The sequence below is a fragment of the Melanerpes formicivorus genome, unplaced genomic scaffold (genome assembly GCF_026170545.1).
Source record: "Melanerpes formicivorus ecotype bairdi unplaced genomic scaffold, bMelFor1.0.p_v2 SCAF_3, whole genome shotgun sequence".
Taxonomy (NCBI): domain Eukaryota; kingdom Metazoa; phylum Chordata; class Aves; order Piciformes; family Picidae; genus Melanerpes; species Melanerpes formicivorus.
The window spans coordinates 1,437,675-1,580,025 of record NW_027142355.1 but is presented as its reverse complement, the minus strand read 5'-3'; the positions used below and the strand labels follow the sequence as shown (position 1 = coordinate 1,580,025).

The following is a 142,351-nucleotide window of genomic DNA, read 5'->3' as shown; positions in this document are numbered from 1 at the left end:
CAAAGTGGCCACACTTGGAGTGGGAGGAGACTCCAACAGAGCCCAGGTGCTCTGGGATTTGAGGGCAAATAGGGGGAAAATGAGGTGGGTGGGGTGGAAAAGGGGCACACTCTGAAACCAGTGCTGTTGAGAAAGAATGGAGATTAAAATAAAATTCAAATAGGAATTACTGAACTTTTGGTGATTGCTAGAGGGTTAGTATGGCTCCTTTCAGGATGCTCCACTACTCTTGGATATTAGTTAATTTATTGACAAACCCAAACATGATTTTGATAGGCCAGTATTAAGTTCAATAAACAAAAAAACCCACACAGCTTCTGCTAAGGTAATTGTATAACTACCATTTCAGCAAGCTCTTGATCTCAGCCCAGAGGGGTTTTTTTGGGGTCATATTCCCACCCATCTGTGTGTGGGGGAAGGAGCTTGCTTCTGAGAGCAGGCTGTGTGAAGCCAGGACACTGATGGGCTGAAGAGGAGACAATGGGTTTAACTAGCAGAGTTGAACTCTCCTATAGATAAATAGGAACAGCCCATGCCACGATGACTCCTGTGGTCTCTCCTGTGTGAGTATGGAGATAATACGAGCATAAGATGGAAACCTTTTGTTCTCCAGGCACAAGTGCATGAGTTACCATGAACAGTAAAAAGAAGAGAGAGTTCTTCCAGCAGGAGAGCTGCACTGCTCTACCATGAGTGGTTCTCTGGTCATAGTACCTGGGCAGCAGATCCAAATTTGAGTAGGGAAAGATCTGGACGAGGCATTTAGTGCCATGGTTTGGTTGATTAGATAGTGCTGGGTGATAGGTTGGACTCGATGATCTCAAAGGTCTTTTCCAACCTTGATTCTGTGAATTCTGCGAATTCCTGGCTAAACAATCCCAGCTCCCTCAGCCTCTCCTCATAGGGCTTGTGCTTGAGGCCTCCCACCAGCCTTGTTGCCCTTCTCTGGACATGTTCAAGTGTCTCGATGTCCTTCTTAAACTGAGGGGCCTAGAACTGGACACAGTACTCAAGGTGTGGCCTAACCAATGCAGAGTACAGGGCAGAATGACCTCCCTGCTCCTGCTGGCCACACTGATACACGCCAGGATGCTATTGGCCTTCTTGGCCACCTGGGCACACTGCTGGCTCATGCTCAGCCAGCTGTCAATCAGTACCCCCAGGTCCCTTTCTGCCTGGCTGCTTTCCAGCCATTCTGACCCCAGCCTGTAGCTCTGCATGGGGTTGTTGTGGCCAAAGTGCAGCACCCGGCACTTGGACTTGTTGAATGCCATCATGTTGGACTCTGCCCATCTGTCCAGCTGGTCAAGGTCCCTCTGGTTGAGCCCTTCTACTCTCTAACTCATCAACATCTGCTCCCAACTTGGTGTCATCTGCAAATGTACTGATCACTGCCTCAATCCCCTCATCCAGATCATCAACAAAGATATTGAATAGGATGGGGCCCAAAACTGATCCCTGGTTGTATTATCCAAATATGTGCCAGTGTATTTAGGAAAGCATTAGCACTGGAGATCCTCCTTTAGAACTGCTGCATCCTGTTGATCAGTGATGACTTTCAGCACAAATTCTACTGAACTATCCCAGTGTTTTGTTGGAGGTGGTTCCAGCAGGACAAGAATCCTCGTAAAGTCTGACAAACAGGCAGGTTTATGTCACAGTTTTTCCCTACAGTATGCACTCTCCCTATCATTGTAAATACCCAGTACATGATTTATGTAAATCCTTATTTTGACTATTCTTTCTCCACCTGACATTATTCTGAGCATTGCTGAACTAATATTTACTCACAAAATATTGTGCCAGTAATTCTCTACATTCTTCTAGGGATCTTCACTGATCTGTACTGACCCCTTCCCTCACAGAATCACAGGGGTTGTAAGGAACCTCCAGAAATCATCTAGTCAAACACCCCTAGCAGAGCAGGTTGCATAGGACAGTGTACAGATGAGCTTTGAATGATGCCAGAGACAGACTCCACCATCTCTTTGGGCAGCCTGTTCCAGACCTCCACCACCCTCAATGTAAAGAAGTTTCTCATGTGTAGATGGAACTCACAGTGTTCAAGTATGTGCCCATTAACACTTGTCCTGTCACTGGGCATTACTGAAAAATCAAAGAATCATAGAATCAATAAGGTTGGAAAAGACCTCAAAGATCATCAAGTCCAACCTATCACCCAACACCTCATGACAACTAAACCATGGCACCAAGTGCCACATCCAATCCCCTCTTGAACACCTCCAGGGATGGAGACTCCAATGCCTCCCTGGGCAGCACATTCCACTGGCTAACAACTCTCACTGCGAAGAGCTTTCTCCTCACCTCCAGCCTAAACTTCCCCTGGCACAGCTTGAGACTGTGTCCTCTTGTTCTGGTGCTTGGGAGAAGAGACCAACCCCCTCCTGGCTACAACCACTCTTCAGGTAGTTGTAGAGGGCAATGAGGTCACCCCTGAGCCTCCTCTTCTCCAGGCTAAGCAACCCCAGCTCCCTCAGCCTCTCCTCACCGGGCTTCTGCTCGAGGCCGCTCCCCAGCCTCGTTGCCCTTCTCTGGACACATTCAAGAGTCCCAGTGACTGGCCCCATTGTCTTGACATGTTCTCCTTTATGTTCTTTTTTTTCATCTTGTGCCCTCTTCCTTAGTTTCCCCCTTTGCTCCTGAGACCTATTTCATGGACTTCTTTGCAGCTCATTTTTCTTTACTTCCTCCCCCTGCAGACTTCCACCTCCACATCTACACCCTTTCTTGGAACAATGCTGTCCACTCTCCCACTGATGACTTAACTATTACAAGCTCAACAGCTGGCCTACTTTCTTCTATTACATCTACATGTAAATACGTGTGCCTGACACTTCCCAAGTGCTTTACAAAAACTGTTGCATATTCTGGATAAAACAACCTGCTTCTTTTGTTCTTCCTTTACTCATTTCCCTTATTTCTGACAACCATCGCTTTTTGCTGCCTTCTTCAAAAAGGCTTTTGTTCATTTGTTTCTTTCATACTAAATCAAAATTCTTGCCCATGCTTTTTGATCATTTTGGGGTTGCTTTGGTTTGGTTGGTTTGTTTTGAGTTTTGTTGCCTTTTTGTTTGTTTGTTTTGTGTTTTTTGGTTGTTGTGGTGGTTTCTTTTATATGGCATTCAACAAGTCCAAGTGCCAGGTGCTGCACTTTGGCCACAGCAACCCCATGCAGAGCTACAGGCTGGGGTCAGAGTGGCTGGAGAGCTCACAAATAGAGAAGGACCTGGGGGTGCTGACTGACAGCCACCTAAGCATGAGCCAACAGTGTGCCCAGGTGGCCAAGAAGGCCAATGGCATCCTGGCCTGCATTAGGAATAGTGTGGCCAGCAGGAGCAGGGAAGTCATTGTGCCCCTGTACTCTGCATTGGCTAGGCCACACCTTGAGTAGTGTGTCCAGTTCTGGGCCCCTCAGTTTAAGAAGGACATCGAGACACTTGAGCATGTCCAGAGAAGGGCAATGAGGCTGGTGAGAGGCCTTGAACACAAGCCCTATGAGGAGAGGCTGAGGGAGCTGGGATTGTTTAGCCTGGAAAAGAGGAGGCTCAGGGGTGACCTCATTGCTCTCTACAACTACCTGAAAGGTGGCTGTAGCCAGGAAAGGGTCGGTCTCTTCTCTCAAGCAACCAGCACCAGAACAAGGGGACACAGTCTCAAGCTGTGCCAGGGGAAGTTTAGGCTGGAGGTGAGGAGAAAGTTCTTCACAGAGAGAGTCATTCGTCATTGGAATGTGCTGCCCAGGGAGGTGGAGAAGTCTCCATCCCTGGAGGTGTTCAAGAGGGGATTGGATGTGGCACTTGGTGCCATGGTCTAGTCATTAGGTCTGTGATGACAGGTTGGACTTGATGATCTTTGAGGTCTCTTCCAACCCTAGTGATACTGTGATACTGTATTATTATTATTTATTATTATTTGTATTTCAGCTCTTTTTGCTGACCTTGTCATCCCTTTTATTCTCTAGAAGTATTCTACTACATTTAGTACACCCCTGTTTTCTGCTTACTAAATTGATTTTGCCACCTACTTCCTTACATCTATACATAACCACAACACCAAACTGATTTTTTTTCATGGTCCCAGGTAACTCTGTTTCTGCCAAGACCCAGAGGTCTTAGACCCATCTTTTATTTCAGAAAATGTTCACAAAAGTATGCTAGAACAGGCTGGTCTTAACACAACTACTTATTAGAAACACATGTAAAGTTGATACAAACCTTGCAGAATGGGCTAAAGTGCAATGATAAATAAGTAACTTTTGAAAATGCATTCACCTGCATCAGATAATGCCTAAAATGTGACAGAATACTATAAATAAACTGCAGTAACTTGATAAGATAGTTTATGGATTTTCATTTTGGATTTCATGAGCATGTCTGCTTTCAATTACCCAGATGAAAAACAAGAGCCTAACATCTTGCTCTTCCCCGAGTGCAATGAAATGCCGTGTCAGAAAATGAGCTATTAAAACAAAACTCAGCTGAAAATTAATTTAGAGATAGTATTCACATTTTAGAACTGTATTTTTTTTTTTGGTAGTATGTGATTTGGGGGGGGGGGGAACGGACAGCTTTTATCTGTGACAACAGACAAGAAATCCTTATATACCTGCACCCATATGCTTCTTATAAATTGACTGCCACAAAAGCACATGCAAAAATTATAATCTTAAAATAAAACTCATTCCACAAAGTCAGTGGAACATTTTTTTTATTACAAACTGTAAGCTCACCCCAAATAGACATGTTTCCAGATGTTTAGTGAGTTAAAACCGTGCCTTTAGGACCAAGATGCACCAAAGATGCAGCTAGAGGACTGCAGTGCACTGACTGGATATAATAATGTGAAATAGATCATCTTCAGAAGAGGGTAGTTTATGTGATAAGGAAAAACATGTTTAAAAAAAAAAAAAAATCAATGTTTGCAGTAGACCAAAGTTGTACTATAAAATTTAGAAGGTTTTTAAGACCCCTGCTCTTGCAAAGAATGATGTGCATATTCACATGTACTGAAGACAGTCCCTCCTGTTTTTTTCAGAATGAGGACTTCAGTTAATAGATGCTGATGATTTGGTAATTCATTAGTAAGGAAAAGCACTTAAGAAAATTGATGGTAACAGGCTTGGGATGAAGTCGTGTTTCAGAACCATGTTGTCCTAGCAATTTGGCAATTGTGTAACTAAAGCACTTAAGAGCTCATCTTTGCCCCAAAACAAGCTGAGAGTTTTTGAGTGTGAACTGAGGGGCAGGCTAGCATGGGTGATACTGTTGTGGGTGTCTACTACAGGCCACCTCATCAGTTGATGAGGAAGCCGATGAAGCCTTCTACAAGCAGCTATCAGCAGCCTCCCAGTCACAAGCCCTGGTTCACATGAGGGATTTTAACTACCCAGGTATTTCCTGGAAGGCCTATTCAGGCAGCCATCCACAGCCCAGGAGGGTCCTCCAGTGCACTGATGATACCTTCTTGATGCAAATGGTGGAGGAGACAACTAGGAGGGGATTCCACACTCTGTAACAATGAGGGTCTGGTCAAAGTGGTGAAGATTGAGGGCACCCTTGGCTGAAACAAACATGCAATGGTTGAGCTCAGGAAAAGAGTACCAAACAGGATCATAACCCTGGATTTCAGCAGGGCAAATTTTTCAAGCAATTGCTAGGGGAAATCCCATGGAACAGGCAACTAGAAGGCAAAGGGGCCAAGACACTCAGTTAACGCTCAAACACCACTTATTCCAAGCTCAAAATCAGAGCATCCCAACAGCTACAAAATCAAGAAAGGGAGCCAGGAGAACCAACTGGTTAACTACGGAACTGCTGGGCAAAGTCAAATGGCAGAAGAGAGACTACATATCATGGAAGGAGGGGCTGGCCACTTGGGAGGAGTATAAAATGGTTGTCAGAGAATGCAGGGAGGCAACTAGAAAAGCTAAGGCCTCCTCAGAATTGAACCCTGCAAAAGAGGTCAAGGACAACAGAAAGGGCTTCTCCAAACACATAGAAGACAAAACTAACTCCAGAGGCTATGCAGACCCACAGCTGAATGAGGTGGCTGCCCTGCTGACAGAGGATGCAAAGAAGGCAGAGCCACTGAATGCTGCCTTTGTCTCTGTCTATACTGCTGGAGACTGTCCCCACAAGCCCCAGGCCCCCAGCAGCCCCACACCAAGACAGAATAAAGGAGAAGTTTGCCTGGGTTGATGAGGATTGGGTTAAGTAGTCTGGACATCCATAAATCCATGGGTCATGATGGGATCCACACACAAGTGCTGAGGGAGCTGGCAGCAGTCATTCCTAGGCCACTCTTCATCATCTTTGGTAAGTTGTGGGGAACAGGAGAGGTGCCTGAGGACTGGAGGAAAGCAAATATCACTCCAGTCTTCAAAAAGAGCAAGAAGCAAGACGGTGGTAACTACAGACTAGTCAGCCTCACCTCTATTCCTGGGAAGTGATGGAATCACTTATCCTCAGCCCTGTGTCTTGCCACGTCAAGGAAAAGAAGGTCATTGGGAGCAGTCAACATGGTTTTACCAAGGGCAAGTCATGGTCAGCCTACCTGACAGCCTTTTATGAGGACATAAGCAGGTGGAGAGATTATGGTAGAGCAGTGGATGTGGTTTCTCTTGATCTCAGGAAAGCATTTGACACTGTTTTCCACAGCATTCCCTCAGCTAAACTGAGGAGTTGTAGGCTGGATGAAGTGAGGTGAACTGTGAACTGCTTGAAGGAAAGAAGTCAAAGAGCTGTGGTCACTGGGACAGAGTTTCATTGGAGGCCTGTATCTAGTAGATACCAAGATGATTAAGGGATCATCTCCCTTCTGAGGAAAGGCTGAGGAAGCTGAGTTTCTTTAGCTTGGAGGAGACTGAGGGATGACCTCATTACTGTTTATATGTGAAGGGTGAGTGTCAGGAGCTGAGAGACAGACCCTTCTTGGTGATAACCAAATGATAGGCAAGGGGTGCAAGCCAGAGTGGTGAAGGTTCCACATGACACAAGGAATAACTTTTCCACCATGAGGGTGACAGATCCCTGAAACAGGCTGCACAGAGAGACTGTGGAGTCTCCTTCTCTGGAAACATTCCAAACCCATCTGCATGAGTTCCTGTGTGACTCACTCAAGGTGATCCTGCTCTTGCGTGGGGGTTGCACTAGATGATCTTTCAAGGTCCTTTCCAACCCCTAAGATTCTGTGAAACCTCTGAGTCTATTCTATACACCAGTGGAGCACAGACACTGTCCCAAGGAACCTGCACTTAAAACAACATGATCAAACAAATTATGACTTCATTTGCCTGCAAAACACAGATGGCCATGTGAAATATGGCAGGGGAGGGGAGGGAAAAAACTCTTTCTTGCAGCAGTTACTAGCAATTATTACATTACTGATTACAGTTACTAGCGGTTATTTCACCTGAAAGAAGTCTGCTCTTCAAAAGGCACACTCTAAGCAAGGATCCTTACCTGCATTTCAGATCTTTGAATCTAATGTTTACAGTGTTTCTCTGAAGTTCTAAGGATGCAGAAGCTCTCAGTGAAATTAGAGCATGGGTTTTCATTTGAGAATAAAAGCCCAATATATGTTTTACTAAGAAATTTGGCTACGCTTCATGTTTTAAAACCTAACTTATGCATGTCATTACTTAGGATTTTCCTAAAAAGTACTCCAGTAGTTAAGTGCACAGAGACTACAAAATCTCTTTGGTGTTTTCCAAAAATGTTTAATTGCTTAAAATTCTTATGGCTGTTCACCGTGATACATTAAAACCACATTCTACTGATGTAGTACTGTTTGAGGGAAAAGTATGATCTACCTTGGGATGGTGGCATTTAACACTGCTTTTCAAAGCTTCTTTATTTTGTTCCTCCTTCTTTAAAAGGAGTGGCTAACGTCAGCAACTATTCTGAAGTGTATCTGTGACATGTGCTCTGCTATATGAAAACTAAGAGCCAAAACGCTGTGATAGTAACAAATAATTTATTTTACTGGCTTTTGTCTGCTGTTGTGAGGCCTACTGCAGAGGGCCATATGTTTCTAAATGTTTGCCTGGCCTACAGCACAATTAAGACTCAACTCTGAATAGCTCCCTTGGGGTGACTAATAGAAAAAGGCACACTTACCTGTTAGGTATGATAAATTCATTACCACCAGATGAGAAGTAGTTTCTTTGTTCTATATTACCAGTTATATTTGCATTGGAATGCCACATGGAATTAAATTAATATCCTCTTTTTACACAGTATTAAGAGAAGAGGAAAAAAGTGCATAGGATGGTATGGGAGATCCAGATCCTCGCTTTCAAAAACAACCACAAAGCACAGTATCATTCATCAACGTTTTCCCATCTCGTCTTCAAAATGATTGCATCCTTTGCCTCACTATTCCTCCTGCTCCTCTGAGATTTCAAAGTAACTGTTGATCTTGTTTCCCATTTTTTGGAGGGTGCAATATGGTCCCCAGCAGATCAGACCTGACATATCTTCTGACTGCCCGTTTCGAGACACATCAGTTTTGTGCCCACCACCGAGTGCCTTTCACACAGTCCCGAATGGTAAGGGCTAGAAGGGACAGTAGGTACCTTTGAAAATTGTCTAGTTCAACCCCTTTGCCTGAGCAGGATCACCCAGAGTAAATCGCACAGGAACACTGGGTTTGGTCACAGAGGTCCAGCTGGGTTTGGAAGTCTTCCAGAGACGGGGATTCAACAACCTCTCTGGGAAGCCTGTTCCAGCGCTCCACTTGCAGCGGGGCACCGTGCGACGGCAGCCGACAGCGTCAACCGTCCCGACATGTCGCAATCCCTGGGACACCGAGAAATCCTCGGAGCGGCCCCCAGTGTCTTGCCCGGGCCCGGCGCCAGCAGCCCAGGGGGGCGCCTGGCTCTGGAGAGGGGCAAACGGCGCAGCTCGGCTCTACCACCGACCGGCTCACCGGCCCCCCGTGGTAGAGACCGTCCCTGCGGAGTCTCACACAGACCCTCCAAGGCAGCGGTAACCCGCTCGAGCGGCGGCTGTTCCGCAGGGGAGAAGGGGAGCCGGCGGTGGCAGCGGCAGAGCCGGTGCACGCCACGCCTTTCTGCTCACTTGAACGTGGCACTGGCGCTTTAAAGTCTGCCCGGGATGCCCAGGGGTGCGGGTAGGGGATATACACACAGGGGGAAGCCCAGCCACCCCGCTGCCTGTCCGCCGCGGATTTCAAATGCTGTGCAAGGTTTGTGGGAGTGCCCCTAGCACCCCACAGTAGCCCCTGCTCTTTAATGCGAACCCCGGTGCTAAGGAGTTTGATTCCCGATTTCGGTGATAACAGAGGTGCTTTAAAACGTTCCTGAGACGCCCAGGGGCACGGTCAAGGGGGAAGTCCAGCCGTCCCATCCCCCGTGGGCCTGCGCTCGCAGGCGCGGGATACAGCTCCCCGCGCTCCCGCTCCGGGTAAGGCAGCGAGTACCGCCAGGGCAACCCGCCCGGGGATGAAGGAGGCCGGCGAGGTCCCCCGCCGCCTGCGGCGTCCCGGTTAGGTGGAGCTGTGCCGGCGTCCCCCAGCCCACCAGTACGCGCGGAACGCGGTGCTGCCTGCCCTGGGGGCAGAGCCGGGCCCGGTGGCTCCGGGGCTGCGGGGAAAGAGCGCAGCGTAGCCCGGCGCCCGCTGGCGGCTCCACGCGCCGCTCCCCGGACTTACCTTGGCCCCGGAGGGAAGGCATCAGCGCCAGGAACAAGAGCAGCCGCAGTGGCCGGGCCCCGCCGAGGTTTTCCATCGACCGCCAGCTGCTCCCCGCCGGCAGGAGCACTCGTACCGAGCGGGGGCTTGGCTCTCCTGCTGCGTCCAGTGGCCGCCCCCGCCCCCCCCCCCTTTTTTTTTTTGATTGCTGTTGCTGCTGTTTCTGATGTTATCCCAGCTGCCTGAGACTGGTTGCAAAAGAGCTTGCAGGAGTCTCCTCACTCAGCTTTACAAAGATTTAATTCACTGCCTACCCGGATAATTACACAGCCGACGAATGCTGAGCTGCACAGAGACCCCTCTGCAGCTCTCAAGCAGAGAACCTGTTGCTTCTGGGACCCCTCTACCTCCCTGCTTGCCACCCCCACACACGCTGTAAAAGTGACTCCCTTTCGCTCGGAAAATTTTACAGATACTCAGCGTGAACCTAGAGCCGGCGTGACTGATTCTGTGAAGGAGAAAATGCAGCGGCTTCTTTCGGTGCCAAGCAAAAGAAAGCCACAAACAAAAGCAAAGAAAAACAAAAACAACAACCCAACAACAACAAAAAAATTAAACCCCCCACACAACAGCAAAACAAGGAGAAAAAAAAAAAAAAAAAAAGGAAAAATAAAGGACAGCCACCTAGCAGAGAAGTAAAGTTTTAACTCTGGAGGGGAGATTTTTTCAACCCCTGTTCTCGGTCTTTCCGTAAATTTTAGTCCAACAGAACTTCTAGCAATAATAATGAAAATAATCCTATAAAAATAAAAGGTACTCTAGAATCTTTCTGTTTAAATTAACTGCCAAAATAGCCCTCCAACATCCCGTGCTTCCTCCCCCTCAACAAGCGAAGAGGAGAATTTCAACCCAAATGAAGCAATCAGCTCTGCTCTTTTCCTCCCCTCCCTTCTTTTCCCTTTTTTTTCCCTTCCCTAACCTCCTTATCTTATTTAAACAGGAACACAAACACTGTTAGTGGTCAAAGGAGGAGCTGGAGTTGAAACCACTCCGTTGGCTATGCTGTTGCCAAGATCGTCAAGATAATGTGGGGGATAATAGTTGCAGGCAAATGCGCCTGGAAACAAATGGAGAGTTCATCACCCCTTTATACTTTGTCCTTGATTTTATGCAGACAAACAGTTGGAAGTCAGTTCATGTTTAAGTAGTAGTTGTGCCACATGGGCTCCAGTTGGATCGTTCCTCTGGTAGCTACTCAATAAACTCAACTTTTTAATACCTCTACTCAAAATGTCCAACTGGAAAAGCTTTTAAGACGGTAGGAGTTGAAAGTGTGCACGTGTTGTTTTGCACCAGGTTACTTGCTCCTGACACACCAACACAAATGTCCATGTGGCCAAGGGTCCAACTCTCCCAATATCCTGTCTTCAGCAATGATCATAATTGGTCACCAAAGGAAGAGTATGAATAAGGAAAACACAACGTGATAATTCTCCCAGCTGCTCTCCCAGCTTCCAGCTACTTTGAGTTTAGAGCATTTTCTCAGTGGAATGTGGTTTCTGTGCCGTTAGTAGCCCCCCAATGAATTTCTATTCCAGGTATTTATTCTCTCTCCCCATGCATTCTTGTAAACCTTTATCGTCCAAAATATCCTTTGGCAAAAGATTTCATGGATCTCCCAGTAACTGTGTGAAGGGCCATTTGCTTTTGTTCTGTTTGAACCCGGCTCCACCAACCTTCTCATTGTGCCCCTAACTCTACTACATGAAGAAACTTCAAAGAACTGACTCCCATCCACACTCTTAATGCCCATGCCATCTATTTTTCAACTGCTCTTTCATTTTTGTTCTGTTTGTTTGTTTATGTTTGGTTTTGTTTTCTCCTATTTTACTGTGAAGAAGCAGCTGCAAAAGGGGAAGCATAATGGATGGCTGACTTCATTTGGGGGTGTTTTATGCTTTCTTTTGATACACATGCATATCTATTTCTCTCTCTCCTTTAAATACCCTAACTCAGTTTACAAGGATCTTACACAAGTTACAGTGGGACCTTAGCAGTGTTTCTTCACAGCCTCCAAGCTACTGTCTTTCACCTATCAGACAGCTGCAGGAGGCAACTAACAAAGATCACACATTGTTTAAAGTTTGTGCCAGCTTAACTGAACCCCCTTCAGCAGAAATCCTGGATTCAGTTCAATATTGGCTTAAGCACTTTACTTTAAACCCTCTCCTAATTGATTAAATGTGGGTAGAAAGAAGTTAACCGGTTTGACTAAAACAGTGTGAAGTCACATATAATAGCCTGTCCACACATGGAGTTAGCCTGATTAACACCATGTGTGGACATTCTTACTCCAGACTGAGAATTCCTTGCTGCTGTTCAGTGTGCCACCACAAGATGTTTACCAGAAATGAGGCAAATTCAAGTCACAGTTTAAGAAATATTTCTAGCAGCCATCATGGCTATGGTCATCTGCAGGTCTGATCATAGTTTTTTCCTTGGTTTTGCGTAATACTAATACACATTTCCAGTATAAATTGGCACTTTCACCTACAATCAGATTCAGTGGCCTCGAGTACATGTGATTCTAATTACTGACCCCGAGCTTTGTAGTGAGCTAAGCCATGCACTTCAAACTCAATTCAGAGCTCCTGGAAGTCAGTAGAAAGCAAAGGCTCAGGAGAGGGAACATTTTGCATAACCACATTTTTTCTTACATCTGTTTGCAAAGGCCCTGTAATCCTTTGTGTAGCTTTTAAAACAAACAAATTCTTTAATGAGGATTTTAATTTTACTTCAGAAGAGGAAAAATCATTTGCAGAAGCTCAGATTAATGAGTAATGACAGCATAACAAATCGTTGCGCAAGTAATTTCCAAGGGTCTTGTTGAGTGTAGATACACGCAAGTAGACTGACAAAGAATTTAGAGTCTCCTTAAGAAATCCATTACTATCTATGGCAGCAGGATCACAGTTGTCATTCAGCTACTTAATTTCATGGGAACAGGAATTTTTGAGATGGCCTGAATAAACCTATGTAAGGACATCAACCTCTCTGCCTGACAAAGAAAGCTGCCCCGTAGTCCCAGCTGCTGTGCCTCTCAGCTCCTCTGTTTTATTGCAGCTCCCAAATCTTGTTTTTTGTTGTTGTTTTTTTTTTCTTCTTCACCCATCTGTCCCAGAGCTGAGTAAAAGAGAGGGAAAAGAAATTGCTGTATCTCCATTCTTTTCAAAAAGAAGATTGAAAGGAAGAAAGCAGATTAGCCTAGAAGAGAAATCTAACTGTGATTACTAAAGGGAAACTCCTTCTGCCCAATGGCAAAAAAATGAAGCTACATATTGCCTCTTGCTACGAAAAGTGACAGATTAAAATACATTAAAAGGCATCTCTTCCTTCTTAGCAGGAAGAATACATCACTGCTACAGATCCATAAGGATTATGACAAGCCTTTGTGGATCTTGCCTTCCAGTATCTGAAGGGGGCCTACAGGAAGGCTGGGGAAGGACTTCTCAGGATCTCAGGTAGTGCTAGGACTAGGGGGAATGGAATGAAGCTGGAGGTGGGGAGATTCAGGCTAGATGTGAGGAGGAGGTTCTTCACCATGAGAGTGGTGAAGCCCTGGAATGGGTTGTCCAGGGAGGTGGTCGAGGTCCCGTCCCTGGAGGTGTTTAAGACCAGACTGGCTGAGGCTCTGGCCAGCCTGATCTAGTGTGGGGTGTCCCTGCCCATGGCAGGGGGGTTGGAACTGGATGATCCTTGTGGTCCCTTCCAACCCTGACTGATACTATGATACTATAATCTTACCATCTCTCACCATAAAAATAAGACCCCAAACTGACGGTAGGCAAATCCCTGGCTATTGGAGAACAAATTGCACACTCAGCTTAGCTCCAAACTTTAATATGTGCATAGCACAATTGACATCTGTCTTCTTTCCTGGAGAAAACACTACCTGAATCTTTTCTGAATTAGAACAATAGGGAGGGCTTTCTGTCTGAAAGATGTGGCAACAGCTGTGCCATCCTGTACTATCACTTTAAGACTGGAAGTTTTGGAAATCTGGGGGGGGGGGGGTTAGCACCTTAACATTGGAAAGGGATTTTTAAGTTTTATAGACACCATTCTAACTTACTTTTCTGTTCTTCCTGCCTTTTGGCAGGTTTTCCAACCAAACTAGAACATACCTCTTACACAAATTAAATTGTTTACAGAAAAAAAAAAATGACAGTGTTTACAGAGATAGATGCACCTTGGTTAGTTTTTTAAGCCATTCATTAATGGCATTACACATAACAATTTGTTGCTTATTTTGTGTCACTTAGAGACACTTCATAAGCATCTACCATAATTCTTATTAGGTATTAGCTTGGAATAAAACCTGTCTTTAGATAAATCAGTTTGTCCCCACCCCCTGCCATAGTTTCATAGTTTCATAGTTTCATAGTTTCATTCAGGGTTGGAAGGGACCACAAGGATCATCTAGTTCCAACCCCCCTGCCATGGGCAGGGACACCCCACACTAGATCAGGCTGGACAGAGCCTCATCCAGCCTGCTCTTAAACACCCCCAGGGACGGGGCCTCGACCACCTCCCTGGACAACACATTCCAGGGTTTCACCACTCTCATGGTGAAGAACCTCCTCCTCACATCTAGCCTGAATCTCCCCACCTCCAGCTTCATTCCATTCCCCCTAGTCCTATCACTACCTGATATCCTGAGAAGTCCTTCCCCAGCCTTCCTGTAGGCCCCCTTCAGATACTGGAAGGCCACAATGAGGTCACCTCGGAGCCTTCTCTTCTGCAGACTGAACAGCCCCAACTCCTTCAGTCTGTCCTCATAGGAGAGGTGCTCCAGCCCTCTGATCATCCTTGTGGCCCTTCTCTGGACACGTTCCAGCACCTCCACATCCCTCTTGTAATAGGGGCTCCAGAACTGGACACAATACTCCAGGTGGGGTCTCACCAGGGCTGAGTAGAGGGGGAGGATCACCTCCCTCGACCTGCTAGCCACACTTCTCCTGATGCAGCCCAGGATCTGATTGGCTTTGCGGGCTGCAAGTGCACACTGAGAGCTCATGTTGAGCTTTTTGTCCACCAGCACCCCCAAGTCTCTCTCTTCAGGGCTACTTTCCAGCCAGTCACTGCCCAGCCTGTATTTGTGCCTGGGATTGCCTCGACCCAGATGCAGGACCCTGCACTTGCTCTTATTCAACTTCATGAGGTTGGCTTGTGCCCACCTCTCCAGCCTGTCAAGGTCCCTCTGGATGGCCTCCCTTCCCTCCAGCGTGTCTGCTGCACCACACAGCTTGGTGTCATCAGCAAACTTGCTGAGGGTGCACTCAATGCCACTGTCCATGTCCCCCACAAAGATGTTGAATAAGACAGGTCCCAGGACTGATCCCTGAGGGACTCCGCTTGTCACTGGCCTCCACTGGGACATGGAGCCATGGACAGCCACTCTTTGGGTGCGGCCATCAAGCCAGTTCCTTATCCATCTAGTGGTCCACCCATCAAACCCATGTGTCACCAGTTTGGAGACCAGGATGTGGTGTGGCATGGCAGGGTCATCTTCATTCTCAAATCCCAGGCCCAAAGTAAACAAAGGAGGGTGGGAGGACTAAGAGCCTCATCCCTTCCCTGGCGTGTACAAAGCTGTGTCTCCAAGTCCAGTCAGGAAGGTTGACCTAGCCACCACCTTTATGCCATCTGGATTATAATAGCATCTTGAACTAAAGTCAGGCAGAGAAGGTGGCTCAAGCCTTCTTCCAGAACAATTACAATGTCAGATGAAATTTATAACCACCCTACATTTGGACTCCCCTTTCTGTAAATACTATTACAAGTAAGTAATATTACCTGTGAAATATATTCATATATATAATTACATGGATGCCAGTAGCCCAAGCTGTTTCTACCATGTGGGTAGCAGAAGGGATGCATGTGTACAAACCAGGCTGTCTACTTGGGCTCTATGTTTCAAGTACCTAAAGACCTGTTAGAGGCTTGGCTTACTTTAATAGATCTTTTCTTCTCTTTTCACTGCTAGATTAATCTCTCAACAATTTTTTTCCTCTTTGTATAGATCATTTAAATATTCCAGACTGGGCTCATAACTCACGAGTCCTTTTCAATAACATTGCTTCTATGAAGGTTGAGTTTTTGCACAGTTTGGAGTTTGTGTCCCTCTTGTAAGTGTTGCCTACATTTTATTTTCTTTTCTGTCTGATTAAGAAAAAGATATATAGCTATCTTGGACACTCAAAACACACACTGCTTTTCTGTTTATATGTATAGGGTCTGCTTCTAAAACACAGAGTTTATTGGGGCATAAAAGAATGCTTTGATGATCCATGCTATTTCCCTTGTGGAATTACTTGTAGAATTCAGGAAAAACTCAATCTGACATTCATGGGGCACTTCCTATATCTCCTTCTAAAGATGCATCCTCCCACTCTCTCAGATCTCCCCCTTCCCAGAAATTTCCTTTCCCCATCCAGACTCCCTCATGTCACTGCAGGCAGAGCGAATCTTATGTGTGAATAGGCAAAGTATTTTCCAAGATCTGAGGCCTAGGAAGGCTGGACTCCATTTGGTTAAGCTGTAAAGCAGTGTGAGTCATGTACACATGGGTTGGAGGAGACAGTGGTATCTGCCTTAAACTTTGCTTGGAGCCTCCACAAATCTGAGAACAGCAGGGAAGGATCAGTCATTATTTTAGCCTCAGTCTCTTGGAGGGTGACTGTGAACTTTGTCAATCAGCATCTGTACCAATGGTTATTTTCATTGTTCAAACAAAAATAATATCTCGATATAAAGGGTGGGGGAAAGCCATCAATAAATTAAATGGCTACTCTGGCAAAAGGCCATTTCCCTTCCTGACATGCCTGATAAATTCGAGCTTCATCCCTGTCAGGCAAAAATAATATCCAAGTATGTGGCCAAACGATCTTTTGGAAACAGAAAATAAACAAGTGAATGTAAGACATCTCAGGTTTGCACAAATAGAACTCCAGAGTCTGTTGCTTAAATAGCTTGAACTTAAGTTATCCACCTAATATTAATCTACAATTGCTTAAAAGCAGGAGCACACAGCTTTCTGTGTTCCCTTATGATCGCTCAAAATCTGCTTCCTTCAGTGGAGTTCCATTGTTGTTTTATGAATTTGTGGTACTGTTTTAAAATCTTTTTGCGTAAGTCTAATAAAGAAGCCATCCTACCCATCTGCAGACAGTCCCAGTCTGACAGCAAACTTCTATCTTGCCAGCATACATTCTCTATTTAAACTCAGTATAATGTAAGCAGTCAGCAGAAAGAGTACGAACACTGAATAAATCTCTGCCACAATTTTGTGTATATAGGGTTTCCTCCTTTTCCCTCAGCCTTAGAGACAGCCTGTTTCTTTTTCTTCCCAAACTTTGTTTACTGCTATGCCATATATTTTAGACTTTACCGCCTTGGGCTGTAATATCTTTGTCCTAGGAACCCACAGTCATCCTTGGTAGCCTGATTCTACAAATCACAAATTAACTGAAAGGGTTCTCAATCACAAGTTAACTGAAAAGGTTCTCAACCACAAGTTAACTGAAAGGGTTCTCAAACAAGTTCCCCAGGGAGGTGGTTGAATCGCCATCCCTGGAGGTATGTAAAAGAGAGATGTGGTGCTAAGGGGCATGATTTAGCAGCAGACTTGGTAGCTATGGTTGGACTCAATGAGCTTAAAGGTCTTCTTTAACCAAGGTGATTCTGTGGTTCTATGATTCTGCAATAATGTTATACTCAGGGAATGGGGCTGGTATTTACAAAATGCCTACACAAGTCTGAGCAGTGGCTATGGGAGGGCACCTTATTACAAATTATTTCGGAAGTTATTGTAGTGTAGAAAAGCATCCAGAAGACAAATATTATAAACTTACCATATTTTCTGGCAGGATTCTACAGAAATTGGCTGACATCTGGCATATGCAAAGCTTGTGAACATTGCCTTTTAACTGGAAGGGTGGATGGATCAGAATACCTTTGGACAGCAACAGGAGTAAAAATGCACAGATTTTCCCTATTAAATGAACCTAATGGATTAAGATGTGCCGTGCTGCATGTACCTTTAATTTCCCAGGTCTCAGGACAGACATTTCCATTTGTATATACTACATCATTAGCCTATGTAGATGAGGAGACTGGCTCAGAGGCATTGGAGAAGAGTGTACTATACTTGAAGCTTATTTTGCATTAAAATTGCGGGTTTTGTTGGTCAAGGACTACTCTCAGACTCTCTTTAGCTTCTGGATGAGCTGTGAAAGCAGAGTTAGAATTCAGGTTTCACCTAAAAATAGCTCAAACCAGCCAGCCCTGTACTACTCACTTTATCAAAGAAAGCCCATTCTTCTCACTCTTCTTTCTTTCAGCTATGATCTCACAACTGTTCTTAGACCTAGTTGTAGAGTTTGGTAGTGGGTCAGTGAGATATTCCTATGAGAGGGAAGACTAGTCCACAGTGCAATCTGTAAAAAAGTGTATGTGACATACAGACACACAGCAGCAATTTACACCAAAAGAAGGCAGAAAAAGCATGCTTAATCACCTCTCAAAAATAACACCTCATGACCTCTAACTATTTAGGAATTAATTACCTGGGAGAAATATGGCTTCCTAAACAGGAAGTTTGAGGAGACTTTACCAGAGATTGTCTTTTCATCTTTCTGATGTATGAGATGTCTTTTGGCAAGGTATTTTACTTCTTTGTGCAATCTGATTTATGAAGTGTTTTGAGCATCATACAATTAAAACGACAGAAAGTTAGGGGTTGGAAAGGACCTTCAAAGATCATCTAGTCCAGCCTGCCTGCCAGAGCAGGATCACCTAGAGTAGGTCACACAGGAATGCATCCAGGTGATTTTGAATGTCTTCAGAGAAGGAGACTCCACAACATCTCTGGGCAGCCTGTTCCAGGGCTCTGTCACCCTCACAGTGGAAAAGTTTTTCCTTATGTTCATGTGGAACCTCCTTTGCTCTAGCTTGCACCCATTGCCCCTTGTCCTATCATTGGACATCACTGAGAAGAGCCTGGCCCTGTCCTCCTGACACTTGCCCTTCACACATTTATAAACATTAATGGGGTCACCTCTCAGTCTCCTCCAAGCTAAAGAGACCCAGCTCCCGCAACCTTTCCTCAAAAGGAAGATATTCCACTCCCTTAATCATTTTGGTGGCTCTGTGCTGGACTCTTTCAAGCAGTTCCCAGTCCTTCATGAACCAGGGCAGGGCAGAGGGGGAAGAGAACCTCTCTCGACCTACTAGTCGTACTCTTTTAATACACCATGGAATGCTGTTGGTCATCCTGGCCACAAAAGCACATTGCTAGCTCATGGTCATTCTTCTGTCCACCAGGACCCCAAGGTCCCTTTCCCCTGTGCTGCTCTCCAGCAGGTCAGTCCTGAAACTATACTGGTCCCTGGGGTTGTTCTGTTCCAGATGCAAGACTCCACACTTGCCCTTCTTGTATTTCATTAAATTTCTCCCTGCCCAACTCTCCAGCAGGTCTCTCTGAATGGCAGCACAGACTCCAGGTGTGTCAGCTGCTCCTCCCAGTACTGTGTCATCAGCAAACCTGCTGACAGTGCACTCTCTTCCCTCAGCCAGGTTGGTGGATATATTGAATAATACTGGTTCCAGTACCAGCCCCTGAGGGACTCCACTAGATACAGGCCTCCAACGAGACTCTGTCCCAATGACCACAGCTCTTTGAATTCTTTCCTTCAAGCAGTTCACAGTTCACCTCACTTCATCCAGCCTACAATTCCTCAGTTTAGCTGAGGGAATGCTGTGGAAAACAGTGTCAAATGCTTTCCTGAGATCAAGAGAAACCACATCCACTGCTCTACCATAATCTCTCCACCTGCTTATGTCCTCATAAAAGGCTGTCAGGCTTAACATGACTTGCTCTTGGTAAAACCATGTTGACTGCTCCCAATGACCTTCTTTTCCTTGACATGGCAAGACACAGGGCTGAGGATAAGTGATTCCATCACTTCCCAGGGATAGAGGTGAGGCTGACTAGTCTGTAGTTACCACCGTCTTGCTTCATGCTCCTTTTGAAGACTGGAGTGATATTTGCTTTCCTCCAGTCCTCAGGCACCTCTCCTGTTCCCCACAACTTACCAAAGATGGTGAAGAGTGGCCTAGGAATGACTGCTGCCAGCTCCCTCAGCACTTGTGTGTGGATCCCATCATGACCCATGGATTTATGGATGTCCAGACTGCTTAACCCAATCCTCATCAACCCAGGCAAACTTCTTTATTCTGTCTTGGTGTGGGGCTGCTGGGGGCCTGGGGCTTGTGGGGACAGTCTCCAGCAGTATAGACAGAGACAAAGGCAGCATTCAGTGGCTCTGCCTTCTTTGCATCCTCTGTCAGCAGGGCAGCCACCTCATTCAGCTGTGGGTCTGCATAACCTCTGGAGTTAGTTTTGTCTTCTATGTGTTTGGAGAAGCCCGTTCTTTTGTCCTGGACCTTGCAAGGTCCAATTCCGAGGAGGCCTTAGCTTTCCTAGATGCCTCCCTACATTCTCTGACAACCATTTTATACTCCTCCCAAGTGGCCAGCCCCTCCTTCCATGATCTGTAGTCTCTCTTCTGCCATTTGACTTTGCCCAGCAGTTCCCTGTTTAAACATGTCTCTCTTCATTCCCCTCATACTATGAGATGCAGCTTCCTCCCTAACTGTCAAACAAGCTGCATTAAGAGTTAGCTCTTAAGAACCTGGATCTACTGACTTCCCATCAATGTGGTATGAAGTAATTTAGGCCAATTTTAGCTTTCCTTCTATTCCCTTTGATTAAAAGCAGCATCCTACATATTTGTCTACATTGGAATAATGTTAGTGTTCAGAACAGCTCTCATAGTCTTTTCTCTAAACTTAGAAATGGACAGACAGCCAAATTTGTGGCTGAATATCATATGTGTGTAAACAATAGCTTCACTGCAAGTCAGAAAACAAGATTCTTTCAATATTTTAGGGTTCCCATTAAATAGGTGTATTCCCTGTGTATTTGGAAGCAATAGAAATTGTGTCATAGCTATCAAAAAGCACATAGCTAGAAGGAAAAGCATTTGCAGAATCAGCATATAATGCAGACAAAAAAAGCTTCTTTATTTGTAAGTTTCACTTTCCCCTTCAGTTTATGCAATATACTGTATTTAAAAGCTCTGCTAAAGACGAGTAAAATCTTGGCTCAAATGAAATCACTGGCAAAATCTCCACTGACTTCAGTTGGGGCCAATACTGCTGTGAACTCTTCTCTAGAAGGAAAATCCAGATCACCTAAGAAACTGACCTGCCTCTGTTAAGACCCCAGTCCAGGTTGCTTACAAGTTGAACTGACCTTGGAATAATTACTAAAATTGTTATTTTTGTGCATTTGCAGGTCCTTAACACAAAACCAGCACCATAAATTACCCCCAAACTTCTACACTGCAATAAAACAAATATTCTCATTTTCATAAGTGAAAGTACCTACATAGACTTCAGTCTTCCAATAGTTTCACTGACAGTTTTGCTTTTATAGACATTTTAAAAGTCATTCTCAGTTTCAGAAGGAAACTCATGTTTCTTAATTAATGCTGATGAAATGTTTTGCCTTCAGGTCCCACATTTCACTATAAATACCCTAATATATGCAAAAATTGGTGAAGTCACAGAATCACCAAGGTTGGAAGAGACCTCAAAGATCATCAAGTCCAACCTGTCACACAACACCTCATGACTAAACCATAGCACCAAGTGCCACGTCCAATCCCCTCTTGAACACCTCCAGGGATGGCGACTCCACCACCTCCCTGGGCAGCACATTCCAATGGCTAACAACTCTCTCAGTGAAGAACTTCCTCCTCACCTTGAGCCTAAACCTGCCCTGGCACAGCTTGAGATTGTGTCCCCTTGTTCTGGTGCTGGTTGCTCGAAAGAAGATACCAAACCCCTCCTGGCTACAACCACCCTTCAGCCCTTCAGGTAGTTGTAGAGGGCAATGAGGTCACCCCTGAGCCTCCTCTTCTCCAGGCTAAACAATCCCAGCTCCCTCAGCCTCTCCTCATAGGGCTTGTGCTCAAGGCCTCTCCCCAGCCTCGTTGCCCTTCTGTGGACACATTCAAGAGTCTCAATGTCCTTCTTAAAATGAGGGGTCCAGAACTGGACACAGGACTCAAGGTGTGGCCTAACCAGTGCAGTGTACAGGGGCACAATGACTTCCCTGCTCCTGCTGGCCACACTATTCTTGATGCAGGCCAGGATGCCATTGGCCTTCTTGGCCACCTGGGCACACTGCTGGCTCATATTAATTTATTACTTTGTACCTCCTGAAGCTGTCAGAATTAAGGATAATTTAAATATGTTTTTACACCAGACCAGTAATTCCTATGACTGGTATGTTTCAGCTTGCTTGTTCCCATGTAGAGGTGACATGAGAATAGGGAAAAAAAACTCACTTAAAGAACATCCATGCACAAAGTATGAAAATACACTGATAACACTTTCACACCCTCCATTAAACATTTAGTAATCTACTTCAGTGATCTACTGGAATCTACAGGGCATTAGTATCAATCATAACTTGATCTTATAGTGCATATTCTACTACTTAGCTGTATCACAGTATCACAGAATGTTAGGGGCTGGAAGGGACCTCTAAAAATCATTCAGCCCAACCCCCCTTGCCAGAGCAGGATCACCTATACCAGCTCACACAGCAACTCATCCAGGCAGGTCTTGAATATTCATCTCCAGGGAGGGAGACTCCACAAGCCCTCTGGGCAGCCTGTTCCAGTGTTCTGTCACCCGCACAGTGAAAAAATTTTTCCTCATGTTTCCATGGAACTTCCTATGCCTCAGCTTCCACCTGTTGCCCCTTGTCCTGTCATTGGGCATCATTGAGCAGAACCTGCCTCCACTCTCTTGACACTCACCCTTCTTGTATTTTTAAACATTAATGAGGTTACCCCTTACTCTCTTCTTCTCTGAGCTAAAGAGCCCCAGCTCCCTCAGTCTCTCCGCATAAAGAAGAGGTTCCACTTCCTTAATCATTTTTGTGTCTCTTCACTGGACTCTTTCCCACAGTTTCCTGTCCTTGGACGGAGGGACCCAGAACTGGACACAATATTACAAATGTGGCCTCATCAGAGCAGAGAGGGAGGAGAACCTCCCTTGACATACTGACCACACTCCTGCTAATACACTCCAGGATACCATTTACCTTCTTGGCCACAAAAGCACATTGCTGGCTCATGGCCAACCTTCCATCCACTAGGACTCCCCAGGTCCTTTGCTTCTTCAGTGCTCTCCAGCAGGTCAGTCCCCAACCTATACTGGTCCATGGGGTTGCTCTTTCCCAGGTACAAGACACTACACTTGCTCTTGTTGAACTTTTAAATTTCTCCCTGCCCAACTCTCCAGCCTGTCCAAGTCCTGCTGAACATATATAACAGTCATGACTGGTTTGCTTTCTGCAGTGCACCATGTGTGACTTAATTCTGCCAGTTCCCTGACCAATACTGAAGGCATGAAAAACAGGTTCCAAGCTGTCTCCAGATATCCAGAAACTTTGCATCCAACAGGTAACAGAAAATGGAGCAACGATGTCATAGTGCAACAAACCCCATAAAAATCTATCCATGGAGAGTTGTCTATAACAATATGCTGAGGATCTTTCATATCTAAAGTGCTTTGTTAAACATAGTGAATGCTGGTATGTGTTAGTGGTCTCCCTTTGATAAATCTTTCTAGATGCCTAGATGCATTTTTCTTTTGACTCCGGGAGGTTTTGCAATAGATCTTAAAGCAGCCCTATGGAAAAGGATTTGGGGGTGCTGATGGATGAGAAGCTGGACATGAGCAGGCAATATGCACTTGCAGCCCAGAAGGCAAATCACATCCTGGGCTGCATCGAAAGATGTGTTGCCAGCAGATCCAGAGAAGTGATTCTGCCACTTTGCTCTGGTGAGACCTCACCTGGAGTACTGTGTACAGCTCTGGAGCCCTCAATATAGGAAGGACATGGACCTGATGGAGAGGGTCCAGAGGAGGGCCATGAAAATTATAAGGGGGCTGGAGCACCTCTGCTACGAGGACAGGCTGAAGGAGCTGGGGTTGTTCAGCCTGGAGAAGAGGAGGCTCCACGGAGACCTAATAGCAGCCTTCCAGTACCTGAATGGGGCCTGCAAGAAGGATGGTGAGAGTCTGTTTACAAAGGCCTGCGGTGGCAGGACAAGGGGAAATGGCTTCAAACTAGAGAAGAACAGATTTAGATTGGATATTAGGAACAAGTTCTGTACCATGAAGGTGGTGGAACACTGGAATGAGTTGCCCAGGGAGGTGGCTGATGCCCCTTCCTTGGAGATATTCAAGGTAAGGCTCAACAGGGCTCTGAGCAACCTGATCTAGTTGGGGATGTCCCTGCTGACTGTGGGGAGGTTGGACTAGAAGACCTCCGGAGGTCCATTCTGGCCTGGACCATTCTATGATTCTATCGCTGTTCTCTCCTTAGGTGAAAGAAACTAGATTGTTTGCTCTGAACCAGCAAAGCTAAAAATAGCTTTAACTTTGCAAGTGACTGCCACTGAAGTAAATGGTAATATTTTTATTGGAGTGCTTGTTCCCACGAGATGGTATGTAGTCTGATTTCAATACAGCAGTACACCTCATCATTTTTATAATAGTCTTATTAACTTCAGTGGGATTACTCATACACCTTAATTTATATGTGCCCTTAAATTATTTTCTGAACTGGGTTGTATGAGGTGTCCTAAACAGAAAAGCTGACTCATGCTTTTCATTTTCCAAAGTACATGTTGGGAACTGTAGTCTTTCACAACTGTTTCTCAAGTGCTATTTAAAAGGGTAGCATTTGCCAGATTCCACCATGGGTCAGAAGAATCTTTTTCACATGCATGCCACTCATTCCTCCTTCCATAATTTCTGACAGCTCACACAATTTCAGGTCCTTTTGACTTCAGTTGTTGTTACAGTGACCTAATTCCTTTTTTAGCAAAGCCTGCCTTACTAGAACTGTCTGTAAATTCTCTCCTGTTTTTCTGTTAACGTTTCTAGTAACAAAATCCATGCTGGACTTCCTGAAGTTTTCACTGCTAGATTTCTATTCAACTTACTACTGGAGGAGAAGACTGGAATAATAATTTCAGCACTGGTTTTGTGTATCTCAGACTGACCTTCAATTTTGAAAAGGTAGAACAGTCTGTTTCTCTGCTATTTTGAGTTTGCTTATTTTGTGAAGGAAACAATGATTGTTTTCCTTTAGAAAGATCTAGTTATCTTGTCATGCAGCTTTTATTCAGAAATTACTTTATGGGAGAACAAGAGTATGTTTGTGTCTTGGGAAACTGTATTTGTATCTCAGGAGTGAGACACAATAATAGGGACTTTGAGTAAACTACAAGCAAATAGACTGTCACGTTACTGTGACTGTTTTTTACTGTGTTAGCTAAATGAAAGCTGTTTCAGGCATGGTTATACATGGGAGAATCACTCCTTTATTTGATTGCACAGACATCAGCTGTGTAGTGTAGAGTATCTGGCATGGTAGCATCTCACTATTAAAGACATATACCCTAGGTACTGTTGCTTTAAACAGTAACCTGCAATAGTAATGACAGTATACTACTGCCTTGCCAGATCAGCCGCATGTCACTGCAAGCCAAGGGCATTGAGATAATCCTTGTTCCTCCACAGCTCCCTTCTTGCGATGGGGAAATTTTTCTGGAAGACTCCAGGAGAAAAATTTTCACCATGAGAACAGCTGGACATTGAAATCATCCCCCAAGGGGAGCATTGGATTCTTTTACGCTGGACAGTTTTAAAACTCAGCTTGACAGGGTGCTGGGTCAGCTCATTTCAACTACACTATCACCTAGAAAGGTTGGACCAGATGATCCTTGGGGTCCCTTCCAACCTGGCATTCTCTAATTCTGTAACTCTGTACATGTACTTTTAATAGAAATGTTGGATGGTAGCCTGAAGAATTCTTTTCATCTCTTCTATCTTCCTACATTCCATGGCTCCTCCTTATACAATATACTTAATATTTGGCTTAGACACCAGTTAAAAAGCTTCAAACCATGAAAGCTGCTAACAGCTTTTTAGGAGATTGAGGGCTATTGAGATAGAAGATTAACTAGAGAGCTTCCTTATTTGAAGGACAAGTCTACTCTTAAGAGCATTGCCATAATGGACACAAGAGCTAATTGTGTATGTGACTGTATAGGTCCTCACTACTATGCTAGCAGGATAGCAAGGTCAAAAAACTCCTTATCAGCATTTATGCTGCATTCCGCTCAAGCTTACTGTGAGTATTCACTGCATTTTCTGTATGTTTTCCTACAGTGTTAGGTCCTATATGGCCCTACAATCCTGACATATGATGTCATATGTCATATATGTCATATGTTATATTTTTAATTAATATAGGTCCTAGAGAAAGCTTCTGTCATATCTATGAACACAGTTACTCTTTGTTTTTGTGGCACACTGATTACTAAAGTCACTTTAAAGCTCCTTTGTTCTCCTTAGAGTCATGTAAAAGGGTTTTATGATCTCTTTCTTATTAACAGAGTTGAGCAGCATATACAGCAGCTTGCAGCAATTTTAAGTTATACATTATGACTGCAAAGGCCTTTATGCTGCTTGAGAACCAGCATGCACACATAATGATTTCTGCCTGAACCTCTGTCTGTTCCATATGGCAATATTCAAAATCTGTACTTACTTTTTTCTTCCCCCCCCCTTTTTTTGAACATGAGAAAATGCTCAGCCAATGTGACTTTGGCTGGCTCACATTTTACTGAGTTTGTACTGCTTTTAGCTTTGGCCATTCCCATGCAACACAAGTTGTATTTTATTTACAGACATATCCACAGTGCTTCTCTCTACTTCACAGGACTCCAATAAAAGTAAAATGAATAGCTGGCTCCCATTCTACATAGGACAGTGGGCTGACACTTCCTTTGGAATGTGGGATTGGAGCTTTCACTATAGCATGTATAATGACATTTATCTAATGAATTGTGTAAGCACTCTTAGTTATAACAAGAACAGGATATGGTTTTTTTGTAAGATACACACAAAAATACTTAACTTATCACCTTCTCTTTTTGACCTTTTTTGGTTTTGGATGGTAGTCTGAAGAATTCTTTTCTATCTTCCTACATTCCATATCTCCTCCTTATACAATATACTTAAAATTTACTTTAGACACCAGTTAAAATATGCACACATATGAAAAGCACTCCTAATTATTTGTGGAACACCACCAAAATGCTAAGTCTTTATTTATTTGCTTGTATTTATGCATACATGAATGTATTTTTAGGCTGGCCTGTTTGGGGTTTTTTGGTTCAACACATCCCCAGTTCCATTGGAAATGCATGGAAGGTTAATGTTCAGTATCTTATTTTAAAACATCATTTGTACATTTCAGCAAGTAAGACGTGTCTGCCACAGGACTCCTGCACTCCAGACAATTTCAGTGAAAGATTGAACAGATACACATAGTCTAAAAAGTCATGAAGAAAACCAGAAGTTGTATCACAATCCAAAAAGCAAAGTAAAAGTGTGTATATATATATATAATGTCACGATTCTCAACTGTGTAATGGCTCCACTCATTTCAACAAAACTGTGCCAGGTTACAGGAGAGGATTTCCAATGCCTAGTGTTAAAAAAAAAAAGGAGGTGTAGAATCCTACATATTTATGTATTTATATATGTAGGGTAGGAAGGTTATGCAAAGATATTCTAGTTAAGAATATTCTAGTTTTAAGAAATCCTAGCCAAAGTTTTGAAACTCGGACTTGGAAAAATACTCTTCACTGTACAATCAGACCTTTCATGCATTGTGCTATAAAGCACTCTGATTAGTTGTAATGCTTTAAGATATTGTGACACTGCTTGCAAAATCATCCAAGGGACCTAGATTTAAATTTCTTTCTGTTATTACATTTCCCACCCCCGTTTTTTAAATGTCTTTTTCTTTTCCTTTTTCTTTTTGTTTTTTAATTCCCTTCTAGTCAAAACTTCTTAAAGCTTCTGCTTCAAATGAAACAAAAATCTGGTCCCAGATGTCACTAATTGGGAACAGGTTAGAGGAGATATTTTAACAGAGAAGCCTGAAGTTACAATTCATGTGGGATCTGACAACAGTCTATTTTATGCGGCTGTTTCATTTAGTTTTGTATGATAATAAACCTTAACTCATACTGCACAAAACCTAGAGGATACATTTAAGCAGAAAAATTGCATTAATACAGGTGCTACTCAATGCTGTTATTGTTTGCAATATATAGAATACCACGTAAACATCTCCTTTCTATCCATAGGTTTGGCATAAGCACAGATCAAAAAGGAAATCCATTAATCACAGTATTTTATTTCTCTCCCCAGGTAAACAGTTTCTTACCTTGGCATTTTAAAAGTTTAAATTGAAAGACCTCAATGTCTTTCAGCATAAATTCTACACAGAGAGAGTGATTGTCCATTGGAATGGGCTGCCTGGGGAGGTGGTTAAGTCACCATCATTGGAGGTGTTTAGGAGGAGACTTGATAGGGTGTTTGGTTGCATCGTTTAATTAATTAGGTGGTGTTGGATGATAGGTTGGACACGATGATCCTGAGGATCTCTTCCAACCTGGTTTATTCTAGTCTATTTTAATACTTACAAGGTTTTTACTCCTACAAGGTAATGATGTAGTTGAATGCTCCAAATTACAGTATTTTGTGAACATTCTTATCCATTGTCCTGTGTCTCATTAACACTGTCATTGGTAGTCATTAACATTGGTGCTAATTGTCAGCAACGAATAGAATAGAATAGAATAGAATAGAATAGAATAGAATAGAATAGAATAGAATAGACCAGATTGGAAGAGACCTTCGAGATCGAGTCCAACCTATTATCCAACCCACCTAATCAACTAAACCATGCAACCAAGCACCCTATCAAGTCTTCTCCTAAACACTTCCAGTGATGGTGACTCCACCACCTCCCCGGGCAGCCCTTTCCAATGGCAAATCACTCTCTCTGTGTAGTAACACTGGAGTTTAATTTTCCCTGCTTTATCTCAAATGACTACCTAAGCATCTGGGCAACAGTTAGGTCTATGACAACATTCTTACTTCACAGGAAATAGGATCAAGTTCAATGAAATATTTTCTGTTGAGGAGCTGACTTTAGACATACTCTGTCCTTCAGATAAAAGGAAAACTAGCAGCAGGCAGTTGGTATGTACACATACACCAATTATCCAGATATTTATTATTTGAGGTTGTCAGTTATTAATGCATAGATTCTTTTCACTCTTAATTTCATGGTTTTGTGAATATTAAGATCCTATTTGAATACGTGGACGTGAGGAGGAAGTCTGGACGTGAGGAGGAAGTCTGGATGTGAGGAAGAAGTCTGGACGTGAGGAGGGAGTTCTTTACCATGAGTGTGGTGAAGGCCTGGAACGGGCTGTCCAGGGTGGTGGTGGAGGCCCCATACCTGGAGGCATTTAAGACCAGGCTGGATGAGGCTCTGGCCAGCCTGATCTAGTGTGGGGTGTCCCTGCCCATGGCAGAGGGGTTGGAACTAGACGATCCTTGTGGTCCTTTCCAACCCTGACTTATACTATGATACTATGAATACTGCAGTTGAGCTACACTGGTTCTGACAAATAAGATTTTAAATAGTGAGATCCTATTTCCTTTTTCAGGATCATTTTTTCTTCCTGGATCCACAGCTCATCATAATTATACTGATAGGCAATACAAGAGAGTCCAACTCTCATTCCTGTAGTCTTTGCTTGTAGTGACACACTGTGGTGTATTGTGGGACCCAGACAACCAGGGGCTATTGAGGGAGGTGTATCCCCTTTGTAGGCTTCAGCTGAGGAGGAAGCATAAATTAAATTAAAAATTGAATTTCAACAAAAATGGAGATTTTCCCTTAAAAAAAAAAAGGGATATAAATTTTTCATTCAGTGCAATTTGCAGCTGTAGCTGGATTTTAACTTGGAGTCATGCTCCTGCTGGGTTAAAAAGATTACTGTAGTTTTTCTGTAGTTCCTTCAATGGGTTTATGTAAAATCTCTGACAAGAGGAGCTTGGAAGGCTTAACCATGTAGGTGAAATGGAAAAAAGCAGACTGACATCTAATAATTTTGTGAATCGGCCAAGTAAGGCCACAAGTAAGTTTTCACCATTTTGTCTTATAGGATGTTTCAAGATCTCAAAGAAAGTGTCCAAAATATCATTTAAAGCTCAGAAAATCTTACCTTCAACATTTAGTGAGGAAACAAAATAATATCCACTCAGAACAATGGCAGAAGTGGCAGATTTGGCATGTGGTGGGAAGAAAAGGAAGATCGAGCACAAGGCCTGTGAGGAGAGGCTGAGGGAGCTGGGATTGTTTAGCCTGGAGAAGAGGAGGCTCAGGGGAGACCTCATTGCTGTCTACAACTACCTGAAAGGTGGTTGTAGCCAGGAGGGGGTTGGTCTCTTCTCCCAGGCAATCAGCACCAGAACAAGAGGACACAGTCTCAAGCTGCCCAAGGGGAAGTTTAGGCTCAAGGTGAGGAGGAAGTTCTTCACAGAGAGAGTTGTTAGCTGTTGGAATGTGCTGCCCAGGGAGGTGGTGGAGTCACCATCCCTGGAGGTGTTCAAGGGGGGGGATTGGATATGGCACTTGGTGCCATGGTTTAGTAGTCATGAGGTGTTGGGTGACAGGTTGGACTTGATGATCTTTGAGGTCTCTTCCAACCTTATTGATTCTATGATTCTATGACAGGAACTGCCATATCTACCTTGTATGTTGATATGTAGCCATTCACCTCCACACCAGACTGGGACAGCAGCAGGTAAAACCATAGGATCTTGAAGGTCTCTTCCAACCTGGTTTATTCTATTCTATTCTAAAAGTTTTCAATGCATGCAGCAATCTTGCATGAAGACTTAAATCAAATCCTCGTCACACAAACCACTGAGGTGGCAATATCATATGTAGTGCAGAAACATTTTCTTGCCCCATTACCCAGAGAAGGCAAAGAATGACATCTGTTACTCATGTCCCATCAAATTATAAATGTGTAGGTGCAGTGTGACCAAACAGTAGACAGACATGAAGCACAGCAGTCCAAAGGGCTAGCCAGACACAGCATAACTAGAGGCTGATATCTTACATCTAGTAATGTGGATATACAGAGGGAGAGAAGCAAAGTGTTGAAGTACTCACTCAGCTGTACTGAATTTAGGCTCTTCTCTTCCAGTTTTGTGGCTCTTTGTTTGAAGTCCAGAAAGCCAATCATATCCTGGGCTTCATCAAGAGAAGTGTGGCAAGCAGGTCAAGGGAGGTGATTCTCCCCTTCTATTCCACTCTGGTGAGACCCCACCTGTAGTACTGTGTCCAGAACATGCTGGAAGGTGTCCAGAGAAGGGCCACGAGGATGATCAGAGGGCTGGAGCACCTCTCCTATGAGGACAGACTGAGTAAATTGGGGCTGTTCAGTCTGAAGGAGAGAAGGCTCTGAGGAGACCTTATTGTGGCCTTCCAGTATCTGAAGAGGGCTACAAGAAAGCTGATGAGGGACTTTTTAGGGTGTCAGGTAGTGATAAAACTAGGGGGAATGGAGCAACACTAGAAATGGGTAGATTCAGATTGGATGTTAGGAAGAAATTCTTCATGGTGAGGGTGGTGAGACACTGGCACAGGTTGCCCAGGGAGGTGGTAGAAGCCCCATCCCTGGAGGTTTTTAAGGCCAGGCTGGATGTGACTGTGAGCAACCTGATGTAGTGTGAGGTGTCCCTGCCCATGGCAGGGGGGTTGGAACTAGATGATCCTTGAGGTCCCTTCCAACCCTAACAGGTCCCCATTTGAGGGACCAGAAGTGGAACATTATTCTATTGTGGACTTTGGATAAGTCAGAATGAGAAGTGTTAGTTGGAGGGAAAAGGTACAAATGCATTTCTGGTTTTATGGCATCCATGGTGTGCTCAAAGCATTACCAGCAGTTATGAGTTGTACATTAATTATGGAAATTAAATACAAACACTGATATTACTATGACAGTGAAAATCGGCATTATAGCATTTTTACAATCCTCTCAGTCACCTAGAAGTACTAAGAGAAGAAGAAAGAGCCATCCTGAAGTAATTTAAAAGCAATTCCTTTTGTTTCTACCTACTGTGTCTGCTTTCAAACAGCCAGTTTGGCTTACCAGTAAGGAACAGGAATAATAAACCTACAGTGCTGATCAGAAATATAATGTTCAAATCACATTCACTTCATATTAAAAGACAACCACATGGATATCACAGGTCTCAAATCTGTCCCACAGAGCTAAAGAAAAACAAGGCAATGTAACTTCTGCTGTTACTCCTAATCTAGCTATTTGCAACTGCTTTAGAATCTGGAATTAAAAAAGAATTGCCTGTACCAGGCCTTCAGATGTTTTTAACAGTATGAGAGACAATATAGTGTAGTCATTTGGGCAGTTTGCCTGAATCTAAACATATATCAACTGCTGGCAAAAAAAAATAGTTTGGTTATGACAGAAGTGGCAAACATTAAGGAACAAATCCCCTGTGCAGCATGGAATTTAAACACAAATGTAAATGTAAATTTGTCCAACATGATGGAATTCAACAAATCCAAGTGCCAGGTGCTGCACTTTGGCCACAACAACCCCATGCAGAGCTACAGGCTGGGGTCAGAGTGGCTGGAGAGCTGCCAAACAGAAAGGGACCCGGGGGTGCTGATTGACAGCTGCCTAAACATGAGCCAGCAGTGTGCCCAGGTGGCCAAGAAGGCAAATAGCATCCTGGCCAGCAGAAGCAGGGAAGTCATTGTGCCCCTGTACTCTGCACTGGTTAGGCCACACCTTGAGTCCTGTGTCCAGTTCTGAGCTCCTCAATTTAAGAAGCACATGGAGAAACTTGAACGTGTCCAGAGAAGGGCAATGAGGCTGGGGAGAGGCCTTGAGCACAAGCCCTACAAGGTGAGGCTGAGGGAGCTGGGATTGTTTAGCCTGGAGAAGAGGAGGCTGAGGGAAGACCTTATTGCTGTCTACAACTACCTGAAGGGTAATTGTAGCCAGGAGGGGATTGGTCTCTTCTCCCGGGCAACCAGCACCAGAACAAGAGGACACAGTCTGCAGCTGCACCAGGGGAGGTTTAGGCTGGAGGTGAGGAGAAAGTTCTTCACAAAGAGAGTTGATAGCCATTGGAATGTGCTGCCCAGCGAGGTGGTGGAGTCACCATCTCTGGAGGTGTTCAAGAGGGGATTGGATGTGGCATTTGGTGCCATGGTTTAGTTAGTCATGAGGTGTTGGGTGACAGGTTGGACTTGATGATCTTTGAGGTCTCTTCCAACCTTATTGATTCTATGACTCTATAATTCTATTTTTACACTTTGAGTCTAGGATGGACTGAGGTTGTTAGCAGAATTCTTAAAGAGTTTTCCCTCCTTCACTGAAAACTTCAAAAATACTCTTATTCCAACACAAAAAAAAATGATTTTTTTCACTAGATGCACAGACCAACAGGTTGTTGTCTACTACCTGATACTGTTTTATCACACATTAATCTGACATTAAGAACTAAATTGATGTGCAACACTTACAGAAGACTATGGTTATTGAGGATTAATATACACTGTGACCAACAAATAGAATAAGCAAAAGCCTTAATGTAGTAAAATGATTGCAAATTTTATCATAAATCTTATACTGGATGGCTAGATATACATATAGATATATAAAAATTTAATATTCTAATAATTCAGCAGCAGTCTTCTGAAGTGAAAAGGTGAGCCTAGGTGAACCTCATGAGGTTCTACAAGAGTGAATACAGGGTCCTGCACCTGGGCCAGAACAATCCTCACTATCAATACAGACTGGGGGATGAGGTGATAGAAAGCAGCCATGCAGAAAAGGACTTGGGGTTGCTGATGGATGAGAAGCTGGCTGTGAGGAGACTGTGTATGCTTGCAGCCCAGAAGGCCAATGGCAGCCTGGGCTGCATCAAAAGACTCGTAGCTAACAGATCAAGAAAGGTGATTCTGCCACTTTGGTGAGACCTCACCTGGAGTACTGTGTGCAGGTTTGGAGCCCTCAATACAGGAAGGATTCTGATGCAGAGGGTCCAGAGGAGGCCCACAAAAATAATCAGGGGGTTGGAGCACCTCTGCTACAAAGACAAGCTGAGGGAGCCGGGGTTGTTGAGCCTGGAGAAGAGGAGGCTCTGTGGAGACCTAATAATGACCTTCCAGTACCTGAAGGAGGCTACAAGAAGGATGGAGAGAGACTGTTTAGAAAGGCATGTAGAGATAGGACAAGGGGCAGTGGCTTCGAACTAGAGAAGAGTAGATTTAGATTGGATGTTAGGAACAAGTTCTTTCCATGAAGGTAGTAGAATGCTGAAACAGGTTGCCCAGGGAGGTGTTTGGGGCCCCATCCCTGGAGATATTCAAGGTGAGGCTCAACAGGGCTCTGGGCAGCCTGATCTAGTTGAGGATGCCTCTGCTGACTGAAGAGGGGGTTGGATCAGATGACCTTTGGAGGTTCCTTACAACTCAGACTATTCTATGATTCTATAATCCTTGTGCACTAACTTAAAAGACTTAATTGTGAACTACGTAGGCTTCTTAATGATGGAGAGTGTGGTGGCATATGGATAGACAGTGAATTTTGACTGGATAGGTAGTGAATAAATAGCAATTCAGCTAGCTATCCCTTCATTAGTAGTTTTGTGCTGATATAATGTTATATTCAAAATCCCAACCTTGCATAAATTGAATGAAGTTGAACAAAAAAAAGAAGATTAATTGGTGTAATGGCATTAAGCTGAAGTTGACAATATAAAATACACTGTTTTGAAATCCCTGGAGTTTATTAAAGAAAATGTTATGCATTGTAGCTGTGGAGGACTGGAAGTTAATCTAATGCATATGCTTTGGGAATGTCCATTCATACATAAATTTTCAGATGAAATATTTGAAAGCATTAATATAATCTTGGACAGCAATATTCTTCTAGGTCATAAAATGTTTAGTTTGAGGTTTTAAGTAATATATGCATTAAGGAAGCACATAAATTTTTGTTGAGTCTTAGCTGCACAAAAAAGTCACAGTTGCCTCTTCAGAAAAAGACATTATAAAGGGCTATAGCTTCTAGAGTGTTACAGAAGCCTCAATGAATCAGCAAATGCAGTGAGAACTACTCTGCTTGAAGGAACCCCAGAATACTTTATTGAACAGCCATTTCATGGAAAATCATGATTAACATCAGCTTGGGTTTGAACTTTGGTTGTTTGGGTTTTTTCTCACAGTAGGCTTTGAAATTTTAAAACTCACCCTGTATTGAAAGGTTGTATGGCAGCTTAATAGTCATAAACACTACGAGAAGAGCTGAATCCCTAATTAAAGTGCAGAAGTCAATATAATTTTAGCTGGAATCCTATTTCTCTAATATTGCCTGCATGTTATTTTATGCCCCAGTTTCCAAGGAGAACAAATACAATGAAATATCAAAGCCTGACTGCAATTCAGCCGGATTTGGAATCAGGCTCCCTTAATGTCAGTTCTCTTAATGTCGGTGCCAAGTTCTTAATTAGATATCTCCATAGCCTAAGAACACGGAACACCACATGCTCAGCAATCTCTAGCTTGGTAACTGTGGTCTTTACTGGTTTTAAAAAACCCAGCATGTTATTTCTACTTCCTGTATTCCCATCAAGAGTGCTCAGCAGCTGGACTGGAGCAGAAGAAATAAGGCTCATATGAGACCAGAAATGCATCTATGGATTCAAACCAGGGGTCCACTTAGCCTAGTAGCTTATTTTTTCTAATATTAGCCAGAAGTGGATGCTCAGCAAAGAGCAGAAGGAAAACCAGACTTAACTATCCCTGCAACAGTCCCTCAGTCTGCAAGTATATTCACGTTACACAATTTCCTTAGCTTAATGGCATTTTTCTATTTGGTAATCTTCTGTGGATTTCTCTTCTAAATGTTTGTTCACTCTCCCTAAAATACACAGAAATTTTAGCATCTACAATGCCTTTTGGTAAGCAAATCCATGGGTCAACTACCCTTTGCATAAAGGGCTACCATATTACATTTGTTTTGAAGTTGGCTTAGCCAGCTTTATTTGATGTTCCTTAGTTTTTGTACGAGATGAGACAGTGAACAGCTGCTGTGCATCCACTGTCCCCATGAAAGCAAAGACTCACACAGAATCACCAAATCACCAAGGTTGGAAGAGACCTCAAAGATCATCAAGTCCAACCTGTCACCACAGACCCCATGACTAAACCATGGCACCAAGTGCCACGTCCAATCCCCTCTTTGTGCGTTTGTTATCAGCTCTCCAAATTACCCTTTTCCAAGTTTAAAAATACCCAGCCTGCTAATCCAGCCCTTCTCTGGGAACTCCATACCTTCAGCACCTATTTTTTTTTGCCTTCTCTGAACATTTTCTAGTTTCAGTATACGCTTTTCTGAGATCCAGGGATCAGAAGTGGCACATTATCCAAACCATGGCTGAATTATAAGTGTACATGGTGGAATAATGGTACAGCATAGTGGTGTTCTCTGTTTTAAATCCGGAAAATGCCTGAGAGTTTATTTTGACTGTCATTGAGCAATGAATCAATGTTTTATGAAACTGAAGATCAGAACCTCAGCATCTTGCTCTTGAGTGGTAACAGCTGGTTCATTTTACATCTAACTCCAGAGTTGTTTTCACCATGTGTATCGCTTCACGTTTAGCTAGACTAGATTTCAGCTTGGTTGTGTAAATTCTTCACAGTCTTCTCTTCTCCTTTCTATCTGGGATAACCTAATACCTTCCACAAACTTTTCATCTCACTAGTCACCTCTGCTTCCAGGATATTTATGAGCATGTTGAACAGAGTAGATCACAGCACACACTGCTGCTGTACATTTGCAAATGAACATCTAAGTGCCGGGTTCTACACATTGGCCACAACAACCCCAGGCAGTGCTACAGGCTGGGGTCAGAGTGGCTGGAGAGCAGCCAGGCAGAAAGGGACCTGGGGGTACTGGTTGATAGTCGGCTGAACATGAGCCAGCAGTGTGCCCAGGGGGCCAAGACAGCCAATGGCATCCTGGCCTGTATCAGGAATAGTGTAGCCAGCAGGAGCAGGGAAGTCATTCTGCCCCTGTACTCAGCACTGGTTAGGCCATACATTGAGTCCTGTGTCCAGTTCTGGGCCCTCCAGTTTAGGAAAGATGTTGAGTTGCTGGAAGGTGTCCAGAGAAGGGCAACAAAGCTGGAGAGGGGTTTGGAACACAAGCCCTATGAGGAGAGGCTGAGCGAGCTGGGGTTGCTTAGCCTGGAGAAGAGGAGGCTCAGAGGAGACCTAATTGCAGTCTACAACTAATTGAAAGGAGGTTGTAGCCAGGTGGGGGTTGGTCTCTTCTCCCAGGCAACCAGCACCAGAACAAGAGGACACAGTCTCAAGCTTTGCCAGGGAAGGCTTAGGCTGGATGTTAGGAAGAAGTTCTTCATAGAAAGAGTGATTGGCCATTGGACTGGGCTGCCCAGGGAGGTGGTGGATTCACTATCACTGAAGGTGTTTAGGAAGAGTGGATGGGGTGCTTGGTGCCATGGTTTAGTTGATTAGATAGTGTTGGATGATAGGTTGGACTTGATGATCTCAAAGGTCTTTTCCAATCTGGTTTATTGTATTTTATTCTATTCTATGAAAACTATTTGTTGTAAAACTGACTTTTTAAACTTATCCTCCTTAGTCAATACTTCAGTCAACTATTTAGCTGTGCAAAGACCTTCCTTTTTGTTCCATGGCTGATTAATTTTCTCAAAAGCTTTCAGTGAGGGACTTCATTAAATGCTCTAACTAAACAGACTACACTTCCAGCAACAATGTTGTGTTGGTCCTCTGAAAGATCACCCAGGGAGAACTTTCCTTTATAAAAGCCATACTGAGTCTCTTATGCAGAACATATTTAGTCAGGTTTCCACTCATTATAATCTTCTATTAAAGTTATATAGAGAATTCTGCATTGAATAGATGACTGCACATTTCAAGCACTAACAAATTAGTATTTCCAAATCCAAACAGGTAATTTTTTTTAAATGTGTGAGGTCAATAAGGCAATCATTGACTTAAGGTGACTCAGATGATACATCCTTTCCACAGTTCCAATGGGCCATGGTATAAAGGATGACTGAGGGAGCTGGGGTTGTTCAGCCCAGAGAAGAAGCTCAGAGGAGACCTTATTGCTCTCTACCGCTACCTGAAGGGAGGTTGTATCCAGGTGGGGATTGGCCTCTTCTACCATGCAACCAGCACCAGAACAAGAGGACACAGTCTCAAGCTGTGCCAGGGGAAGTTTAGGCTTGAGGTGAGGAGAAAGTTCTTCCCAGAGATAGTTAGCCATCGGAATGTGCTGCCCAGTGAGGTGGTGGAGTCATCATCCCTGGAGGTGTTCAAGAGGGGACTGGATGTCGCACTTGATGCCATGGTTTAGTAGTCATGAGGTGTTGGGTGACAGGTTGGGCTTGATGATTCTATGATAATAATTCATTGTCCTGCAAGATTGGTGAGGAAGAAGTTATGGTTCAGAAAATAAGACATTTATTCTTGCTGTTTTGGCATTTCAGAGGAATTCAAACTGGCTCACGGGCTACACCAGCTGTAAATTTGCACTGTCATATGCTAAGGGTAGCCAAGTTCAGCATGTAGCTCACCAAAGCTACATTTAATTCTTGTCTCTATTCCTCTGGATGGCATGTCCCCAGGCATGCCAGCTGCACCACCCCTACTAGCATCCTCTCTATACATTCAAGAAAACAGAGCTAAAACTTAGAAACACAACTATACTTCCCACGAGAAGTATGAATAAAAAAAAGACTTCTGTGGCATCTGATTTGTGCACAACTTACTCAGAGCCTGAGGCTTCAACCTTTGAATCTCTCTTGCACACAGTTCTAATTGGGATCATAGTATGACACTGCTGTTTAGTCAGATGATCATAATTGGATTATTCTGTGCATCTAAGACCTCATGTTTCAGCATTTTAAAACTATTAACATGGCTCCACTCTAAAGATAAACAACAGTCCCTAGACACAACAACAGCTTTGGTTTGCATAAATGCTTTTTACTAAATCTTAGCAACATTTGAAAACCATACATTCTTTATTTAATGTTACTTGCCAAGAATGAGAAGACCATTTGGGCTGCAAGCTTAAGAGACATCATTGTTAAAGAATCAACTGATTTTCTCATCTACTTAAAAAAACCTGGATGCTAGGTAATGTTTAAAAAAGGTGATCTCCCTTGTCTGTTCCTAGTATTCACATTTGCAGTCATTTACATTTCCTAATGGATACACCTATTTTTAGAGACGTCAAACGGATCATGCAGAAGGCAAGGTTCCTATATGCTTTTTCCTCTATGCACTGGAGTAAAAGGAAAAAAAAAACTAGCATTGAAAAATTGCCAGTTAGAAGGAAATATAAGAACATGAACTACCTTTGGCAGTAATCCACACTCTTTGTTTTAGGAAAAAGTAAAAGACAGACACAAGAGACACTTTCTAAAGAACCTGCCCATAATTGTGTTACTGTCTACTGTCAACTATAAGCTCCTGAGCCAGTAAGACACGTTAAGTGCATACCATCTTTAAGCACAAATAGGTCCATTGCCTTGAATGAAACTGTGCATGTTCTTAGCATGCTTTTGTGATTTATCAGATATTGCTGATAATTATATATTATATAAATATATAATATTAATATATTATAGTGCTGATAATTTATCAGATAATTGGCTTCAGTCCTGAAATGTGGCTGTTCACATACTAATTTTCACACCATGCCTGAAGTAGTTCAATAGATTCTCATTAACTGCACAAAGAAGTTAGATTTTGTTAAATCATCTCAAAGATTGCATTTCCTTACATTGTGTGTTGCTTTCAAACATTTCCTTCTACATTTTTAAGCATATGGCCTTCTTACTCATTCTTTTCTATCTTATGTTATCAGAGAACAAGTAAGACGGTCCATTCACTTTGTCTGTGTTCTCAGCAATCCTATTTATAGGAAGATTGAGTGACTGGAGACACCTAAGCTAGCTCTTACCAAGCCTGATTCAGATTGCAATTCTGTATGAATGCAACTGCTCTACTTTTGAAGTTTAGCTGCATTTCAGAAGCAGTTGGTGGTATCGCATGAAATAAATCCCTACAAACCTGAGAGGATGCCCACAAGAGCCCCAGAAATACTAAGGGCTGACTGGGGGTGAAAGGGGTTTATGGTGTTTGGAATCTATCCTATGCCTTGTGAAGTTTCCAGTCCCAGGTTGTTCTTGCTTTTCCCCTGCCTGCAGGCAGGTGTGCTTCCCTTTTGCCTTGGGTTCACTGGTGCAGGCACTTTGCATTTTGTCTGTGCCCCTGCTACTACATACACCAGTCTTTTTCTTTGTATTTTCTGGTACCACTAAATCTCCCTTATCTCAACTCTGCCTCCTGCGGCCTTTTTTCTTCTTGCCCATCCAGGGGAAGTGGTGATGTGGAGGGGAGGAGGGGCATTACATTGCTGGTGCAGTAGTAGAAGCCTTGCCTGCCACAGGGGTTCAGTTCCCAATCTGGGAACGTATGTGAGCAGACTGTTAGAGCACAGCTGCCAGCTCAGTTAAAACCAGGACAGTGGGAGACTGGGAATTTTATTGCAAAATTGCATCATTGCAGGGTAAGTTTAAATACCATTATTTTATGTACCAGTGAAGGCTTTGCTATAACTGTAACATAATATTGGAGTACAGCAAGTGTCACATGCTAGAGTCTTTTCTACAACTGACTTTCAAGTGGAGATGCTAACATTACTCAAATACTTGATATTTACTTCATTAGAACATCAATAATCCACAATGTTTCATCCTAAAGTAGCTAATTATAGGCTACAGAAATTTCCAGCAAACTGAAACATATGAATTAACACAGACAATGAAACGGAACTATCACTTAAATTTATGGTAAGGCAGGTGAATAAACTCTGGCACAGCAACTGGTATACAGGCATCTTTAACAATCCATTTTGCCAACAAATAGTAGAATAGCTAGGGAGAAGTTATTTGCTGTGCTGGCCAAGCTTGGAACACTTCTACTGTTCATTAGCTCTTTTTAAGTGGGATGTGAGGAAAAACGTCTTCCCTGAAAAGGTTGTCAAGCCCTCAACAGGCTGCCCAGGACAGTGGTGGAGTCACCACTCTGGAAGTGTTTAAAAGCCATGGAGAGGTGGTGCTGAACAACATAATTTAGTGGTAACCTGGCAGAGCTAGGTTAATGATTGGAATTGATCAATGTCTCTTCCAATCAAAACAATTCTATGGTTCTAATATTAATTTCCCTGAACCTTTGCTAGGTTGAGCTAAAGAAACGAGGCAGGTGAGAGGTCTCAAGCACAAGCCCTGTGAGGAGAGGCTGAGGAGCTGGGATTGTTTAGCCTGAAGAAGAGGCTCAAGGGAGACCTTATTGCTGTCTACAACTACCTGAAAGATGGTTGTAGCCAGGAGGGGTTTGGTATCTTCTTCCAGGCAACCAGCACCAGAACAAGAGGACACAGTCTCAAGCTGTGCCAGGGGAAGTTTAGGCTTGAGGTGAGGAGAAAGTTCTTCACTGAGAGAGTTGTTAGCCATTGGAATGGGCTGCCCAGGGAGGTGGTGGAGTCACCATCCCTGGAGGTGTTCAAGAGGGGATTGGATGTGGCACTTGGTGCCATGGTTTAGTAGTCATGAGGTGTTGGGTGACAGGTTGTACTTGATGATCTTTGAGGTCTCTTCCAACCTTGTTGATTCTATGATTCTACAGACTGCTAACTTTGAGGCATATGGGTTTTATCTGACAGAAATGCAAAATGTATTTTCTTTAGCACAAATATTTCCAGAAGAACATGTACTATGTCTTTACAATCTTTTTAGCCTTACTAACGTCTAGCAGAGGCTTTTTTCTGTTCCGTTCTTATGCATTTCCTCAAACCAAATTACTTCACACTTCTGTGGCTTATTATAGACAGGCTAGATTTGAAACTGATGCTGTAGTGCAGACTTAATATGACAAGAGCTTTTGTCTTCAGTATCATAGTATCAGTCAGGGTTGGAAGGGACCACAAGGATCATCTAGTTCCAACCCCCCTGCCATGGGCAGGGACACCCCACACTAGATCAGCCTGGCCAGAGCCTCAGCCAGCCTGGGCTTAAACATCTCCAGGGATAGGGCCTCAACCACCTCCCTGGACAACCCATTCCAGGGCTTCACCACTCTCATGGGGAAGAACTTCTTCCTCACCTCCAGCCTGAATCTCCCCACCTCCAGCTTCATTCCATTCCCCCTAGTCCTATCACTACCTGAGATCCTGAGAAGTCCTTCCCCAGCCTTCTTGTAGGCCCCCTTCAGATACTGGAAGGCCACAATTAGGTCACCTCGGAGCCTTCTCTTCTCCAGACTGAACAGCCCCAACTCCTTCAGTCTGTCCTCACAGGAGAGGTGCTCCAGCCCTCTGCTCATCCTCGTGGCCCTTCTCTGGACACCTTCCAGCACCTGCAGATCCCTCTTGTAATAGGGGCTCCAGAACTGGACACAGTACTCCAGGTGGGGTCTCACCAGAGCTGAGTAGAGGGGGAGAATCACCTCCCTTGACCTGCTGGCCACACTTCTCTTGATGCAGCCCAGGATCTGATTGGCTTTGCAGGCTGCAAGTGCACACTGAGAGCTCATGTCGAGCTTTTCATCCACCAGCACCCCCAAGTCTCTCTCCTCAGGGCTGTCACTGCCCAGCCTGGATTTGTGCCTGGGATTGCCTTGACCCAGATGCAGGACCCTGCACTTGGTCTTGTTGAACCTCAGGAGGTTGGCTTGTGCCCACCTTTCCAGCCTGTCAAGGTCCCTCTGGATGGCCTCCCTTCCCTCCAGCATGTCTGCTGCGCCACACAGCTTGGTGTCAGCAGCAAACTTGCTGAGGGTGTACTCAATGCCACTGTCCGTGTCACCCACAAGGATGTTGAACAAGCCTGGTCCCAGGACTGATCCCTGAGGGACTCCGCTTGTCACTGGCCTCCACTGGGACATGGACCCCTTGACAGCCACTCTTTGGGTGCGGCCATCAAGCCAGTTCTTTATCCATCTAGTGGTCCACCCATCAAACCCATGTGTCACCAGTTTGGAGACCAGGATGTGGTGCGGGACAGTGTCGAAGGCTTTGCTCAGGTCCAAGTAAACGACATCAGTTGCTCGCCCCTCATCTATTAATTTCGTCACCTGTTCATAGTAAGGATGTAGTATCCTTTGCTTTCTCAAAGCATGAAATTCAAAACCTAAGATTTACCAGGAAGAGAGGAAAGACAAAAGATTGCAAATCTGGGGAACATTGCAGCAAGATCATCTTTTTCTATCCTTGTGCTTCACTTATTCCAACATGAAATGTAGCTTGAAATACAAGCCCATTTGGCAGCCTGTGATTCCTTCACTTCTTCACAACCTGGGTCTTAAATATAATCATGCAGGAAGAAACCTGAAGATTTGTGTTCAATGTCTCAAAAAAGTGTCCAAAAGTAAAATTAGTAAGTCTTGCCAGTGCAGGATATGTAATTACATTTCAAGCCAGCAGATATAAAGGAATGAGTAAGGAAAAGATTACGCAGGTCTGGCAAACCCTGACAACTTTGCAAAATACTAGTGAAGCTGGAAAACAACAGAATAACAGGGACAAACTTAAATCAGAGAGAGAGAGAAGATACTGAAACTGTTGCCTTCCATTTTCTTGAGCTTTGTACACGCTGCATTGCATTTTTTGGGAGAGTGGTCACATAGCTATAGCCAAGAGTATCCAGATCCAAAACCTCAGTGATCGCTGCTCTATTTTTTCTCTGTGGGCTTCCCGCACAACCCCCCCATCCTGTTTCTTGGTTAGAGATCTCAAAACATAGACAATTTAGTTAACTAGCATGAAATCTGTTTTCTCTTGTCTAAACCAAGCTTTGCCCCTAATGCCTATATCAGTGAAATCCTATCACATAATTTTACAGAAAATTAGTTATATTCTATACGAGAATAATATAATATAAGCTAACCACTGGCTTATCATTCTAGTACCAGGTGGCAATTAGGAATGAAAAAACCTGCTGGTTTGTCAGCTCCACATTGTGTGTTAATATTATTCAGGAAATACAAGTCCTGTATTTTTCAGGAAATACCAATCCTATATTTTTCATTAATACACAACTTGAATTAAAATTGTGCAGTAAGCAACCACTTTAAATGAGAACAAAGTGTTCTTCAGGTTTAAAATTAAGGGTATACATTAGGTAACAAACTTTTACCCACTAACAGTATTAGAAGCTTACTCATTTGGTGGCTTTTTGAAAGCTTCAGAGATTTCTCATTTCCTTTTGGTTTCAAGTATCTTAAATAAACATTCTTGCATTTTTACCCTACTGCCATTTGTTGATTGTTTAGATCTGTTCCCTCTTCTTTCCGTGTAATGTAGGTCTGGAAAGAAAGAAGAGTTCATAACCTCTTCCCTCTGTGTGTTTAACTCTTGATGCTTCCTTCTGTTGTTTGATATGGACAGTGTAACAAATGAGGTTCTAGTAATGTCATCTGCTTTTGATTTATATAAAATATACCTATGGAAGACCTTATGTAGAGGTTATTAGGGAGAAAAGGGAAACAAAACCAAAAGAGATAGGTACTAGACAAAATGTTTGTTCTCCTCAGGAATTAGGCTTTCACATATCTATGTTTAAAAGGTTAAGCATACATCGTCAGAGCTGTACATGACTAAACCTTTCAGATTGGTAAGAACTGTTACCTACTAAGGTCTGAAAAATAGAAAAGCTCTGAGTCATTAGACACTGCCCTAATACAATTCATTAAAGAAAGAATCTGTTTCCCAGCTCTACACCAGCTGTATAACACTTGGCTAGCCTTGGCAGAATCTCTCATTCTTCGGTTAAGCTTTCAATGAATAACATTTTCTTTGTCCAAAAAGCTTATAGTCTCTGTCAGAATGAAATCTGATGCTGGCCAGCTTTCTGGAAGCTCAATATTACTTCTTCTTCTTCTTCTTTTTTTTTTTTTTTTTTTAATTTAAAGTCAGCAAGAGCTAAACAAATGGCTTTGAAAATGGCATTTTGATTTACCTGTATATATCACAGAATCATAGAATGGCCTGCGTTGGAAGGGAACTCCAAAGGTCATCTAGACCAACTCCCTCTGCAGTCAGCAGGGGCATCCTCAACTAGATTAAGTTGCCTAGAGCCCTGTCTCTCCAGGGATGGGGCCCCAACCACCTCCCAGGTAACTTGTTCCAGTGTTCCACTACCCTCATGGTAAAGAACCTGTTCCTAACATCCAGTCTAAATCTGTTCCTCTCTAGTTTGAAGTCATTGCCCCTCATCCTGTCACTGCAGGCCTTTGTAAACAGTCTCTCTCCATCCTTGTAGGCCTCCCTTCAGGTACTGGAAGGCTGCTAATAGCTTCCTCGGAGCTTCCTCTTCTCCAGGCTGAACAACCTCATCTCCCTCAGCCTGTCCTTGTAGCAGAAGTGCTCCAACCCCATGATCATTTTTGTGGGTCTCCTCTGGACCCACTCCATGTCCTACCTATATTGAGGGCTCCAGAGCTGGACCCAGTACTCCAGGTGAGGTCTCACCAGAGTCAAGTGTCAGTAAATATGAGCAGCTACACTGAAACATCACATGATCATATATAAATAGTAGCCAAAAAGCCTGATTTACTGCAAAATTTCAGTTATCCAGAATCATAGCTTACTCAGATAAACACAGATACAGGGAGACCTGACTGAATTCACAAGTCAAACTTTTCATTGCTTCAGAGGGACTGTTATCCCAGCAGGAGCATGAACCTGGGAAATGACAGTGAATCCTTCTGCATGTGAAAAGACTGACAGCATTTTGAGCCTTCCTGGAGACTGCTGAATAGCAAATGGGTAGATCAATCAAAATCCAATTATTGCATGTCTGCACAGTTTCTTTTAACTGAGATTTCTCAAACAGCATTAAACTGTTGACCAGTTTCACTGTTTTCTCATCTATCTTTTCACTGCTTTCCTCATCAGAACTGCAGAACTGTCATTGGTTGCAAGAATTATAGATGTCATAAAAACTGCTTATGTTTTACTATCTCATCACTTGATTACCAGTGAGAGCATGAAAACAACAATTAATATTTCAACACTGCCAATGAAATCTTTTACCATATTTTTATGCAGCTGGCTGCTTCTTTTTGTCACATTTTCCTGCATATGCAGTATTTTTTTTCCAATCCTCTCTTCATTCCTAGCTTCAATTAAGGGAGTAGTATGAATTAAATCTTAAATTGTATTGATGGCAAAGGGTCACAGAAAATGTAATAAAGCTCAAAACTAAATTTTAATTTTTATGTGGTGTCATGAATAGCTAGCTAGAACTTAACACTACCCTTCCTTTTCTAACATACTTCAAATACCACCCCGTAACAGCAAACATGCTGTTAAGAAAGCCATGGTGCAATAATGATGTAGGATCTGGATCCTCAATATTGCAATAATACAAGAGAGTGGAAAAAATGACAATTAGATTAGACTATGTATTATTAAAAAATGACTACTTATTCATCTTTTTGAAGGAGATAAAGTAGGCAGCTATTAGGTTTTGGATCTTAGCATGAGTTTCTGCTGTCTGGACTGCAATTGCGCAATTTCTACTGTGATGTTCAGTGGCTGCTATTTATTTTCTGTGGTTTCTTCTACAGGCAAGATTTTTGTGGTTTCTTCTGTGAAGAACCAGGATTGTTTATAAGATGCCAAAGGAATTAGATTTCTCAGGGTCAGAGTTCACTATCATTTTGCTAAGCAGCACTAGATTTCTGAGTTATGACATCAACAAATCAACAACAAACTTTCTAACAGTAATGTCCTCCTCTCCTGACAAGCAAATACTCCTGCAAATACTCTCCATACATCAGTGAAATAACCAGTGCACATTTCTCTAGATCTGGGACTAATAATAATAATAATATAAACCAGGTTGGAAGAGACCTTCAAAATCATTGCGTCCAACCCATCAACCAATCCAACCCACCTAAACAACTAACCCATGGCACCAAGCACTCCACCAAGTCTCCTCTTGAACACCTCCAATGATGGTGACTCCACCACCTCCTCGGTGGTGATTCCAATGGGCAATCACTCTCTCTGTATAGAACTTCTTCCTAACATCCAACCTAAACCTCCCCTGGCGCAGCCTGAGACTGTGTCCTCTTGTTCTGGTACTGGCTGCCTGGGAGAAGAGACCAACACCCCCCTGTCTACAACCTCCCTTCAGGTAGCTGTAGAGAGCAATAAGGTCACCCCTGAGTCTCCTCCTCTCCAGGATAAGCAACCCCAGCTCCCTCAGTCTCTCCTCATAGGGCTTCTGTTCCAAACCCCTCACCAACTTCGTTGCCCTTCTCTGGACTCGTTCCAGCAAGTCAACATCTTTCCTAAACTGGAGGGCCCAGAACTGGACACAGGACTCAAGGTGTGGCCTAACCAGTGCAGTGTACAGGGGCAGAATGACTTCCCTGCTCCTGCTGGCCGTACTGTTCCTGATGCAGACCAAGATGCCATTGGCCTTCTTGGCCACCTGGGCACACTGCAGGCTCATGTTCATCCTACCATTAACCAGCACCCCCAGGTCCCTCTCTGCCTGGCTGCTCTCCAGCCACTCTGACCCCAGCCTGTAGCACTGCATGGGGTTGTTGTGGCCAATGTGCAGAACCTGGCACTTGGATATGTTAAATCTCATGCCGTTGGATTCTGCCCATCTGCCCAGCCTCTTGAGGTCCCTCTGCAGAGCCTTTGTACCCTCCAGCAGATCAACTCCTGCCCCCAGCTTGGTGTCATCAGCAATATTTACTGATGATGGACTCAATGTCCTCATCCAGATCATCAATAAAGATGTTAAAGAGCACAGGGCCCAGCACTGACACTTGGGGCACACCACTACTGACTGGCCGCCACTGGATGTGGCACCATTCACCACCACTCTCTGGGCTCGGCCCTCCAGCCAGTTCCTAACCCATCGCAGTATGCTCCCGTCCAAGCCATGGGCTGACAGTTTGGCCAGGAGTTTGCTATGGGGGACGGTGTCAAAGGCCTTGCTGAGGTCCAGGTAGACTACATCCACAGGCCTCCCCACATCCACCTGGTGGGTTACCTGATCGTAGAAGCAGATCAGGTTTGGTCAGGCAGGACCTGCCCTTCCTAAATCCATGCTGGCTGGGCCTGATCCCTTGGCCATCCTCTAAGTGCTGTGTGATTGCACTCAAGATGACCTGTTCCATGATCTTGCCTGCCACTGAGCTCAGGCTGACAGGCCTATAATTCCCTGGCTCATCCAACCGGCCCTTCTTGTGCATGGGCACCACGTTGGCCAGCTTCCAGTCCTCTGGGACCTCTCCAGTGAGCCAGGACTGATGAAAAATGATGGAGAGTGGCTTGGCCAGCTCATCTGCCAGCTCTCTCAGCACCCTAGCATGGATGCCATCTGGTCCCATGGACTTGTGGGGATCCAAGCAGCTGAGGAGAGTTCCAACTACCTGCTCATGGAACATAGGGAAAATTATGCAGCTCCCTGGCTCCTTCTGCCAGCTCTGGAGGCCAGTTGTCTGGAAGACGTTCTGTCCTGCTAGTAAAAATTGAGGCAAAGGTGTTGAGTACCTCGGCCTTTTCCTCATCCTTTGACACAACGTTGCCCTCCATGTCCACCAAGGAGTGGCGGTTGTCCTTGCCCTTCCTCTTGCTATTAATATATTTATAGAAGGACCTTTTCTTGTCCTTCACAGCAGAGGCCAGTTTAAGCTCCAAGTGTGCTTTTGCCTCCCTAATTTTCTTCCTACATGATTTAGCAACATCCTTAAACATTTTGTGGGTTGCCTCACCTTTCTTCCAAAGATGATACAACCTCTTTTTTTCCCTTAGTTCTATTAAGAGTTCATTGCCCATCCAGGCTGGCCGTCTGCCCTGGCGGCTCATCTTCCGGCACATTGGCGCAGCCTGTTCCTGCACCTTCAAGAGTTCTTCCTTGAAGCAGGTCCAGCTCTCCTGGAGCCCTTTATTTTTAAGGGCTTTATCCCAAAGAACCCTATGAGTTAGTTCCTTGAGTAACCTGAAGTCTGCCCTCCGGAAGTCCAGAGTGGAGGTCTTCTTGCTAGCCCTATTAGCTTGACCAAATACTGAAAATTCAATTATCTCATGGTCACTGGCCCCTAAACAACCTCCAACCACTACATCACCCACCAGCCCTTCCCTGTTGGTGAGGAGGAGGTCAAGCATAGCCTTGCCCCTGGTAGGCTCTCGCAGCACCTGGGATAAGAAGCTGTCCTCCATGCACTCTAAGAACCTTCTAGACTGCCTCCTCTCTGCTGTGTTGAGATCCCAGCAGATATCAGTCAGGTTGAAGTAGCCCATGAGAACAAGGTAAGGTGATCCTGAGACAGCCCTAAGTTGCCTTTAGAATGCTTCATCAACATCTTCCTCCTGGTTGGGTGGTCTATAACAGACTCCAACCAGGATGTCTGCCCTGCTGGTCTTCTCTCTAATTCTTACCCACAAGCACTCAACCCGATCATTCCTAATCTCCATCTAATGGCATCTAGTGCCTCCCTGATGTACAGGGCCACCCCTCCACCCCTTCTTCCTTGCCTGTCTCTCCTGAAGAGCCTGTAGCTGTCAATTGCAGTGCTCCAGTCATGTGAGTCGTCCCACCGTGTCTCTGTGATGCCAACTACATCATAACTTTCCTGCTGCAACAAGGCTTCCAGCTCCTCTTGTTTGTTACCCATGCTTCATGCATTAGTGTACATGCACTGCAGCTGGGCTGCTGGTTTCACCTCTGACTCTAACTTATCACCCTCAGACTCCTGCCTGAGGGGACTAGTTTCAGCCCCTTCCCCCTTCGAAACTAGTTTAAAGCCCTGTCGATGAGACTTGACAATTCCCTTCATATTGCATTCACTGTTCATGATTAGGCTTCTGTTTACATTTGATCAATTCTCCTGGTTGGTAGTTAGTCAAGAGCTATGACTTTTAACCTGCAGTAAGGAGTATCTTTCTGAAGCTGACTGCATAAAAATGCAAGTAGTGCATATAATCAGTAAGGTCCTGTATAGTAATTCTTATAATAGATCTAAAAAAGGACAGTATATTTGAAAAAGTATTTAAATCAACAAAAAGTATGCTAAAGACCTAAAAAAGCATTCAGAAATTCATGCAAAAATAGGCTCAGATACCTATCTGTAGCAACAGAAACTTCCAGAACAGTAGTGATGATGTATTTAATAGTCATTTAATAACCAAAATGGACAGTAACAGGTTGCCAGGAATGATCTGCTTTGAATAGAACTCAGGAAGTCCCACAAGCCCTTGTCCTTGGGAAATGCTATTCAACATATTGATAAAGGAGGCAAATATTTTGATTATATACTTTAGTGAACATAACAACTTGTCTGTGTAATAAAAAGATGGTGAAAAGAGCTGCACAAGAACTTAGTGATACTGAGTGATGGGGAGAGAAAATGGTAGTTGAAGCTTGACACAAAAACGCCCCAAGTGACATATATGAAAAACCAAACAAAACCACTCAACTCTAATTTTAGATACATTTTTGGGTGCCCTGAAATAGCTGATACCACTGAGAAAAAAGATCTCCAAGTCACAAGATGGAGTTCTATGAAAATTCATCTTCCTTCTCAACAAAAGCCAAGACAACAAAACTAGATGCTGGGAATATATGCAAATATGTGTATTGTATTGTCTGTTGTATATATGTATCCCATTATGGCTGTCTTCTAACCCCTTCATCTCAAAAAATATATTACACAGTAGAATTTTTTTTAAGTACAGAAACAGGTAACAAGGACTGAGAAATCAATGTGACAGCTATTTAATGAGAAACAACTGCACCAACTACGGATTCTTCAGACTAGAAAAATGTAAGATTTAAAGGGCAATGTGACAGAGGTCTGTCAAGACAAGTCAAGAATACGAAGAACATCTGTTCTGGTTTTAAAAATATTTTCATAAAAAGAATAACAAGAACCAAAAAAAGAAGCTTGAATATGTCAGGTTCAAAAAGAAACAAAAGGTATGGAGTCAAAAAGCATATGACTTTTTTTGTCATGATTGCTGATTGCAGTAACAAATGCTTGTAGCTGTGGAAGTTCCCAAGAGAGTTTGCTGGAAGAGATACTTAATTCTGTCAATTTCCTTAGTCCCTCTTTCAGGAAAGGAATGCAATAAGGGTAACCATACATAGAACTTAGAAATGCATTTGCTCACACCAATTATCACTTCAAAGACTTAACTATGCACTTTGATCTGTCATAAATAGTGAGATACACTGGAAAATACATCTCATTTACATATATAATTAGCTATTTCCAACTAAATCAATAAATATTTACACCAATCCAGTGTAAACACTAAAGAACAAGAAAACACTGAATGCCATAAAAATCTTTTACACTAACCAAGAATTTCTAAACAAGGGTTAGACCTTTGCTCTATGTTTCAGATGGAGAAAATCCTCACAGCAGAAAGCAAGGTCATTTAACATACTCTCATGCCTTCTACAACAGCCAGAGTAATTTTGTGGGGTTTTTTTTTGTTTTGTTTTTTCCCCTGTGTAGTGAAGGATGCTTATGGTCAGGATTGTGCCCCAAACATTTGGGTAGGATATATTTCTCTGTGTGTTAACCCTCCTTTGTTCCCCCTCCTTTCTGGAGGCAGCAGGGGGGATCCTGGCACCACTGAGTCCAGGTAAACAGCCTACCTGTGCGTGGTCTCACCCCTGTAGTACACAAGAGGCAGGCTATATGTTTGTTTCCCTGCGTATAGCATATACTTAGGCCATATTTGGTAGGTGTCAGTTCATTGGTTAATCTTTGCGTTAGCAACAGATGCTTATTGGACCAGTATTCACTGGGGCAAATGGTAAATAGGGGTCGTTTGGTAAATGAGCCTCCCCCACCTCGGTGTTGGAGCCTGTGTGTGTGCATGCCAGTGCTTCGAGAGGCCTCGTGGTCCTTTTGCCACCGTCACCCAGCTGCGTGCGGTGCTGTGGACAACACTCCGTGGGATCAACCGCTGCGTGATCCATCATAGGAGAAAACCTGGTAGCCCGTGTGAACCAGCGTTGCTGACCTGCCACTGCCCCCGCTCCAAGCGAGGAACCTTTTGTATCCTGGGAGAGAACAGCAGAGCCACGCAGTGCAGCCACGCGGCCGGCGCCATTTCCTGTCTCCTTATTATGGCACATCCGTGCCACGTTGTCTGGACTACAAACGTTATTAAGGAAAGACTCCACGAAGTTCTCAGCTTGTGAGTAAGCCAAGCCCTTCTTTAGAGAGCTTCAGCTAGGATAGCGTTTATATTGCTCCGGGTGGAGGGTTGCCGGTCACTGACCAACCCCTCCCCCGCCACTCTCTGACTCAGTTTCGATTATAAGTTCTGTGAATCATTTTGATTTAAATGCCCATACATAGCATTCTGTAGGGATAGTTCCACTAACTGAATATTGATACCTGTGAAGGGTGATTGTAAATACCCCGTTACAGAGTTTGTACATATATATTTATAAATAAACTTATATTTTCATTGATGGATCTGCCACACATTTTTGAGGGCATATCCACTACACCCTGAAAATAATCACCATTATCCAGCTCAACAGCATCATCATGGACTTGCACTTCTCTAGAGTGCATGTAAATTCTATTAATACCAACTTTCACTCCTCACCTTTTCCTACCTGCCTGCATATGTTCAGCTGTTGGTTGTGACTCTGGAAGTATACAGCAACCTTAAAGCAGATGAGAGAATGAACAGACCAGGTAGGCAACAATCATTATCCTTGAGAGCCAGGCAAGTTTTACACCATTAACACCCATGAATTTAATAGTATGAGAAAATTTTGTTTGCTTATGTCTCTATAAAAAGAATAAATCTCCTGCTAGCCTTTCTTCAGAGGAGACAATAAAAGTTCAACATAATATAATATTCAGAGAAATATAGCTTAATATGAAAATGCCTCTAATATGGAATGAATTACTTTTCAGTTATGCTTCTGGGCATCAGCCAAAAGGTTTTGTGACAACACTTTATGAAAGTATTGAAAATATTAATGTAAAATATCACAAGAAAAAGTAGAATACTAGACTCAGTTCAACCACTGTAGCTTCTTTCTTAAAACATTAAGTATGTACCTTTTCCCAGGTTATTATCCAAAGTAAGTATCAGGAGCCTGGTAAACTGATACAACCAACATTAACAATTAAAAAAAAAATAAAACAAATGTTAACATGATCACTACTGACCATCATTTTCTTCCCTGAAATCAGATTATAGCACATATATCTTGCCCAAATTACTTAAATGGTCTTTGTGGAGCAACACTGAACATGTGGTAAACTATATAGTATTTACATGTAAATAGGCTAATTGCAAAGAGAGTAATAGGAATTGATCAGCGTTAGGAATTTCTTATGCGGTCCTCATATTTGTTTTAAAAAAGGTGCAAAATAGAATTTCTTTTTTTTCTATGATGAGAGAGTTGGTAGCCCTCAACTTCTGGGCCCCTCGATTTAAGAAGGACACTGAGACACTTGAACATGTCCAGAGAAGGGCAACAAGGCTGGGGAGAGTCCTTGAGCACAAGCCCTATGAGGAGAGGCTGAGGGAACTGGGATTGCTTAGCCTGGAGAAGAGGAGGCTCAGGAGTGACCTCATTGCCCTCTACAACTACCTGAAAGGTGGTTGTAGCCAGGAAGGGGTTGGTCTCTTCTCCCAGGCAACCAGCACCAGAACAAGAGGACACAGTCTCATGCCGCACCAGGGGAGGTTTAGACTCGAGGTGAGGAGGAAGTTCTTCAGCAAGCGAGTCGTTCGTCATTGGAATGGGCTGCCCAGGGAGGTGGTGGAGTCACTGTCCCTGGAGGTGTTCAAGAAGAGATTGTATGTGGCACTTGGTGCCATAGTCTAGTCATGGGGTCTGTGTTGATAGGTTGGACTCGATGATCCTCAAGGTCTCTTCCAACCTTAGTTATACTGTGCTACTATATTCACCTGAGCAAACAGACTTGGTTGAAAAGAGTCCCCTTGGAAGGAAGGTGAATAGAACTGCTTGAACAGGTCTTTGTTTGATTTAAAAAACAAACACACATACACACAAACCACAACCAACCAACCCCAAAATTTCCTGTCTAGGTCATCTTTCTTCCTTCCCACGGGACCTACCAAATGTGCACCACTTGTGATCTATGTTAGGCAGCATTCCCCTCTGACCAAGATGCACAAAGTAGCATTATATTTTAAGTTGTGATTCCTTTCCAGAAAGTCATTTCTAAAGGCACAGATAATGTAAATATTAGTTAAGCCTGAGACACAACACCCAAACAGCCTACTACTGAATCTCCTAGTTCTTTTTGGGAAAAGAAATATTACAATGCTTTCCTTTTCTTCGAGCAGATGTGGCCTAGCAGACTGCCCTTTAGTTTGAGTGCACTGTTAAAAAGAGACAAAGAGCAGATTAAAAAACAAAACCAAACTGAAATAAAAATAATGAAGCATGGGATTTCTCAATTGAAAAACAAATTTAATCGTTTACAGACTTCCATATCTTTCAGGTTGTTTTAGGCAGAATGTCATCGGCTGGTTGTATTAAACTGTGCGAAATACTGATCTGTGGGTACATTTGCATACTCTTCTTCTTTAAGATATATGTTCCTAGCAATAAATAAAAAAAAGCATGCAGTTAGTAAACGTTTCCCCATTGAAGCTGAGAAACCTAAATAGGATGTAATGCATAAAACCTTCAGACATACTCATAATGCTCAGAATTCTTAGTTATTAAATTGCATTTCTAGGTAATTTATTGTCAAAATGCATGCCATGTCTCAATAAACCAAATTTTTTTTTGACCTGAAATAACCTTCAAAAAATAATCTCATAGTGAAAAACCTAAATTAACATAATTCTGAATTTTCTGCTGTCATAATAGGAAAGCACTAGGTACTAGAAACTGTTTTGGAATATTTAAGTATGCGTGCATGATGTGAAAAAAAAAAAAAAAGAAAGAAGAAGAAGTGGAAGAACAGAACACCAAGTGGCTTGGTTTCATTTTTTTCCTTCACATATTATCTTCTTCCCTTCCCATTACGGTAGACACAAGACCTGTCCACCAACATATGTGCAGTGGTTAGCTGAAGAATCATCATTTTTGTCAGACAGTGGGAAAAGCTCTGTTTGTGCCATTAGGTTAACCCTGAGCTATTAGAAACTGGTAATTCCACTGATACTCATCTATTTCATTTCAGAAAACTATAGTAAATTAAGGAAACACACCTGATAACATATTCTTCTGCATAGTAAGTGTATTTATTCTCCACTTTTGAGATAGTTTTAGGCTATACCTTTAAGAAAGGGACAGTTACTGGAACACTGGCTGAATGTTTTAGTGTGAAAAGGAAAACAAAGATAATTCTAAACGAATTTCATTGTTGGAATGCAACTTTAAATTTTAGTTTTAGTTCAATTTGAGTCTCAGTCAGTTCTCTCTGTTTCAGTCTGCCTGAGCAGCTGCTGTCTTTCCTCTGTGCTGGCTGGAGTTGACCTTGAGCTAATGAGAAACCAATTCTTTTCTTCCCTTAACATACACTTTGAGCTAACAGAATTTCCTCCTTAGTAATTACTTTTCTCTCTAACCCTTTTTGGGAAAAAAGGGAGAAGAGAAGGGCGTTTTGGGGGGACCCTCCTCGCTGGAGGAGGGCAGGTTTCCTGTGTTACGTTCTTTGCTGTGTATTTTTGTATATACTGTAAATATTGTATATTGTGTATATATTCATCGCATTTCATCCTGCTTGTAAAATACAGCTCTTTCCCATTTTTGCTTCTTGGACTGAGTGAGCCGTGGTTTGGGGGCGAGGGGGAAGAACTGAACTTTTTCTCACCACCACAACTTTGCTATCATAGAATCAATAAGGTTGGAAAAGACCTCAAAGATCATCAAGTTCAACCTGTCACCCAACACCTCATGACCACTAAACCATGACACTAACTGCCATATCTAATCCCCTCTTGAACACCTCCAGGAATGGTGACTCCACCACCTCCTCGGGTGGCCCATTCCAATGGGCAGTCACTCTCTCTGTGAAGAACTTCCTCCTCACCTCCAGCTTAAACTTCCCCCGGCACAGTTTTAGACTGTGTCTTCTTGTTCTAGTGCTGGTTGCCTGGGAGGAGAGCCAACCCCCTCCTGGCTACAACCTCCCTTCAGGCAGTTGCAGACAGCAATAACGTCTGCCCTGAGCCTCCTCTTCTCCAGGCTAAGCAACTCCAGCTCCCTCAGTCTCTCCACACAGGGCTTGCGCTCCAAACCCCTCACCAACTTTATTGCCCTTCTCTGGACATGTTCCAGCACATCAACATCTTTCCTAAACTGAGGGGCCCAGAACTGGACACAGGACTCAAGGTGTGGCCTAACCAGTGTAGTGTACATGGGCAGAATGACCTCCCTGCTCCTGCTGGCCATACTGTTCCTAATGCATGCCAGGATGCCATTGGCCCTCTTGGCTGCCTGGGCACACTGCAGGCTCATGTTCAGCCAGCTGTCAATCAGTACCCCCAGGTCCCTTTCTGCCTGGCTGCTCTCCAGCCACTCCGACTACAGCCTGTAGCACTGCATGGGGTTGTTGGGGCCAAAGTGCAGCACTCAGCACTTGGACTTGTTTAATGCCATCATGTTGGACTCTGCCCATCTGTCCAGCCTGTCAAGGTCCCTCTGCAGAGCCCTTCTACCCTCTAACCAATCAACACCTGCTCCCAACTTGGTGTCACCTGCAAATTTATGGATGACTGACTTATTGCCCTCATCCAGATCATCAATAAATATGTTGAACAAGATGGGGCCCGGCACTGATCCCTGGGGGTCACCACTAGTGACTGGCCTCCAGCTGGATGCAGGACCATTCACTACCGCTCTCTGGGCACGGCCTTGCTATCTATATAAACCATCTGTTGTCAGTGTAATGCTTTTAAGAATTACAGCTACTACACGTAAGTCAGTAAAAATCATAACCTGCTCTTTGAAAAATCATTTAAAGAGTACTGAAAAACACATTTGAGCTGAATTAACTTTTTGAAATGTATAAGCTTATCACAAGCTGTGGTGGTTCAGGCTCGGTGCCCCAGGTGCCACCACACAAGCGACAGCTGTGGTGTCCCAAAGCATCCAGCCCAATGGGTGAGCATGGGAAGTTATGTATTTCATCCCATAATGCCCTGCTCCCTTATAAGACATAAGCAAGGGTCCTGAACTTTCTTCCCTCGCCGCTACCTAGTAATGGGGTGAGCCATCTTGCAGCGTCTTGGGCCTGGCTAGGGGGAAGAAAGAGCCATGGGGGTTTTGGGTATATACTCAGCGGGGGATGGCATACTTTTGGGTATGCTTTGGGATCTCTTTTGTCACTGTACTTGTGGTTCTCTGTAAAGTTTTCACGGCTTTTCCATTTAAAATTTTCACCACTTTTGCAATCCGTTTGTCTGAGTCTTTTTCTTTTGCCCATGGTGGGAGGGTTGACCTTGTCAACCTATCACACAAGCATATTAAAAAAACGAAACAAGCAAGTTAAAAAGCTCTTTGAAAGCCAAGTGGTTGTGTTAGTGGTTAAGCATTTCATTGGAGAAGAAGAAAACTCTCCTGTTACTTACTTTGATTTCTGCTCCTGAGATAGCTCTGCATTGATGTAATCTAAAGCTCGGCGGCATTCCCGTCTCTGCTGTTCCTGCTGGCGCTCTAAAAGCAGCTGTGCTCTTGCCGCCTGTATGCGCTGCCTGTCCCATTCAGCATCTTGTCGGCGTTCCTTCTCGTTTAGTCTCTACACAAGTGAAAAAGTGTGCTTAATTTTCTCTTTGCTCAAAGATAGAACACTTGCCCCTGTACTTAGCACTTGGCATTTGAGGCTGCACCTCAAATACTGTGTTCAGTTTTGGGCCCCTCGTTACAAGAAAGACATTTAGCTGCCAAAGTGTGTCCAGAGAAGGGCAAGGAAGCTGGTGAAGTGTCTAGAGTGGGATTATTTATTCTGCAGAAGAGGAGGGTGAAGGGAGACCTCATTGCTCTCTGCACCTACCTGAAAGGAGGTGACGGTCAGTACCAAGACACAGAACAAGAGAAAATGGCCTGAAACTGACCATTGGAACAGGTAACCCAGGGAGGTGTTGGAGTCACTGTCCCTGAAGATGTTAAAAAACCATGTAGGTGTAGCACTACAGGACATGGTTTAACAGCTATGGTAGTGTTAGGTCAATGGTTGGACTTGATCTTAGGGGTCTTTTCCAACCAGAACGATTTTCTGATTCGATGAAAAGTCTGTATAACAAAGTCTAATTGGTAAATTCATCCAAACTTGCTTACCTTTACTCAACACTAGGAGTAGCATTTTAAATAAGGACAAAAAGTAAGCATGTTCAAACTAGGCAGGAGGCCAAGCATTAGGCAGAAGTAAGATACTACAGACGAAAAAGCTATTGTTCTCCAGGGACCAAGACAGTCTCCTACCTCTGTATGTGTTAGGAAAACTAGGATCTGCTACCTGGCAGAAGTAAGCTAATCAGTAGATAACTACCTCTACCTGACATCTTAGCTCCCTCTAAAATCTAGACTAGCAAGATAGATTTATTTACTTTTAAGTTCTTGTTAGCAAGAGCTGTAACTTCTGAAGGTCAGTAGTTAGTAGACATCAATAATGCTTATGACATAGCTAATCCTATGTAATAAATAAGCCACCAACAGCAGACAAGTAGACACAAACTTTTTTTAACTCTACTCTTGTTATACCATCACTTCCTCACTTCTTGTCTGACATCACATTGAACTGATACAAGAAACCAGGCATCCAAAATAAACCTCACTCTTCCTGGGGGGGTTAATTTTCTGCCAACTGCTTGAACGAGTTCACTTCAAGGTTTTAAGAGAGCTAGGAAAATGCCCATTCTACCTTCAACAGCAGTAGATAGGGCATACTGTAACATACTGCATTGCAGAGATTAAGAACCAGAACTGAACAGCTCTTCATCAGCTGATATGAGTCTAGCCTCTGCATTGAGTGAGGGAAGTAGTTTCCTACATTACAGTATCTAGGACTTTACGGTCATGACTGCATAGGAAGGGTAGATTTCTGTACTCCAAGTGCCTGTTTCTATGTATCTTTAAAGCAGTGGGTATAAGCAATATTTAAGTTTTTTTCTGTATTTCAATCCCAGAGCATGACTGATAGCTGTGTGGGATGGTGGAAAGGAAATTCCATTGCATTCATGAACTTTTAAGACTCTCCGATTCTGTGACATATGCACAAGCAGGATCACTGGACCTGCTCTATTTGTATTGCTTGAGTACTCCTGAGCAGGGAAACATTGCCCTGGCCTGACCTGCTCTCACTCTCAGCTCCTAGCCCATTCCCTATGGAGCAACCTGCTCCTGCCCATCCCTTGAAGGAAGCTTATGCAGCCTCAAGTCCTAAACTGCACTGTGGCATCTGGGTCTAGGGCTGTGCAGGACCTTGCTACTCAGCTGAGCCACCACAGACACAGGCTCGTTGTCCCTGGACTCCATAGGTATATTCCTCCAACTTTAACTCCCACGTCTCTAGCCCACTCCTGCTGTTCCATGTCATTTCCCAGCTGTTTCATAGAGACTGTGTTCACTTTGATTGATCCTCAGTGCCAGGCAAGATTATGGAACAGGTCATCTTGAGTGCAATCACACAGCACTTAGAGGATGACCAAGGGATCAGGCCCAGCCAGCATAGATTTAGGAAGGGCAGGTCCTGCCTGACCAACCTGATCTCCTTCTATGATCAGGTGATCCGCCTGGTGGATGTGGGGAGGCCTGTGGATGTAATCTACCTGGACTTCAGCAAGGCCTTTGATACCATCCCCCACAGCAAACTGCTGGCCAAGCTGTCAGCCCATGGCTTGGACAGGAGCACACTGTGTTGGGTTAGGAACTGGCTGGAGGGCTGAGCCCAGAGAGTGGTGGTGAATGGTGCCACATCCAGCTGGCAGCCAGTCAGTAGTGATGTGCCCCAAGGATCAGTGCCTGCCGGGCCCCATGCTCTTTAACATCTTTATTGATGACCTGGATGAGGGCAATGAGTCCATCATCAGTAAATTTGCAGACAACACCAAGCTGGGGCCATGAGTTGATCTGCTGGAGGGTAGAGGGGCTTTGCAGAGGGACCTTGACAGGCTGGACAGATGGGCAGAATCCAATGGCATGAGATTTAACACATCCAAGTGCTGGGTTCTACACATTGGCCACAATAACCCCATGCAGAGCTACAGGCTGTAGTTGGAGTGGCTGGAGAACAGTATGGCCAGCAGGAGCAGGGAAGTCATTCTGCCCATGTACACTACACTGCACTGGTTAGGCCACACCTTGAGTCCTGTGTCCAGTTCTGGGCCCCTCAGTTTAGGAAAGATGTTGATGTGCTGGAACATGTCCAGAGAAGGGCAACAAAGTTGGTGAGGGGTTTGGAGCACAAGCCCTGCGAGGAGAGACTGAGGGAGCTGGAGTTGCTTAGCCTGGAGAAGAGGAGGCTCAGGGCAGACCTTATGGCTCTCTACAACTACCTGAAGGGAGGTTGTAGACAAGCGGGGGCTGGTCTCTTCTCCCAGGCAACCAGCACCAGAACAAGAGGACACAGTCTCAAGCTGTGCCAGGGGAGGTTTGGAAGAAATTCTACATAGAGAATGGGCTGCCCGAGTAGGTGGTAGAGTCACCATCATTGGAGGTGTTTCGGAAGAGACTTCATAGGGTGCTTGGTTGCATGGTTTAATTAATTAGGTGGTGTTGGATGATTGGTTGAACACGATCTTGAAGGTCTGTTCCAACCTGGTTTATTCTATTCTATTCCAGTTTGGACAAAATTCAGATCAATGGAAAACATGGTCTTCTAACTGGATGTGGAAGGCAAAGAGCAGTATTTTCTTGTAAAGCCACTTTCTGTAATATTATTAGAAACAAAAACATAGAATATGCATGTAAGCTTAAACACCTGTTTCTCCAGAACTTGCTGCTGCTGGGAGTAACGGATTGCCATCAGCTGATCTGGACTCATTCCCTTCCACCTATCTGGGATCACACGGTGTCTACCAAAGGAACTCACTGCTTGCTCAGGGTTTTCAGAAAGTAAGTCTCCTTGAAGGAGGTTTGAAATTTCATCCATGTCGTCTTTATTTTTTTGACGCTTTTCCAGTTTCTTCCTCTCAGCCATTTCAGAAGCCTAAATTCAGTGAAAACAGAGAACTGATAGTTTTTCCACAGTAAGTTGAGGGATGCAAAGTTAGCACGTCATAACAGATTTCTTTCCCATTTGCACATGTTGTCAACAGCATCACATATGATTACTAGGGCCATGGTCCCATTGGCTAAGACCATTATCTTGGACATTTTATTCAATGTCATTCCACTGTGATCTAGCAACAGATGAAAAAAGGCACCTAGGCCTTGCAACCTTACCTTTGCCATCAAGAGGGAGAGCCTAAAATTTCTGAGTTGCCTTGGAATACTACAGAAGGAAACTCGCACCTCTCTGCACAGTAATGCATGTAGCAGCACTATGCAATGGTTAATCACACTGCAAAATAAATATTTTAAACAAGCAAAAAAAGAAACCATCACATTTAATCAAGTCACATCCCCAAGAAAACATAATTCATTGCTGTAGCACTAAAAAACATGCACAAAACCATGCTTTTTATTTTGATTTGTGCTCCAACATTACATATCTCCCTTGCTACTAAATACTTCTTTTGATATTGATTCAAGTCATAAAGCAGAAGAGGAAATGCACATAGAAAACATTATGAGGCCAGGATTTCATATGCTTGAAGTAACACCAAGTTTGAGTGTGTGAGGAACTAATTGCTGCTGTGCTAAAGGAAGGCACAGCTCCTGAAGTCTTTTTTTCTAAATCACAGAGCTCACACATGACCAGAGTCATCCATCCAGGGAACCTGTGAAAGAAGTAGTATTAATTTGTATACTAAATGTAATCCCTTTGTCTATATTATACAGATAATGAATGTAGACAATTGTACATCACAGAATCACAAAATGGTTTGGGGTGGAAGGGACTTCTAAAGATCATATAGTCCAACTCCTCTGCAGTCATCAGGGACACCCTCCACTAGATCAGGTTGCTCAGAGCCCTGTCAAGCCTGACCTTGAACATCTCTGGGGATGGAGCGTTAACTATGTCCCCAGCAGCCTTTTCCAATGTTCCACCACCCTCATGGTAAAGAGCTTGTTCCTAATAGCCAATCTAAATCTGCTCTTCTCTAATTTGAAACCATTGCCTCTTGTCCTATCACTACATCCAGCCGGTTCAAACTAGGAACTTCTGCTTCTGCTAAAACCCAGAACATGCACTATGCTTCCTCTTGCCTGAAAGCATGGTTAAAATGTTGAAATACTGATGACTCCTAAATACTGAATCCTCTTGAACACTGTATATCAAAAATAGGATGCAAGCAATGAAAGATTTGCACAGCACACTTCAAAGAATGATAAAAAGCTACTCTTCTATGTTTAAAGCAGTGATGTATTTCATTTCAGATGAAAAATAAAAGGCTCGACAGTTAAAGCATGTACATAATTTATTAAAAGCCTGAAAGAAATATTTCTCTGAAGTAGCTGCAGGTTCTGAATGTGTTACTAGCAGTGTAATGTTGAGTGTATAAAGAATCAGAATAATGCCACTGCACATCCATGATTACATTATCAGGGAAACTATCAAGCTGTTTTGGTGTGCCCAGGAATAAATTCTACAGGCATAAGGTCTACAAGATAGTTAAACAGTCTACAATATGAGGACATTAAGTTGCAGATCCTCTGTAATCACATCCATTCATTTTCTTAGCATTACCTACAAAGTGCCTTGGAAAATATTTTCTTTCCAATTATGTCATCCTTAGGGCGAGAACATCCTTCTGCAACAGTAAGATTCTGCTATGGAATCATAATCACATCAAAAGAAAAATAAACCAAGGCCAAGGGATCAGGCCGAGCCAGCATGGATTTAGGAAGGGCAGGTCCTGCCTGACCAACCTGATCTCCTTCTATGATCAGGTGACCCGCCTGGTGGATGTGGGGAGGCCTGTTGATGTAGTCTACCTGGACTTCAGCAAGGCCTTTGACACCGTCCCACATAGCAAACTGCTGGCCAAGCTGTCAGCCCATGGCTTGGACGGGAGCACACTGCGATGGGTTAGGAACTGGCTGGAGGGCCGAGCCCAGAGAGTGGTGGTGAATGGTGCCACATCCAGCTGGCAGCCAGTCACTAGTGGTGTGCCCCAAGGATCAGTGCTGGGCCCTGTGCTCTTTAACATCTTTATTGATGATCTGGATGAGGGCATTGAGTCCATCATCAGTAAATTTGCTGACGACACCAAGCTGGGGGCAAGAGTTGATCTGCTGGAGGGTAGAGAGGCTTTGCAGAGAGACCTCGACAGGCTGGGCAGATGGGCAGAATCCAACGGCATGAGATTTAACACATCCAAATGCCGGGTTCTGCACATTGGCCACAACAACCCCATGCAGTGCTACAGGCTGGGGTCAGAGTGGCTAGAGAGCAGCCAGGCAGAGAGGGACCTGGGGGTGCTGGTTGATGGTAGGATGAACATGAGCCTGCAGTGTGCCCAGGCAGCCAAGAAGGCCAATGGCATCCTGGCCTGCATCAAGAACAGTGTGGCCAGCAGGAGCAGGGAGGTCATTCTGCCCCTGTACACTGCACTGGTTAGGCCACACCTCGAGTACTGTGTCCAGTTCTGGGCCCCTCAGTTTAGGAAGGATGTTGACTTGCTGGAACGAGTCCAGAGAAGAGCAACAAAGTTGGTGAGGGGTTTGGAACACAAGCCCTATGAGGAGAGGCTGAGGGAGCTGGGGCTGCTTAGCCTGGAGAAGAGGAGACTCAGGGGTGACCTTATCACTCTCTACAACTACCTGAAGGGAGGTTGTAGACAGGCTGATGATGGTCTCTTCTCCCAGGCACCCAGTACCAGAACAAGAGGACACAGTCTCAGGCTGCGCCAGGGGAGGTTCAGGTTGGATGTTAGGAAGAAGTTCTATACAGAAAGAGTGATTGCGCTATGGAATGGGTTGCCCGGGGAGGTGGTGGAGTCGCCGTCGTTGAGGGTGTTCAGAAGGAGACTTGATGGGGTGCTTGGTGCCATGGGTTAGCTGTTTGGGTGGGTTGGATTGGTTGATGGGTTGGACACGATGATCTTGAAGGTCTCTTCCAACCTGGTTTGGTTTATTTATTGGTTTATTCCAGTCAGAATCCTGGGTAGCCTTATGCCTTAATTTTTTTACCCAGCTTGTCAAATTAAAATGATTACTACTGCTGTATAAATAATTTCAGCAGGAATCACTGACAATTTAAGCTTGTAGAAACCTTCTCTTATACCCAGGACAAAAGCAACATTGGTGTTCCCAGTTAATACATACTTAGGTAAGAGAAAATCTGATAGGAATGATATTAGTAATTTTCTGCACGTGAAAGATTTATCACATCAATTACAGAAAACGTTTGGTTGGAAGAGATCTCAAAGATCATCCAGTCCAACCCTCAATCCAGCACTGAAGGGTCAACACTAAACCATGCCCCTAAGCAACACGTCCACACACTGCTTAAACACCTCCAGGGATGGTGACTCCTTCACTGCCCTGGGCAGACCATGCCAATGTTTGAGAACGCTTTCTGTGAAGAAATATTTCCTACCATCCAGGCTGAACCTCCCCAGCACAGCTTGAAACCATTTTCTCTAGTCCTAGTTTATAGTACAGGATCCTTCAGCATTGGAGAACCAAAGAGATCATCAATTCATTAATCCCTGAAGAACAAAAGAGCCATTAGAGGTAACCTTCTCAGCAGTGAAGTCATTGGCAATGGTACTGTGGTTAAGTGGAGCAAGGTGAACCACTGTCACAGGGACAGCAACGCCAGACCTTGTAACAAAGCAGATTGTAAAGAACTGAGATAACCTACCCTGAGTATCTGCTAGGATTCTTTATTAATTAACTATCAAACTGACCAAAACATGTTTTCTCCTGAAGTACATGATGTGCTGGGGAGATGGAGCATTTTGTTTTAAAGAAAAATTATTTCATTCTTTACATTCCCTAAAGATACTGACAACCATATGGACTACAGGACTAGGTTCACAGAGTATCTGATTGGAAGGAACCTCAAGGATCATCTAGTCCAACCTTTCAGACTATAGTTTAAATGAGTTGGCCCAGCATCCTGTCAAGCTGGGCCTTCAAAATGTCTAAAGTAGGGGAATCCACCATCTCCCTTGGGAGTTTATTCCAATGTCTACTAGTTCAAATGGTGAAAAAAAATTCTCTGGCATCCAGTCCAAATCTCCCCAGTAGCAACTTGTACCCATTGATGATGGCCATTGAGACTGAGATTGATCCAAAGCCAAATTCTAGGAAATTGCTTCTCGATTTCCCCTATTCTTTATCTAAATTACAATAACTGAGGGTTGCGCTTTCCTTTCCTCTACTGCCATCTCAGACCTTGCATTCACTCTTCCCAATCAGATCTACCAATCACTCATTCTAGAACAGAGTTCATTTTCTTTTCATTTGATAAATGATCTAACAAATGCTGAAGTTTCATGATCATTAGACTGACAACATCAGTGAAAGGTGTGGCAACCTGAAACCTCTGGTTTGCATGCTTAACAAAAAAATCCCAACAGCTGTGCCAACACATCATTTTAGGGAAATAGAAGGGTTTCTTAAACACTCAGAGCTAAACCAGAGGAAACCTGAAAAAAGTATCATGGTCTTAAAAAAGAAAAAGAGCTGCAGGCTGTAACTTAGTCTATACAGCAGAGCAAGAGACAATAAGAACTAAATGAAAATTGTTGCCCCAGCCTCCATTATCATGCCTTCATGTCATTAAAAAAATAGAGGAAAAAAACCCAAAGAGGATGATTTTTAAACATACTTAACAAGTACACCCTTCAAGCAGAATCTGTATATCTAAAGATTAAAACCCACACCACACATGAACCTCTTATGTCATCCCCAAACAACTGGTAGAACAAAAATTACTTGGGATACTACAGCTACCCCTAAGTGCACCAGCCACTTGGAGTACCTTTATGGTTATTCACACAAGATAGTTCAATAGCCATGACTTGAAGCAACAAAAGCCTTTGCAATTACCTTTAGCTATCTATAAACAAAATTACAGGCCAAGCACGCCCTTAAAAGCCGAAACACCACTTACACAGGCTTGCATGCTTATATATTTGAACTAAAAGATACCATATTTGAGGAAGATAATTTTAACATGTCTTATTTTGATGTGAATACATAAAATTTAAAGCCAAGTCACACCAAATAGTTTAACCAAACCAACAGCATCCATGTAACCCTTTGAGCTTTATGCATAAAATGAATGGGGGGGGCGGGGGAGGGAACCAAACCAAACCAAAAACTGTGCAGTAGAATAAAAAACTAGAGCATGGCAGATTGTTTCCATGTTTCAATAGGTTCCAAAGCATGCTTGGTGAGCAAACACCAAGTAGCCAAAGTGTCAGAAACAGTGGTGGTGGGGAAATTAGCACAAGCAACGAAGACAAAAAGCTACTGTTAGTAATGTTTCCACATAAGCAAAGAGAAAAGCAGGCAGACACAGCTAAAAATATCTAATGACTGATAAAACTAGAAGGAAGCACAGGAGGCTTTTGTTGTACTACAGTTCACAGACTACAAGTCCCTGAGAGACTGATGAGTTGTTGCTGCCCTCTAGTCAGCAAGCTGAGTACCAGGAGAAAAAATTTTGACAGAGGGTGACTAGTTAGAGGAGAGCGAGATCCTTGGGAAGGACAAAGTACTGAAACAACTTTGGAAGCTAGCTGCTAAGCAATCTTTGTGAAAACATCACCACTCATTGTACTTTTGTGCATCTTATTTTCTTTGTCTCCACTTTTTTGTTTGTTTTTTTTAAACCAAACAAATCCAATATTAATTTACCTGGGTTCTATTGAAATCTTTAGTAGCTGCACAAACAGCACGCCTTTTTTCTTCTTCTTTACGTTGTTGTTCCATCGTATTTCGGTCAACTTCGATCCTATTCTTGTCATAAAGATAATCTAAATTAAATTAACACTGAATTTAGATAATATTTACTATAAGAGGAGCTACAGGTACAACAAGCTGAATAGCATAACTATTTCCAAATCCTGCAACTGAACCTTTCTATCTTGGAATTTCAGGTGCCTCATTAAATCAGTTTATTATGTAAACCATCTTGTCTTAACAGTTAAAACAATGTTAAAAGTATGTTACATTCTGCAGAAAAAAAAAAGGTACACAATGCAAGCCAGAAAAAAAAATATCGGTATTATTCTGTCTTCTCTGGAACAGCAAAGACTAGACAATTTGGTCTGATGAAGTGAACATAGAATAGAATAGAATAAACCAGGTTGGAAGAGACCTTCAAGATCATCGCGTCCAACCTACCATCCAACACCACCTAATCAACTAACCCATGTAACCAAGTACCCTGTCAAGTCTCCTCCTGAACACCTCCAGTGAAGGTGATTCCACCACCTCCCCGGGCAGTCCATTCCAATGGGCAATCACTCTCTCTGTTTTACCATCTAGCATGCAAACCAGATGGTTCTTCAGAATGTTCTGATACTTCACCCAAGACATAAAATAGAAATTAAACTCAGGTAATATTAGAATTATCACAATAATAAACATAGATTTCTTAAGTGAGATAATGGATACATTAGAGTCTGTAAAGTAAAAAACTGCTGCAATATTTCTAACAGTTACATACTGAAGGTACTAAAACACTGCTATGTCAAGCTGACACAACAGGCTTATTTGCCAGACACATCAGGATTTCGTACAACGCAGATTAAAACCTTATTAGCTTCTTTTTTTACCTGCAAATTTTTGATCAGCCAATGCATTCTTCCAGTCTCGCTGTTGCTGAAGAGACCACTCCCTGAACTGCTCCTTTTGAAATTTCATCCTCTGATCATAGTTTAAGTCTTCACCCATAAACTTCTGCAAGCCAGATACCGTACACCGAGGATCATTGTCTGAAAGACGAGCAGGTCTGTCCTTCTTTAAGGCCTGTGGATCAGACAGGTCGAACTCGCGTCTTGTTTCCGGCGTCTGAAAATTCTTCCAAAATTCACTGAGAGCCTTGTTTATGTTTCTGATCTCATTTTTCTGTCGTTCCTCTAACATGCACATGATCTTGTCATTTTGCTTGCTTTCATTAGCTACAGAAAAAGCAATACAATGAAAACACAGCTCTTAGAAGTGCACGCCATAGACCTGTACGTGTAAGATGGAAACTAAAATTATGGAAAAAGAATAAGACTTCAAACTCTTATACTTTAAGGAGGAGTACTTGATTTACCAGTCCAGCAAACCCACTAATGTTCATAATATTTACTTATAAAGTACTTGGTGTTTTTTAACATCAATTCTCTTATTAGTTACCATGACTTCATGTTTGCAGTTACAATTGCATGTGAAACAGACAATAAATGCTTCTAGATCTATGAGTTTTCATTTGGTTAAAACTTGCAGTAACACATGAAATGCACTATATACTAATACTTCTGATTTAGTTTACATTTCCAACCCAAATACATGATGTTGCTTATTAAGAAGCAAATGAAGAGATCAGACTCGCAGTAAAAGGAATACAGATATTTGTTTCATAGTTCCAATGATTTTTCTAACCATAGCACTAAAACAATTGGCTGGCACTAACAGTTTTTGAAAAGCTAAATAGCTCTTGCCCATTTAATCAAAATTATGTAATTGATTTAAAGAAGAACAAAGAACAAAACCCCTCCACCCGAAACTAGCCATTTTAGCCATTTAAATACAATTAACAAGCAAGGATCATTTCCTCTGCTGCCACACTACGCATCGCTTCTGGCGGTTTGTTATGAGTCAGAGTCTGACAGGTATTCTGCCATAAAAATCACAAGCAGCCATAGAATCACAGCATGGAATTTGGCAGCACCATTGCACATCTTTCTGAAACACACAGAAACATCTGTGGGACCTTCCACACGATACCACAGGAGAGCCTTTCAGAGGGCTGCCACAAAGGGTTCTAAGGTCAGGGAACACCAATGGAACATTTGTGTGGCTACATGCTCTGATTCAGCAGCGGTTCCTTCTGACAGCCTGTTGTGCAAAACTCATGCTCCTAGCAGTAGTACTCTATAGAGGATTCTATAGAATATACATATATTGAATAATGGCTAGACAGAACATGGGCTTAATCTGCAGAAAAGCTACCAAATTTGCCTTTGATATTCTGAAAAGAATAGTATTAAGTAATTAAGCTTTTGTGGTAAATGTTCCTGTCTCTCCAGGTATCTAACAGTGCTGTTTGTCAATATTTATTAAAAGAAGACAGTGGAAATTCCAGACTATAAGAAATATAGAGCAGCTTAATCATGCCAGCATAAATCTTGAGATACTGAGGAAAATGCACACGTATCAATGCAAACTATAGCATTCAGTTTGGATGTCTGAATTCAGAGAAAAGTCTGTAATTGTGCATATACAAATATATACACAAATATGTATATATAAAATCTTGATTGACAGCTTTACATGGATAGACTCATATAGCAAGATTCAAGGAGATAGGCTCTATGAAACACATGAAGGGGAAAAAAAGCAGGAGACAAAGTACATTTACTTCACAGAAATTTCATTAATAGCTATGAATATACCAAGTTCTTCATTTCGTGCTTTTTCAGCTGCTTCTTGAATTTTTTTGTCCTCGACCTGGCTATCCAATGCATCTTTATCAACCTGTTAAGATGAAAAAAAAAAAGCAGCTCTTTAAGAGACACTACATTCTGCTGCGCCAGGGGAGGTTTAGACTCGAGGTGAGGAGGAAGTTCTTCACCGAGCGAATGACGAGTCATTGGAACGGGCTGCCCAGGGAGGTGGTTGAGTCATCAACCCTGGAGGCGTTCAAGGGGAGATTGGACGTGGCACTTGGTGCCATGGTCTAGTCATGGGGTCTGTGTTGATAGGTTGGACTCGATGATCCTCGAGGTCCTTTCCAACCTAAGTGATACTGTGATACTGTGACTAAAAGCAGGCATTGTCAAGCTACATTGATACACAATTGTACAAGACAGATACAAAGCCACCAGCAAGAGAGTATATACACAACACTATTCAATATTGGTCACTTACAAAGAAAAGCCAGAAACAATTTTATTGATGTGTTTTTACGACAGGTATATTCCTGCACCTAACAAGAACACACCACATTGTCATAAAAAAAAAGGATTTAATGAAAGAGCAAAACAGAATGCAGTATAATATGTAAAAGTTACACTCAGCCCAGTGAAGGTGCAGCAGTCACAATACCTAGAAAGGAAGAGAAGCCCAAATACATAGTTGCTCTCTCTTCAGCAAACTTCCTCCTTTATACTGAGTGTCATGCTCATGGTCTGGGATACACCTGTGAGCTAACTCAGGTGAGCTGTCCTAGCTGGGTCAGAACTGCCAATGGCCTGTAGCCCAGGACTGACCCACATGTGGTTCTGTCCCTTCAAAACCAGGACAACCCTACTTACAGATTTGTGGTGTCCAAGTCAAATACCACCTTGGTTTTGTAATTTTGTCAGCTCAGCTAAACTGCTGAGAGAGAGAGAGAGAAAGAAAGCAAAGAATCTAAAAGTACATTGGAAATACTCATATCTCTCCATATAGATCTCTTGACTTTTCATGCTTTGCACTTGGTCCGACTTCAAAGCACAAGCACAGCCCTTCCTGTTCAGCCATCATGTAAGGTACACCAAATTATGTTAACCAAAATATTTACAAAATTTCTCCAGTGGGCTCTCCTTCATGTTATATCTTTCTCTCCTGGAAATGGATCTATCAAAACCTGTATGAAAAGTCAGTTCTGCAAAAGCATTTGGGAAAGACCTCCAGGTGGTGGGCTTCAGTACTGCTCAACAAAGTATGTTAAGATATGCTGTTTTGTTCTCAGCTATTTCATTAGCTTAGAATTTTTGCTTTACATTTAATTTTTAAGGCTCTACAAAAGCCACCTTAGAGAAAAATTATGTATTTCCAGATGAAGAAATATGAACTACCTTCCTATACATAAAACACATCTGTTAAAAAAAGCTTCCTGGCTCCTTTCATTTAAGCATATTGTTGCCTATCACATATCAGGACACTGTATCAGGTAGACAACCTGTCTTGTTCTTCAAGTGGTAACTGCTCTATAACCATGATTTTTTCAAGAAAAAAATCCAAGGCACTACAATTCTACCAGTCCAACGAAATCAACAAATTTGGTTTATTTTCACCAATTCTAAACGTGGCTCTACAGTAGTTAATTCTACAGCACTTACATGTGATGTGTGCATAAGCAGACAGCACTTAAATCATTCTGCAAGCAAAACTTAAAGTTACTTTACCCCACAGCACTCTTCATATGCACATATACAACGTCAGCATGGGCCTTTGGACACATTACTGGAAGGGTGAATAGAATAGAATTAACCAGGTTGGAAAAGACCTTTGAGATCATCAAGTCCAACCTATCATCCAATACTATCTAATCAACTAAACCATGGCACCAAGAGCCCCATCCAGTCTCTTCCTAAACACTTCCAGTGATGGTGACTCCACCACCTCCCTGGGCAGCACATTCCAATGGCAAATCACTCTTTCTGTGAAGAACTTCTTCCTAACATCCAGCCTAAACCTCCTCTGGTGCAGGTTGAGACTGTGTCCTCTTGTTCTGGTGCTGGCTGCCTGGGAGAAGAGACCAACCCCCACCTGGCTACAACCATTCACATTCTGACATCCACTCCAAGAAAGGCAGACATCAGTCATCTCCATATACATAAATATGGCCTGATGGATCCATCCTGTTTTCCCTGCTGCAAAATAGGGACCAATTGTAGAATCCCTTCCAGCAATAAATCTTTCACTGATTCCAGCTTCTAATGAGACTCAAGCAGATGAGGGTAGAGATGTAAAAAAACATCATTTTGTTCATGCCACACGGTGTGAGCTGACTCTGCAAGTTTCTTGATTACCTCAAAGTAAAGCACACTCCTACACAAATAAAGCTAACTCCTAAATAAATACTGCAGCACACACTTTGATCTTTGTGTCCTGTTCAGGAAAAAGGAAGTTTTGCCTTTGCACTCTGCAAATACAAGAGCCCCTCAGACTCTGTCACACACACCAGCGACAGATGTCAAAAATAACTTTTGAGGATGCCTAGGCTTTCACTAACAACTTTTTAAAGCACCCCAGCCCAGTCAAACCCGCAAGAGAGCGTTTCCCTCCCGCTACCCTGCTGCTCTGCTGGCAGACACCTAGGAAGCCCTTGGGGGGCCCACCGGGGCAGCCGCCTGCCGCCCTTCCTCAGAGCTGGGCTCGCCACCCTCGCTCGTCCGCCCGCGCCGGCAGGGCTGCCCCTTCTTCAGCCCTGCCCTAGGGGTCACCTCCGCTTTAGAGCGGGCTCCTCAGAACACACGGGTGCAGGGGGAGGTCGGCGCCATTCCTCCTCGCTGGCACCGCAGCCCGGGACGAGAGCTGGGGGCCGTGCCCTCACCCCTATGGTCCGGAGCCGCACGTTGAAGATACGATTCTGCCGCTGCAGCTCCCGCTGCCGCCGTCGCTCCAAGGCGGCAGCCTCTTGTAAGTCCCGCTGGAACCCCAACCTGTGCATGGCTTTTAGAAGTCAACCGGCTACCGGCGCTGTGCGGGCTACAGGCAGGAGTGAAGCACGGCTGCGACCTGCCGCTCAGCCCGGAGAGCAACACAGGGGGTCACCATGGGAACGGGAGCCCCACCCCCCTCCGCCGCTTCCCCGCGCCCGCCGCATCGCCGCCAAGTATGGCCGCCGGCCCTCAGGCGTGAGGCGGGCGCTGGCGGAAGTGGCGCTAGCGGCGGCCCTGGGCCTCGGCTGCTGAGGGGAGAGGCTGGGGCGGATCGCGGGTGGAGGGGCGAGAGAAGGCCAACTAATAACATACTGGTTTATTGTTTAAATATTGGGTTGGTGGTGTAAGCTCGCAGCTAACAGCCTCAGCGGTCCCTTGCCCAGGGCTGCAAAAATGGGTTACCTGAAGCTGCTGGTGGTGAAGGATTTCAAGTCCTGGCGGGGGCAGCAGGTTATTGGCCCCTTCATGAAGTTCACTTGCATCGTTGGTCCCAATGGATCAGGTAGCAGGCTGAGGCATGTGGGGAGGCTGGCAGTGGGAACCTGGTGGCTCTGTGTCTCCACTGTAGCTGTTAGTACTAAGGCTTTGATTTTCTGGTCTTTGCCAGGTCTTTTCTGTGAACACCACAGGCCTGAGGGGGAGCAAAAAGCAGTAGTGCAAGTGCAGGCCCAAGAACAGGGCCAGCGTGGCTGCTCTGAGGGGGTGAGGGCAGCAGGAGTTTGCCTGTGGAAGACCACAGGGGTTGATGGGGGGGAAGTAAAGACTTGGGCCTGCTTAAAATCTCTTCATACACATCTGGAGGTGTGGCAGCACAAGCAGTGTTTTGGAGGCTGCAAATCAGCCAATTTGTTCTGGATTTTTGTGCCTTAAGGCATAGATATTCTCTAGCATGGGGGGACAGAGGTGATAGGGTTGAAATGGTTCCATTTTGTCTACTCTTTTGAGCCTACCTTGCCTTTGCCACTCCAGTTTGTAGTTTAGCTTACTGAGGTCACATAAAGGTGGTTTTACTTTATTGCTATGAGCTGTAAGCTGTAGCAGTAAAAAGCTGCTTCTTGATTTGGCCCTGTGATTTTTGTCATGTGAGTAAATAAATGCCTTTGGAAAGGAGATAGTAGCTTTTCAGGGTTGCAGCTGCTTTGTTGTTTAGCCCACAAAACCCTTGGTTTATAGACTCCACCTTGTTATCCTGTGAGTGCTGGAACTTCAAAAATTTTACTCACTTTTGAAAAAAGAACCCTAAGGATGCTCTTAGTCTTCCCCACATTATTAATGATTTAGTTTAAGATTTAGCTTTTGTTGATTTGCTGGAGGGTATGAAGGCTCATCAGAGGGACCTGGGCAGGCTGGATCAGTGGGCTGAGGCCAATCATATGGACTTAAAGTCCTGCACTTAGGATGCAGCAGCCCCATGTAACACTACTGCCTTGGGGCTGAGTGGCTGGAAAGCTGATCAGCAGAAAGGGGCCTTGGGTTGTTGGTCAACAACTGGCTGAACATGAGCCAGCAGCATGCTCACGCATCCAAGAGGGATAACAGCATCATGGCCTGCATCAGGAATAGTGTGACCAGCAGGGATAGAGAAGTGATTATCCCCCTGTACTTGGCACTGGTGAGGCCACACCTTGAGTACTGTGTTCAGTTTTGGGTGCCACAGTATAAGGAAGACATGGAGGTGCTGGAGCAGGTCTATGGCAGGGCAACAAAGGTAGTGGAGGGTCTTGAGAATAAGTCTTAGGAGGGGCAGCTGAGGATGCTGGGGTGGTTTAGTCTGAAGATGAGGAGGCTGATGAGAGACCTTACCACTTTCTACAGCTACTGAAAGGAAGTTGTAGAGAGGTGGGTGTTCATCTTTTCTCAAAAGTCATAGCTGATACGAGGAAGTGGCATCATTACCAGGGGAAGTTTAAATTAGACATTAGAAAGAACTTCTGTACAGAAAGGGTTATCAAAGGCTGAAACGGGCTGCCCAGGGAAGTGGTTGAGTTGCCATCCGTGGATGTATTTAAAAGTTGTCAACATACGGTGCCCAAGCATATGGTGTAGTGGTGGCCCTGGTAGGGTTAGATAGCAGTTGAACTTGATGATCTTGAATGTCTTTTCCAAGCATAGTGATTCTTTAGAAGATTTCTAGTGGCCAAGTTCTAGTTATGCAGTAGAGTGGTTATGTGGGAAACCTCGCTGACTGCATTGCAGAAATATCAAGGAGGATGATGTTTAATGACATTTAGAGATACCTTTGTAACAAAAATTTGTTCCACAAGACTGAACATATCAAATTTGTGGTGATCTTTCTTACAGACAGCTTTATTGTCTGCTGCCAGGATGTTACATCTTAGAACTGGATTTCCTCCTCACATGCAATATTTTTTTTCTTCAAATAGAGCACTAGAAATAGTATAAATTACAAATTTCACATTTACATATGGGTTTTAGTTAATAACTAATCAATTGATCAATTGCCTCCTTTGATTTTTGCTATGTCAAAGCAAAATTTTTTTTTTAAGGGAAATCTAATATAATGGATGCTATTAGTTTTGCACTGTGTGAAAAGACATCTAATTTGCGAGTTAAAAGCGTTCGAGAACTCATTCATGGAGCACATGTTGGAAAACCAGTTTCTTCTGTGGCCAGTGTGACACTAGTGTATTCTGAAGAAGATGGGGAGGAAAAGAGATTTTCAAGAGTTATCCGTGGTAGGTAGCAGATTCTGTTAAACCTGCTTTCTGTTGCCTGATGTACAGAAAATAGAGATCAAGAATACTCAGCTTTGAATTTCAGATGCTTAATATTCTTTTGTATTTGGGTGGATTAAGCCCCTCAGTATTGCAATACTTGTTAGGATCCTTTGGTAGCATTTTGATAGGCACATGTTAAAATGGAAAAAAAAAAACATATTGGGGCAAAGTTAAAAAATCAAATGAGTGTGTTCTTTGGTTCAAACTTTGATATGTAGATGTTCACTTGAAAAATACATAGACGGTGTAGGCTCTAGAAAATGGGATCTGACACCTTGCTGCAGGCATGAGCGCTTCAGGATCCGTCAGTACTTCTGGAAGTTGCCACTAGAGTTTTCATACAGAACAATGAAGTGACTAAGGGACTAATTGATGTGTGTTTTCTTTGAGGAAATTGCTCAGTGAAATTGTTCCACTAGTTAAGTTGTTTCACTAGTTTATTTTTTTCCTATGCATTTTGTGTTGTTTGTTGTTTGGTTTGTTTTTACATTTCCCCTTTTAGGTAACTGTTCAGAATTTCTTTTCAATGATAAATCTGTTGGCCGGTCTACATACCTCTCTGAGCTTGAAAAAGTTGGCATATTTGCCAAAGCTAGGAACTGTCTTGTTTTTCAGGTGAGTATTTAAAGTAAAGAACATAAAAACAGTTGAAGTGATTTCATAGGAGTACACAGTTACCTATTTGAAAGAAATGAGGGCACCCTTAGCGAATTTCCAAGTAAATGCATATCTTCCTTCACCTCAGCCAAGAACTAAAACACTGAAAAATGGAGGGGATGAATTTTGTGTGTATATGAGCATATTAGTAGGACAAAAGCTAATCTGGAAGAAATGGTGTAGTCTTATTATTCAGAGACTATAAGAAAATGTGGATCTCTTTGTTTTTTTCCTTTGTTTTTTTTCTTTGTTTTTTTCTTTGTTTTTTTCCTTTGTTTTTTTCTTTGTTTTTTCTTTGTTTTTCCTTTGTTTTTTCCTTTGTTTTTTCCTTTGTTTTTTCCTTTGTTTTTTCCTTTGGTTTTTCCTTTGGTTTTTCCTTTGGTTTTTTCCTTTGGTTTTTTCCTTTGGTTTTTCCTTTGGTTTTCCTTTGGTTTTCCTTTGGTTTTCCTTTGGTTTTCCTTTGGTTTTCCTTTGGTTTTCCTTTGGTTTTCCTTTGGTTTTCCTTTGTGGTTTTCCTTTGGTTTTCCTTTGGTTTTTCCTTTGGTTTTTTTCCTTTGGTTTTTTTTACATAATGTTTTGTGGCTTCTAGGAATCCTATAAGTAGGAGAAGCTAATTTCACCTTAAAACACTCCCATTAGTCAAGATGCATGAAAATATGTTAAGATTTCTTGTTAAGAGATTGCAAATCCTACAAGGTTCTGAAGTATTTGACTGTCTAGGTCAGAAATGCTGCATATTTAATTAGAATATATTTAACAGGATTGTCTTCCTTGCACTTGATGAGGAAAATTCCCAAGGAAGAAACTTATTTCCTACTCCTCACTGAAAATAGTAACTCCTTTGTGTCAGTGAAAATTTGAGCAGCCTGTTTTGCTTTTGTCATACTGAGGGAGGTGTTACTTCATTTTTCACTGTAAATGAGTTTCAGCTTTTTTAATGAGGCTAAGAAGACTTAATTTTTCCAATGTGATACTGTGCACTGATTTGTGCAGGTGGATTTAGTTTGAAGGTGTTTTTCATAGGTCATATATGACATTCTAAATTTTTTAATGATGTAATTTAATTAGGTGGGGTGGATAGGGTGATACTCCTTTTGGTATTAAATGTTAAATTCTGTTTACCATAAATATATCCAAAGATAAATCTGTATTGTATGTCCTTAAAGAGATTCATTAGACAACATAATGACCTACAGTGCTGCATTTGTTTATATATATATGTATAATGTTTCTCCCAATTTTTATTTTAGGGAACAGTAGAATCAATTGCAATGAAAAAGCCAAAAGAGAGAACTCAACTTTTTGAACAAATCAGCAATTCATGGGAGTATGCTGAAGAATATGAACAAAAAAAGAAACAAATGCAGCAAGCAGAAGAGGATGCACAGTTTAAGTATAACAAGAAAAAAAGTGTTGCAGCAGAACGCAAACAAGCAAGGGTGGAGAAAGTTGAGGTAACTCAAAAATTACTTCTTTTTTGCTTGAGATCTCAGATTCTGCATGTTTTATAAACTGAAATACTGATTTTTCTCATGAAAAGCCTGAAGAATTGTTGTTTTAAATCTAGTATTTTTAAGTATGGTATACTATATAATTTATAGTATTGTATAATGTATGCATTCTTTATATAGTATGCATAGTATATACTAATAATATGCTGTATTTTATATACATACACAGTATATGCTGTATTGCATGCTGTATCATCTCAAAGGATAGAGGAACACATATAATAAAATCTAAATTAATGAAAGTAGTTTTTCCAGTATAATTGAAGTGTTGACTTACATGTTTGAGTTCTGTGGTCAGTGCACATTGACGGAATTAAAACTGTTCTGTCATCTTTGGACTTCAGACTGTTCATGGCTAAAAATACTTTTTTATAAACCATAAATAAAATTGAATGTTGATAGGCAGAGCATTACCAGATGTTTATAAAGGAACTTGATGAAGAAAGGATACAACTGCAGCTTTTCCGGCTTTATCACAATGAAAAAGACATTGACTTCCTACGAAAAAGTTTGGATGAAAAGAATATGGACATTCATAGGAAGAAAGAGTCTCTTTCTGCAGCAGAAGATGCATTTAGAGCCAAGAAAAAAGTGTTTGGTGTGCTAAGCAGAGACCAACAGCACATGGAAAGAGAAATGAAGTAGGTTTTCCAATCAGGTTCTCTGGTAGCTGAGTTAAAGCATTGTTTGCTCTGGGAATTGCTTGGCAGGTTTGTATTTCCTGTTAAGGCAGTTGGGTAGTATCCTAACGCTATGGAAGTCAGCATAAGTAGTTTACTAAGGTAATATCTAGACATGGATTTCATCTCCACCACCATGCCCAGGTTGTCAGTAAATTCTTTATATAATACTTGTTTGCTGTTACATTTTTTAGGCAGTTATGCTTCACTTCTTGTATTTGTTTTTCCAATGGATAATAAAAAATGGCCTCTGGGTATGTAACCTTGAAGCTGACACCTGATTATTTGTTTGTGTGTGTGGTTGGGAGGGGTGCTTTTCTGTTTGTTGGTGTGGGGTTTTTGTTGTTGGGGTTTTTTCATGTTTTCTTAATATATATTTGTTGTTTTGGATGTGTTTTTTGCTTGTTAGGTGATTGGGTTGTTTATTTGTTTTGGGTTGTTTGTTTTGGTTAGGACTCTTGAAGCATCACTGATTCAGCAGAGACCCCTCTATATAAAAGCAAAGGAGAACACTTCCTACCAAATCAAGAAAGTAGAAATGTCTAAAAAAACTCTAAGGGAGAAGGAGAAATCTTGTGATAAAGAAAAGCAGAACATAAAAGAACTAGAGACAGAACTAAATGATATTGAGAAGGCATGGAGAGCATTTGAGAGGAAGGCTGAAAAGATACTGCAGGCAGCAGCAGATGTTAAGCTGAGGGAAAATCAGGTGAGTGAGGAGACCAAAAGGTACTATTTACAAGTGAAGCCCAAAAATCCCTGGTGATGGCAGAGAAACTGTTCTTTCACTAATAACTTGTAATTTCTGATGATCTTTATGGCAGTTGATCTTAAACAAACACAAAATTGTAACTTTTATTTAGAAATAGTTTTATTGGATGAAAAGAAAGGATAGTACAATGTGGAGGGAGTGGGCTGTTTCCTTTTTGGGTGGGAAGTCAGATCTCAGAAGTTACAAAATGTGGGGCACTTCTAGGGAGTAAGTCTTAACTTGTGTAGAGATGTAACTAAGAATTCACCATTGTGAGATTAGAAGCAATATGCTTCCATCCTAGGGTGTGAAGCGCATATTCTAAGCGATGTGAGAGGATGCAGTGAATTTTCAGTGAACAAAAAGTTGAGAAGAGTTTGATAGAAACTTCAGAAGGGTTGTATACAGGGGCTGTCATCTGTGTGTTAGAATTATAGCTACATGTAATCCATGGTTAGGTTGTTCTTTGACTATTTTTTTAACCTTTATGAAAGTGCACATGGTACACTGTGGTAGGGTAAGTTTTGAGGAGTGACTTATCAGCTGAGGTGCAGGAATTCAGTTAGGAAGAAACAAGACTGCAACAAAAACGCAAGCCAGATGTAACATCTACTGTGGGTCAGAATCGAAACTGTGTGGCTTCCTTGTAAGCTGTAAGGTATTCTAAAGGGAAGGGCTGCATCACTTCACAGCAAATTCACTTTAAAGGAAGCTATCTATGCAACCATATTGCCAGAAATGCTTCTAAAATGAAGTGCTAGCTACTTTTTACTGTTGTCTCTACCTTAAAATGCTTTCTGATCAATTGAGGGAGAACATGCAGAGCTGTTTTTTCAGTTTGTGAATCTGCACTTCAGAAACATTTTGTCACTTAGTCATCACTTTGCAGGACTGTGTATAACGTTTACCTTAAAATTGCTTGATAATATGAGCAAAATATATATATATAGCAAACATTAGAACAAGTTTGGGCTGTGCAAAAACTTAGTGCTAACCTTAAAACTGATTGTGAAGTACTGTAAATTTTATAAATGTTCCTGAAAATTAAGAGTAAACAAAAGCCTAACACAAGACCAGAGGCAAAAACTGTTAACTGTAAGGTTTGGGTTGAATCTTTAATAATATGTAACTTCTTAAAATGCATTTAGTAGCTAGAAAGGCCTTCTGGAGAGTTTGGTGGTTTTCATATTCTTAATTATGATAATGTAGGCAATTACTATTGGAGGTTGTAACAATGCTTTCAGTGGAGTGGATTTTTGTTTTGTTATTGATCCAGTTGGAGCGTTACAGAGAGCTAAAGGAAATAGCAAGAAAGCAAGTAGCTACAATAACCCAGCAGCTAGAAAAACTTCGTTGGGAGGATAAAGCAGATCAAGAAAGGCTGAAACTTAATCGGAGGAAGAAAAAAGAAGTTGAGGTATTTGTGTCAAGTTAGAGTTGTTTTAAGGAGAAAAATGTTTCTCTGCCCCTCCCTCTGGTGTAAATGTCTGTATAAACATGTTACATGCTTTGACATAAATCCTCAGCAAAAGAGACATGTTGCAAGAATTAGTTCAGTTTTCCTTATGTGACAAGTGTGGCAAAATGGCTTCTGAATGTGTTTAGAGAATGATTGTGTAGGCCTGTGCTGAGGATTTCCTTCTGAAAGCTTTGGTTCTGATAACCAGTTCCTGGTCTTGAAAGCATAGTTTTCTGTCTGAGATGTCCTCTGACTGTTTATCTGTATCATACTCAGACCCTTCAGAGGCTTATTTTGATCCCAGCCACCTTTTTGCTGAGATATTTCTAAGGTTGGAGGTGTGTATGAGTGTGTTGTATTTGGAAAACTCCCTTGGTATCCACTTTCTATTGCATTTCTGAGGCAGGATGTTTGGTATAAATACAGATCATTATTGTTGTTTTTTTTCCAGGTTTCTTTCTGTCATGGCAGATGTAAACATGTAGCAATAAGACATCTATATTTTCCAGTATGACTTTTTCTTCCAGAAAAGACTTTTTCTCCCAACTCATGATGCTTCTGATAGAAGTAGAAAGGACAGAATCTCAGCTGTCTATTGATGGAAACCTTGCACTGTTAGGCAACACACACCAAAAACATAATTTCTGCCAACCCCCACCCCCCCGGCTATGCTAACCATGCAGTTCTATCATCTATTAAGTAGTTAGAGAGGCAATGTGCACTTACTCACCTTTTAGTTATGGAGCCCAGGTTTAGACGAGACTCCTTGTATTCAAAAAACTTAACTTAAAAGTCCATGAGATGGGACTTTACCAGTTCTAGATTTCCTAATGCCTCATTCATGTGCATACAAGCTTGCCTATATGGGAAAGTCTATCTCGCTGTGTAGCTGTGAGGATGTAAAGTCATCCATGCCATGATAACTAAGTTAATACTTGTGCATCCATTTGCTCTTGATAAAACACTACTTTTTTCCTACTTTTTCTTTTTGAACTAATAGTTACTATGCAAACCTCAACACAAAATAAGGTTTATTGCTTGTGCTTCTAAAAATCTCCAAGTCCCATTGTGCTGCTGAAAGGGAAAAAAAGGGATAGTTGAGAGTTCATAAAATGCTTGTCTGTCCATTATGAGTTGGCATTGCTCATCTGTCCTAGTGACATTTGGTGAGCACTGCTTACAATTCAGTGTGCATGTGAATGCATGCTCCGTCTGGCTCCATTGTCCCCAGTGCAAGAGGCATCCTGGGATGAATCCAGCAACCAACCACCAACTGGCTGGTGCTAGAACACCTGGTTTATGAGAAGAGGCTAAGAAAATGGATTCTGTTCAGCCAGGAGAGAGACCTTATTGCTGTCTACCATTACCTAATAGGCAGCCAGACTCTCTCTCAGAGGTGCAAAGTGATAGTATGGGAGACAGCGGGCATAACAGGACATTCTGTATAGGTATTAGGTGAACTGTTTAACCTCAGGGGTAGTGAAATGTTGAAACAGGCTCTCTCAGAGGTGCAAAGTGACAGTATGAGAGACAGTGGGCATAACAGGACATTCTGTATAGGTATTAGGTGAACTGTTTAACCTCAGGGGTAGTGAAATGTTGAAACAGGCTCTCTCTCAGAGGTGCAAAGTGACAGTATGGGAGACAGTGGGCATAACAGGATATTCTGTATAGGTATTAGGTGAACTGTTTAACCTCCGGGATAGTGAAAGATTGAAACAGGCACACAGAGGTTGCGGACTCTTCATCCCTACAACTGTTCAAAATGACACAAGGATACCTTAAGTTAAATTAAGGCTTAATAAAATGTGTAGGTAACAATATATTTATTTTTCTTTCATTTGTGTTAGTTTAAATGTGTCTCTATTCAGTCTGAGTAACTGAAAATACTTGTTTCACTGTTGGTTTGGGTATTAGTACAATGCTGCTGTGTCAGGCTTATGTCAACTTCTTCGTGTGTCTTCAGGAAAAAAGCCTCTATTTATCTTTGTGCAAGGAAGGCATGTTTTTATTATCTTTCTTTTTTTTTTATCACCTACAATTCTTTGTGCAGAAGAGGCTTTTTCTTAATTTAGCTGAATACAAAATATCCAGTAATGGCCTTGATAAAATGATTTCCCTTTGTTGTTCATGGTGCAGTTAAGCTGAGAAGGCAAATTGTATCCTGGCCTGTATCATGAATAGTGTTGCCAGCAGGAGCAGGGAATTCATTCTGCCCTTGTACTCAGCACTGGTTAGGCCACACCTTGAGTCCTGTGTCCAGTTCTGGGCCACTCAGTTTAGGAAAGATGGAACGTGTCCAGAGAAGGGCAACAAAGCTAGGGAGGGGTTTGGAGCACAAGCCCTGTGAGGAGAGGCTGAGGGAACTGGGGTTACTTAGCCTGGAGAAGAGGAGGCTCAGAGGACGCCTTACTGCTGTCTACAACTACCTGAAGGGAGGTTGTGGCCAGGTGGGGGTTGGTCTCTTCTCCCAGGCAACCACCAACAAAACAAGAGGACACAGTCTCAAGCTGTGCCAGGGGAGGTTTAGGCTGGATGTTAGGAAGAAGTTCTTCATAAAAATAGTTATTGGCCATTGGAATGGCTGTCCAGGGAGGCAGTGGAGTCCCCATCACTAGAGGTGTTTAGGAAGAGCCTGGATGGGGTGCTTGGTGCCATGGTTTAGTTGATTAGATAGTGTTGGGTGATAGGTTGGACTTGATGATCTCAGAGGACTTTTCCAACCTGGTTAATTCTGTTCTGTTCGCTATTGAAGGTGAGCTGCTGTTAGTAAGGTATGAAATAAATACAAACAAGGAAGAACAAAGCTCTGTCTCAGTACTTGTTCTGAATTGAGAGTTTTATACCCATCATTTTCCTTTGACGTGTTTTTAACATTCTATTTGTGATTGTATAGGAATACATAAAACAGACTGTGGAACAGATAGAAGAGCATGAAAAAAAAATAGAGAAGTTGGAAGAATATGTCAAGATGTGCATGTATGTAAAAAAAAACCAGAAGCTAATTGGAGTTCTTCTGTGTTTACGTATTTGTCAGATTACTGTGGCAGTCTTCCAATTTTCTAGTCTTTTACAATTAATAAGAATTCTAGTTCTTATATAAAATTTTAATTAATGTTTCAGTTACTTTAGCTGTCAGGGTATAAAGTGTGATGACTCATCCATATTGTTTGAAACCTGTTTTGTAATTCCTTCTAATGTCTTGTGGGTGTGCAGATGTGGGGCTACTAGTGTATGAATTCTGAGCAAGAGAAAGAGGCAGTGCTACAGCTGTGCAGCTCCAGAGAGCATTAATATTTACGTTGCATAGTAGAAGCATAGCTCAGTTCTTGCTTCCTGGCTCTTGTCTCCTACTTGAGTTTTACTTTTTGTGAAATAAGCTAATAAGCCTTCATTGAGCAACCTGAACTTTGAAATCAGTGTTTTATGCTGGAGGTTAAAGTAGGTAATCTCCATAGAATTACAGAATATTTTTTTCAGCTAGTCTTTTGCTGTGCATCTTTAATGTGGCTTAAAGCTGTCACTGAACAAAATTCTGCTATGGCCAGGGAACAGTAGACCCATTGTGATGGTTGTGATACAAAATTACTTTAATATGGTAGCCTAAAACTGTCACACTCTAATAGATTGTGGTGAAGCCTTAGTGATTTTGCATGAGAATTCTCAGTCCTTAGTTTTACAGTTATCAGGACTTTTATTGATGGAGAATAAAACAGTAGGGCTACATGATAACACAGGCAAAAGCTTTCTTGTGAACACTGTTTTGAAACCTTAAAAAATAGGTTATACTACAGAATGCAACTTGTTTAAGTAGTGGCTTCTTAGAGATACTTTAAATCTCTAATGACTTTCACAGTCCCTCACTATAGAATGACTTCAGTTTGATAAGCTTAAAGCTTGTCTGAATGAAACAGTAAATTGGTCTCTTATTTTGCTTCTGCTCAAAGGGAATTGCTGAAAGAGAAGAAACAGCAAGAAGAAGAGCTAACTAAGGAAATTGAGAATTCAACAAATCGAATGGCTGAAGTGAATGAAGAATTGAACAAAACAGTTAGTGAACTGCAGAATGCCAAAATTGATTACCATGAGACGAGGCGTCAGCAGATGAAAGCAGAGATCCTGGAAAGTCTCAGAAGACTGTATCCAGATTCTGTGGTAATTAAATGGCCTCATTTTAAATGCTCTAGTTTACAATTAAGATTGGAGAGTTCTGCCTTAGACTGACTAAGCAGTTAGAGTGAATTTGATTGTCTTGAATTAATCTTTTAAACTTTATGCTAGCTTGAATGTACTTGGCCAAAGAGTATTACTTGACAGTAGTATTTACTGTCATTATTTTTCACTTTCCAGAAGCAGACAAATTGCCACTTGCGTCAAAGAATGATTTTAATCTCTTGTGTGATTCTGTGGAGTTTCATTAGCTTTGGTTTTGTTTTCTTCTGTTCTCAAATTTAACTTTGATCACTTTGTACAAATCAATGGAAAGATCAGTTGTGAGATCCAGAAAGAATGCTTCTTCCAAAGGACCATTTTCATTAGGTGCATGAGATTTTTATGTTACCAAATGGTTCATCTTTGCTTATCAGTTACTGTGTCTCATTTACATTACTCTTTAGTAATGTCATTGTTTTGTGTATTGATTCTGAATTGCCAGCAGACATTGATTGGTTTATAACCCATGTTTACACCTTTTTATTGACACTTAAAAATATTTACTCCAATATTGGAGGCCATTCCAAATAAGAACTTTTAAATCTAATCTAATATGTGACTATGTCTCAGTCTAATAAATCTGTTCTTATGTTCATAGTCAGTTGAGATGCTCAAACTGAGAATCTTGTGGATTTGTTTTGGGTGGTGTTTTTTTTAATGGTTACATATCTATGATTCTTAGTGCTGCCATAAGAACATTGCAGAAACTTTAAAATGTTTCCAGTTGTTCTTTGCTTTTTGTTTTTTTGCAAAACCTCAGAATCTCACAAGTGCCTGATTATGGTGTTTTGAAGAAATATGCTTTTCAGCTGTCCTTCAGAATTTTTTCATCCATGTTAACATGATGTTCCAAAACATCCAAAAGCTGATTGATATATGTCCTTTTTGCTCACTCTAGAACTGGGTCAAATTGGTGATAACCCTGATGGCTTATGGAAGAGCTGGTGTTCTAGATGTTTTGTCATTTACATTCAGGAGGTGCAAATTTAAGAGTATTTACAGGTGTGATGGCTTCTAAAAATGAAAACCAGAGTAGCCATGCAGCAATGAGATTGTGCTGTATGAGTGGCTGGTGTGTTTCCATGTCTGATCAACAAAGTGAATTTTGCAGCTGATCATATTTTTACAATTGAATTTTCAAAATTGCATTCCTACATTGGTAGTTTTAATTGACAAGATTGCTACTGTTGGGCTGGCAGTATTTGTTTTCACAGAAATCCAGCATTCTGTCTGGACTTAAATGCTTGTATCTGAAAATAGTTAGATCCACTGTACACTTCTGTGTGTTTGAAACTTCACATGTCTGAGCTGCAGATAGAACCATCCAAGTAGATTGACAGTGTGTGAGAGAACCAGGGAACTAAAGACCTATGTGGTGTTACCCTTGCTTCTGCTGTGTTTCAGAAAAGGAAAGACACCATCATCAGTAAATTTGTGGACGACAGCAAGCTAGGGGCGGGTGTTGATCTGCTATAGGGTAGAAGGGCTTTGCAGAAGGACCTTGACAGGCTGGACAGATGGACAGAATCCAACGGCATGAGATTTCACACATCCAAGTGCTGGGTTCTACACATTGGCCACAGCAACCCCATGCAGTGCTACAGGCTGGGGTCAGAGTGGCTGGACAGTGGCAAGACAGAGAGGGACCTGGGGGTACTGGTCAATGGTAGGCTGAACATGAGCCTGCAGTGTGCCCAGGCAGCCAAGAGGGCCAATGGCATCCTGGCCTGTATCAGGAACAGTGTGGCCAGCAGGAGCAGGGAGGTCATTCTGCCCCTGTACACTGCACTGGTTAGGCCACACCTTGAGTCCTGTGTCCAGTTCTGGGCCCCTCAGTTTAGAAAGGATGTTGACTTGCTGAAACGAGTCCAGAGAAGGGCAACGAAGTTGTTGATGTGTTTGGAACACAAGCCCTATGAGGAGAGGCTGAGGGAGCTGGGGTTGCTTAGCCTGGAGCCGAGGAGACTCAGGGGTGACCTTATTGCTGTCTATAACTACCTGAAGGGAGGTTGTAGACAGGTGGGGGTTGGTCTCTTCTCCCAGGCAACCAGCACCAGAACAAGAAGACACAGTCTCAAGCTGTGGCAGGGGAGGTTTAGGCTGGAGGTTAGGAAAAGATTCTACACAGAGAGAGTGATTGCCTATTGGGATGGGCTGCCTGGGGAGGTGGTGGAGTCACCATCATTGGAGGTGTTCAGGAGGAGACTTGATAGGGTGTTTGGTTGCATGGTTTAGTTGATTAGGTGGGTTGGATGATGGGTTGGATGATAGGTTGGATGCAATGATCTCAAAGGTCTCTTCCAACCTGGTCTGGTCTATTCTATTCTATTCGTGAAGAGAAGGGTGGGAAAACAGATCGTAGTGGGCTGTGATCTAATCTACTTGAATGCCTTTCAATTATGTCATTTATGAAATTGTGCTTTGAATGGGCTTAGCAGCTGTCTTTGATGAGATTAAAACTGTACAGGCAAGAGGAGACCAGTAGCCATATGTCAATAAGCAGAAAAATTATTCTTGCGTAAATTCACAGGTTATAATATTAAGAATGTACACTGGTAGCATTAATTGCTAAGAGAAAGCTCAACTGTACCTGTAATTACAGAAGTAGAACAGAAGATCTTTAAGAAGCATGTACAGCAAAGAACTGATTTTTATTTCAATATATGGCAAAACAGGCTTTATTGTGTGGACTAAAATAAAAACAGTTTTTCTTTTCATGCTACAAAAGTAGGCAGATACTTTTGAATTGAGACTGGAAAAGTGCCTCTCTTACTACCATTTTCCAATTTACAGTCCTTACTGTCATTCAAAGGTCACATTTTGTGTTATATTTTTTCTTTTCAAGAAAGATGCTTAGCCAGCTTCACTGTTGTCATTCTGTGTATGTGTATGCTGGACATTCTGAGTAAAATATAGAGATAGTTAACAGTAACCTCAGGGCAAGTAATAAATCCCTTCAGATTCTGAAGGCAAGCTGTAATTTGGATTGACTGCCTTGATTTCTATTTTTCCTGTTGTACAGTAGTTGTAAGAGTAGCACAACTGGTAGATACATAACACATTTGCCTCTTTTCTGCTTCAGCATCTTGTATGCAGAAACATTATTTCATGTGTAATGGAACATACTAATATTTCTCTGTATTTTTATCTCCAGTATGGAAGGTTGCTTGACCTGTGTCATCCTATTCATAAAAAATACCACCTTGCTATTACCAAGGTGTTCAGCCAATACATGACTGCTATTGTTGTTGCCACTGAGAAAACAGCGAGAGATTGCATTCGGTACCTAAAAGAAGAACGAGCTGAACCTGAAACTTTTCTTGCTTTGGATTACCTTGATGTAAGTCCATTTTTCTTTTTCTTGTCTTCAGCAGGTTAGTCTTGCTATTGGCTTATTTACACCTAACTGAAATAGGCTCAGGTTTTAAAGCAAAGCACTTAGGAGGTGACCTTCAGGAGGTTCCTGTTGGTGTGTTTCTCAAGGCTGCTGAGGTCCCTCTGGAAGGCAGCATGGCTGTCTGGCATGTCAGGCATTCCTTTCAGTTTTGTGTTATCAACAAACTTCTGAGAGTACACTGTGCTACATCATCTAGATCCTTGATGAAGATGTTTAACCCACTACAATGTTCCCTTACCGGGTCTTCAGTTCTTACACAGGGACTCTGTAGGTTCATCATCCTTCCCCAGGCAGAGCTCCATGCATTCCCGCAGTTCTCTCACACACAGAAACTCCACCACCTTGTCTTTCTACTCTGCCCTTCCTAAAAAATCTGTTGTGGTGGGTTGAAATTTCTACCCCAACATTAACATTGCCAGACCAACTCAGTTGTAAGCAAATGAAGAGCTGTATTTACAAGCAAAACTACACTCTACAATGGAATGCAATGAATATATACAAAATATACAGTATTTACAATATTATACAGATATTTACAATTAACAAACAACATGAAAATCCCCTTGGGCATAGACCAGGGAAGCTGTTCCACTGCCCCCACCCAACCTCCTGTTCACAGAGAGAAAGCAGGGGTTAGACTTAACTAAAATAATGCAGCCAAGATTAGCCAAAAAGCAGGTTAATCTCTCCTGAGCGAAGCAAGCAGGAAAGAGATCAGAAAAGATAATTATTTTGGTACAGCTAGTCTTATAGCAGATGTTTCTCCAATGCATTTGATTAGAATAATCTTTAGTTTACCTTTTTACACCCAATAGTGACTTATTTATATTTTTCTACTTTTCTACTCAAAAGCTGTAATGAAGTTTTAGAGTCATAGCCTAAACCCACCACAATCCACCCCTACTAAACAATTTCATTGGCTGCCAATATTATCCATTTAACCTGAAACAATATCTACAATAATGTGTAAATAAAGCTCATGGTTCATTCTGGCTACCTCAGATGTAGATGATTCAAAAGTCGAAAAAACAGGAAACAAGAAAACAGTTTGTTTCTTTGCAGAAGAGATGAAGAAAAGCCACAGGCACTCTCAGGTGACTCAGGGCTCTTGGAGTTCTTAGGGTTCGTGCACTGTAGATTCCTCACGGACTCTTCCTTTGGGCGCAATGTTGTATCTGTACAACACTCTGAATTTAAATTCTCTCAGCTAAAGTTAGATTTCTTTGCAGAATACACTGAATTTCACCATTCTCTTGCATCACCCAGTAAGTGTGACCAGGACCTTCAGCAAAAAACACCCCTTGGACACCTGTGTTCCTCCACTGCAGCACTCCAGTAATAGGATACATCCTACCATGTCCTCATGATCCTGAGGAGATTGTAGGACTGCAACTATAAACAGATCTTTGACTCATTTTGTTTATTCTTCCTGCTACTTTCATTTCATGTGCAGTTAAAGAGGTTATGCAGATTTAAGGAATATAACATCTTCTCCCAGGCAACCAGTACCAGAACAAGAGGACACAGTCTCAGGCTGCGCCAGGGGAGGTTTAGGCTGGAGGTTAGGAGGAAGTTTTACACAGAGAGAGTGATTGCCCATTGGAATGGGCTGCCCGAGGAGGTGGTGGAGTCACCATCGCTGGAGGTGTTCAGGAGGAGACTTGACAGGGTGCTTGGTTGCATGGTTTAGTTGGTTGGGTCGTGTTTGATGATAGGTTGGACGCGATGATCTTGAAGGTCTCTTCCAAACTTGTCTATTCTATTCTATTCTATTTACATGGAATGTGAAACCAGATATTATAGTGACTGAGACCCCTGCTCTGTTGCTTTGTGCATTCTCTTTCCAGGCCACTCACATTCAGGCATGCTTTAATATTACAACATGGATTCTAAATGCTGCTTATTTGCTTTACAGGTGAAACCAATCAATGAAATGTTAAGAGAGATAAAAGGAGTTAAATTGCTGGTGGACGTTGTACAAACCCCATTTCCAAGGATGAAGAAAGTCATTCAGTTTGTGAGTGGGAATGCCTTGGTCTGCGAGACAGTTAAAGAAGCAAAACAAATAGCATTTGATGGACCAGTGAGACTGAAAGTAAGAAGCTGAATTCTGTTGCATGTTGTTCATTGCAGTTACGTATTTGCCATTTAAATAATTCTTCTGTGGTTGTCCCCTGTATCACAGATTGATACAGAATGGTACTGTCTCATCTATTCCCACATAAATAAGCCCCCAGATATGTCACATGGTTATGTTTTCCTCTGTAGCACCTTGAAGTCTTTTCCTTAGAAAAGCAGGCAAATTGGAGAAAAGTTATTGTCTAAATATGTTTCTTGGTATGGTTGTTATGATGAAAAGGAGGAGGGATGATCCTGTTGTTAAAAATGTCTCATTTGAAAATAGGAACTTGTTGGTTTTTCTATGAAGAAATGCTTTCTAAAATATTTGGCAGAATCTCTATTTGTAGATATAGTCTGCATTGGATGCTGGAAGCTTCTCTGTCTCTTCCTGCAATTCATTCTCGTTATTTAGTGCCTTGACTGCTGTTACAGTTTGAAGAACCTTTATATGCACTCAATAAACTTTAAAAAAAATCTTAATTAAACCAGCTTTAAGTTGAAAGTGAGTGTGAAGTTTCCACTTCCCATTACAGGCACAGGTTCCCACTTCCCATTACAAACAGTTTTCCTTCACTCCATTATCTGGTTTACTCTGCTGAGTCAGAACTTCCTCAGGTGCTAATGTACACACAAATGTCTCACAGGAATTTGCTAAATACAAGGAAAGAATACAATTTCATTTCCTTCTCTGATCAGCTGTAATAATACCAACATGTGACTAGTTCCAAGAGACTACAGATTTTCAGTGTTTTTTAAATTATTTTTTTTTAATGGCCTCATGTATAATGTCAGCAGGTTTGGAACAGGAAACAAAGTTGGAGTCCAACTAAAATGTGGCTGGTTTTGTTTAACTGCCATATCCTGGTGCACTAGTTCTTGGGGTGGTTTGGCTGCTTTTTGTTCAGATATATTTGATGTTAGTTATTTCTTCCAGACAGTGGCTCTTGATGGAACTTTATTTTTAAAATCTGGAGTGATTTCTGGAGGATCAAGTGATTTAAGATCTAAAGCTAGATGTTGGGATGAGAAAGAAATAAATAAAATTAAAGAAAGAAGAGATCACTTAATTAATGAGTTAAAGGTAAGGTCTCTCTATGCCTTTGCACTTATGTGCTTTTAAAGGAGTAAAAGTTGTATCTAATTTAATTCAGCTCTGGGAAGATGATTTTTTGAACTCCTAGAAGATGCAGACAGGGCATGGTAGCTGGTTTAACCCTCTTCCAGTTAACGATATGTCAACTGTGAGTTTCTGCCCTCAGCTGCCAGGTCAGTTTATGTATCACAGAGGTGGAAAATCAGGACAACAGTGTTGATAGAAGTTCTTTCAAGGAGAAAGAACTGGTCAAAGTATTGAGGGCTTTTAGTGGAAAAGATTATCCAGTCTCTCAGTGTGTCATACTTTCAGTTGTTTTGGAAGAGGGACAGAGTGGGAATTAGGAGCTTGCAAGCTTATGCTTTCTTTTGGCATAGCTGTTTCCAAGTTCCTATTGAATATGACCAGTGCTATCAGCATTTACCTGACTAGAGACTTCTTTATGTAGTGCAGAAGTACCAAAAATGAGCAATTTCCAATGAAGTCACTTTTTGTTTAATAACATGCCTTTTTTCTCCTTGTAATATTTTTCTAGGACTTAATGAAGATCAGACGTAAGGAGACCGACTTGAAGCAGTTACATGTTCAGTGCAGTGGAACTCAGACACGTCTTAAGTATTCACAGAGTGAAATAGAGATTATTAAAAAGAAACATCTTGCTAATCTCTACAGGGTATAGTGCAAAGCTTTTATGACTTTCATGTTTAATAATTTTATTTATCTAAAGCTGTTACTGGTGAAGTAAATGCCACTTCTTTACATAGTTTTTTCTACTTTAGTTTAAGTTTTGCGTACAGCAGTTATCGTAGAATCAACAAGGTTGGAAAAGGCCTCAAAGATCTGAGGAATTAATAAAATATAAAAACCAAGACTACAAAGTAATATAGATGAGGCTTTTTCTATTTTGGGTCTTAACTTCAAGTTTCTAGTAAGCTTCATTTGTATAATTAAGCAACCTTCAGAAGTCTGTAAGTCAAAATGCACTTTAAATGGTACTTGTCTAATTTCAACTCACAAAAACTGTAATCATTAGATGGAAATACGCAGTATTGGTGGGTAAGAGGCATTTGAGAAGAAAATATTTATGCTTTTAATCATGAAAACATGATCTGGAATTGAACTGTCCCTTAATTTCTAGAATGTTCACCATCCTATTATGAAAAAAATGCCACCTTTTCATTTTTTTCTATTTAGGAAAAATCAAAACTGGAAAGTGAATTGGTAAATATTGAGTCTCAGTATGATATGCTGAATGAAGGAGTAGCACAAAGAAATGGAGAAATAGAAAAGTTTAAGAAACAGATTAATGAGGTAATGTCTTCTACCATGGTGTTGACAGCTTATGCTGTTAACACTGCAGAAAGTTCTTTCTCTTCCAGCTAACTTGTTTCACCTGAGTAACTTGTAACTTTGGAAGCTGCTTTATTGGCAAAGGTTATCAGTTACTCCAGCAATCTTCCCATATTCTCTGCCTTTCTGACCAAGGTAACTGTGAACAGAAGTGCACATGGATGTTAGTGTATGTGTCTCCACTTTGCAGATTAGTTTTCTTAAAATGAAAATTCTGTGACTGTTACATGTTAAAACACAAACCAAACTAACCAAATCTTCTTGAATATTAGGTGAGAGAAAGCTTTTATACACTATAATTTCATTTGATGCAGGAGAAAATTTTTGAGCTTGAAGAAGATGGGTTGGTTTTCACTCACCTTTTCCTGCTCTGCTAATAAATATGATTTAATTCTAGTATTGGATCAAGGACAGTCGATTGAAGTTCACAGCTTTACAGCTCTCAGTGCAAACTTTCACTGTACAGCAAATCATGGAAAATTACTCCGCAGGTCTTGCATGACAGGATTAAAATGAATCATAGAATCAATAAGGTTGGAAAAGACCTCAAAGATCATCAGGTCCAATCTGTCACCCAAGACCTCATGACTACTAAACTGAACCACACCAGCAACTTAGATGACTGTCCTGTGTACTGTTCAGTTTTCTCTTGACTGTGAACAATAGACAAAACCAGGGAAGTTGGTTATACTGTGATGACTTAAAACTATCTTTGGAATGATTAATGCTGTCAAGAAGAGCTTAGATCAGTTAACCTTTTGTAGATCATGTGCCTTGTACATGGGATTTGTACCAGGAGCATTACTTGAAAATTTCAAGTACATTTTTTTTTCTCAATAGTTGTTTACTGTTTCTTTGAAGTACCTTGAAAATCCAGCCTGTACATAAAGTGATCATCTAAATATGAACACTTTTTTGTTCCATTTCTCTTTATTCAAAGGCTGAAGATGCTGTTTTCCGGGAGTTCTGTGAAGAAATTGGTATAGAAAATATTCGTGTGTATGAGCAAGGACAAGTGAAACAACAAGAGGAGATTGATAAGAGAAGGTGATACTTGTAATTGAAAACTGTTAAAAAGTGGTTTCATTAGATTGTGCACACTGGTTAGTGAGTATCTCCATCACAGGAAAAACCCCAACAACCTAGAAGACTGCAAAATGTTGTATTATTGCTTGAAGGATTAGTTAGCAATTGCAGCGCTAGGGTTTGAGTTTATTAGGCAGTTATATTTTACAGTATATATTATAGGCATATATAATATGGAGACATACAGTATTTATTGTTTTGTTTTGTTTTGCAACAAACTTCAAAGGTAAAATTTGCCATTTTGATGGCACTGTTGGTGTTCTGACACCAAAGCAAGCAGTCGTTTTCTGAAGTCCTCATTGAGTAATGGCTCTATCACAAATTGAGGATGGCATGAAGGCTCACTTCTGTATCAGAAGGAGAACTAGGTTAAGATCTAGTCATTTGGTAAGGGAACACACTACTAAGGAAACAGGATCTGAATTATCCCACAGGCATTCCCCTCAAACAGGCATGCCACAGGCCCACAGATCTGTTTCTTAATGCTAAAATGAACTCTCTCTCCTTGTGCTATACCTGTTGTCAGGCAGATAAGTTTGTGCATTTCCCAACATTACTTATAGAAAAATGTACCTTTTCTACGTGACTGATGTACCAGTACTAGTCATGAACTCCATTTTCTTTTCAGTCATCTGTTTAGCTGCTAAGGGACTCTGTGGTTTTCAGGAACTAGCCCAAATGCATGTTTTTGGCTGGGGCTGCAATGAGGTGCTAGTGCAGTGCTTGCAGTTGAAGCACCTTCTGGCTGAAGTGCCCATATCTAAAGAGCCTGGCGATATGCCAGTTCTATTGCCTGAACAGCACTAGCAGTAAGTACTAACAGCAAGTAGTTTCAGAATCTCAAAGCTTAGAGGCAGACAGTAACAGCTGAGAGGAGACCTTTCTGGAAATAGCTGCTTGGTTTTACTTTTGTCCTTCATGACACCAGCATGTGAACAAGTTTCTGCCATTGCATCCCTCTAAACCAGTATAGGTCTCCAGTGAGTAGTGATAAGCAAGGCACAACATGGCTTAAAAAGCTCTGATCTCACACTTCTCAACTGCCATCTCCCAGCTGAAAGTTGCACAATATTCAGGTAAACACACATGCCAGCTGATTGGGAAGCTTGTGAAGCTGAGCAAGGAGTGCAAGCAATGGCATCACTGTAGCTTTTGCCAAGCTCCTACCTGATCATTTATAGGTACACCATTCCCACTGAGCTGCTTGAACTAATGGTCTCACTCTTCATATTGAATGTGGCCACATTGTATTGTTGTATGCTGGGTTTTGAACTATTGTTCCTGTATTTTTGCAACTTCCAGCACAGCCACAGGATGTGGTGTAGGGGAATTGATGATCCAAATGTATGCCAATTTTTGTGTTCACGTAGAAGATATGAAAATTCTACCTAAATGGTCACAGTGAAAATGTGTCTTGGAATAACTTGTAATCACAGCTGTTAGCCTGCTTTTTAAGCTTTGGTTTGAATTACTGTACTTTGACTAGACTGGAGTTTGAAAATCAGAGGACACAACTAAACGTTCAGCTGGAGTATAACCGTGATCATCTACAAAAGTCTACAAATGCAGTCAGCAAGTTGAGGGAGTCCATTCATAAAGATGAAGCTGAGATTACCAAGCTACAGAAGGTGACTAAAATATATAGAGATAGAGGTATTTGTCTGGGACTGGAAGAAAAGAATACATTGATTTACTGTTTTGAATAAACATAGTTGATGCCGTTGAGTTTTTCTACTAAAACTGACTTTGACTTTGTAAATGTGTAAAAAAAAATACAGTTGCTTATTTTCACTTTGACCATGGAGTAACGTGTCATATTAGGGTAGTTATTAATTATTGGTTAGTATATAGAAAAAGGCAGCACCAGTGTTTGGTTTACTATATTCTAGCATCTAATTTCTAGCCATTTAGCAGTGGGTTATATAGGGGAAGACACTTTTAGAGTACCCACACAGATTCTTTGTTGTCTGTGGGTTATCTGAGAATGTATCTTTAATGAACAATACTTCTAAAAATATTTCAGCTTACCTTAGAAGCTGCTAAATAGGTAATAGATGTACAACAAGGCTAAGGGACTAACTGAGGAGAACAGGGAGTAGTTGTGCAGATCTTAGGTGTCCTAGGATCCCTGCCTAGTTCTGTGGCTTTATGGTTTAGTCTGGTACAGTAACAAATCCAGAGCTGGCTGTGCCTGTGTAAACAAAACATCTGGATCTTGCTATGTGTAAGACAGGCTGTTTTCCCAGTGCCTTTCAGATTTGGTGCTGTAAAACATGTGAATGTTATTGTAACATGATTAAAGCTTAACTCTTTTCTTTTGTTGTGTATGATAAAGGTTCCATCATTGGATTTTTGGTGAAAGGGTAAAAATGTTAATATTTCTATGCAGGATGAGGAAATGCTTCTGAAAAAAGTTAATGGAATTGTGGAGGAGCAGCAGCTTCTTAAAGATAGATTAAGTGCTCATAAATCTCAGGTTATAAAAGCCCAACATGAAGTTGAAGAGTTAAGAAAGACGACATTATCTGTTAATAGGTAATTAGCAATTGTACTTCTGGGAAAATGATTGGGGTCTTAATAATTAAGAGTTTGATCAGATATTTGAATTCCTCTTGTTCTGTTTTTTTATGAAAGATTCACTAGAGATATGGTAATTTTCATTTGCAGTATACATCAATTAAAAAGTGTTTCTAATTCAGTATGTGGTTTCCAAAAGTAATGTGAATGAGATAATTTCATGAGAGCCAACCATAGAGAACAGTATTTGTCATCTTACCTACCTGGCATCAGGTCTTATGATTTCTGATAAAGAGGCAGAGGCTTCTGAGAAGTATGTATTTCCTTAACACTTGATTGGAGGGAGCATTAGAGCAGGGAAGTCATTGTTCCCCTGTACTCTGCACTGGTTAGGCCACAACTTGAGTAGTGGGTCCAGTTCTGGGCCCCTCAATTTAAGAAGGAAATTGAGACACTTGAACATGTCCAGAGAAGGGCAATGAGGCAGGGGAGAGGCCTCAAGCACAAGCCCTACGAGGAGAGGCTGAGAGAGCTGGGATTGTTTAGCCTGGAGGAGGCTCAAGGGAGACCTTACTGCTTTCTACAACTACCTGAAGGGAGGCTGTAACCAGGAGGGGATTGGTCTCTTCTCCCAGACAGCCAGCACCAGAACAAGAGGACACAGTCTCAAGCTGTGACAGGGGAAGTTTAGGCTCGAGGTGAGGAGAAAGTTCTTCAGAGAGAGTTGGTAGCCATTGGAATGTGCTGCCCAGGGAGGTGGTGGAGTCACCATCACTGGGGGTGTTCAAGTGGGGATTGGATGTGGCACTTGGTGCCATGGTCTAGTAGTTATGAGGTGTTGGGTGACAGGTTGGACTTGATGATCTTTGAGGTCTTTTCCAACTTTGTTGATTCTATGATATGAAGCTTGCTGGTAGTTTGCTATTTTTGTTTGAGTTGTACAGTGGGTTCAATTAATAAGAATTTTTTTTTCTGTTTTTATTGTCTGCAGGCCTTTTTAAGTGTTGGATACCATACACTATTATTAATTTTAGGTCAATACCCAGCTTACTGTTCTTTTATATCAACTGCTTTGGGGACTGGGGTTTCTTATTATTGATGTTTAATGTATCTTAATCAGGAGCCTTCTGCATGTTTAAAAAACCTGACGTTGGCAAAGTGTGGCTAGGTACACTTGTGTGATTTTATAACATTTGAGTTTATATAAACTCACAGACTGAATATCTAGTCAATCATTTTATAGTGTGCAATTTAAACAATGACTGTTCTGTCTCTTTATTTGGCAAATTGATGTCATCAAAGGAATTTGTTCAAAGAATCAAGTTGTATTTCAAGTAGAATAGTGATAAAAGAGACGTGATTGAGGATCAGATCTCCATACATGTTCAGCAGAGCTGAACAGAACAGAGTGTAGCTCTAGTTAGACAAAGTGGATGTTTGAAGATGCTGAACTTGGCAATACGTTGAAACTGTGTCTGTGCTCTGAGCTTTACCTTGCCGTGGACTTAAGAGTTAAGCCAACACTCCACTATAATCTATTGTGTGCTGCACTAACATGTGGTTCCCAGCTCCCTCTTGAGTAATTTGGGGGCATGCAGAGGATGGGGAGAAATGAAGTGTTACTATCCTTTGATGAAGATGGTAGAGGAAAAAGCCCTCTTTGTGCTTGGTAACTGTTTTTCATGCTGTATGGCTGTGGATGCTACTGGCAGTGTTGTTTCCACTCTTTAATGGTTTTGTACCCTTTGTGCATGTAGAGAAGTGACAACATTACAAAAGGAAGCTACAGCTATAGAATCCTCTCTGGAAGAGAAAAGATTAAGACGACATAATATGCTGCTTGAATGCAAGGTGGAGGACTTGAAATTACAGCTTCTGTCTGGGTCACTGGATGACATCAGCGAAGTAGAGGTACTTTTAATGGTAGATAATAATAATGATAATGATGATAGATATCCTTTGGTTCATTGAAGGAGCTTTGCTGAGAAAAGGACTGACAAAGCACTCACTTCACTCATGGAAAAGCAGCTGCTTGAAATTCAAGCTTACAGAGTCCAAAAGCTACTCTCCTTGTGTTGTACAGAACTGAAGCTACTCATTTCTTCTGAGGCCAGCTAAGTGGAAGAAATGCTTCAGTGACTTTCCTTGAAAGGGGATTGAATTATTATGGGAACGTATATCTTTCCAATCAGGAGATTTACAGTATGCACATAGAATCATAGAATTGTTAGGGTTGGAAGGGACCTCAAGGATCATCTAGTTCCAACTCCCCCTGCCAAGGGCAGGGACACCTTATACAACTGTGCTAAATATCTTAACAAATTATTTACTGCTGCTTTCATCTTAGCTTCAAATTGAAATTAGCACATTTTCATTTTTTATTTAAAACTCCTTCTTGGCCAGGGAACAGGCTGTGGAATAATTCTACTTCATACCATGTTATTCACTCTCTTCTCATTTTACATCCTTTTACTGTGTTGTTTTAACAGTTTAAAAGTTAACTGTCATATTTCTGAGCTGGAATGTCCTTCACATTTATAGCTAGGAACTGAAATGGAAGGCACTCAGACTACATCAAGTATCTATGAAAGGGAAGAGGCAATTCAGATAAACTACAGCAGCCTAGCAGAAGACTTGAAGGTAATCTTCTTTTTGTTTGAAATGATTTGAGATTGAGATTTTTATTTAAAATATTGTTGAAATTATTTGTTCTTCACCCTAGTCTATAAATGAAACTTACTGAAAACACCATTAAGCTTAAGTGTGGGGGGGTTGGTTTTGCAGTCATACATAGCACTAATATATGGGATTTCTGGATAGGTCAGTTTCCCTTATAACTAAACTTAAAGTCTATCCAAACCATGAAAACAGAATGGAGTAAATATACCTCTGATTTATTTTATTTTTTCATTTCTACTTTACCTTCTTCCTTTAAGTGCCAGTACTAATGGTTATGACTCAAAACTCCAGAACCTAATGATCGGTTGCCAGGGCTGTTGTGCCACCTTCTGTAGTATTTTCAGGGACTAGGACTTGCCATACTTCCCTCTGTAGCTTTCCATTAGGTCATGTTTACTTAGCAGTTTCTTGTAAATTTCTTTGGGGGAGGCATCATAAACAAATAATTAATGTCAGAGGCTTGGTGTAGAGCAAGGGATGAATCTATTGTCACTGGAACTTTTCTTGAATAATTCATCAACAATCTGTCTTCAAAGGTTTTCCTTGCAAACCAAGTAGTGAAGCTATCTAACCCTGCTCTGCATTGTGTTTTAACCCAGGCTTCTAGGCTGAGGGGAGTTTGTCTTTAATGGTCTTATGGAAGAATAACTAGGACCCAGTAAATCTACTCTGAGAACTGAGACCCTGAGCAGAGCTTTTTGTTATGGTTTCAGTTAAAGCAATTGGATGAGTGGGGTACTTCCTCCAGAACCATGGGTACTTGCCATGTGTGTTGAAATATCTTGGACTAAAAGCAGATTCTATTGCTCTAGTATTTTTTATTTGTTTTTCATTAGGACCTAGAGTCTGACAAAGATAGAGAGGAACATCTGAACCAGATGCAGCAGAAAATAAAATTAAAGGAGAATACTTTAATGAAGACAGCTGCTCCAAACCTGAGAGCAGTAGAGAAATTACAAATAGCCCGAGACAAGTTCCAAGAATCATTAGATGGTAATACTGTCTTTCATGTTAATCTCTTTTCTGACCATGAGACTTTTCACCCAAAATCAAATTCCTTTTTCTGGGGTTTGGCCCTGATGGCTTTGCTTATTTCAGATATTAAGGTAATCATTATGCTCAAGTCTAAGTCCTCAGTTATCCTTTTAAATTATATGTAACCAATGTCTTGACATATAATTTACTCTGCAGTAGTTTATTGAAATACAGCTTGAATGATTGGAAAGATACTTTGTGGGCCAAATTATGTAAAAAAAAGTGGGTTTAATTATTTTCTAAAAATTAACTGGCTTTAATCATAAATTTATTTACATTTTTCTTAAATAATGAAAGTAACACACATATTATGCAGAACTCGGACATGAGCATTACTGTGAATTTATTGGTATCTTCAAGGCCTGTTGCAGACACAAATTAAGAAACCCAGTTCTGAAGTTGTCACAGGTGAATGCTGCTGGTTAAGGCTACCCAGCTTACAGGAGGAGTTTTGTTCATTATTCCAGATCAATGTGGCAGTAGAGCAGATTGACCACAACCCAACTTTACAGGTTTTGGGGCCTCCATTTGAATTCTGAAAAGAAACTTTTACAATGCTTGTATGTGCCTTAGAACCTTTTTCTGGAATAAATTATTTTCCTTGTGTAGTGGTGTGATGCCTTAGCCCACACGCACCAACAATGAAGCACAGCTAAACTCAGCTGGAGAAACAAATGGAGCCTGTATTTTACAAGCAATAATGAAATGCAATTAATATATACAAAATATACAGTATTTACAATATTATACAAGGATTTACAGGAAAGAACACAAACACAGATCCTCCCAAGGAGGATCCCCCCTCAGGTTTCCCCCAAACCTCTCTCCGTCTCCTTCCCTTTCCCCTAGTAGTTAATTAGATGAAAAAGGAGAAAGAGAGAGAAAAGGATATTAAGGGAAATTTGTTAGCTCAAAGCACTTGTTAAAAAGTTAGTTACTCTTACCTAATCAGTTTCATTGCAGGGTCAGTTGCATGCTCTCTGGCCAAGAAACGAAAAGTCAGAACAGGCTGAAGCTGGAGTGAGTGAGAGAAAGAATGCTAGAAGTATTTGCTCTGGTGCATCTCACATCTGACCAATGAAATTTGTTTAGAATTAATCTTTGTTTCCCTTTTTACACCCAAACATTCAGCTAGACAATTCTGCAACTGTGTTCTTCTTAAAGGCACAGCCTAAACTGTCACACCTTGATATGGTACACAGTATATTTTTTTCCTTACTGAGGAATAGTTTGAGTGTTATTTTTCTCACAGCTTTTGAGGCCAGCAGAAAGGAAGCCAGAAAATGCAAGCTGGAGTTTGAACGGGTGAAACAAAGGAGATACGAGCTTTTTAGCCGGTGCTTTGAGCATGCCTCCGTAGCCATTGATCAGATCTACAAGAAACTTTGCAGAAGCAGCAGTGCTCAGGTGAGTCATGTTCTTAGGTGCTTGGCTTTGGCCTACTTGATTCTTCATTATCTAGAACAAGAGAATCTCTAGAACTTTTGCTTTGGAGCTCATGTTTTCCAAAGATGGTTTCAGTCCTAAGGAAGAAAATTACACAAAATGTAAAGATGTCAGAATTTTAGGGCCAGACATGCTAAAAGAATGCTTGACATGAGACAGGAAAATGTGATCTGAAATGTTAACATAATTAGGTACTACTCAATTTGGGTTAGTTTTACTCTTTGTATTTAGTAGGCTTGTGTCATTATGACACAAATGTGAAACATTCCAATACTTCATCTTAAAATTAGTTATCTAGTGATACCCATGGTAAGTACATAAAAGCACTTAATTGTTAGTATAAATAAAATCATGAATCACTCCTTCAGTGCTAGTGTTTTACATGAGGTTTTGAAGCTCCTTACACCCCACTTTAATTTAAAAAGATAGACTTAATGCATTCACAGCTTTTTGGAAATCTATAGGAAAAAAAAGATACACCACAATTGTATTCATCTTTGTTACTGTTACACTGATAATGTTGAAAGTAAAGAGGAAAGTCCCAAATGGTTTGGTTACGTCAAATTCTGTAGTCCAATGTTTAAAGGGCTCAGGCTTGAAAACTTGCTGGATTAAACTTAAAGTTTGTAGGAGCAGGGAGGTCATTCTCCCTCTGTACTCAGCACTGGTTAGGCCACACCTTGAGTCCTGTGTCCAGTTCTGGGCCACTCAGTTTAGGAAAGATGTTGACTTGCTGGAACATGTCCAGAGAAGGGCAACAAAGCTGGGGAGAGGTTTGGAGCACAAGCCCTATGAGGAGAGGCTGAGGGAGCTGGGGTTGCTTAGCCTGGAGAAGAGGAGGCTCAGAGGAGACCTTACTGCTTCTACAACTACCTGAAGGGAGGTTGTAGCCAGGTGGGGGTTGGTCTCTTCTCCCAGGCAACCAGCACCAGAATAAGAGGTCACAGTCTCAAGTTACACCATGGGAGGTTTAGTCTGGATGTTAGGAAGAAATTCTTCATAGAGAGAGTGATTTGCCATTGGAATGGGCTGCCCGGGGAGGTGGTGGAGTCACCATCCCTGGAGGTGTTTAGGAAGAGACTTGATGGGGTGCTTGGTGCCATGGTTTAGTTGATTAAATAGTGTTGGATGATAGGTTGGATTCGATGATCTCAAAGGCCTCTTCCAAACTGGTCTGGTCTAGTCTATTCTAGTCTAGTCTAGTGTATTTTCCCTCAGTCAGGTATTTGGCAAACACTTCAAATACCTTTAAATGCATCCTCTCTACTTCTAGGTTGGACAGGATAATAAAGCATTTTTTCTTTGTCATTACTGGGCACACACCATCTCCTCTAGGCTAAACATCTTGGTCTTGATTTTGCATTACTCTAAAACAACCAGTTGTCAAAACTAATTGATTGTGTGCTTGCTTTCTGAGGTGTGTGATGCTGTGTGTTGGTTTGAGCCATAATGGTAACCTGGTCAAGAGATTATCCTGCGATTAGCTTGGAAGCTAAACTGCCTGCTAGAAACTAACACAGCAGCTGAAGGAAGCTGGTCTTATTGCATTGAAGGTGAATGATTGTTCTGTGTGTGGAAATTGTTCTGGTTAGCTAAAGAAAGGCTTGGCTCTGAATTTTGCCATCAGAGTAGGTATCCTAAGCTGCAGATTGAACAGATACTTTTCAACCAGCCATAATAATTTTTGATAGGAAGATATGTTCCTATTACATTTTAATATTCCTTAATATTGTTATATTAGTAACATGATTTACTGTCCAGTCCATAAGGGAGAAACTTTGCTAGACTGAGTTAATTTAACCTCCAGACAGTCTGGATTCTGAACACTTGTGCACTGAATATATTGCATAGTAAAATATACTTACAGAGCACACTGTTACAAGTACTTTAAAAGGAACTGCCTCCTAAAAAGTTGTACATACACAGATTCACCACTGCATTCTCCACCAGCTCTCTTCCAGTCACCTGTTGAGAGAAAAATGTCACTTCTTTCATATACTGATGAGCAGTATGTGTAGCCTGGTAAGCTGCAAGATGATTTTTGCTGATAGCACCTCTACATCTGAAAACCTCTTGAGTAGATAAAAGCAGTGGCTGAGAGTTGGGAGTTGTTTACAGCCTGAAGATCATTGTCACATACCAATGGCAGGCATTCTCTCAGCAGACAAAACAAGATGCATCCCTCTAACCAAATAAAGGTCCTGCAGGCACTATCTCTTCCTTGCAGGACTGTTTACCACAGAAATTATTTGAAAGCAAAATACATGGTTTGTTTTATTTCCACTTGATCTGTGATCCAAGAGGAGCCAATTGAAATGTGTCCGCTATGGGAATTTCTCTTTTATCTGTACCTGCTTATGCAGAGAGGAAAAGACTGTTATTTTATTGTCTTTGCTAGTTAATAGGAAAAATAAACCATGGAGCAATTAATTTATCCATCATACTTTTTAATGGTTTGGTGAAGTGGCCATTCCTTTAAAATATTACTTCTAATTTTTGGACCTGGGCACCAGGATACAAAGTACAGAGGAAGCATGCCTATTTTAAAGCTCAAAGATAGCTATTGTAAAACTAACCTTTCACCAAAACAAAAAAGGGTTGGATTTCCTTCCAAACAAAAAAGAAAACTGCTTTGGAAATACTACATTTGTTGTTTTGGGTTGGTTTTAAATTACTTAAAGCAATTACATAGGTGATAAAGCTAAGTTTTTGTAGCAGTTGAAAGGTTGCAAATAACCAATATGTAGAGCTGTTTCCCAAATGGTTTTGTTAATTGGCCTTCTAGCCTGTGGTTTGTTGACTAAGGTATGCTCACTGGGAAATGTTAGTGTTGCTCTTCAGCAGCAGTTATTTCACAGTATCACAGTATCACTTAGGTTGGAAAGGACCTCGGGGATCATCGAGTCCAACCTATCAACACAGACCCCATGACTAGACCATGGCATCAAGTGCCACATCCAATCTCCCCTTGAACGCCTCCAGGGTCGATGACTCAACCACCTCCCTGGGCAACCCATTCCAATGACGAATGACTCGCTCGGTGAAGAACTTCCTCCTCACCTCGAGTCTGAACCTCCCCTGGCGCAGCTTGAGACTGTGTCCCCTCGTTCTGGTGCTGGTTGCCTGGGAGAAGAGGCCAACCCCCTCCTGGCTACAACCAACCTTCAGGTAGTTGTAGAGGGCAATGAGGTCACCCCTGAGCCTCCTCTTCTCCAGGCTAAACAATCCCAGCTCACTCAGCCTCTCCTCATAGGGCTTGTGTTCAAGGCCTCTCCCCAGCCTTGTTGCCCTTCTCTGGACACGCTCAAGTGTTTTGACGTCCTTCTTAAACTGAGGGGCCCAGAACTGGACACAGTACTCAAGGTGCGGCCTAACCAGAGCAGAGTACAGGGGCACTATGACCTCCCTGCTCCTGCTGGCCACACTATTCCTAATGCAGGCCAGGGTGCTATTGGCCCTCCTGGCCACCTGGGCACACTGCTGGCTCATATTCAGGTGGCTGTCGATTGATTTCCTGCAAATGAAGCTAACTTACCAGTTTCAACACTACCTTAGTATTCACACCTTGAGTACTGTGTCCAGTTCTGGGCCCTTCAGTTTAAGAAAGATGTTGAGATGTGTCCAGAGAAGGGCAACAAAGCTGCTGAGGGGTTTGGAGCACAAGCCATATGAAGAGTGGCTGACGGATCTGGGGTTTAGCCTGGAAAAGAGGAGTCTCAGGGGAGACCTTATTGCCATCTACAACTACCTGAAGGGAGGTTGTAGCCAGCTGGGGGTTGGTCTCTTCTCCCAGGCAACCAGCACCAGAACAAGAGTACACAGTCTCAAGCTGTGCCAGGGGAGGTTTAGGCTGGATGTTGAGAAGAAATTCTTCACAGAAAGAGCGATTGGTAATTGGAATGTGCTGCCCAGGGAGGTGGTGGAGTCACCATCACTGGAAGTGTTTTAAAAGAGACTGGATGATGCACTTGGTGCCATAGTTTTGTTGATTAGATGGTGATGGGTTGGACTTGATAATCTCAAAGGTCTTTTCCAACTTGCTTTATTCTGTATTCTATTCTGTACAATAGCCATCTTAACAATTTTATAACTGTCACTATTGATGGTGAAATGTTTGTGTTTCCAGGCATTTCTGAGCCCTGAAAATCCCGAGGAGCCTTATCTGGAAGGCATTGGCTTTAACTGTGTGGCTCCAGGAAAACGATTTATGCCAATGGACAGTTTGTCAGGAGGTGAAAGATCTGTGGCAGCTCTGGCTCTAATGTTTGCTATACAAAGGTAAAAAGAGAGATTTGCTCTGTTACTCAACTGGGGGCTGAGTAAGTGGCAGGCAGACAGACAGTGTTACACGTAGAAATGTTAAAACAGTCTGCTGGTAGAGTATGCAAACATTACTGAAGTCTTTGTTCTTTACTTGTCATTACTTCTTATCAAAATGTTATGATCGATTAGGTAAACTTCTGAAGTAATTATAGAATGTTTTTTTAACATTTTGGTAATTAATGGAAAAATACTGTCTCCTCTTCTGTAGTTTTCGGCCAGCACCTTTTTTTGTTCTGGATGAGATAGATGCTGCCCTGGATAACACAAACATCGATAAAGTAAGTTGCTGCCTTTCTCCTTTTACCAACAATAGAATAAAATAGAATAGAATTAAGCAGGTTGGAAGAGAACTTTGAGATCAAGTCCAGCCTATCATCCAACACCATCTAATCAACTAAACCATGGCACCAAGCACACCATCCAGTCTCCTCCTAAACACCTTCAGTGATGGTGACTCCACCACCTCCCTGGGCAGCACATTCCAATGGCCAATCACTCTTTCTGTGAAGAATTCTTCCTAACATCCAACCTAAACCTCCCCTGGTGCAACTTGAGACTGTGTCCTCTTGTTCTGATGCTGGTTGCCTGGGAGAAGAGACCACCCCCACCTGGCTACAACCTCCCTTCAGGTAGTTGTAGACAGCAATTAGGTTTGCCCTGAGCTTCCTCTTCCCCAGGCTAAGCAACCCCAGCCTCTCCTCATAGGGCTTGTGCTCAAGGCCTCTCCCCAGCCTCCTTGCCCTTCCCTGGACACGTTCAAGTGTCTCAATGTCCTTAAATTGAGGGGCCTTGCTGAAGTCCAGGTAGACCACATCCACAGGCCTCCCCACGTCCACCAGACGGGTCACCTGATCATAGAAGGAGATCAGGTTGGAGAGGCAGAACCTGCCCTTCCTAAATCAGTTACCAAACTGTTGAGGAAAATAGGTCAGGAGTGTGAAAGCAGGCTGCATGACCACCTGTGGTACAGTCTGACCTGACTGGCTGTAACTTTTAAGGCCTCTTTGCTCTCTTACACTCCTTTCTGCTTCTTAGAGCTATCTGTATATTGAAAATTCTAGCACTGGATTATTTATTTTATGTAATTGGCCTACAAAATATTTTTACATTGACACCAGCTAAGGGCTCTTTTTCTCCCCATTTCACTCACATGAATTCTTGCTTGATTAAAATAACTTCCTATCCTCCTCTCAATTTCTTTTTCTTTTTGACAATAACTATTCACTATAACAAGAACTTACAATAGAATGCACACAGTAAAGATTGCCACTTGTAGAAGTCAGGGAAGAGGTGATTTAATACAAGGAGATTGGCTGTAGAAGAATCAAAAGGATGTCACCTGAGTTTTAGTCTATGGGGACATTCCTTTCCACATAAAGGATCAAGCTGTATTTCTGCTTGCTTTAATAGTGATGTTGTTCTTGGTAGATCCTAAACAAAAGCAGTTTTGTAAACACCAGACTTTTTCTTGCTTTCTCAATAGAATTGACTGTCGTGGGTCAAGTTTGCTTGCAGGGTACCTCTGTAGTAGACAGCTGGGAAATCTCATCTACTGGTGCCTGCCAGATAGAATTCCTTCTCAGAGATTACTGACTCCATGTAGCCTTGAGAAGTGTTTTCCTCAATCCGAGTTCCTTAAGCATTCCTTGGAATACAAGTCTATGATATGCAGATACCCATCATCCACTACTGCTAAGCAGATAATAGGCCCCAAGTTTTGTTTTAACCTTGTCCACTGTTTCAGCAATACCAAATTAGACATTGTGGCACAGTAATGAAAATGTCTAAACAAGCTTTAAGTTTTGGCTCTGAACTTCTTCTGTAACTGTAATGATTATTTTACTATGTTTTTGAAAAGCAGATGATCTAAAGATGTCTTAAAACCATTTTATTTCTCATGTTGCCCTATTTATTTCCTAACTGAATTACTGAATTCTGCAGCTAACATATCTGAGTTCTTTCCTAATGACTCCCTAATTTCAGTACAGTATAAGTCAGCCAGAATTAACTTACTGAAATCTTTGGCTTCTTCCCCAAAGGTCTCAAGTTTCATTAGAGAACAGGCCCATGAACAGATTCAGATGATAGTCATTTCACTAAAGGAAGAGTTTTATTCCAAAGCAGATGCATTGATTGGAGTGTGTCCAGAGGTAACAATTATTGCCAAATTTTAAGTAAGACACCCTGCTTTAAGTATTGATTTACACCCTTAAGTGTTACTACAGTGACTCATGTACAGAACAGTGTTGCTGAACTCCTTTCTGTTCAGGAATAAGCACAGGTACTGGGTGACTGAAACAGCAGCTGTTGTATCTCAGTGGTTTAGAATCATAGAATCAATAAGGTTGGAAATAACCTCAAGGATCATCAAGTCCAACCTGTCACCCAAGACCACATGACTACTAAACCATGGCACCAAGTGCCACGTCCAGTCCCTTCTTGAACACCTCCAGGGATGGTGACTCCACCACCTCCCTGGGCAGCACATTCCAATGGCTAACAACTCTCTCTGTGAAGAACTTTATCCTCACCTCGAGCCTAAACAACCCCTGGTGCAGCTTGAGACTGTGTCCTCTTGTTCTGGTGCTGGTTGCCTGGGAGAGGAGACCAACCCCGACCTGGCTACAACCTCCCTTCAGGTAGTTGTAGACAGCAATAAGGTCTCCCCTGAGCCTCCTCTTCTCCAGGCTAAGCAACCCCAGCTCCCTCAGCCTCTCCTCATAGGGCTTGTGCTCGAGGCCTCTCCCCGGCCTCCTTGCCCTTCCCTGGACACAGTCAAGTGTCTCAATGTCCTTAAATTGAGGGGCCCAGAATTGGACACAGTACTCAAGATGTGGACATTTAGGAAATGCTTGTTACAAATACCAGAGATGTTTTAAACTGTGCCATCCTCCTTCTCCTCAGAAAGATGACTTCATGTTCAGCAGAGTGCTGACTATAGATCTTACCAAGTATCCAGATGGTGATGATCAGGAAACAACAGAGAAGCACAAGCGCTTTTCCGCTTCAGAATGAAGTGTGGATGATTCCAGGGCCAGGTGACAACAGCAAGAACTGAGTTTACAGCCAACAGTTACGAGTCTGAGTGTGGCTGTTAGAGGTTGATAATGTTCACCTTTCACATTAAGTGGGTTTATGAAATATTGAAGGCAGGCACTGATAGTTTTGGGTGATTAGTAAGAGAACCAGAGGTGGCTATTGAAGTGTATACATTTAGTAAGCAAAGCTTTCTCAGCTGTTATGGGGTTGGGTGGTTTTGCCTTCTTTTATGGAAAGTGGTGTGTTAAGATCCATCTCCAACTGTTTTGGGGTCTTTAGCTCTTTTGCCATAAGATGACACATTACAGCTTCACATAAGCACAGCATTGTACAGAAGCAGCCTCTTGCTTTTATGAAAGGTGGTGCATTCAGCCCCATCTCCTGTGCACTTAGATGCCTCCCACTGCTGGTCAAGACTGCTAGTATGTGTTTCTTATGTGTTGAACCCATTTACCCTCAGATAGGATTATTTCCTGGTTTTGGAAACAAGGTACCAGAATCTGCCCATTTATGTTATGATGTTTGTGATGCCCATCTAGACTTCAGTCTTCCACTGTAACTTTACAAAATTACTAAGTAACCTGCCAAAAAGCTTATGATGCATCTCTATAGATGTGAACTGGAAAAAATTCACCTTTGAGGTATTCTACCCCACTCACAAGTGGAAAGAACAAAACAGGCGTGAGTCACATGCCAAAGGCAATAGCCTTACCAAGTATGTTGGTTTGCAGTTGGGAGCGCTAGTGTGTAGGTTTCTCACTAGTCAAGTTTGTGTTTTGATAGCCACACCTTCATCTAAGAATAAAGTTTATGAAGTTGGTTACAGAACACTATTTGAGAGGGCTTGAAGCACTTTGTCTAGCTCATGTGCCCACCTCAGTGTGTGCTGAAGAGATTTGCTTTATGGCCGTTTGTAATAATTACATCATCTTCTGGTCGTGTGCTATCTTCCTTTTGTCCACCATACTGTTCATACTCACGTACCTACCTCTGTTGGGCACAAGGGAAGGTGTCTGAGCATGTGGGGTTACTGCATAAGGAATGATAACACAAGCAGTAAATAACATGTTCACCTGGGTGTGTTTCAACAGCCTAAGTCGGTCTGCTCACACTGTAGACAGCTATTTATTCAATAAAATTAGTTACTGCAAGTCACAAGTTAGCAACAGTCCCTTCATTCAAAATCCACTGACAGATGGGGAAATACTTGTGGTACTGTGAAGGATGAACAAAAGAGATGCCTCTAGGGATTGTCAAAAGGTTTTTGACCTACATCAGTCTGTGCCAAATGCAGAAGTTTTGGATTGCGTTGGAGGAAAAAAAAAAGCAAACCCCCAAACTAGACATTCCTACCTTCTTATTGTGTGTGTGTTACAAATGAGAACAAGCTCTTACTCCTTTCTCAGGATGCAAGTAAGTGACCCTTCAGTCAGGGGAGCTGGGTTATGAACTGTGGTTCAGAGTCTACAAGAGGGAAGAATTAGCAATAGTAAGTGGAAATCGGCAAAGGTAAGGGATTTCTTAATGAGGATCTGACCTCAGGAACAAGGTAGGGATTGCATCACTCTAGAGTGGGCCTTAAATAACTGCAGTGATTAGCATCACAACCAGCTCAGCTCATCTGATGAATTCTGTTGCAGCAACAATTTTAAGTGTTCTAAGCTGATAGCTCAGCAATCCAAACTAACACAACTGATCACTTCTCAATTCAGCCCAGAGAAGCAAATCTGAGAGGTTAGTGTTTTACAGGTAATAGTGTACATGCTGCTAAAAGTCTCAACTTTCTAAAAGTGATGTATGTATAAATAATCTCATACGGGGAGAGGATGAGTATGGTCAATATTCAGCCTGGTTTTGCTTTTGCTTTTTATCTTTGAAAAATCCACAGCCACCTCCTTAGTATTACATACTAAAAACCACTTATGGTTTCCAGGCTATCATTTGTGCAAAGTGTGGGGGTGTTTTCCTCTAGGGTAAAAGAGAAGTCAGTGTACATGCATTGTGTAAAATTGTTTCCAGCCAAAATGTCTTTGAGGCAGGAACAGGCTTTCATGCCACACAGACTACCCCTTTCAGTGGTTTCAAGTCTAGAAAGAAGCATGTACCCTACTTACAGGCATTTCCTTTTGCACACACACAGAGAACAAGCAGAAATTGGATTTGCAACATGTCAACTGACAGACCCATCACTCCTGCTCTGCCTAACAGCTCATTGTAGTGTGATGTGATCTTGGAAAACACAACAGATCAAATCCACAAGAAACAAGCAGAAAAACCTCACTGAATCAACCCTCCAGAACTGCCCGATAGGAATGTGCTGGTATCAGAACAAAGAATGGTCCTAAATATGCTGTCTTGCAGACAGGTGAGACGCAGCTGACTAGAAAATTTCAAAGTACTATCAATGGTAACATGGGTAGGTAAAGTAACAGCACCTCAGGAGGAAAAAAAATTAGCTGATGCAGTGAATGAGCCTTGCCAATTCCTGCCCCAGGATTCTTTTCCCCCTCTGGGACAAGTGTGTCCCATAAGTTGTTTTCAGCTCTGGTGCCTTGAAAACCAATCCATGATTGTGGAACCCAAAGCCATGTCGATGGCACCAGCCACTGAGCCATGAATTGACCTGTCAGCCCTTCCTCAGTGTTCCCTCATCCATTGCTGACGTTTACATACATTGCACATGTACAGCTCTAGAAAAGAACAGGCTAAGACAAGCAATTTTTATTCCACTTAAAACCATGGAAATAACTCAGTTCGAAACTTTCCACACAACAGATAAAAAGCATCTACTGTTACAAAGCTTCTGTGTTGGGTTTTGGTGGTTGGGGTGTTTTTCATTCAATAGAGGCTATGCCATTATGTGACTGCTTGATTCTCTTGGGAGAGTCAGTGCCGTTCCCTTCTAGCTTCCTTTTAGCACAGTCCATACATGGAGTTCCTGGGGAGGAAAGGAACAGCCCTTTAATGTTGCCACATCCTTGTGCTTTGCATATCTTTCATTGCAAGCACCAAATATTAAGATAAACACAAGACTGGCCAACTGAGTTTCTTGTCTTTGGACTCTCAATGGTAACACTGACTCCGCTGAAAAGCTACAGCAGTTCAGTGCTCTCAGGTTCTGATACCAATCTATAAATCACGAAATAGCTAATTACACATTTGCCCTTAAAAGAAAATAACTCCTGTGTGGCAATGCCTGTGGAGCTTGCAAAGGACAAGCTTCTTTAGAAGGTCTGGATTCCTTATTCAGAGGGAGAAACTCGGTGGTGTGATCTACTGTTCAAAGTATAAACAGCAGAGCTGGGCAGTGAAAATGAATGGAAGGGAAATGCATCACTTTTGTGTAATACCCCACCAAAAAAATACATCTAATCTATGTTAAGACTTCATTTTACTTCCTATATATTCCACAACACAAGTAAATAGGTACTATCACTTGTAAAGGAGGGTGTTACATAGTTAGCAGAGGAACTTTATAGTTAGTGGAACTAAAATAAATTGTACTTAAGTTCTTGGCTGCTTCTCCACTAAGTGGGGAAGCCTAATGGTATTTTACTGGAAAAGGGATTTATGATTTTTTTCTGAAAGACATTGAAAGATGAAGATTCTGTTGGAATTACAAAAGTAATGTCTGACTTTACAACTGCCTACAAGTATCCTGGACCTTGTGTACTTTTGATTGTGAAAACTGGGGGTAGGGGGGGAGACATTTAATCTCCTGCAAGGCCAAGGGCTGTTATATGCAATAATGAAAATACTCTCATAAATTCTGGTATTATTTGCAGCAGCAGCACAAATACCTTTTTAAGTTGAAGTCTTGCTTATTCCCAGAAGCATTATCATAGATACCTGAACAACACTTAGCCAGAAATTCACCTCCAGTACTACAAAATTCATAGTATCACAGTATTAGTCAGGGTTGGAAGGGACCAAAAGGATCATCTAGTTCCAACCCTCCTGCCATAGACAGGGACACCCCACACTAGATCAGGCTAGCCAGAGCCTCATCCAGCCTGGTCTTAAACATCTCCAGGGACGGGGCCTCCACCACCTCCCTGGACAACACATTCCAGGGCTTCACCACTCTCGTGGTGAAGAACCTCCTCCTCACCTCCAGCCTGAATCTCCCCACCTCCAACTTCATTCCATTCCCCCTAGTCCTATCACTACCTGATATCCTGAGAAGTCCTTCCCCAGCCTTCCTGTAGGCCCCCTTCAGATACTGGAAGGCCACAATTAGGTCACCTCAGAGCCTTCTCTTCTCCAGACTGAACAGCCCCAATTAAGTTTGATATTCATTCTTTTATACTTTAAGGAAGCTATTCAAAATAGTTAAACATATGTTTGGAAATTTAAACCAAAGCCTCATGGATGTGAATATTATCTTAGTATTCTCTGATCAGCATTAGTAATTTATATACTTTTTCCTGGAGCTTTTCTATTTGATGTCATTTTATTGACAGTTGTAAGCCAGCAGTTAACTCCTAATATGCAAAAAAAGAAAATAAAGAGGGTAAAGAGACTCTGTTAAGCAGGTTTGCAGAGCAAAATCACAGTGCTGCACAATAATAATTTCATTACTTTGTAAATAATACTTCCCCCCCCCCCCATCTTGAATACATTCTGTGAAAATGAGACCATTACTTACCCAATAGTGTTGTGCTGTCCACTCGATCAGCATCTAAAGAGACAGCAACAGCACAAATCAATATCCAAGGCAAGGTTGTATTTAGAATCACAGAATAGTTTTGGTTGAAAAGGACCTTAAAAATCATCTAGTTCCAAGCTCTCTGTTTTGTACTTGACCAGGTTGCTCAAAGCTCCCTCCAACCCAGCCTTAGACAGTTTCAGGGAGGGGGTGTCAAGGTCCGGAGACATTAGATGTCTCGGTCCGGAGACACGGTTCTTTTAAATATTCCCGTGTTGTGAAATTAAAGGCACAAACGAGGCCAAAGTATCAACAGCTAGACTATTTATTACATAAATAAGAAAGGGAGAGGGAGAAAATAGAGAAAGTGGACATAAGAAGGGAAAGGGAGAAAAGAGAGAGAGAGAGAGGGACGAGAGATAGAAGAGGAAAGGAATTATATTACCACACCCCTCATCCCCCCCAAGATAAAGTCTGTGGAGGAAAGGTGCTGCAGGAGATGTTGGGTTTGTAGAGACACCGTGGTGAGGCTTTTGCTGGAGAACAGCTGTGGTCCTCTGGGGAGATGTTGGGTTGATACAGGAACGGTGCTGAGGATTTGGCTGGAGCTGTGGTCCTCCGGGCAGCTTCTTTTCTCCGGAGCAGCATTGTCCCGGCTTCTCAGCGGCCTGGCCCGTCTCCTGTGTTTTCCTTCATCTCCACTTTTCTCCCCGTTTTTCTCCTCTGTTTCTCTCCTCTGTTTCTCTCTACAAACCAGTAGTTGCTCAAGTCTTTTATACAGTTTTTTAGTCCTTAGGTATGTAGTCAAATATTGTCCCTCAGGAATTCCAGTGGCAGGAAATCTGTGTGTTTGGGCAAGACCCTGGCTGGAGGAGGGGGGAATCTCCGTCTACCCTGTCTCCATCCAGACAAAGCTCAGGAAACAGGTGGTGATTATCTTGCCCTAAAGGTGTGATGGCTGGGTCCTTGGGTCCATTGTTGTAGTCCCGTGTTATCACGATGCAATCACAAGCTGATTTGCATCCAGGATTGGTGGACAGGATTCTTTCCACCTTCTTTCCAGTGGCTCTGCTATCACTTTATCTTTGTTGACTCACATAGAGAGAGACAAACTTATTAGACTCTCACAGGGGGTATCCACAGCTTCTGTGGGCAAACCTTTTGCTTCACCACCCTCAAAGAATTTTTTCCTTGCAAATAATCCACATCGACTCTCTCAGTTTTTAACTATTAACCACTTATCCTATCACTACTCTAATAAAGAGTCCATTCCCATCTTTTCTGTAGCTCCCTTTCAAGTATTGGAAAGCTACTGCATGCTTTCCCATGAGCCTTCTCTTCTAGAAGCTGAACAGCCCAAACTCTCCCAGGCTGTCTTCATAAAAGAGGTGCTCTAGCCCCCTCAATTATCTCCATTTTTTTCTTGGGCTGCAGACTCCATAGCTGAGCACAGTACTCCAGGAGGGATCTTCTCAGAGCAGAGGGGAAGAATCACCTCCCTCAACCCACTGGCCACTCTTCTTTTGAGGTAGTCCAAGATGTGATGTGCTTTCTGGGCTGCAAGAGTACATCGCTGGCACATACTCAGTTTTTCATCCACCAACGTCCCCAAGTCCTTCTCTGCAGGGGTACTCTCAACCCACTCATTACCCAGCCTGTATTTGTGCTTGGTATTCCCTGTGGCAGACTACATCTTGTCTCTCTTGATGTGACTCAACAAAGATAAAATCACCTTTGGTGCTTACCCAGACAATAGCTGATGTGTATTGGGCAGATACATATTGGATAATGATGCTCTGGAATGCACACAGATAAGATCTTCTCTACTCAACAGCTACCCCAAAAAGAGAGAATGATGCAAAGGGTAAAGACTGCTCACCAGACTGCAGCTACCCTGGAAATAATGGGCAGAAGCCACTGCTATCAATACTCTCTGGAATATGCATATTCACCACCTGGACACATCCCAAAAAAATCTGTATAAAAGATCTGAGCAACTACTGGCTCGGGAGAAGGAAAAGACCTGGGCAATGCTGCTCTGAAGAAAAACTAAGAATACTAGGAGAGAAAAGGACAGACACAGGAGAAAAGACATCACCATGTAGCCTGGAGGCAACAGACAAGGAGGAACCCTCTCTTCATGTCCTAAGTTCTGCCTGCTGCAACTCGTGGAGCTGAAGAGGCTGCTCAGAGAAGGGCTTGGACTTGGAGTTTGGGATCTCTCCCTCCCCTCCTCCGCTGGAGGACAGCACAGCCAACAAGGATGACCTCTCCTCCATGCCAAAGCTGCCACAGCCTTCCTCTGCAGACCCAACATCTCCATGCCAAAGCGGCTGCACCCTTCCTCCACAGACCCAAACTGTCTTGGGGGATGAGGTAATAGAATTCCTTTCCTCTTCTGTCTCCCTCTTCTCTCTCTCCTTCTGATCCATCCACTTTATTCTGTCAATAAACAGCCTTGAGGGCTGTTGATATTTTGGCCTCGCTTGTGCTCTAATTTCATAATGTGGGAATGTTCAAAAGAACTGAGTCTCTTTCCCTCTCTGGACTGAGACATTCCCCCAACCCAGATGCAGGACCTTGCACTTGGCCTTGTTGGACTTCTAAAGTTTTGCTCAGGCCCATCCTCTCCAGCCTGTCACAGTCCCCCCGCATGGCATCCCTGCCCTCCAGCCTGTCAACCACAGCACACATTTTGGTGTCATCAAACTTGCTGAGGGTGCTTTGATCCCACGGTTCATGTCACCAACAAAGAAGTTAAACAGCACCAGTCCCAGTACCAACTTACGAGTAACACCACTCATCACTGGTCTCTACTTATACATCCAGCTGTTGACAGCAATCCATTGAGTGCCACCTTCCAGCTAACTCCTTATCCACTGAGTGGTCAATCCATTAGATCCACGTCTGTCCAATTTACAGACAAGGACGTCATGCAGACAATGTTGAGTTCTTTGAACAAGTCCAGGTAAATAACATCAGTTGCTCTTCCCTTATCTACCAGCACTGTAATCTCGTTGGAGAAGGGCACCAAATTTGTCAGGCATGATTTGCCACCAATGAAACCACATTGCTTGTCACCAATCACCTCCTTATTTCCCATGTGACCTAGCAGAGTTTCCAGAAGGATCTGTGCCATGATCTTGCCAGCCAAAGAGGTGAGACTGACCAGCCTGTAGTCCCTCAGGTCTTCCTTTTTTCCCTGTTTAAAAATGGGGGTTGTGTTTTCCCTTTTCCAGTCAGCAGGGACTGCCCTAGTCTGTCACAAGTTTTCAAGCATGATGGAGAGGGGCTTAGCAACTCCATCCACTGGTGGAGAATTCTGCCAAGGCATGACTGCTGTAGCCCAGGGTACTGCCAATCCTGACTTCTCCAATAACAAGCAACAGGTCCAGCAGAGCCTCTCCATCACCTGTACTAGGAATAATGGCCTCAGTGCACTTCAGTAGTTTCCTGGACTGCTTGTAATAAGCTGTCCTGCTTTTACAGCAGAGGTCCAGTCCCTTACCAGGATCAGGGTTCATTATCAGGACCATTTTTTTCACATAACCCTTTCTGTTATTTTTTTAAAAGAGAATTCATACATTAAGATGAAAAAGACTAAGCCTGAAAGTCTGGTAATTTAAAGAGTAGTTATGCACATTTGAGAACAGTTTTGTTTGGGATCTTGACTTGTATATGAGATCAGGGAGATTCTGAAGGCATTGAAGTCCCTCTTCTTGCCAGTGTTCACTGAATGAAAATAGGAACACTATAGTCTGATTTTGCAGTCATTTAGAGCTGTTGATGCCTGTTTTGGTATCAGTGGCTGCTTTGGATTACATTGGATACTGCAGACTCAACAGGCTCTAGGCTCTGCTCAGACTATTGTAAGTGAACATCCATGAACATCCGTGTGTCAAAGAACAGACTAACAGGCAGGCTAAGGCTAGTTCAGTGTCTGAAACTGTACCCCAGCTTAGGGGTCTCCACTGCAGACAAACTTCCCAAAACCTAGGTGCTGTGCTAAGTATTTATTTTTTTTGGTCTTCATGGAAAGAAAAAAACAACACATCTACTTCAGTCTAAATGGAATATTCATCCAGTTACAAAACCCATTACACAATTTGGGTTTACATCTGCAATTTTGTTTCAAGGAGGGCAGGGGGAAGGTTCCTGCTGGGAATAATTTTAAGACAAACCAGCTTCAATGACATGACAACCTGGATCACAGCCCTATTGGGAGAGGCTGAGAGAGCTGGGTTTGCTTAGCCTGGAGAAGAGGAGGCTCAGAGGAGACCTTATTGCTGTCTACAACTACCTGAAGGGAGGTTGTAGCCAGGTGGAGGCTGGTCTCCTCTCCCAGGCAACCAGCACCAGAACAAGAGGACACCCTGCACCAGGGGAGGTTTAGGTTGGATGTTAGGAAGAAGTTCTTAATAGAAAGAGAGATTGGCCATTGGAATGTGCTGCCCAGGGAGGTGGTGGAGTCACCATCACTGGAGGTGTTTAGGAAGAGACTGGATGGGGTGCTTGGTGCCATGGTTTAGTTGATTAGTGTTGGATGACAGGCTGGACTCAATGATCTCAAAAGGTCCCTTCCAACCTGGTTAATTCTATTCTATAAAAGAGCTGTGAAACAGGATTCTTCCCAATGTTACTTACTCTAGTTTTTTTCCTCAGTTCTCTCAATAAGCCATATTCTTATTTGGAAAACATTAAATAAATTTATTTATATATATATATGTATACAAACTCTGTAACGGGGTATTTACAATCACCCTTCACAGGTATCAATATTCAGTTAGTGGAACTATTCCTACAGAATGCTATGTATGGGCATTTAAATCAAAATGATTCACAGAACTTATAATCGAAACTGAGTCAGAGAGTGGCGGGGGAGGGGTTGGTCAGTGACCGGCAACCCTCCACCCGGAGCAATTTAAATGCTACCCTAGCTGAAGCTCTGTAAAGAAGGGCTTGGCTTACTCAGAAGCTGAGAACTTCGTGAAGTCTTTCCTTAATAATGTTTATAGTCCAGAGAACGTGGCACGGATGTGCCGTAATAAGAAGACAGGAAATGGCGCCGGCCGCGTGGCCGCACTGCGTGGCTCTGCTGTTCTCTCCCAGGATACAAAAGGTTCCTCGCTCAGAGAGGGGGCAGTGGCAGGTCAGCAATGCTGGCTCGCACGGTCTACCAGGTTTTCTCCTACGATGGATCACGCAGCGGTTGATCCCACGGAGTGCTGTCCACAGCACCGCACACAGCTGGGTGATGGTGGCAAAGGACCACGAGACCTCTTGAAGCACTGGCACGCGCACACACAGGCTCCAACACCGAGGTGGGGGAGGCTCATTTACCAAACGACCCCTATTTACCATTTGCCCCAGTGAATACTGGTCCAATAAGCATCTGTTGCTAACACAAACATTAACCAATGAACTGACACCTACCAAATATGGCCTAAGTATATGCTATACCCAGGGAAACAAACATATAGCCTGCCTCTTGTGTACTACAGGGGTGAGACCACGCCCAGGTAGGCTGTCAGTGGCGCCAGGATCCCCCCCTGCCACCTCCAGAAAGGAGGGGGAACAAAGGAGGGTTAACACACAGAGAAATATATCCTACAAATGTTTGGGGCACAATCCTGACCATAAGCATTGTTCACTACAGCAGGTGAACAGACCTACTCAGCAAAATTTAGCTCCCTGTCAAAGCAGGACTTACCTCCAGCAAAGGCACTGAGTTATTTCAAGAGGAGATTGGACGTGGCACTTGGTGCCATGGTCTAGTCATGGGGTCTGTGTTGATAGGTTGGACTCGATGATCCTCGAGGTCCTTTCCAACCTAAGTGATACTGTGCGATACTGTGATTTCCCATGTTGGCATTAAACCCCCTGTACAGAATGCCATTCATGGTCACAATGCAGTATTGTTCCCCAGCCTCTCCTATTTTATTGTCACAAACCACACTTGGGTGTTCTCCCCATCACCTATCTGCATCAATCCAAACACTATTGGGTGTACCAATTTGATTTCCTATTCTACGCTTAACCAGATACCGTGGCCCGACCAGCTTATCTCACCAGTTAATTCCTTCAGTTTTCTTAGTCTCTTTTACTGACATGTTGTATTTCATATCACATAATACTCTATATACTGCAATAGTTCACATCAATAAAATGGCATAGAGTACAGATTTGAAACCCAGTGCTAACAACAAGCTTAGGAAACAGAAAGAATCCACAGCCCTTGCCAGAAAGAAATTTGGTTACAAGTCAGTCAGGTGCTCCACCTCTGTACACCATTCAGAAGCAGAGATGCTGCACCGGCTGACCACTAGCTACACAGGAGGTCAAGACCTCAGACTAATTGCTGACTGCTCAGACATGGAATCCTGCTCTCCAGCTATTCAAAATGCTCATAAAGAAGATGTTACCTGGACTTTTCTGCTGGCAGATCTGAGCAGACAGATCTCGTACATAATCCGGGAATTGTTTAAAGCAGTCCCCGTAGGACACCACTTTTATTCCGTGCAGCAGCATATCTGCCTGGAGCTTAAAAAAGTGGTCTTCATTTTCTTTAAGCACCAACATGTAATGTTCTAAATCCACTTTATTCTTTACAGTATAAAGAAAGAGAGCTTGGAATATCTGATCACGCAGAGTCTCTCCGCAGCCCAAAACCAAAAACGACTTCCTTCAATACAAGTTTTGAAGAGCTTCCTGTCAAGAAACACAAACACACAAGAGCTAAATTTACATTGGTAGTCAAAAGCCTGAGCCAAGAGCTGTTTAAGTATGTCAGAAAAGGAAAAGCAGAGCAGACATCCCTATTGAACTGCGCTAAGCATGTTTTAGGATCAGTGCAAACTGACATTTCATAAGCACTGTTTCTACCCAAAAAAAAGTATATTTCAAAACCCCAAGTTGCCATACAAAATTGAATACATGTGTGTTTCCGAGAAGGAAACTATCTGTAAATAAGGAAAATTAATGCTCTTATATGTTTGACTTCTTAAAATACCTACACTATGACATTAAGACCAAGATCACAGAATCACAGAACATTAGGAGTTGGAAGGGACCTCAAAAGACCATCCAGTCCAACCCTCGCCTTGCCAAAGCAGGATTACCTATACCCATACACAAGAACACATCCAGGTGGGTTTTGAATACCTCCAGAGAAAGAGACTCCACAACCCCTGGGCAGCCTGTTCCAGTGTTCTGTCACTCTCACTGTGAAAAGTTTTTCCTCCAGTTTCCATGGAACTTCTTATGCCTTAACTTCCACCCACTACCCCATATCCTGTCATTGGGCCTCACTGAGAAGAGCCTGGCTCCACCTTCTTGGCACTCACCCTTTACGAGCTAAAAGAGACCCAGCTCCCTCAGTCTCTCCTCCTAAGGAAGATGTTCTACTCCCTTAATCATTTTTGTGGCTCTGTGCTGGACTCCTTCAAGAAGTTCCCTGTCCTTGACCCAAAGCTGGTAATAGCTGAAGCCCCTACAAAATTAATCCAAGCAATCAGGTACCAATGAATCCTTGTTGTGGTGTCCAGCATTTTGGGGCTAGTGTTCTGTTATGAGATAAATGCAAAGAACTGTAGAACTATGACATACAGCTGAGGGTTGAGATTGCCATTTACAGAGAACCTGCACACAGGAGCATACATTGCCCCAGCAAGATCACTGGCTTTCTGAACAGTACTGCCGTTCTTCAGGGCCGTTATTTACTCTGCATGCTAGGGCGCAGGCGCTGTATCCATAGCCACGACCGGGACGCTGCCCCTCTGGAGCGACCAGAGCCGGGCTAGGGCGCAGGCGCTGGATCCATAGCCACGACCGGGACGCTGCCCCTCTGGAGCGAGCAGAGCCGGGCTAGGGCGCAGGCGCTGGATCCATAGCCACGACCGGGACGCTGCCCCTCTGGGGCGAGCAGAGCCGGGCTAGGGCGCAGGCGCTGGATCCATAGCCACGACCGGGACGCTGCCCCTCTGGCGCGAGCAGAGCCGGGCTAGGGCGCAGGCGCTGGATCCATAGCCACGACCGGGACGCTGCCCCTCTGGAGCGAGCAGAGCCGGGCTAGGGCGCAGGCGCTGGATCCATAGCGACTCTCGAGTCAAGCTCTCCGCCCTCCCCTCTTCCCCTAAGAATTTTCGAGCATTTCGAGCATTCAGCGCAGTTAGGCTGCAGAAATGAGCTCCCACGGGGCGGCACACGCCGCGGCACGGCTGCACTGCCGGCCATTATACACAGGATGGCAGCACTGAGCTCCCACCGGGCGGCACACGCCGCGGCACGGCTGCACTGCCGGCCATTACACACAGGGTGGCAGCACTGAGCTCCCACCGGGCGGCACACGCCGCGGCACGGCTGCACTGCCGGCCATTACACACAGGGTGGCGGCACTGAGCTCCCACGGGGCGGCACACGCCGCGGCACGGCTGCACTGCCGGCCATTACACACAGGGTGGCGGCACTGAGCTCCCACGGGGCGGCACACGCCGCGGCACGGCTGCACTGCCGGCCATTACACACAGGGTGGCAGCACTGAGCACCTCCCCGGGCGTGGGCAGCAGCCGGCCCCCCATGTGGGTTTTTTTTTTCCAATTCTAAAAGCCTTTTAGAAACAGAGAGCGCAGACAGGGGTCGTTTCCAAAGCTTTCTTATGCACCTGTCACTCCAATCCCTCCCTCTCCACCTGCAAACCAGAGGTTTGCCTCCGTCTCGCCTCACCCCACTACTTACACTTTTAAAGATTTTGTGGTCCCCTCGGACAATTTTCAGCACTTTTTTTTTTGGGGGGGGCAGCCCTCGCTCACCTGCTCCTCTGCTGCAGCAGCCCCCTGCCCCACGTGGCAGAACCAGCCCACCCACAATCCCCCCACTCCCTTTGATTCACCCCCAAAAAGGCACAAAATAAAGCAAACTGCCCAGCCAGCACCTCCTGCCTTTCACAGCAATGACTGAACTTTGTAGCTTTGGCCAAGACTATCAGCCCAAAGGAAGGCCTGGCCCCTGAGGAACTAAATGCAAGTGAACTATCTGACACCACCACAATCCTGTGAATGTTGCAAAGGAGTAGTGCATGCAGTATAATAATTCGAAAGTTAAGGGCTGCTCAAGCTTTACACGAAGTATCCTATTCAGTTTTGGATTCCACTTAACACAAAGTAAAAGTATAAAAGGTCAGAGGGAAAGCCAACTCTACCTCTGAACTACATCAAGAAATACTGGAATCAAGGGACCCTTTCTTCTGCTATTAATAGATGGAGATAACATGAAAACTGATGGGCTAAACCAACAGGGCAAGATTAGAATAACTAGTAGAGAGAACGGAAGATACAAAGCTTCAATTACATCTATTTAGCAACGACTCCTATCAGATAACTTCCATGCCATAACTTTACTGAATTCAAACAAGCCAGCTGGTGAAGCGTCTCGCTTACAGGCGGCCGACGAGGAGACGTGCAGAAGGCAGAGGAGAGGGAACAAGTCCTGAGCTTTGCTGCAGGCTGTCCTGCGGCTTCCCCTACCGACTCTTTCCCGTACACCACCACAGAATGAGTTGCGTGAATTTTGTCTCAAACCGGCTCATAAGACAACCTCCACTTTTTCCCTGGGTGCCTACGTGGAGGGTTTTGCTTCATCTTTCTGTCACGCTCGGTACGGCATTCGGGTACAGAGCAAGGCTCCGGACAGCCAAATCAAACTCCTGTGCTGTAGAAAAGGAAGCGGAAACACAGGCTGAGCCCCTGAGCTCTAAACATTCACTGAGCCCCCGGAAATGCCTGTATGTGCTGGCTGCTGCCACCTCCTCGTTGCCCCGGTCCTGCTCATTGGAGGCGGCCTGGCAAAAGCACCTGCCCCCACTTTCCTCGGCGTTCTTTGAATACCCAGGTTGGAAACCTAAGAGGTAGCGTCCTAATTGGAAAGCATGTTCCAGCGGGCGTGGCTGGAGGCTGGGCGCTGATGTCTTACTGCCCTGCGAACTTAGCATGATGAACCAAAGCTCTTCAGCTTTTTCTATGGGTGGAAACACAACAGGACAAACTTTGTTTCTCAGGTAACAAGGCACAAAACTCATTAAGGGGTTTCTAGGCCAGAATCAACACCTACCCCTAACCTGAAACCCTTCTGGTTGCTTCTGCCTGTCAGCACAGTAGCTCTGCGTCTCTCTGGGAGAGATTCCAACGGCTCAGGAGCAGATGATGTTTCCCACTGGAATGATCCCACTCTTAGTCACACAGCAAAGATCCCCTCTATGCTGGAAATACATATTCTAATAGGGTAACCTATGGTGAAGAGAAAACACTGCCATTTGGCAAATAACCCAAAGCACTTTTAGACCTGTTGCAAGAATATCTGTAAACACTGGATTCAAGTTGTGGTAGCAAATCCTATGATGGACTCGCATGGACTCGGTCTGGGAAAGGTGAGGAGTCTGAAGTGAACTTCTGAGCCTATGCCCTGTATTGAATTAAATTCATTAACACATTTACAGTAAACTATGGGGAAGTGTGACTTTGGCTTTGGAGAGACTCTCTCTAGAGATCATAGATGTTGAAGAAGGAAATGCTGAAGAAGGCTGATGAAAGTAGTCCTATTTAGTCAGCAGTCAGGAAAACTTCAACACCAGCAGTTGGGTCCCAGGCAAATGCAGGGGTTGTTTCTCACAAGTTTAGAACTAAGAGGCATATAAGAAAAGCTGACAGATGTAAACATACTGTGTGAGATACTGAATGTAAGAGGACAATAACAAGGCAGAGGACAGGTTGTCCTGAGGAGTAGGGGTTACTATACCTTGAGTGATAGAGAGACACATGTGCTCTGGAGAGCCGCGAGCTTCCAGGTTCACCGAACGATTTGCTCTTGATGCGCCAAGTGTGTTTTTCAAGTGGAACAAACTGCAGCCCCTTCCAACGGCCAATCACTCCGTGAAGAATTTCCTCCTAACATCCAGCCTAAACCTCCCCTGCTGCGTCTTGTCCGGCCAAACTCTTTGCAGGGCAGGAGAACCACAGGTGCCAAGAGCCACAGAGCAGCCGAGGCAGAAGTTCATTTCCTCCATGCAAGCTTTAAGTGAGAAGGTGTTTAGAGTCCCCAAGGCTGGCACCTTGCAGCGCCTTACCACAGTGACATTCCTGCCCCCAGCTGCCAAAGGAAATTCAAAGGAAACCTAACCTTGCAGCTGCCCTTAAGAGCTCCTCCTTGGAAAACTCTTGCTGCCAGGCCCCACAAACCCCACACCCTCTGTCAGCAAACCGGATGTAAGAGCTGAAGAGTGTCAACAGAAACTGTAGGTGGACAGCTCAGGAAGATCCTGCCAGTCTGAGCGCACCAGACCTGGGATGCACAAAGAAACTCCGTTAACAACTGTCTGTGTGTCTGCTCATAGCTTGAGGAGTAACAGAGCAGGAACAATTCCCAAAAGGTTTTCACTGCATTCCTAGGGCACTTGAAGGATTGCCCTGGCTGTAGTTAATACCTAGAAATTCCCCTCAAAATCTTTGCAGCACAGCAAGGAAAATGAAACAACCAACAAACCACCGACTGCTTTATATTATCAAGTAGGAACTTGAAATCCTACAGGAATTGTGGGGGTTTTATGACAAACTGGTGGTTTATGTTAAAATTATAAGACTTAGATTGGTAAGAAGTAATTGTGGGACACCTTCTAGAACTCCTTTTAGCTGCCATAAGGATTGCCTCTTGCAGCAGTTCATCTTACATAGTTCTGATGAGACCCTAAGAACTGACTGAAATGGATACTGTCGGAGAGTGGTTTCAAACTCCTGAGGGCACTACATTTACATTCCTCTGCCCTAGAGGCATGAAAGGAAAAAAGCCATAAAATTACACACACACACAGAGACACCTGTTTAGGTAAACGAGGGGGCCTCTAGAAAAATGAGAAGTGCTAAAAAAGAACAAAGACATGAAAAGGAGAATTTTGAGAGATGAAATTTTTAAAGGTGTAATGGAGACTTTGTAAAGCTCGTGACAAGAAATAAAATCATCTTACTGACAGAAAGCCGAATAAGGAAACTCCCCAAACCGAAATCTTCTTCACACAGTCAACGCTGTAGCCGTGCAAGGAAGATGTGAATATCATGAGCTCTGAAACTTCCGTCCTGGATCAAGCCAAGACTGAAAACGGTTCAGAGGACAAACTCATGAAAGGCATGAAACCAGTAGCGAGCCAGAGAAGAGCAACAAAGTTGGTGAGGGGTTTGGAACACAAGCCCTATGAGGAGAGACTGAGGGAGCTGGGGTTGCTCAGCCTGGAGAAGAGGAGACTCGGGGGTGACCTTATCACTCTCTACAACTACATGAAGGGAGGTTGTAGACAGGCGGATGATGGTCTCTTCTCCCAGGCACCCAGAACAAGAGGACACAGTCTCAGGCTGCGCCAGGGGAGGTTCAGGTTGGATGTTAGGAAGAAGTTCTATACAGAAAGAGTGATTGCCCATTGGAATGGGCTGCCCAGGGAGGTGGTGGAGTCGCCGTCATTGGAGGTGTTCAGGGGGAGACTTGATGGGGTGCTTGGTGCCATGGGTTAGCTGTTTGGGTGGGTTGGATTGGTTGATGGGTTGGACACGATGATCTTGAAGGACTCTTCCAACCTGGTTTGGTTTATTCTATTCTAGTAAAGGTTTATTCTATTCTAATAAAGAGCCCTTTGCCCCTGCCCATTGGAATCAGAATGTCTGCCAGAGTCTGCAGAGCTGACAGATGAGCTCAAAATCTTTGCAGCGCAACAAGAAAAAAACACCAAACCAACCAAACCACAAAGTGCTTTATATTATTAAGTAGGAACTTGAAATCCCACAGGAATTGGCTATTTTATGACAAATTATTCCTTTTCTTTTTTCCTTCTTTTGGTGTCATACCACCTAGCACACATTCACCACCTAACTGAACGTCACAGTCGTGATTCAAAGCCAAGCAAGACAAAGAGTATCGAGGGAAAGAAAAGAGAGAGAAAGCTAAAGAATTCTCCTCCTCTTCACTTTTCCCCTTGAGAGATCCAACACTACAGGAAGGCAGGCCTGAATTTCATGAGCTCTGGGATTCGGATGAGGTCAGGAAATCATTTGGTTTGCACTTCACGGCTTCTGTGTTCAGCTGTAGAATGACCTCCTTGCAACATGAAATACAGGCTTCCGAAACTGGAGCGTCTGTCCCACTGAGACTTCCCCCACCTTGTGTCCAAACCCTAATGACATGTCAATTCAATTGCTCACAGCTTTTACCACAGGTCACTCTTAGGCCCTGAGTTTCTGAGCCTAGATGAGACATCCTGCCGTCTGGCTCTGAGCTCAGGAAAACATGCCAAGCTGCTGGCTACCCGCAGACATCACATCGATAATAGCAATAATAAGAGCAATAATAACAGAAGTCCTAAGGAAGATAAGGAATGGAAATGAACGCTGTTGCTCACTGTCAGCTGACTGAGGTTAATCCAGTCCTGGAGAGTAGTCCACCGGCCAACCTGCCCTCCAGTCTTCTGGCTCAGCATGTGGCATAGCCTTGCTAAGTTCGAAAATCCTGGCTGACTATGCAATGCGCTCAGCGGGAATTAAAACGTCCCTGCATTACCAACACTGTTTGCAGCACAAATCCAAACCCAAACCCACCCCGAGACACCCCCAGCTCCCACGGGAGCCTGCAGAGACCTCCCAAAGGGTCCTTCGCAGGTGCCCAGGTGCCTCTCCACGACCCTTGACCCTTTCAGATGGCCCCACGAGAACTCTAGATATCCCCAGACCCTTTTAGGTGCCCCCAGACCTGCTCCCTCACCCCCAAAAGCCCTGCGGATGCCCCCCAGATCACCTTCAGACGCCGGAAGGAACACACCTGGGAGTCCCGGGCCGGCAGCGACACCGGAAACCGCACTGCAAGCTCCCCGAATGCGCCAGGACCCCTTCCCCCGCCAAAGGATGGCGGTTCGCAGGCACCCTGGGGCACAGAACAGCGTCAGGCACCGAACCAGGGCTCTCTGTGACCGGTCCTGTTCCAAAGCTGCACAGCGCGGCGCTCGCATGCACGCCAGCACAGCGGGGCGCAGCCCGCGAGGAGGGACCGGACCCGCTGCGGCGCAGGCGCTGGATCCATAGCCACGACCGGGACGCTGCCCCTCTGGGGCGAGCAGAGCCGAGCTAGGGCGCAGGCACTGTATCCATAGCCACGACCGGGACGCTGCCCCTCTGGTGCGAGCAGAGCCGGGCTAGGGCGCAGGCGCTGTATCCATAGCCACGACCGGGACGCTGCCCCTCTGGCGCGAGCAGAGCCGAGCTAGGGCGCAGGCTCTGTACCCATTGCACCAGTGTCATTACACAGGCGGGGCGGCACTGAGCACTTCCCTGGGCGTGGGCAGCAGCTCGGCTCGGCCCTGCTCAGAATGTTTTCTATTTACATTACAAGCCACAACGCGCACACGCCACTGTTTTGAATTTGCATGACACAGACTCTGCTTATAGCTCAAGCCCCTCTGTGGCTTCTGTTTTTCAATTCTCTAAGCCTTTAAAAAGCGCAGACAGGGGTCGTTTCCAAAGCTTTCTTACGCACCTGTCTCTCCAATTCCTCCCTCTCCACCTGCAAACCAGAGGTTTGGCTCCGCCTCACCTCACCCCAGTACTTACAGTTTTAAAGATATTGTGGTCCCCTCCGAGAGTTTTCAGCACTTTCGGGGGGTGCCCCCAGCCCTCACTCACCTGCTCCTCTGCTGCAGCAGCCCCCTGCCCAACGTGGCAGAACCAGCCCACCCACAATCCCCCCACTCCCTTTGATTCACCCCAAAAATGTCAGAAAATAAAGCAAACTGCCCAGCCAGCACCTTGGTGAGGTCAGAACCGCCTTGGTACCCCCAGTCCCGTTTACATGTCCCCAGACCCCTTTTGTCACAATCTGAAGCCCTGGAGGTGCACCCAGCTTACCTTTAGATGCAGAGGGAGCCGAAGCTGCGGCCTCCCAGGGCTGCAGGTACACTAAAACCCAGAGTGAGACCTCCCCAGCTCCTGCAAGACCCCAAAACCTGGAACCTCACAGAGATGCCTGACCCTAACCCCCAGCCCCACCCCAAATTCCTTCAGGACCCTGCAGAGGCCCTCAGAGCCATTCAGATACCCCCAAATTCCCTTTTCATACCCCCCAGGCCCACTTTAGATAACAGCAGACCCCTGTAACAGACTCCCAACACAGCACGTCTGGGGCCGGTCCTCTGCCTCTGCCTGGGGAGCAGCTTAGCTGAGCTCCCTTCCGGGCTTTTTCCATTCCAAGAAAAAACAACACACCACAAGCACACACAAAGTTTTAATTGAGAGAGAGACAGTTGATATTTCTATTTCCAGTTCAAACCCTCTGTGGCCTGCTCAGGCTGTGCTTTTCTATTCTGGAAGCATTTCAAGATAACAGAGATCCAGGGGGAGTCAGGTCAAAGCCTTGCTGCATACAAATCACTGTCCTGCAATCTCCTGCTAAACAGCACCGCTTTTCCTCTGCTGGAACACCTCACACTCACACTTTCCCAGGGCTTTCCCTCCCCTCCAAGAACGTTCTGGCATTTCAAACATTCAGGTCTGCAAGCAGCCTTTGTGGTAGACTGCCCCCACCCCTCCCTCACTGCTCCTCTGCTGCACCCTTGCCCACTCCCACGTGGCATCACAGAAGGAAAGACAGCTGAGCAGCTACGCTCCTGTTCTTTTTATCACCCCGAGCTGGGGACAGCCTTCTGGGTAAGGTTTGCACCTTCAGCAACTGGCTGAGCTTTGCTCTCATCCATTAAACCCTTCGGTGGTTTCAGCTTTCTGAGCCTGTGTTGGCACAAGTCCTCATTAGGGCACTGCAAAGAGAGAGAGACAAACCTTTCTTCTGTCCAAGAGATCCAGGAAGAGGATGGCTGAGCAGACACTTCTAAAGAGAGTAACTCACCTAAATCTCACATTTGTCCCAAGTTTGCAACAACAAAACACCCTGTGAACAACAGAGCGGTGCTCCCACGGTGGTCACCAGCTTGCAAGCTACAGTAGAAATAAAAAACCTTTTTATTACAGAAGCACTGGCAAAATTTTACAGACAGTAATAGCAGACAAATAAGTGCTGTGATTGAGCCTGAAGAATCCCCCCCGGTGTTTAGGAGGGTTAAAAAGTGCAAAGAACGTCCACAACACATGCTTAAGCCTAGAAACAAGCCAGGATGCTCTGCAAGGGAAGGAGCAGTCGCTCCATTTGAAAACACGATGAGAAGCTTTGGAGAGTTTGATTTGAGTCTGCCCTCTCACCTGCATTGCCTGGCACATGGACTAACTGAAAACTGGTCCATACTGTCCCTGCTGAATACTGCTTCCATACCACTAAAACTTTCCTTCCAACTCATTAAAAGCACTGAGGCATCACATAAGAGTAACAGAACAAAAATTTTTCTCTCCCAAAGAAGAGGATCACTGGGAACACAAATTCACCCTTACACCTGTGGCATGTTCATCCTGAGCACAGAAAAGCTGTCCAGAATCCAAGCAAAATGGACTTCAAATGGACACAGTAAGAGCTGCGTGGTACTTCAACCATTTTGCACTAGTGCAAGTGACAATCCACATGGAAGAAGGACGGGATTCTTGCGCAACAGAACTGCAGCTCATTGTGCCAGGTGACATAAACAGGCAAAAAATCAGCTGAGGCAGGCCTTTGATACAGCTTGTGGCAGCTAAAGGATAGTCTGAGAGTGCTTTCCACATGAAGAATATCTGAAGGAGCAGGACAAGAAATGATGATACACAGCAGTGCTAAATTCTGGCTGCCTTGACAAGGATTGCTAAAAGGACAAAACAAGGCCTCAGTAGTGCCAGTTGCTCCCCGCCTGAGGGAAAGAGGGATGCCTCCAGCCCCGCAGGCAGCTCCCCATGGGCACCCGCCGGCCAGCTACCCGCCCGCAGACACCCCCAGCTCTGCAAAGTCTTCACGCTTTTGCTCGACTCACCCAAGCGGCGCACGGCACACTTCCGGTGGGGACCGCAGACGGGCACCGCAGCAGACACCCTGGGCAATGGAGCTGGGCATGCAACGCAGCGGCCAGAGCGGCTGCACGACCCTGCTTACAGGGGGCTGGAGCCGCCGCTGGCACTTCAAAGCGCCCGGGCTGCCAGGGCACTGATTGGGCCCTGACTTACAGGGCGGCCCTGGTCCCAAAAGGCCCACGGAGGCTCCTTCTCTCCGCTTCAGGGGCATCTTGACCCGCACCCCGCTAGCCGGGGGGGTGCCCCACACAGGCTGCCAGCTGAGCGCAAAGGCACTCGGACCCCGACCCCTCTTACGGGCGGGTCGAAACCCAGGGAGCTGAGAGCTTGGCCTGGCCCCGCAGCTACAGGAAGACAGCAGCCAGGCAGTGGGGCATCACGGCCAAAGGCCGGGGGGCTGTGGCCCCAGCCCCGAAGACGGGGTGGGGTGGGGGGGAACAACACGCTAAGATAAGCCCCACACACTCCCTGGCCCCATGCCTCTGAAAGGCCGGGACCAGATCTACCCCCCCTGATTACAGGGGGGGTCCCTCTTTGAACCTCCCGCCGGACACTGGCAACACACTTCCCTGCCTACAGGGCGGTCGCTCTCGGCCCGGCACTGCCAAAAAGCCCCACGGAGAGCCATGGGCTCTGGCCTGCACCCACTTACGGGCCGGCCCTCCTGGCTGCAGCACAACACCACCTCTTCAGGAGCCCAGGGACTGACCTCAACCCTCTAAGGGTTTGTTCCTGTTAGCTGCCAAAAGCAGCCTCCCCAGCCCTGCTTACCGGGACCTTGGGCTGCTGCTGGGGACAGAAGGGGACAGAACGGCACAGAAGGCTCCATATCTCTTCACATAGGCCCCCAGTACAGGGCTGTTAATCTGACAGGGTGCCAAGGGAACAGGCTGCCATGAAGGCAGAGACCCAGGCCCTGAACTACAGGTGGGTCCCCTTGCCGCAAGATGACTTAAGTGGCTTCGCTGTGTCCATCCAATCAAAGGAGGGGCAAGCCGAGCTCCCACCCAACTCGAGGCCTCCAAGGAGACTGCCGTGGAACCGCCCAGAGCCCCTCTTTCCCTCCTGGGAAGCCTAAGCTAAGCTACAGCCTTTTCTAAGGGACCTAAAGGACAAGCAGACTCAGGCACACAGAGGCAAGAGGGGCCACACACACAGCCTTTCCCAGGAGAGGGAGCAAGCTCTGGGCAGCCACTGGTGGGGCAGGCATCCTTAACCCTGAGCAGGAGAGCAGAGGGTCAGACCTGGCCCCCCCGGGGATGCATGCAGGTAGAGGGGCCTCAGGATGCCAATCGCTGTGACACGCCCCAAGTACAGGGCGTCACGCTGGCCAGGCCGCCTGCAGCCGAGAAACTGTTTAAAGGGCCCTCCCCTGCTTACGGGGGCGGCTGGGGTCCAGGCAGCTACACTTCCCCCATTACGGGTGGAGACGCCGGCTCGGACCCTCCTTACAGGGTCGCCAGTCTCCGTGCAGCCAAGGAGCTAGGTGGCAAAACGCCTACAACGGCAAAAGCAAAGACCGAGCCCTGCTTACAGGGAGGTCGCCCAGCACAAAGCCAACCAGGGCACCCTAACGGTGCTGGCAAAGACCTTGTGTTACCACAGCCAAATTGAGAGGGAGTTCTCATTGCCCAGGGCGCCTTGCCCATGTCCAGCTGTTCAGCCCGGTGCTCCTCCTCTTCTCCACTCCTCTCGCCGCGCCGCACGTTGCCTCGCCGCTCCACAGCTGGCCTCTGTGCCAGCTGCCTCTGAGGAAGAAGGACAGAGTTAGGCCTCAGTAGTGCCAACTCTTCCCCTCCCCAGGGGAAAAGGTATCACTGCTCCTAAATCACTACAGGCTTTTTCTGGTCAAAGTATCCTTTTTCTCCTTGCATTATCATAGCTTCTATTTTCAAAATTTTCATCCTCTGCCCTACAGATTTTCTGCACAATTCCAGGCATAATTTCCCTTCCTCCCGTCCAGAATCTCCTCTGTTTCCCTCCCAAACATCCCCTTTTCTCCCTCCATCTTTCCTCAGCTCTTCCCTCCCATGTCTTTACTCTCCCTCACTCTCCCTCCTAGCTGTGACAAGCTGTGATTTTCCCTCTACAATCCTCATTTTTGTCTCCCATAGGTTAACTCTCCTGTTCATTTCTCTATCTGGTCTCACAGATGTTTGCCTTAGGTCTTCCCTCCAAACTGCTTCCTGTGTCCTCTCTCCTTTACCTCAGGGTTTCTCCGGACAATGTTCACCTTCTCCCCTGTGGATTTCCTCAGGTTCCCCTCCGTGCCCGCTCTGCCCCCAGCACATTGCCTCAGCTTCGCCCTCCGAAATCTTTGATTTTTATCCTGTATAATCTACCTCCATTTTTCCCCTCCCAAGTGTCACCTCTGCTCGTGTTCACCTCAGGCTTTTCTCTGCTTTGCGTTTCCTTCCCCAGAGATCCTCTCAGTCTCTTCGCCAGACTGTCACTTCTCTGTGCCTGAGCCTCCGTTCTGCCTGCGAAGCTTTCCTCCTTACTGAAGGAGCAAACAGCAGAAGCTCACACCGAGGGTGCTGAGCTACACAGGGAAGTACCTCAGCTTTTAATGAAAAACAAATTGTCCCCGAGCTGATTCCCCTCCCCCTGGCCGGTCTCACCCTGCGCCCTCACGAACCTGCCCGAGCCCCTGCGCTGCCCCCGCTGCCCTCCGGCACCCGCAGCTCTGCCCCAGGAGCGCGGCGGCAGGCTGCGGCACAGCCCCGCCCCGGAGGCGCCGCCGCTCATCTCTGTCCCTTCCCATTCCCGCCCCGACAGTTCCCGAGGCGCGCGGCGCGAGGGGAGAGGCGGCGCGTGCCGGGCCCCGCGGCGGGAAGGGCGAGAGGCGGCGCGTGCCGGGCCCCTCAGGCGCTGACAGCTGCTCCGCGGGCAGCGCCGGGGCCCGCAGCCACCCCTCGTGTTCATTGCACGAGGGACACCTGCCCCGAGGGGTGGTTTAAGCTGCACGGAGAGTGCCTCAGGTATTCACACACAAATAAATCCCTCTAAGCTCCCTCCGGTCTCCCCGGTCCTGATGAACAGAAAAGTCTCATTAACAGAATAACAGTTGATAAGAATTTTCTGCTTGTTAGCTGAAATGCTGGAATGCAGGGAGGGGGAGAGGGGTTGGCAGACAGCCTTTGGATAGATAAGGAATAGCAGTATTTTTCAGTGATTCACTTCTGTTAGTCTTGGACAAGATGATCTTTTGTATAAGATAAAGGACACCTGCATGATATGTATACTTCTGCTATTTTTAGATAGATAAGCTTTGTCTAGATAGGAAGCATCTGGACCTCTGTCATTATAGACAGATAACTTTCCGTATAAAAGTTTGCCCAAAACTCTCTGAACACACACAGGTCTTTTGAAATGATTCTACCTGTGTCAGGCGCGCCAGAATAGAAGCATGATACAAGAAACTTACTGAGTCTCTTGTGTGTCTTTCTCTAAGTCAGTCCAGCCCTCCCTGTCCCCTCAGGCACCTGGGCTCCTGTCCCTCGCGGATCCGCCAGAGCCCCTCTGAGGCACCTGCCAGGTCTCCATCCGCCGGAGCGCTGCCACAGCTGCCCTCCAACAGCGACTCCCGAGGGCCGCCAAGTTCAGCGGCGCCTCAGGCCGGGCTCGGTCCCGCCCGGGCCGGGCGCCTCTGGCCGCTCGAATTCTCGCGCCGACTCCCTGGCAGGAGCCCGGGGCGCGTGCCGGCCCCGCGAGGCACGGAAGGGAGGCAGCCCCGCCCAGGCCCCGCCCCAGGCCCCGCGCCTCACGGCGCTCAGTCTCCTCCGCCGGCGCTGGCGCGCCCCTCCGAGAGCCTTCGGGCACCCCTGCTGCTCCCTCTAGTAAATGTATCTACATCTGCAGCTGTTCTGAGCGGCCCAGGGGAGACCTCGCAGTTACAGAAGTGAATTTAAAACGTCCCTCTCAGCCGCCCCAGGCTCCCCCTGCAGATCTCGCACCGCCCCTGGGCCGGAGGGGCAGCGGCCGGCGCCGAGCGCTGCGGGGTGGCAGAGCGCTGGGGCGGCAGAGCGCTGGGGGAGCAGAGCGCTGCGGGGCGGCAGAGCGCTGCGGGGCGGCAGAGCGCTGGGGCGGCAGAGCGCTGGGGGAGCAGAGCGCTGCGGGGCGGCAGAGCGCTGCGGGGCGGCAGAGCGCTGCGGGGCGGCAGAGCGTTGCGGGGCGGCAGAGCGCTGCGGGGCGGCAGAGCGCTGCGGGGGGGGAGCTCCGGGGCGCACAGACCCCGGCCCCGGCCCCGGCCCCGGCCCCGCTGCGGCGCTGACAGCAGCCCCGGCTCCGAGCCGCCCCCCCCAGCGCTCTTCCCCGTCCCTCAGAGCTCTCGCAGCCGCTCGGCACACCGCAGGCCGCCCCTGCCTCCCCGGCCCCCTGCCGCGCCTGGGGCCGTCCTGCCTTGGCGCTCTCCTGTCCCAGCAGCACCCTGGCCCCCTGCTGCCAAATGAGGAGGCGAGAGGCAGTGAAAATATTAATGATTTATTGATCGAAACGCCGCCGCCAAGGAGATGCAGAGCTCTGCATCCCCGAGCATGAATCCCAGGGCTGACAGCCCCGAGATCACTTTGCAGCCACCGCATTTATCCCTGGCAATCACCCATCTCTTCCGTCTGTTGCTCCCATCAGTTAAACCCTTTGATGGGCTCAGTGTGTTCCCTTCATCTGCTGTCTTCAGTGGAACTGCGGGATCTTAGACTTTGGGGTCTCCCAGCATCGGGGGCGCTCACTCTGGTGTTCATTGCCCCCCCCAGGGGAGGAACTGGCCTCAAGGTGTATCAGAGGATGTTTAGGTTGCCTATTCAAGAAGCTTCTTCACTGAAAGCTTCTCAAAGCCTGGACTAGCTTCCCCAGGGAAGTGGTTGTGATGAACAGAAAATTCTCATTAACAGAATAACAGAGTTGATAAGAATTTTCCTCTTGTTAGCTGAAATGCTGGAATGCAGGGAGGGGGAGAGGGGTTGGCAGACAGCCTTTAGATAGATAAGGAATAGCAGTATTTGTCAGTGATTCACTTCTGTTAGTCTTGGACAAGATGATCTTTTGTATATGATAAAGGACACCTGCATGATATGTATACTTCTGCTATTTTTAGATAGATAAGCTTTGTCTAGATAGGAAGCATCTGGACCTCTGTCATTATAGACAGATAACTTTCTGTATAAAAGTTTGCCCAAAACTCTCTGAAGACACACAGCTCTTTTGAAATGATTCTACCTGTGTCAGGCACGCCAGAATAGAAGCATTATACAAGAAACTGACTGAGTCTCTTGTGTGTCATTCTCTAAGTCAGTTGAATCCCCATCCCTGCAGATGCTTAAGAGACCAAGAGATTGACACGAGGCTTGGCAGAGTTTGTGAGCTGTGGGGACTGCGGAGTCTGAAAGGCCTTTTCCAACCCAAACGATTCTACTATTCTACAAAACATTCACCTGCAGACAAGCTGATGAGCAACTTCCCTCTGATGAAAAGCTTCTGGAGACTGTGAGAAACGAACTCACTGCTGAAATTTATAACCAGTTTATTATAAAATAAAGGCAACACAGCGCTGGGCACAGAGCGAGTTTGTTAGAGGCGCACCCCAACAACACGAGGTGAACTGATACAGACGGCAAACATACATAATCATATATTAAAACGTACATATTCATATATTCCCCAGCACGCTCCCACCCCTCTCCATCAGGACTGAGACAAAACCTGCACTTTTGACCTGGCCAGTCTTTAGACCTGTTGGCACCTCCCCTTTCTCTCCCAATACCCCACACTGTGGCAATGCCAGCGACGAGCAGTGTGAGCAATCTGGCAGTGCGGGCCTAGAGCCTGACATGGTGGCAGGCCATGCTCAGCATAAATGCAGAGCCAGCTAGCAGTGGAGCAAAACAGTGCTGTGCCTGCAACATGTAACTAAAACAAGGCACTGGTAGCTATAAACATGGACAGTTATCCTGGGACAACAGGACATGGACCTGCATCAACAACCTCGTTGTGTCATTAGTAGTTGGACCAATAATCTGTAATAGTGCAATGTGTGGTCACTCATAGGGAACCAATGGAGCTATGCCAACAAGGGACTCCGAGTTTATATAAGTTGTAGCAGTTGCCTTGCTACGCACTTCTGCCTTTCCTGTCTCCTGTTTCTTCTACACTTTACAGTGCTATACTTGCACTACAGGCCTGCTCCATAGGCCTGCACCTCAGGCCTGCACCATCGGCCTGCAACACTGGAACAATAAAGGAACAATACTCGATCATATTGGTCAGCCGTATTGATTCCTATCTCCGTCGTCTACACCACACAATACTGACCATCAGCCCAACGATCCAGCCCAATGATCGAGCCCCACAATCCCCAGGAATCCCCCTTGCGGAAGCCAAATATTATAACCAGTTCCTCACAAGACGGTCATCACCCTCACTAAGTCAGCATATGAAAACCATGTCCCTGCTGAACGAGTGCTCCTGGAGCCTCACTGACATTGGCACAAACCTCTATTTGTGTCCAGGTACACGTGAGCAAAACCACACCAACATGACAAAGAAATAAGAATTTCTTTCCCATTCAAAGCTTCCATCGGCAGGGAAGGTGCATCCCCAGTCCCCCATTAAATGCAATCAGCCTGACCAATATTGTTTACAACGGCAGAAATGAATTATGCTGTGGTCTGGCTTCAGCTCCCAACTACTTCCATGTTGAACAAGGACAGCTTGTGCTCATAGAAGGCACGTGGCGGGTTGTGTGCGAGGTTCCTGTAGAGCTCAGGTCTCTGAGCCTTCTGAGCAGCTATGCTTAGCCCAAAATCAGACAGTTTCACATGACCCTGGGAAAAAAAATCCAAGAAAAGAATTCAGAAAGATTGTGCTTGAACAAAAGAAAAGGGTTAACAGCTGCACAGCCTTCTGAGGTCATGGCAGACTTGCACAGAGCTACCTTGCTCAAGACTCAGCATGGCCTCAGCTGCAGACTGTGGGGTTTCAAGCACTGGCACTCGACATGCACACCCCTTACTCTTGCACCCAGCAGAAGGCTCTCTGGTGTAGCATCCCTGTGGATGACTCCCAGATGGTGAACAGCATCAGTGGCCAACACAGATCCAGGCCTGTCAAACTGTGCCTCCTCTTCTGATAAGGTCTCTCTCTTCATTAGTGAGGTCATCCTGTCACCCACAGAGAGAGAAGAGAACGCAGCTATGAAATCAGACCGCTGGAATCCTGAGACTTGTTCTGTGTGAGACCCCAGGAGAATCCAAACCTAACCTTGGACCTGGCCTTACAGCTCCTCTTTGGAAAACTGTCGCTGCCAGGCCCCACAAACCACCATCCTCTGTCAGCAAACTGGATGTAAGAGCTGAAAAGTGTCAACAGAAACTGTAATTGGACAGCCAAGGAGATACTGTGAGTCTGAACACAGAAGACCTGGAATGCACAAAGAAACTGTGTTAACAACTTTGTGTGTGTCTCTGTGTGTTCATAGCTTTAGGAGTAACAAAGCAGAAATTTTCACTGCATTCCTAGGACTATTAGAGGCTTGCTCTGGCTGTGTGTAATACATAGACATTCCCATCAAAATGTTTGCAGGACAACAGAAAAAAACCACCCAAACCAACCAACCACAAACTGCTTTATGTTATTAAGCAGGAACTCGAAATCCTGCAGGAACTGTTTTTTGATGACTAATTAGTCTTTTTTTGTTTTTTCTTTTCTTCTTTTGGTGTCATACTAACCAGCACATACTCACCACGTAACTGAATGTCACGGTTGTGACTCCAAGGCAAGCGAGACAAAGTGTGTCCGGGGAAGACAGGGAGAGCGCAAGCTACCGAATTCTCATGCTCTTCACTGGGGGCGCTGTGCCGTGCCGTGCCGCGCCGCCGGGAGGGGAGCGGCAGGGGAGCGGCAGGGCAGCGGCGGGCCGGGCCGGGCCGGGCCGGGCCGGCAGGCATGGTGCTCTCGGCGCTGCAGCAGGTCGTGGTCTCGGCGGTGCTGGTGCTTTGCGTCTTCGTCGTCATGCCCAGGATGTTCGGGGGAGGAGGCGGCGGGCGAGCCGGCCGGTCTCCGCGGGGCGGCAAGGCCGTCCCCGGCCATTACGATCCTCGTCAGCCTCGCAGAGGTAGGCCCGGGGCGGTGCGTGCGGCCGCGCCGTCCCCTACGAGAGCATCTCGGGCGCGGTCTCTGTCTCGGGTGAGCTTGAGGGGAGCCCCCGGGCACGGAGAGGGCTGTGCTGCGGCTCCATTCCGTCAGGCGGCAGGCGCTGGGTGTTCCGCACGGCCTGTGCTGATGGGAGGCCTGGTCAGGCGGCTTGCGGGCGTGCTCAGAGCTCCGGGCCTTGCCCTCCCGCCCCGCCTCCCCTCTCTGTGTTTCATAGTTTCATAGTTTCATAGTTTCATTCAGGGTTGGAAGGGACCACAAGGATCATCTAGTTCCAACCCCCCTGCCATGGGCAGGGACACCCCACACTAGATCAGGCTGGCCAGAGCCTCATCCAGCCTGCTCTTAAACACCCCCAGGGACGGGGCCTCGACCACCTCCCCGGACAACCCATTCCAGGGTTTCACCACTCTCATGGTGAAGAACCTCCTCCTCACATCCAGCCTGAATCTCCCCACCTCCAGCTTCATTCCATTCCCCCTAGTCCTGTCACTACCTGAGATCCTGAGAAGTCCTTCCCCAGCCTTCCTGTAGGCCCCCTTCAGATACTGGAAGGCCACAATGAGGTCACCTCGGAGCCTTCTCTTCTGCAGACTGAACAGCCCCAACTCCTTCAGTCTGTCCTCATAGGAGAGGTGCTCCAGCCCTCTGATCATCCTTGTGGCCCTTCTCTGGACACGTTCCAGCACCTCCACATCCCTCTTGTAATAGGGGCTCCAGAACTGGACACAGCACTCCAGGTGGGGTCTCACCAGAGCTGAGTAGAGGGGGAGGATCACCTCCCTCGACCTGCTAGCCACACTCCTCCTGATGCAGCCCAGGATCTGATTGGCTTTGCGGGCTGCAAGTGCACATTGAGAGCTCATGTTGAGCTTTTTGTCCACCAGCACCCCCAAGTCTCTCTCTTCAGGGCTACTTTCCAGCCAGTCACTGCCCAGCCTGGATTTGTGCCTGGGATTGCCTCGACCCAGATGCAGGACCCTGCACTTGCTCTTATTGAACTTCATGAGGTTGGCTTGTGCCCACCTCTCCAGCCTGTCCAGGTCCCTCTGGATGGCCTCCCTTCCCTCCAGCGTGTCTGCTGCACCACACAGCTTGGTGTCATCAGCAAACTTGCTGAGGGTGCACTCAATGCCACTGTCCATGTCACCCACAAAGATGTTGAATAAGACAGGTCCCAGGACTGATCCCTGAGGGACTCCGCTTGTCCCTGGCCTCCACTGGGACATGGAGCCATTGACAGCCACTCTTTGGGTGCGGCCATCAAGCCAGTTCCTTATCCATCTAGTGGTCCACCCATCAAACCCATATGTCACCAGTTTGGAGACCAGGATGTGGTGCGGGACAGTGTCGAAGGCTTTGCTCAGGTCCAGGTAAATGACATCAGTTGCTCGCCCCTCATCTATTAATTTTGTCACCTGCTCATAGAAGGCCACCAGGTTGGTCAGGCAGGATTTGCCCTTGGCAAAGCCATGCTGACTGTTCCCAATCACCTCTTCACTATTCTTTTGAGCAAGTAGCGACTCCAGGAGGATCTGCTCCATGATCTTTCCAGGCACAGAGGTGAGACTGACTGGCCTGTAGTTCCCTGGTTCCTCCTTCTTGCCCTTTTTGAAGATGGGGGCAATGTTTCCCCTTTTCCAGTCTGTGGGGACTTCACCAGATTGCCATGACTTTTGAAATATAATAGAGAGGGGTTTAGCAACCTCCTCTGCCAGTTCTCTCAGTACCCGTGGGTGTATCCCGTCGGGTCCCATGGACTTGAACACTTTCAGGTTCTTCAGATGATCACGAACCTGATCTGCACTTAGAATGTTCTGCTGCTCTGGTTCATTACTGTCCTGATTTTTGTCTGTGTTGTCTTAGGAAAATTACAGCCTGTTACTGGAAGCGTTTCTTAACGGGGCTGTTTAACGAGTAATGCCTGCGGGGCACAGACAGCAGCTGTGAGGTGTCAGAAGAAAAAGGTCTCTGGGCACGTAAGAATTGCAGTAAGGAAGCCAAGGGTTAGTGTTGGTAACGTTAGCACAGAAACGCATGTCAGGTAGCGTGTTGGAAAGAGGCCAAGATGTCTGCTTAGAAAAGCTGTCGCTGAGGGGGCTAGAGAGCTTACTGTTCCTTTGAGATAGAATAGAATAGAAATAGAATAGAAATAGAATAGAATAGAATAGAATAGACCAGACCAGGTTGGAAAAGACCTTCGAGACCATCAGGTCCAACCTGTCACCCATACACACTGTGTATGTCAGCAGAGGATGTTGCCCGGGGTCCAAAGGTCCACTCTTGTTTTAGAAAAGAACAAAAAGCATGCTTTGTTGATGTAGCTCAGTGAGTGATTGATGTCTTCCAAGGCACTATAAACCAAGAGGTACACAGTTGCAGTAAAATGTGCCTGTGCTTTTGCTCAGGAGTACCTTTCAAAGGTAGAAAAGAGAGGCCTGAGCTGCTATCATGTGCTTCCCTGTTGGTGTCTAACTTAGAGTGCTTCATAAGTGCTAATGCTGCTTGTTTTGCCTGATTAATTGTAATTTACATAGTAGCTGTATTTTCCTATAGCTCAAATTCTTTGAAAACAAAACCTAAGAAAAGAAAACTCAACACTTCACCTGCTTCTGATTTACTGATACATTTGCCTAGCAATAAAATAAAATAAATAGTTGTCGCTGCATAAAATAGGTCACAGGCACATCTGCTGTCGCTTTTCTAGGTTCTTATTTTCTCCTGTTTGGCCACTAACTTACTGTTTCTTCTGTGGGATAAACCTGGTGCAGGACACTGGACTCCATTAGGATTTCTCTGTGCCAGGAGAGTGTTTTTTCCCATGACCACATTTCTTATTAGTGTGACCTGTGGAAAGTTTTCCATCTGTGCTAATAGGTGTTCTAGTAAATCTCTTTGTTTGTATTAAACCTAAACAGAACTAAAAGTAAAGTAGAAAGTATTCAGTGGGAAGTATTCTGAAAGGAGGGAAACTAAGGGAGATAAAAAGTGTTTTCCAGATTAGTTAGTGTAGTTGTACTAAGTCTAAACCTGCTTGTCTTGAAGGAGAGTGTCTGCCTGAACTTGCATTAAAAGATTAAGGTAACTTGAGTTTTGCTTCTGGCAATTAAGGCATTTAGTTTTTTGCATAACTGTCTAGTTCTGAGTTTCAGTGACCAAACACACAGATAAAAGGTCTGCTCCAAATGTGTATGTTGCAAAGACGTGCATGAACTTGCAGTAGTGCCTGTCACGACTGCAGAGCTGATAGTAAATGTCACTATCACAAGGGACATCCCTGTAAGTCTGAAAAACTTTTGTGACTAATACAGTTTAGACAGTTATAAAACAGTGGTCAAGGTCTGCTGCCACTAAATACCAGCTTAGGTTAGTAGAATTAATTTTTATTTTTCTATTGTGTTTGGAAGAAGCTGTATACAAACACTTGTTTCACTGAGAATTATAACTGAGGTGGTTTTGGATTCTTCCCCCATGTGATTGTAGCTGTGTTTAGCACTCGTGTGTTACTGTAGATTTTTGAAAGGCCAGTGTATTGGTATTTGCATAATGGCTTTTGGGGGGATTTGTTATAGAATCTGAATCTCATTTTACCCATACTCAGTTCTGATACATATAAATAGAATAGAATAGAATAGAACAGAATAGAACAGAATAGAACAGAACAGATTGGAAGAGACCTTTGAGATCATCAAGTCCAACCTATCACCCAACACTATCAAATAACTAAACCAGGGCACCAAGTGCCTCATCAAATCTCTTCCTAAGCAGCTCCAGTGATGGTGACTCCACCACCTCCCTGAGCAGCACATTCCAATGGCCAATCTCTCTTTCTGTGAAGATCATCTTCCTAACATCCAACCTAAACCTCCCCTGCTGCAGCTTGAGACTGTATCCTCTTGTT

General features: G+C 44.0%; 5 protein-coding genes and 2 long non-coding RNA genes across 16 annotated transcripts in view; 2 read left to right on the top strand and 5 right to left on the bottom strand.

Annotated features, from left to right (window-relative positions):
- Positions 1 to 10,648, bottom strand: part of FBLN1 (fibulin 1) — a 115,646-nt gene extending 104,998 nt beyond the window's left edge. The window contains exon 1 of the mRNA XM_068170917.1: positions 9,694 to 10,648. Within this exon, the coding sequence (XP_068027018.1) occupies positions 9,694 to 9,769 (76 nt within the window). The 5' untranslated portion in view covers positions 9,770 to 10,648. The remainder of the gene's footprint in view (positions 1 to 9,693) is intronic.
- Positions 10,649 to 54,188: 43,540 nt separating this feature from the next.
- RIBC2 (RIB43A domain with coiled-coils 2) lies at positions 54,189 to 72,635 on the bottom strand. Its single transcript, XM_068164171.1, has 7 exons — positions 72,452 to 72,635; positions 69,585 to 69,666; positions 67,758 to 68,102; positions 66,835 to 66,953; positions 60,836 to 61,063; positions 57,489 to 57,655; positions 54,189 to 54,506 (listed from the first exon to the last, which is right to left on the bottom strand). Exons 1-7 carry the CDS (start codon positions 72,566 to 72,568, stop codon positions 54,425 to 54,427), a joined length of 1,140 nt encoding a protein of 379 aa, XP_068020272.1. The 5' UTR covers positions 72,569 to 72,635; the 3' UTR covers positions 54,189 to 54,424.
- A 121-nt stretch (positions 72,636 to 72,756) lies between these two features.
- On the top strand, positions 72,757 to 109,826 carry SMC1B (structural maintenance of chromosomes 1B). Of its 2 annotated transcripts, XM_068164908.1 has the most exons (25): positions 72,757 to 73,062; positions 75,068 to 75,256; positions 75,801 to 75,913; positions 77,206 to 77,409; positions 77,869 to 78,107; positions 78,600 to 78,855; positions 80,174 to 80,314; positions 83,253 to 83,335; positions 84,304 to 84,511; positions 87,723 to 87,908; positions 89,881 to 90,060; positions 91,021 to 91,167; positions 91,715 to 91,852; positions 92,374 to 92,490; positions 93,470 to 93,576; positions 95,102 to 95,243; positions 96,005 to 96,150; positions 97,890 to 98,043; positions 98,674 to 98,772; positions 99,648 to 99,804; positions 101,099 to 101,253; positions 105,419 to 105,570; positions 105,824 to 105,893; positions 107,655 to 107,765; positions 108,520 to 109,826. In XM_068164908.1, exons 1-25 carry the CDS (start codon positions 72,954 to 72,956, stop codon positions 108,628 to 108,630), a joined length of 3,714 nt encoding a protein of 1,237 aa, XP_068021009.1. In that variant the 5' UTR covers positions 72,757 to 72,953; the 3' UTR covers positions 108,631 to 109,826. The 2 variants fall into 2 exon arrangements, with proteins under 2 accessions (XP_068021009.1, XP_068021016.1); XM_068164915.1 differs by lacking the exon at positions 75,068 to 75,256.
- A 1,359-nt stretch (positions 109,827 to 111,185) lies between these two features.
- On the bottom strand, positions 111,186 to 127,602 carry FAM118A (family with sequence similarity 118 member A). 6 transcript variants are annotated; one of them, XR_010990673.1, is made up of 5 exons: positions 127,124 to 127,602; positions 126,732 to 126,823; positions 119,725 to 120,010; positions 113,303 to 113,335; positions 111,186 to 111,592 (listed from the first exon to the last, which is right to left on the bottom strand). XR_010990673.1 is itself a non-coding variant. In XM_068164961.1 (4 exons), exons 2-4 carry the CDS (start codon positions 119,879 to 119,881, stop codon positions 111,489 to 111,491), a joined length of 294 nt encoding a protein of 97 aa, XP_068021062.1. In that variant the 5' UTR covers positions 119,882 to 120,010; positions 127,124 to 127,594; the 3' UTR covers positions 111,186 to 111,488. The 6 variants fall into 6 exon arrangements, 5 of the variants coding, with proteins under 5 accessions (XP_068021062.1, XP_068021043.1, XP_068021052.1 ...); XM_068164961.1 differs by lacking the exon at positions 126,732 to 126,823 and having other exon boundaries at positions 127,124 to 127,594; XM_068164942.1 differs by lacking the exon at positions 126,732 to 126,823 and having other exon boundaries at positions 127,148 to 127,594.
- A 1,020-nt stretch (positions 127,603 to 128,622) lies between these two features.
- Positions 128,623 to 132,847, bottom strand: LOC137454193 (uncharacterized). 2 transcript variants are annotated; one of them, XR_010990557.1, is made up of 4 exons: positions 132,672 to 132,847; positions 130,266 to 132,050; positions 129,221 to 129,309; positions 128,623 to 129,131 (listed from the first exon to the last, which is right to left on the bottom strand). It is a non-coding gene; the product is annotated as an uncharacterized lncRNA (long non-coding RNA). The 2 variants fall into 2 exon arrangements; XR_010990556.1 differs by having other exon boundaries at positions 132,688 to 132,847.
- A 2,959-nt stretch (positions 132,848 to 135,806) lies between these two features.
- LOC137454700 (uncharacterized) lies at positions 135,807 to 138,127 on the bottom strand. 3 transcript variants are annotated; one of them, XR_010990670.1, is made up of 4 exons: positions 138,041 to 138,098; positions 137,560 to 137,718; positions 137,312 to 137,459; positions 135,807 to 137,123 (listed from the first exon to the last, which is right to left on the bottom strand). It is a non-coding gene; the product is annotated as an uncharacterized lncRNA (long non-coding RNA). The 3 variants fall into 3 exon arrangements; XR_010990669.1 differs by lacking the exon at positions 137,560 to 137,718 and having other exon boundaries at positions 138,041 to 138,127; XR_010990668.1 differs by having other exon boundaries at positions 137,312 to 137,718.
- Positions 138,128 to 138,175: 48 nt separating this feature from the next.
- The window catches only part of CCDC107 (coiled-coil domain containing 107), an 11,878-nt gene continuing 7,702 nt past the window's right edge, over positions 138,176 to 142,351 (top strand). Inside the window, exon 1 of the mRNA XM_068164878.1 lies at positions 138,176 to 138,412. Within this exon, the coding sequence (XP_068020979.1) occupies positions 138,244 to 138,412 (169 nt within the window). The 5' untranslated portion in view covers positions 138,176 to 138,243. The remainder of the gene's footprint in view (positions 138,413 to 142,351) is intronic.

Bases quoted from the DNA above. Each gene is read 5' to 3' on its own strand.
- RIBC2 (XM_068164171.1), bottom strand. From the start codon at position 72,568: ATGCACAGGTTGGGGTTCCAGCGGGACTTACAAGAGGCTGCCGCCTTG. The intron at 69,667-72,451 runs GTGAGGGCACGG...TCATCTTAACAG, and splicing joins TGCGGCTCCGGACCATAGGG to GTTGATAAAGATGCATTGGA. The intron at 68,103-69,584 runs GTATATTCATAG...CTTTTTCTGTAG, and splicing joins AGCACGAAATGAAGAACTTG to CTAATGAAAGCAAGCAAAAT.
- SMC1B (XM_068164908.1), top strand. From the start codon at position 72,954: ATGGGTTACCTGAAGCTGCTGGTGGTGAAGGATTTCAAGTCCTGGCGG. The intron at 91,853-92,373 runs GTATAGTGCAAA...TTTTCTATTTAG, and splicing joins ATCTTGCTAATCTCTACAGG to GAAAAATCAAAACTGGAAAG. The intron at 105,571-105,823 runs GTAAAAAGAGAG...CCTCTTCTGTAG, and splicing joins CTAATGTTTGCTATACAAAG to TTTTCGGCCAGCACCTTTTT.
- FAM118A (XM_068164932.1), bottom strand. From the start codon at position 127,334: ATGCGAGCGCCGCGCTGTGCAGCTTTGGAACAGGACCGGTCACAGAGA. The intron at 113,336-127,147 runs GTGTGTTCCTTC...CTGTCTCTTTAG, and splicing joins TGCCGGCCCGGGACTCCCAG to ATGCTGATCGAGTGGACAGC. The intron at 111,593-113,302 runs GTAAGTAATGGT...TTTCCTCCCCAG, and splicing joins GGACAGCACAACACTATTGG to GAACTCCATGTATGGACTGT.